This window comes from Silurus meridionalis, chromosome 28, assembly GCF_014805685.1.
Source record: "Silurus meridionalis isolate SWU-2019-XX chromosome 28, ASM1480568v1, whole genome shotgun sequence".
In the NCBI taxonomy this organism is placed as follows: domain Eukaryota; kingdom Metazoa; phylum Chordata; class Actinopteri; order Siluriformes; family Siluridae; genus Silurus; species Silurus meridionalis.
In genome coordinates this window covers 5894962-6003898 of record NC_060911.1, presented here as the reverse complement: position 1 = coordinate 6003898, position 108937 = coordinate 5894962, and the positions used below count along the sequence as shown (strand labels likewise).

Below are 108937 nucleotides of genomic sequence, written 5' to 3'. Positions count from 1 at the left end.
GCTGTAGACAGGCATATTGGATATTGAGATGCTATACTGTATATATTGTGCAATAACAATCAATTGTGCTGAAAGCAACATTTTTTATCCTGCATCAAAATAACTCACCACCACATATTAACATAGTTACTTTTCTGACATACTACATTGACCAGGCAAAACTTTATGGCCACTGATCAGATATAACATTATGACCACTTGCCTAATATTGTGTTGGTCCCCTTTTTGCTGCCAAAACAACCAAATCGAACATTAACAGCATTAACATTAGCAATTTGAGCTACAGAAGCTCATCTTTTGGATCGGACCACCCGAGCCTTCTATCCACATGTGAATCAATGAGCCTTTGCCGCATATGACCCTGTCCCCGGTTCACCAATGTTCCTTCTTTGGACCACTTTTGATAGATACTGACCACTGCAGACCAGGAACATCCCACAAGAGCTGCAGTTTTGGAAATCCGCCATGATATGCACAATTAACCCTCTGGGGGTCGAAAAACACACCGGCGTATTTTGTGGCATTTTTTTCTTATTACGGCGAAACAAACTTAACTTTTTTTGATCGTACAGAGAAGAGCAATATTTAATCCAAATCTGTAAAGGGTCTACTTTTATTTGTATACACTCATAATAACAACAAAAGGCTGTGCCTTTGTAAAATAAAGAAAACAGACAGGGGCGCTCTCTGACATCGGTCATCTCTCTTCACAGACACATAAATATTAATGATGATAAATAAAACAACCTGAATCTCAGTGAATATTTGCCTCCCAAACATAAGTATATGAATAAAAAGCTCGCAATGTCTTAAATCAACCAATTCACATCGAAAACGTCGAAGAGGTACAGTTTCTCCGTTATCACGTTATTAACCGTCCGTGTGGAAACATAGCAAAAGTTAGAATATTTGTTACCATATACAGTACATGCCTCAGGAAATATATGCTTTCTTAAGAAAACAATTCTTACTTTATATGATCTATACAGAGAAAGAGAGTAAACTACAGATAGCTTTGCAATGTAAATCTTTAGATCAGGTACTGTTGATTTGAAAACCACTATAGCAAATATATGCAAATAAGGAAATCATTTACGAAATGGAACTGCTACAGTAAAAGTAGTTTTCCTCTATCTGTCCAGAGTGAGTGATAGACTGAAATTTGTGTGTGTTTGAGCTTGGTTTGCTTTGGGTTGCATATAATGATCTGTAACTCACAGGGAAACTGAAGCGGTTTGACTCTTGTGATGCTGATTAATTTAAACCCTTGAGGCACTCAGCATATGAGAGCCACTGTAGTTGTGCAACTGTAGAAAATACACAGCTCCAGGTTTTGACAATGTGTTGTATTAAGTGTGTAGTGCAGCTTATTTGGCTGTACTACTAAGCTATTATTGTCATATTTTGATTGAGTTGGTTAGAGGCCACTCATACTGTACACACACCACACATCAGAACCAAGAACCAAGCGGTCAAGCAGAGCAAAAAAACACAAGAATAATACTATTTTTTACTCAATTAAATGCCAATAAATGCATATTAAAGTAATTTTTGTTATGCTATGCAAATAAACAGGCAAAGTGAGGAATGCTGCTGCACATCTTCTCTAATCAAATAGCAATAAAATTAATGAATTAAAAAGCAACTCCTAGGTAAGTTGGTGTCAGGCAAAAGAACGTGCCAGAAACCGAAGTGAAATCCACAAGTTTTTTTTAATGAAGAATAACAGGGCAAAGCAGAAAACGGCAAATCGCTATGAAACTCCAGGTTAACTAAACCTGGTGAAAGCTGTGATCAGACTGATGTGAAACAAAACACACTGAGTCCCGTAATCAGAGATAAACTAACTGAGTAGCTTGGGTAGTCCGACAGTGTTCCTTAGCCTAAGTTGAAGAATGGACAGAGAGCTGGTGGAGGAACAGGGGTTATGTAGCATGGAAACTGATGAGGGCCAGGTGTAGCTGATTAGTAAGTGGGAGAGCTGCTGGGAGTGATAGGTGAAGGAGTGGCTGGTGGATCCCTGACAGTTGGCAATTAAAACATTTATTGTAACATAAACCTTTGGACCAAACTATTAAGTTCAAGTGGTTTCAGAGGATTAATTCTAATTGGTCAGAAGATGAATTTTCATCAATTCTTACAAAATCTGCAAGGTTTATATACACAGATGTTCAATAACCTAATTAAAAATGTGTGTTACTTTTGATATGGTGAAGGACTCTTCAGGGTTAGTGTTTTTTAGTCAGTCTTCAGTACCAACAACCATTTTCTCTGTAACATGAAATTGAAGAGGAGAAAAAAATAAAGGTTGGTGAGGGAATGGATGTTACGAAAAGATTGTAAGTACTAAATTCATTGTAACTATAAATAGATAAAATGTATGACACTAGAGAACCCTGGTGTGTGTGTGGGTGGGAAGGAGGACTGGGGAGAAAGGTTACTTTTGAAGATTAGCTTGCAGGTTTAATCCATTTCAAATTTGTGTTTCACAAGTGTGTGAAGGTGTTTCTCTGTTGCTAGTTATGCCACTCTCTCTTAAGAGCTGCTGAAAGCACAGATAAAACCAACAGGTGTGGGATATTGCTAATAAGGCAAAGATGAGAATCGTCATCATCATCCTCTCTATCAGCAGTAAGTGAAAGCTCTGTCACAGATATCATTCTCAAATTGTTGGCAACTGGCTTTGTTGTAAAAGTAATAAAATACATTCGTACGGTAATTTTTACTTAATGTCACGTCCCGTCATTAATAATTTGTTCTGCTACAGCACACCATGGACTGTGTATACTATTTATTATTCTAATATGTAAAATAAAGGTAGGCTGTTGGGTGTCATGCACTGGTATGATATCAACCACAAGTGTCATTGCAGCCTAATAAATGGCCATAATAGTTATTAATTTAATCAAAATCCACTACAAAATACAACAGAATATTCCAATTACCTATAGGCCTGTCAGCAATTAAAATATTAATTTTTACACGGATTAATAGTTGAAACAGGTATCATAACTATTGCTGAGAGCATTCAAGATCAAGAAAACAGCCACCAAAGACCTGAAACAGAAAATACTTCCAATTCCAAAACAGGGTAAAGTGTTTCGACCCATATCATTCAGATATGGGGATCATAAGAGATAAGTGGAATAAAATTCACATTTATTCCAGCTTCTAGTAAGTTAAGACATCCCAGTTTGCTCTCATTTGTAATTGCAAGTCCATAGGAGAGTTACCTAAACCTAAACAATTTACCCTGCACCGCACTGTAGGCCTTGCTTGAAATGAGGTATCTTCTTATAAAAAACAAGAAAGTAGTATTTTAGGAGTGATCATGAGTGATTATGATAAAGGGAACTAATTTTCTCTCCATCACAACATCATTTAAAAGGCATAAAGTAAAAAAAATAATTTGCCAAGGTGAAGAAAGCGAATGTGTTTTTTGTTTAATTTTCTTTTTACGATTTATGAGAAAGACAAGAAGAAATTAGGTTAAAGAGAAAAAGAATGAGATAAAAGAGAGAATGAGAGCACATGCTTGTGTGTCATCTGATGTTCTGGAATGTTCCTCTGCCTTGAACACTCTCCGTGATGTCTCTTTCTCTGAAAGAACTGCTTGTTGTGTGCAGGCAAATCTCTCGCTCTCTCTCGCTCTCTCTCTCTCTCTCTCTCTCTCTCTCTCTCTCTTCTCTCTTTCTCTCTTTCTATCTTTAAATGACTAAATGGATAAATGTTTTGGGTAGGGAGTTTAGGATTTTAGCAACATAAATAATGCCTTATACCAAATGCTCCCAGAAAGATAGAAAAAGATCAGACTTTGTGAGGACACAGGGACATTTCCCTGGTCCCAATGAGATTTCTTTCTTTCCAAAAAAATATACATTTCCTATTTTAAAAAGCAACAATAAGTTTTCTTTTAATTACTGGGGTTACATTAAGCCTATCAGTAATTAGCTGCATTAACTGGATGGTAAGACAAATGTGTGTGTGTATGCATTTGCGTGTGTGTGTGTGCGTGTGTGTGTGTGTGAGTGAATGGGGAGTGAATCAACTGAAAACGCAACAAAGAAACTGCAGAGTCATTTCCAACCCTGTTTGTCTAATGCTAGCACAGCTCTCGCTTCCTGACACCCAATGGAGCGATGCAAAGAAGTAGAATCACATGATGAATGCGATTCAGCACCGTGTTTATCTTAGCAATTGTGAAGACAATGGTCTTTTCAATGTGAACCCTTTATTTAAAATCTCAAAGCTCATAAAAACATGCACTTTTTGTATATATCACCTACATGTGTAAACACCAGTATCAGGCTTAATAGTAGCTGTAATCAGAAATGAGCTGTTACATAGAAATGTTCATTGTCACAGCAGCCCACAACAGTCAGCATTTCTTGAATTCTGGTCATTTGTTCATTTTCTGTCTACTTCCTAGATGAATTCTTCAGAAGTGATCAGAATTATTGCTACATGTTACTGAAATGTGTTTGCGTGGTTTATGAATATATATAAAAAAAATAGAGGCTATACAAAAACACATAATTGGCAGAAAGACACAAGATGCTAGAAGCATAAGCCATACAAGTTAGGGTTAGGGTTAGCAATGATTTCAAACAAAAAAAAAAAAGAAAGGAAGAAAGGTTTTTTTTTTACTTGTCATATATACAGTACAGTGAAATTCTTTCTTCAAATATTCTGGAAGCTGAGAACAGAGTACAAGGTCAGCCATGAGATAACACCTCTGGAGTATAGAAGGCCACAAGAGCGGTAGCTTATTAGGGGCCTGAACCCCAACCTTTTGAGTAGTAACCCAGAGCTTTTGAGCTACCACCTCCGTACAAAAGGGACAAAACAGAAACTGTGGAGGGAGAAAGAAAGGATCTGCTCATGATCCAAAACATATGAGCTTACTTGTCATGTATGATGAAGGTACTAATTAGTCTCTATTAATGATGGAAATCATTGTGGTATTAAAATGAATTTACAAGTCTACCGAAACATTCTGTGTGCCAAATTACAGCAAATTATATTCAATGTAATTGGAAGGATCTTCACAATTCTTTACAAAACTTCAAAGGACATACAGTGGAAACTCAATACTCGCGACCTTGACACGTGTGACCTTGATAGTAGAATTTTCATTTGGAACCAGACTGAGAGTAACTCGCGAAAAATCTGATTTGGCAAGAAGCTGTGAGTGGCTCGAAAGTTCTGAGTAACATTTCAGTTTGTACTAATAAATTACATTAAAATGTTTTGAAAACTATTTTATTATTGTGTATTAATTCAAAGTAGTAAATGAAACATTTATGACACGTAATTCACAATTTTTGTTGAGTTTACAGTACAGTACATGTACAATTCCCCTTGAAAAAGGAACCATCAAAAGGAGAGAGTCAAAACCCTCTGTTTTTTGTTACTTATGAGGGTTCATAATACGTAGCCCCCCGTGAGTATCAAGGTTGCACTGTACATTTAATTACAAATGTAACTATAAATTTCGACATCATAATTTGGTCCCTATAAGTTTATACCCAATGAGCAAGCGAGTGACAGCAAAGGCAAGAAAAACATCCATGAGATTATATAGGGAAAAAACCTTGAAAGGAACCAGACTCTAAAAGAAACCCATCATCATAATGTCCATGCTTTACAATTATTCTTGAGAACAGCGTGGGAATAATGTTGAAGGTTTCAGATGGGTCAAGTCAGTCACCTTAATATTTGGCATATGTAACCAATTATGCAGTAATATTTACTCATTTATTTATCTCTTCAAATAGATTTGCTTTCCTAAAGTCTTGGTGGTCTGTGAACAACTGTGCCTTGTCCGATGTTGTTTTAACATCTAGACTTGAAAGAACTGAAATTTTGAGCTGTTGTATTATATTTACTGTATATTTCAATCACAAACTCAAATGTCCTCAATGAATAGCAAAAACAAAAAGACCTGAACTTCAGATAGTCTAGGAGGGGACTATATTATATAAAACCTCGTTATGCAATTATTAAATGTGAGGTCTTGTTTTTTTTTGTTAAGGTGGATGGTATATAAGCTTTGCATTTTTGTTTTTTTATACTATTTAATTTTTATACTACACTGTTTTACTGCAAACTATGTCATTACTCTTTTGAGTCACCTTGTTCGCTTGATGTTTGGTTGATGTTATTTTTGTGTATGACCACTAGTTGCTTAAAGATTACAAATCTCCCTGTAATTTAATGAAGCTCAGGACATAGATCCTATTGCAAACCCGGGTCATTATATTCATATATATACGTTAATTTATACAGTAGATATGTGTATGTGGGCTAGCCAAAAGTGTGTATCCAATTGTAAATAGGATTTTAAGGCATGTTTTTCAACTAAACAAGCAAGCAGGTGCCATCTTGCCATGCTAATAGACTAATCAACAGCCTTTACCACCGTATAGTTAGTTACAGGTTCTCCTTGAAATATGTCATACCATAATTACCTTGCCCATTAGATTGTGAAGCCATGCACCCTGCGTTTAGGCTCACTGAGCTATATGGTTGAAAATTACAGTTGTTACTCACATTTTCTTTTTATAAATACTAAATACTGTGTTGTGCATGCAAATACATTTTCAACAGTGATGAGTAATCACATCATGTATACAGAGCTACCAAAAGCCCAAGATTAAGCCATGTAAAGTGGATCCGACAAAATGGAACAGATTTTAAGTGTCCATAAGTACTTCATAAGCAGCTATACAAATCTGTAAACACAAGCATGTAAAAAAAATATGAAAAACTGGCATTGATTCATCCACCATGGACTGCCGTCTACTATGGCTGCAGTTGCTCGGCAACAGGATTATTCCTGAAACACTGACAAAGAATTATGAGCAGAACTGAACACACATTAGGTAAGCAATGTAAAACCTTCTAAAAGCTTTTTTTGCTGCTTCTTTTCCCCACATCCCTTTCATCCTGGCATCAAAGACTATCAACAGCTTGTATAGGCCCCAAACACTGAGCACCTCAGATATCTCTTAGCGCCTGTTTGGCTCTCATAAGGCCAGTGGGCGAAAGTGCATGTCTCCACAATGATCCCACAGACTGGAAGAGGGTGAGCAAGGATGAATGCCAGGTACCATGAGACATTTTAGACATCAACAAGCCCCAACATGTACATCTGAATTGGGCAAGTGTCTCTTCCCCCCTGCAGCTTGGTTCTGAGCAAAAGCTTCAAATAAGGGTAGTAAAAGTGACATGCTTACATTTTTTGGCTGACTGTTTGGCAGTGGTAGTGACTTTGACTTGAGCAGATAGAAAACACTGATGCTACAATTTGGCAGGCTAGCTATGTGGGTGCCTTCACTTGGTAATAGATCACAAAAGTGTTATACGATGGAGTAAGTACTGATAATACTAATAATTGGGATATCTATAATTGCTGTATCTTACTTAATCCGATTTAGGGATAGTGGAACAGACTTGTCAGCAATTTAAGAAGAAATCTAATAGGACAAATAACATTGCTTATACAAATGGCTAAACTTAATTAATTAATAATTTTGGAGATTGATGACTTGAGTTAATCAGACCCTTAAACCTTTAGCTTGGCAAGGTTGTTCAGGATGATGCTAGAAACTGGAATAAGACATTAAAAAAGTTTACAATTTATGGCATTTGGCAGATGCCCGTATCCAGAATGAATTACAATTAGCTCATTCACACAACTGAGCAGCTGAGGGCCTACCTCAAGGGCCCAGGAGTGGCCACTTGCTGGGGCTGGGTTTGAACATTTGACTTTCCAGTCCAAAGCCCAATGCCTTAACTACTAAGCTACCACTTCTTTCACACATTAGAAACTAATTTAGCATATTCTGGACCTGTGGCAAAACTCCAAACATTGAGTAATTTAACTTGGAATTTGCTACTGACCCAACTGTATATCACGAGTGTTTGTCTTTAAGTATTTGTACTGGAAGATAGAGTACTTGCATTCCGCCCACATCAAGTTCTAAATTTGTCACCAGGTTGCAAGTGCACTTTGTGTTTACTCTGGAATTCAAGGAAGGTAAATGTAAGTTATGAAAGATCGATGAAATAAGACACTATAAAGCACTCACAATCTTTTCCCATAAACCTGGATAGCACATTGTTTTACATTACAACCCAGTTACAATTTCCCTTTAAAATAAGGGGCACAAAGAAAGGTCTATAAGGATATGGTTTGCTGTTATTAGAATGGAACTGTACTGTACACCTGAACACCTTCAGGATAAACTGGATTGCTGGCACGCTCAAGATCTTCTTGCCTGACATCAGTAGCTAATCGCACTAATGCTCTTGAAAGGTCAGATCTTACCACTAAACAAGCTGAAGTAACTACACTAAAAAGTACATTTAAATGGAAAATTATTGTATACAGTCACCTTTACTAATTACCTGAGAAAAGAAAATATGTGCTTCATGAAGTGCTCCAGGATATGATCAATATGGGGCAACTGAGGAGTACCAAAGACAGTACAGCAGCTGTGTGGTCCAATTTTCCAAGGTGGATTGGTCCAGAGCACTTTGATGCAATTTGATGCTTTCCTTTGCTGTGCATTGAGGAAATGCTAAATCATTTGGGCACAGCTCTCTTTTATTTCACATCATATTTGAACAAGAGCTGGCAGATTCCTTTGATGCAAGCATCCTGTCAAAATGGATTACATAAATGTCTCTACAAACCTTTCTGTTTGTTCATGGTCCCAGCAAAATTTCACCAGTTCATTGACAAATTACACACATTTTCTACCTTTTTTAATAACATAATTATCTACAGCAATGGCTAACAGTGACGCTTGCAGCGTTTGGAAGCTATTCTGAAATCCATGATATAGGCCTCACAGCAGACACTAAACAGTATGCATTTAGTTTTGTAGAATGATGATGTCAGGCTTCCAATTGCACAATTGTTTACTTGAGATCCAAGTCCAAAACGTTGCTGAGACAGTTTATAGTGCTGACTGTTTCAATTATTGCACCACCCCATAAATGAATTTCTTATAACAAGCTGTGGTAGATTTCCTCTTTCACTAGAGTTGGAAGTTAATGGCATGGTGTATCTCATGGTGGGTCAATAGTTGAGTTTTCAGTCAGTGCTCTTAAAAGAATTCTCACTGTAGAGCCATAATTGCAGGGGTGCAGTTTGACCTGATCCAATGTCTCCTGTTGCCATAACCTGTAACCCATTTGCTATAAAATACAACACCTATTATCAGCCTTACACACACTGAATTTTTTCACTGACTCAGTGGAACAACTCAGCCCAGGTAAGATTAACTGGACCAGGTCTAACTCCAGCCCTTGAATGTTTGTTTCTACAGGGGTATAGGATATATTAAAAGAGATGGATGGATTGAGGGAATAAGCATATAATGAGTGATTGTTCTAAACTTGTGCATTGATAACAGCAATATATTTGTCAGTATGTTGCCCAAAACCCTGTGGATAGAAAGTCAGCTCAAAACACAGAAAGACTATGTTGTGTTTGATTATCTAAACTCATCCATGCGAAAAAGCACTATTTAGTGTTGAACACTGAAGGTGAAATGACTCAACAAATCAACCCACCTGGCTCGCATATCATTAGGTATTATGCAATACTGTGAAATTAAAATATGATTTTAACAGAAAACAGATGTGTGAGATAAACCGATCACCAGTGAAGGTTTAGCGAGAGTATAGTCGATTTTGCTTGATATGTTCCACATAAGAAAACTTTTAATTAAAAGTATTGTATGCAAGTCATGGTTTTTAATTGTATCTATGTATCTCAACTTTTATAAAAGCAAAAATATGAGAGAGAACATTCTGGTGCAAACAGACGCGATCTCACAGGAGCTTGAATGCAACATCATGGTCACGACTATTGATTCGCTTAATAAGCTCCTCAGATTCTAGGTGTGCGATTTATTCGAGCTCTCTCTCTCTCTCTCTCTCTCTCTCTCTCTCTCTCTCTCTCTCTCCCTCTCTTTCTCCTCTTTTTTCCCACTCTATGCCTGCAGTCAGGTACAGGAACTTTTATTTCTTTAATGCTTTTTGGCTTTACATTTCACAGTTTAAATCCAGCCTCAGACAAGTGCTGGTTTCAAGCATAGAGATTAAGAGCTAAAAAATGCTGCACACAAGAAAATACAACACCCACTAAGCCACCTACTCTCTTTTAAACACACACACACACACACACACACACACACACACACACACACACACACACACACACACACACACACACACACCTTTTAGAAATACACACAAAATTTCAACTTGGTTTGGTTTCAAAGTGGCTTATTTTGGACTCTACCATGTGAGGGCGCTAATGTGTGGGCCTGCTTGTTGCTTGTTTCCAAAGGCAAAAGTGCTCTGTAGATGCTTCCGTAATTCTTCTTCATCCATAGAATATAGGAAATTGATATCCAGACTTGTTTCAATTGTTGCTAGTCAATTTTTTTTCATAGAATGTATGCAGCATAATCTGCTATTACTGTACTGCCATTTTTATCTTTTGAAAAATAACTTTATTTGTGTACTGACATGCAATTAATGCATTAATAAAGTACTCAAAGTCAATGTTTGCCTAAAAAGATATTTCCTTATTCTTCACTTATGATAATGGTTTGCATTTTTGTAAGAATGTTATGGTGTTGAATAACTTGTCATTGAAACTATTAAGGCTAAACAATGAACTTTACCATGGGATCTCATTGCTGTCATGCAGATGATTTGTGGTAAAGCTATTTTACACACACACACACACACACACACACACACACACACACACACACACACACACACACACACACCTCAAACTTGTCTGGGTTTCTACCACCACAATAAATGTGTAACTTGTACTAGACAATATGTGAGCAGACTATCTCTAAAGGATGACATGGTAAATAATCCACTGTTGGGAATTCGCAGAGCAGACCAAGGGAGTTGGAAGTATCTTCAGTGGGATGCTGTAGTGATCAAGTTTATCTAAGGGAGACATACACTGTTGTTTTATAGGCATTGAGTAGACAGTCCTTAAATACCACAGAAGCCTTTTCAACAATCACAATGCAATTAAAATATCTGTTTCAGTTTACTGCATTCATTCAAATGTAATTGGAATGTGGATAGACATATAGATTATAGTTGTGACATACAGTTTGAATACATTATTTATATTATATTTTATTTATATATATATATATATGGGAATGAAAAAGAAATACATCATCAGCTTTAAATCTTTATTGGAGAATGTAACTACATGTACACTGAGCTCACAGAAGCATAGAGTACAATTATTATTATGTCTCATATCCTCTTTTTTTTCAATACATAATTTTTTGGCTGATTTACAAACTTCCTGCTATACACCACCTCTTTGACTGACCTCTCTACATGCTATCTGTTTGAGTCAACAGAATAAAAGAACAGAGGTCATATGTAATAATTATTTATATCTCTTGTCTCCAGTTACACTCTGTATATCTGACCCAGCCTGATCTTTCTCCCTGAGTGTGTATGAGTTTTTTGGATTAGCTCAGGCTAACACATACTAACACTCCATGTGTAATCTTTGGATTAGTAACTTTAAGTGAAATTTATATTAAATATGCATACGTTTGTTGTATTACAATAGGAATGAAGCCATATAAATTTGTGTGCCAAATAAATATATGATCAGCACAGGCAGGAGAGGCAGAGACTATGTTCTTACAGCCTAAGCAAGGTCTTATTTTTAGTGAGGGGTGAAGCCATCAAAACTTAATATGGAAATGTAATCTTATTGCCTTGCTCTCTGGCTCAACTGTACCTATCTCTTTTTTGAGGGACCATATCGTAACATATCATATCATATCTCACTAACCTACTACCCTTCTGTTGGGTAAACAGGTGCTCAAATCTGGTCCCACCTTCTTTAATAAACCACACCCCTTCCCTGTTCAAGTTATCCAATCACCCCTTGGTCTTATTTTTTGCTGTTAATAACCTTCTCCCACTGTATCCATCATGTTGCCTATGCAGGTCCAACTTCAGTCTAACAAATTTACCCCAACACCCCCCCTCCTCAATCTCACCCCCTCCCAGAGTCATCAGCAAGATTTGTGTGTATGTGTTTAAAAGGACCCATGAAAAAGTCCTGCTCTTTTCAGGGCAGCAGACATGTGGACTGGACCTTGTTCCTAACTGTTTATGTGACCTGCCGTTAGGAACAAAGCTAAAATTAAAGGAAAAAAATAAGGAAACTACTCGGTTTTTGTTACTGATTGAAGTGTTGGGAACATGAAGTGGGGCTTGTGGCTTGGAGTCGTCCTCCTCACCTGTGGAATTCTGTGTTGGGGAGTAAAAATCCTGGACATCCCAGAGTACGATGGCCAGGATCGTGTCCATGAACTGACCAACAAAAACTACAAGGCTGTGATGAAGAAGTACGACGTCATGGTGATCTATTATCATAAAGCTGTTGGAGAAAACCGCATGGCCAAGAAGCAGTTCGAAGTGGAAGAGCTCGCTCTTGAGGTGTGTTCAAGGGCTCCAATATATTTGGAATCAAGTGAATAAATTAGGCTGGATAATTTGTCAAAAAATAAATCTCCAGGTTTGACTAGATTGACCCCTAAAGGCAAAAAAGCATTATATTTCAGTAAAGAGAAGATCAAATTGTTAGCAGTTCACCTTACAGTTGATGACCAATATGGTTGAATAGTGGAATCCATCCAGTGTTCCGTTTCATGTTTCCATGCTCTACCCCAACAAGGCTGAAATAAGATCCAAGTGATTTTAAGAGGAACTTCTTTATGTATGTAGTGTCTTTACCAGATGGCTAGCTGGTGGTTTGTGATGGCTCCCATTGCTAGCCTGTCAGCAACCTTTAAGTTCAACCTTTAAGTTTAGGATGTTGTTCAAATAAGCCCTTTAACTTGCAAGATTAATATTTAGTGATGACAGAGAAGTAAAGATTATTAATATACCATTAAATGTGTAATGTATTATAAATTGCACCTGTCTATTCCTGTCAGAATGGACAAAAAGTAATTTAATGGTTTAGTGGTTGTAAGTTGCAAAATTCAGCATTCGTCCAAAAGGTTATATTCTATAACTTTTTCTGGGCTTTGATTATTTTATAAACAAACAGTTAAATATCATATTTACTAGACCTACATATGAATATTGAATTCAGATAAGGCTACCTTTTTTATTTTTTTATTTTAGTTAATATGACAGCTGAGTGAAAGGTTTCACAGCAGAAGTGTCCTTTACAAGCTTGATAGGTAATGTAACATCAGCAAATAGCACTGGACAACAGTACAGGGAGACAGAATAGAGACACTGTTGAGAGTGAAAACATTTAAGAATAAACCTTTTAATGCACCCAGTCTCATTCTAACTGTTTCTCTGCACTCACTGCACAAATCTACGCCATAAATCACCAACTTTTATGTCAGCCTTTTTGATATAAATCAATTTAGTTGTTTTTAGATCTTATTGATTTAGCTCACTTCCAATTTGAGCTGCAGGCTCATAGTAACTGGACTCCAGCTGTCTATAAACTGATGGCTTTGCAAAACGTTAGCATTTCCATGTCTCAAATTATAGAGCTGAAACAGATATGTGTAGAAATAGCCCTGTGTTCTGGCATAAAACAATTTAAATTTGATTATTGTTAGAATGGATATTCATAAAGATTTGAGGAAATTATTTTACTATAACAGTTTTAGAGGAAAATACTGTATCAAAGATTTAAAAAGATTATGAAAACCTTCATTGAGGGGTTCAATGAGTCCAATTTACTAAACATAAACCTGGTTGCCTAGAGCAGAACCTTTGTTAAGGCTTATCTAATAGGAATTTGTGTAAAATATTGTGTTGAAGACTGTTCCTCAGGCTAAAAACTAGCTACAGAGCTGGCAAAATTAGAATTGATAGTTTTTTACTTATTTTAATTTTATTTACATACTCTGGTCAGCAAACTGACATTAATTGTTAAAAGTAAACTATAAACTAAATGCATTAATTTCATAATAAATATATTATCTATTCAGCATTCATTGCTCTGTTAATGATGAAGCACAAATGTGAAGCAGAAGACAGAAAGCGTCCAACTTATGTTTAATAATTGAGCATAAAAATGTTTTGATACGTAATACATAACTACAGCATATACAATATGTTCCGTGTACAGTGAATTGTATCAACGTTTTTGTCCTCATCCCAACATTCCCACTACAATCCAGCTGCGTTAATAATCATCATCTGTTTAACAGACTATAACAAGATAGTTGTTTATTTTTGAATGTGTTGCTGATGCCCACTGAGATTTTTGCTACTTACAACGGTATGTGACAGTAGGTGTTACACTAGAATAGTGTTAGATAAAGAAAAACTACTTGCATTTTAAAAATAGTACCTAGTGACTCTTCTGACATAAAGTTTTATTGAGTTATTATACCATTATCAATATCATCATGATGTGAAAATGAAGACGTTCTGTTTTAGTTGCTGTCTATAATTTCCTCCTGAAAACAGCATTTGGTGCATTTGAGGTTTTTTTTATTATTATTTGGATATTACTTTTGGAGCTGAAACATATTGTAGTGGCACAACAATGGTGTGTTAGTGTAATAATGTGAACAAACCAAAAAAAAAATCTAGTTTCATGGATCATTACTATTCAACCAAAGAACCCCCATTTTTTCTGTAGGGTTTTGCTACTTTAAAAAACAACAAAACAACAACAACAAAAATGTGAGAAAGAACACAATATTAGGATCACTATTAAAGTGGTTAGATGGTCAACAGAGATTGGTTTGAGGTGATCATAGAAATCCAATGTTCTGACTGGTTTATTGATACTACAACTAACCAGATGGACTGATTAAAAACATGATAGCCACTACAAGATGGCACTGAGATCCATGAACATTGTGCATCTTACTTGTGTATCTATATGTGTATTGCACCCAGCATATCAGCTAGCCTTGGTATATTGGTCAAACTAGTTATTGGGTCAAAAAATCTAATCTTTAACTGTAAACCAATTCAGCACTGAAATGAAATGGATGAAAATGTGCTTAGCAGGAAAAAAAAAAACTGTCAGTGTACTGCAGATGCACCCCAAAATGCTCAGCAAATCACTTAGGTTTTCCAGTCATCACAAATCATTTTAATCATTTGTCACCTGCCTTGTGGCAAGGACATTATCTCCAGAATACTGAGCGAAATGGTGATACGTGCTGACATCTCCAGAATACCTACACCTCAGCTGAAAGTCAAACATGTGAGAAACTTAGAGCATGCTATGAAGAGTTGCTAATGATAGCAATGTTAGGCCAAGGTTATAGAACCACCCTGTTATGTGTCAGCATCTTGAAATGCATTTACACACACATCTCACAACAAATTACAAAAGGTTTATATGATTTATTCAAAATGTAAGAGGACTCAAAAACAATAAAAAACAAAAGGAAATGTCGAAAAACAAGGGCACTAAGAAGTTTTTAGAGACTTTTAGAAATTCATTGAGGAAGACAGAGCCAGACATTTGACAGAGTTCTTACTGATACTGTATGCGAAAAGCAGAGGAAAAATTGTTTTATTAGCGTGTGTTAGATATCTTTATACAATCTAACTGCTGCATTTGTTAAACTGGATTATTGGCAAAAAATAGTCTTTGCAGGCAGATATTAAGGCATGATTAGAAAGTCTGGTACTAATACGTTTTCCCAGACTCATAAATCATGCATGCATCTTAAATAGATATTACATCATTACTTTCTCCATAAATATCTGGCACCTTAAGATGATCTATTTTGTTACAATTGGAACAAAAATGTCCTATCATTTTCCTGGATGAAGACTCTTACCAAACTTTCTCTCTGCTGAAAAGAAGCCATGTTTTATGCCATAGCTTAAACTACAGCCCAACGTAAACAAGCAACATTTTTACCAACATTCACAAGCCATGATCAGTGTGTTTGCTGCCTGTCTTTGCTTTTGTACAGACAGAATTAGATTTCATGATCTCATGTATTTGATTTGCTTTCTCATCTGTTCCTATAGAGGAAGTCCCTTAAGCTATTGCAGACCTGTCATGCTAACCAGAACATGACTATATGGTAGCTCTATGCTAATGCTTACTTTCTACACATGCCAGAGATAATTTAATTTTCTGGCTCTGATAGCTGCCATGAGGCAGCAGAACATGGAAATCAACAATTATAATAAAAGCTTAATTGGCTTTAATCACTTTGTGTACATCTGAGCTAGTCTTTAAATTGTCAATGGTATGATGTAATAATGATAATAGACCAGTGGCACAATGGTGAGTGAGTGAATATAAATGGATAGGTGCCAGTGGAAGGCTAGCTGAGAAGGTGTATACAGAAAGTACCCTAGATGGAAATGTGGAAAAGGGTATGTATGTGCTGGATGTGTAGGGTGGTGGTGGTGGTTGGCAATTAAATATGTTCAAGAAATTTTTTAGCACTTTTGCCTTCCCAAACATTGGTTCATATTGAAATTTGTAACCTGTAACCACTTTTCTGGATGATGTTTTTTTGAAGATTGCTTTTCAGTTTCAATTTCTAGGCCTTTTTACTATTCTGTGTCCCTGTTCTCTCTGTTAATTGTAGTAGAATCCATACATACAGTTCACTGTAGTATCCATAGAAGAAAATATATAATTTTCTCTATGTCTTGTATGAAAATCTTATTTAAAATGTGTATAGTTTTTAATTGGCTGAGTAGGAGGACATGCAAGTGACTTGCACAGTGTAAAATATAGTAAGTGTATGTGCACACCGTATATAGCAACACGCTTATAGATTATAAAAATCAGCTGATAGAATCATACTACTTATTTATCTCATAAGGCATGTTAGCAACTAATATTAGCCTCCAGAAAATTATGTTGCCATAAATAAGATTCAGTGCTAACTCCTGTTTCTATCAGTTATGTTGTTCCTCAGAGGAAAGGGATGTTAATCTTTGATAATAAATAATTCAGCACGAATTGAAGGTACAAGTATGGAACCTCTTTGATAAATAGATCAGTCAGATGTATTATGTAGGCTCATATAATTTAATGCATACATGCAGAGGTGTCAGACCCCCAGAGAAGCACACAGAGTATATCCTCTCGATTTAGCACACCTAATTTCCCCATAATCTAATTACCAAGGCTATTAAAAGAGGCACCCTTCAAATCTCAGCAGGTATATGACTAACCTGTGTTTGATCCTGCAACTACCACATTAATACATCAAACCTAGTGTCAGTGAAACTGACTGATAAATTGCCCAAAGCAAATACATAAAATCATAAACATTTGGTGTTGTGATGAATGTGCTTTTCCTCCCATAACTCTGCAGTGCTTGTTGAGTAGAGATTGTAGCCTGTTGTGCATGTCAGCAGGTTTTAATAGCTGCCAAAATACTTCTCCATGCCAGAATAGCTTTTGCTGGACATAGCCTGTTGACTGTCTGGAAGCCTCTAATTTTAGCCTCTATTACCACCCCTCCAAAGCCCCTGACATTCTACCACTGTGTATCTTGTACTGTGAAGATGTATGTAGAGCAAAGCACACAGTCATTTTTAATCAAATGCCAAAATATATTATGTATCAATATGGGATTATGCTCTCTGTTTCTGTAAGACTGGGCCTTGCTATGACTTCAGGGCCAAGACAAATGTCTTGTGAGTTAAATATTCATCGCCTGAGCGAATAATAAACATGCTGTTTGTTGGGGTGCAGATGCACCATTATGTGAAGTGTGAAGTGGAGCTACTGTTACCACCAAAATGCTGGTTTTTTTTTTTTTTTTACCATGGCAGCATGTCACAAAGTGTTCCTTCATCCAAAGTAAATCCTATTATTACTTATGCTATAGAAGCTACAGTTTCCCCCCCCACATTTTTCTTACCTATGTACTTAGAAATACAGTAAAATGGAAAGGGTATGGAAAACTGATCTACACCTTCTGTCAAATTAGAATCCAGAAACCACCATTGTTGTGACACATTGTTGTCTGTATTTCCTGATTAACATAAAAACTGATTTAATAGTAAAATTGTGCGCCCATTCATGTGTAGCTTTTATTACTGCTCTAGAAATTTTCGAAGTAGAAAAATCCTTGGCATTTCTTTTAAAGATTTCATTATGTTTTTAGTAGCAGGACAGAAAAATAATTATGCAACCTGCTTGCAATTATAATTCACATGGGATTAAGCATAACCTGACATAATCAAATGTGAGAGTCGCCTTGAAATAAGTAAAACTGTGTGTAAGATGATTTTTACAAAAGCAACCACTGTAAGTCAAAATTGCAAGGTGTGAGATGATGAACAGCCTCCTGCAGGTATAATGGACACACATATTAATATGTCATAGCTCTGTTAAAAAAAAGCATGGAAATAAGAGATAAGAGAAAGTGCAATGAATTAGTTAATCAGCAGAAATGGTACTTATGGTAAATTGAGTAAGATTAAAAGAAGTTATAATGGCAAAATAAGACATAATATATACCTTTATTTGTCCCACAGTGGGGAAATTTCTGAAAATAAGAATGTACTGTATAATGTAGAGAATATAGCATATATTATGTTCAATTATATTGTCATACTGTAAAACAATACTTAAAAACTTTTTTTTTTTACAATTTTAATATGTTTTTGCTTGAGGTTTTTGTTTATTGTGGAAACAGTCACATTCAAAAATCCAGAAAAACTATTGACTTCCACTTTTTTACACAATCAGCCAGTGCTCAGTTAGTCCTAGATTTCTTTTTCAGATGACTTTTTCAGTTGTAAAACTAAACATTGATTGCTCAAAACATGCATACATTAACCTACCTGTTAGTAATGATGTTGACGCGATTATTTCTCTCATATTTCATAAAATAGGTGAGTTTTTGGATTAAAGCTGAAATGAAACCAAATCAGCTACACTGCTGTGGCTCAGTACAGAAATTTGTCTTGTTCACATCAAGCTTGTGTCATCAATAACTATATAAATGAGTGTACAGCCCATCTCCATTATCCAATCTTATCCAATCCCCTAGTCTTTTTCACTATCTCTGACATGCTGCATAGCAGCAGGGGACTCAAGTATGTAATGCTTTCAAGGACATGATGTCCTACTGTCACTAGCCTGAGTTTTCTCAGTGCTGCATATTAACTCCAGGTTGTACATCAATTCCATCCTTCTAAATGTTAGAATGAATATTATTACACTACATCTCTGTAATATACAAATGTACTACTACTGTATATACAAATCATATAATTTTGGCCATTCTATACCTTAATGGGTAGCCATTTTGCATAGTTTTAATTCACATTATAATTACATACATTATGATTACCCTGACTGTTACAAAACCAGCGTGAAAAACCATGAAGTAAATTTTATCATGTGGTGTAACTATGCAAATGAACACAAAAATGAACGGGGATTTTGCTGCTGAAATGTAATTACACAGTGTCGATGCAAAAGAAATTGCTACTGATAATGATTTTGTTTCAGAGGTATAAAGCAGAAAATAACATTTTTCTGCTCATAGCCAGATGTAACAGCAAGATGGGGTGAGCCAGTGCAGACTGACTCACATTTCCCTGTTGGAAGAAAATTGAGTTTTAGAGATGTTTTATTAGCTGATATGTCATTAGTTGTATTGCAACACACGATTACTTCTGGGATGCATCAAGCAACAAGACTTGAATTTTAAATGCATCATTTTGAATACTGAACAAGTCTCATGGTAAAGTAAATATAGCATCATTAAATTTTTTGTTACTTTTGTATACATTTTCTAGGAGATTTTTAAAAAATCATCATGTCATTCTTTAGGTGAACATTACCATGCCAAACCTATATCTTGGTGAGGGCAGTAATACATTGGTGGGGCTCCAGTTTGACTTTGGCAGCAGCAACGTGCACAAGAGCAATTTATTGACAGAATACTGATAGCACTGTATATTGGAGCACATTCTTATACGGTATTTCTTGTTGAAACCACTCAGCAGGGGGCTCTGACTGCACCAGATTCCATGGTAACATGGAATGTTTAGTAATCTAGTACACACTCAGCCTTTGCTCAGTGGTTGTTGCTTTATAAATAAATTGTGACTTGACCACACTGAAATGGCAATAGATGAGTAGATGAGTGACATTTACATTTAAGGCATTGGGAAGATATCTGTATCCAGAGAAACTTAGTTGAGGGCCTTGCTTGAGAGTTCATCAGTTTAAGGGGTGCTGGAATTTGAATTGACCTTTTGTTAGAAGTCCAAAGTCTTTACCAGTAAACTACGACACTTCCACAGAATGACACAGTATCTATTAAAACCATAAAACACTTTCTAACTGCAGATTAATTAAGTGATCAATTCTTTTAAATTCTGAAAGCAAATGTCATACTCTGTCAAAAATTAAAATTTAAATGAAATTATACAATGGTAATAATGCAAAATATCTTCCAGAAATACAAGGTGAAGCTTTTTGTATCACCCTCATACTTCCCATGACTAAGGGTCTGTGGGTAGATCTTAATTGCGCTATGCATGCAAGATGGCTAGAGAATATCTCAGAGCTAAAAGAATCCAGCAAGGAATAGTGGATGACATTTCATTAAATAAGAATAGATATTCAGGATACTAAAATCATTTACAAGCTGTGATAGATGTTCTATTACTCTGTTGAGGGTAGCCAATGAGAATTAGGTTATTGTTTCTTCTTAGCTTTGCCCTTCAGAACAGTACTGACTCCAATTTAAGTTTCATCAACCACATTGATGAAGGGAGCTAAGGTGTCTATGTTTTAGCAAAAGAGCAAATGTAAATAGGTAATTTTAGTTTAGTTTAGTTGGGTCAAGTTTTTAGCCATTTTCTGATTGTACAGTTAAATAGCTAAAGTATTAATATATCTAAGACTCATATTTGAGTCTGGTATTTGATGAAAGATGGCCCAAAGGACTAAAACAGGATTTTTTGCCATTAAAAGGGGACATCCTGGATATGATTTGATGCTGGATATGTAAGTGGATAGATATAACCATGTTGAATATTGTCCATTTCTTTGGTCTCTTTGGTAATAAAAGGTACACAGTAGCATCTGACGGTTTGGTCAAAATGTCTGTTAATGTGAAAAGTTAAGCAAATGAAAGATGAAATAATCTCCAAAAGTCCAGAAAGTTAAACATGAAACACTCTTTTGCAATATTTGAAGCAATAACCAGTGTTTGTTTTTATTTCTTTTTACAATTTTAGAGTGAAAAAGGGAAAGCAGCACCCTGCAAAAGAATAGGAACCCTATGAGCCTTGAGCTCTCAAATAACTTTGACCAAGGTATCAGATCTTAATTAGCATGTTAATTGGCTTATTCACATGCATCATTAGGAAAGGCCAGGTGGTGCAAATTTCAAAACTTTATAAATATCCAGACTCCTCTAACCTCGTCCCAACAATCAGCAGCCATGGGTTCCTCTAGGCAGTTGTCTAGCACTCTCAAAATGAATATGATTGACGCCCGCAAAGCAGGAGAAGGCTTTAAAAAGATAGAAAATTGTTTTCAGGTACCAATTTCCTCAGTTCGGAATATAATTAGGAAATGGCAGTTAACAGGAACAGTGGAGGTCTGGAAGACTAAGAAAAATATCACAGAGAACTGTTGTAGGTTTGCTAGAAAAGCTAGTCAGAGCCCCCATTTCACTGCAGGAAGATTTGGCAGATGCTGGAGTTGCGGTACACTGTTCAACTGTTCAGTGAGACCTGCACAATTATGGCCTTCGTGGAAGAGTCATCAGAAGAAAACCTCTCGTGTCCTCATCAAAAAATTCAGCGTCTTAACTTAGCCTTAAAGTCCTGTGGACCGATGAGGTTAAAATCTAACTCTTTGGCCACAATGAGGAAAGATATGTTTGGAGATCAAAAGAGAGAATTTCACGAAAAAAACACCATTCCTACTGTTAAACATTCGGGCAGATCGATCATGCTTTGGGGTTGTATTGCATGGGGAACATTTCCCAGGAGAGGGGAGAACGAATTCAATTAAATTCCAAAAAATTTTTGAAACAAAAATAACACCATCTGTATAAAAAGCTAAAGTTGAAAAGAGGATGGCTTCTACAAATCGATAATGATCCAAATGGATAATGATCCTAAACACATCAAATTCCACGATGGACTACCTTAAGAGGCACAGGCTGAAAGTTTTGCCATGGCCCTCACACTCTCCTGACCTAAAATTCCACAAAACTGGAAGGCTCTTGGCTGGCTACAAAACGCATTTACAAGCTGTGATACTTGCCAAAGTGGGTGCTACTAGGTACTAACTATGCATGGTGCCCAAACTTTTGCTGAGGGCCGTTTTCTTTTTTGTTATTTTAAAATTGTAAAATATGAAAATAAAATAAAAAGATTTTGTTTAAAATATAAAGCAAATGTGTCTTCTGTAACTTTATGCCTTTTGGAAATCATTTTGTCTTCCACTTGCTTAACTGTTCACATTAACATACATTTTGACCAGGGGTGCCCAAACTTTCGCATGTCACTGTATTTTTTTTTGGGTGAAGCAGTAACATCAAAAATGCCCTTGTACAATCCTCAGATCAATTTGGCAGGACTTCAGTGGTTGAACACTTCAACATGAAGTGCAGTACAACAATTTTATAGAAGTTATCTGGACTCTGAACAGAATGGAGGGACATGGAATGTTGTTTGGTATGCGTAGGCATCTTCCTCTGCAGGACTTGGACCAAGAAACAATGGCTTTGTGCTACCAGTCTATAGTGGGATTGTGCTATTGCAACTCGGGTAAACCAAAGGATGGTCTGATATATTAGAGAATGGATGGGGATGAATGGTGGGTGGCACTTTCCACTATTTGTGGAATTGGTCATGTAGCCCTCTTCATGTTTATGCAGGAGGAGTCATGCACTTATGGAGGAATGCAATGGATGGATGGAGCTTTGCAGCTCATTCACTTGCCCAGCAACTATTAAAATTTCCAACTTTATCTGAGTCTATAATGGAGAAAAATCACAGAGATCATTTTGGTGATCAATTAAATGTGAAATTGGAGCTCAATCCATTTATTAAGGTTGCAATGCTCTAGGGACCGGCTTCTGCCTTGGGAAGCTTTAAGACCCTGTCACCTCCATAACTTTCTAATGTTGAAATGAACAGCCGTAGACATATCAGCATTTGATTTCATAGTAATTACCAGGGAAGATAGATAATACCTTTCTGATGGACGCTAAGCAATGCTTATGTTTATGATGTTGTTCCAGATATAGTTGTATAGTGTATCCATCTCAATGGTAATTTTCTTTGTTACATTGAGGTGAAATCAGTTGCATATACATTTAAGCACTCTAATAACTGACAGAAAAATGTATTGTAAGAACAAGGTCTATGATTTTGATGGCCAAAGATTTTAGATTATATTTATAAATAAACAAACACTTGTAAGCATCACAGGACACAATCCATGCATTTGGCTATTAAAGTAGGCATCTTTGGTTTACTTGATTTTCATAGTTTATGATTCATATCCATAGACACTCCTAGCTTTTTGTCTCTCAGATGATATAATCAGGCTACTTGGTTCTGATAAGGATGTCACTTTTCTCTCAGATATGCTTAGTACATCGCTCTGCTTACCTACTCCATTGTGAACAAATCTTCTGCCTCTTGCTTTACAGTATATGTTGCTCCTCCCTCTGACTTCATGTAGCGCATTGCTCACCCTTTATTGCTATGCTGTGGTTGTCACTCCCCCAATCTTGCTCTACCTTGAATATTGGCCCCCACTCAAAATGAACATCGATCCATCTTCTGGCACCACTATAGACCATAGACCCCATAGACGACGGCACTTTTCCAGCATGCTTTGCTCGAGAAATTACTCATTTTGGACTTACTTGGCCAGTGAGCCCCCATAAGTGGATGTAGTTCATCCTATTACCTTAGGATCCTCTATAATTACATTTATTACAATTCAGGAGCCATGCTTTGGGGATGGTTCTCTTATGTGTGCACCTTAATCACCAGACTACAATACCCATCAAAACATGCATATCACTGTCATATGATCCGACTGATCACACACTCTTGTTTCTGATTGCACTTATTGAGCACTTAATTTACTTATTTTTGTATTTGACTTTGCATAAAATTTGTTGTGTTACCTGCTGTCAGATTGTTATAGTTACTATTTATCCATAGCTCATGTTTAGACTCCTAGTTTTTGAATTGTTTTGATATTTGTTTCATTTGAAAATAAACCCCTTGCAAATCACTTAAATGACTTGCAAGCTGAATATAGAGAAAGGTGCACTGTTACGGAGTTAATCTAACTCCTACAGCTGTGTAAGAACACTTATAGGACATCATAGCATCAAGGACTACCTGAGTGAAGTTTTTAAGGTGTAAAATTAACAAATGTAATCAAGTCATTCCCCTCCCAGTGACAATCATTATGTATTGTGAAGTGATAACCTGAATAGCATGGAATTAAACCTGCCATCTTTAAACCATTGAGATCTGAAACAGCTCTGACCTTTTGGATGCTTTCATGCATTTAATAAATGTCCTTTATTGCAGACCTTCAGGGTTTTCATTTCGTGCTCTCGATTAACCCGTTCACTGTGGTCTCTTTTAAAACCCATATACATTTTAATATTTGCACCTGCCAAAAGTTTTTATTTTATAGCCAGGTCAGGCAAAGGTCATAAGTGATTCATCCTTACACATTCATGCAAAGCCAGAGCTACATTCATTTCCTTTTTTTTTGTACATTAGTTTTATTTCCTTTTTATTTCTGGAAACTGTGAACAGAAAATGTACCACCATTATTCAACTTTTAGATAGACAAATGCTGTTTTCTCGCCTTTGTGAGCAGCATCTAAAACAGATGGTCTGTGTTTCTCTGTCGCTTGCTGAATGCATGCTCGTGTTGCTCATGTCTGAGTCATTTCATCTGTCATCATTTTTTATAGTGCCATATCCAAACAACACCTCAAAAACTTCAAACCAGCAGCCAGATGGTTTGTTCCAAACCAAACTTCAAGGCAAACACAGTTGAATTTAACTAAAATTAACAGTTGAATACATGAATTACATGATTTGAACAATGTCATTAACATTTAAAAGCGTTGTGTCTGTGCAGTATAAAATGTAGCCAGATGTGCTACAACCTTTTAATTCTGCTGTGCCATAGAGCATTTTCTATATTCAGTATGGATTGGAATTATTTCAAATAATTTTCATCTAATAGTAAAATAAAATGCAAAAAAGGCACAGTCAGACATTTGTATAAATGTATTACAGTATGTGTGCGCATGGAAACTTTCCATGGTAAAAGTTAATTAAAATGTAACTGAATTACACTGTTATTTTATCATTAGTGAACAGAGCTAAAATCATTTCTGGCCACAATTTCTCCAGATCTTAAGGTTGGAATCTGATCTGAGAAATGAAGCCTATTTGATGGTAATTAAATTAGCACTAATTAGCATTAACACTAGCAACACATTGAGACATAGGATAACAAAATGTTTACAACGGTTACATTTCTTTTGTGTTAGACAGATATTTCGATTTCCTTGCCTAATATGTTGTTGAACACATATTCAAGTTTAATACACATTTCAGAGGAAAGAGCTAGGGGCAAAAAAATCACACTGCTGCTGTTGCTAGTCTAGTAGATAGTTTCTACTATAAATCCTGCATGCAACTTCTTTGTTGATGGTTCCATTCATATGTGTGATGTTCTGCCTAGCTTGGGAAAACATTGTACGTGGACTGATCATTTTCTTACTGTGTACCCGAGCATATTTAATTATTTTCTAACTTAATTGTATGCAAGGGATCTTGGATGTGGGATGCATATACTGTACTCACATAGCCTTTGGGTGTTTTATGGTTATGAAATTGTGAAGTCAAATTGAGCAACTGTGTGCATTTTTGCTTCAACAATCCTGCTTGTTCTTGGCTGCATTGTGGGCCATGCTTGCTGTCTCTTTACACTTGGTCATTTTGAGCCAAATTGTCCTGAATTGAATAGTTCTGAGTTATGCTGAATGCGCCTGTCTGCTTTTTGGAGTTAAATGATAGTTTTGGTGGTTGTCCTACCCTACTCTAAAGAGACCCCTAACTTCTCTCTGCAGTTGCTAACAAGCCCTGCTGCCCTCACCTACCAGGTATGTCCAGGCCCTCATCCTGTTCTCCTTCTCCTTTTCCTTTTTCCAAATTTCTCAGATTTTTTTACTTAAAGCTTGGCCAATCACTAAAGCCTAATCTGAAAAAAAAAAAAAAATCTGAATGGCATCCTTCCTTTCTGTCTAGGAATGCTTTATTTGGACTACTTTCATCTGTTCAGGTACTTTCTGATCTATTCTATATTTGTGAAATATGGAAGGAAACGGAGAGCGATGCTATTGTAGATTTTTTTAATTGTGGCTTTCTGGAATGTCATGAAAAAAGAAGCCAGAATGTGTCACTGTTAACCAATAAATCCATCCATGTCTGCCATCATCTGTCCATCCATTCAATAAATCCATCCATCCATCCATCCATCCATCCATCCATCTATCCAATCAATAATTCATTCATCTATCCATCCATCACCATCCATCACCATCCATCCATCCATCCATCCATCCATCCATTAATCCATTCATCCATCTATCTATCTTATTTTGCCACACTACCAGTAGTTTGTGATGGATATATTGGTAGCAGTTTAATATGAATTCGACTACAGTGATACAGAATTTCTCAATCCTGACTGATCAGAAAGTGTTCTATAACAGCATGGCTCATATAGAAATTCCAAATGCAAGCAAAATTACACATTTGTGTCAACGTGCTTTCCAGTATCTCACAAAAGTGAGTACACCCCTCACATTTTCAGCATCCATTTTACTGTATGTTCACAAAGGACAAAACTATAGAAATAAAACTTGGATATAGTTTAGAGTAGTCAATGTGCAGCTTGTATAGCAGTACAGATTTACTGTCCTCTAAAAATAACTCAACATACAGCCATTATTGACAAAATGTGAGTACACCCTAATAAACATGTCAAAACTGTCAATATTTTGTGCACTATTGTTATCCAGCACTGCCTTAATCCTCCTGGCCTGGAATTCACCAGAGCTACACAGGCTGTTCCTGGGATCCTCATCCACTTCTCAATAATGACACCATAGGGCTTCTCCACGTTCTGCTTGAGGATGCCACACAGGTGCTTAATAGGGTTCAGGTCTGGAGACATACTTGGCCTTTCCATCACCTTCACCTTGAGCTTCCTCAGCAAGGCAGTTGGCAGTGTGTTTGGGGTCGTTATTATGTTATTTAAGCACCACATTTTAACTGCTCTATAACAATATACATAAAATTGTATGGTCTTGTTAAGCGGACAAAAACATGAACATGATGATAGGGCATGTGGCTTTGCATTGTTAAAGGACATACAGCTGTTATCACTTATTTTGACAATAATGGCTTTATGTTGAGTTATTTAGAGGACAGTAAATGTATACCACTAGACAAGCTGCACATTGACAACTCATTTGACATTGACATCGTTTCTATAATATGGTCCCTTTAGAATGTATTCTAAAATCGTTGTCTGAAATGTGATGGGTGTACTCATTTTTCTGAGATACTGTAAGTTACAGAGGGGATTTTAAATTGAGTGATCCATATAGATGGAATAAAAGCATGTGCAATTATTGATCTAGTGAGGTTTTCTAAGAAGTCTCCAGTGTCAGTGCATTGTAACAGTCAGAGATAAAGCTCTGCATTTTTTAGACATTAGAAACATTTCTATTCACATTCACAAAGACTTTGTGCTTACTATGTAACATGGCCAGATGTTTGCTTTGACATTCTACTAATTTAGCAAACGACAAACTTAAAATATAAATGTGTGACACGACATCTATTTAACAAACTAAAACAATATACTTTACTTAAAATCTTAAATCATTTGCCAGACATTCAAATAAACAAGAGCATATTTTAAGAATTACATACAGTTTAATCACTAACCTCACGTCTAACCCTAACATTAACTAGCACAACCTTTTTAAACTGAGTCATGCAAACAATCCAAATTTCAACCAAAGAATTTAAACATGATCAGATTTGTTTTTGTTTTTATAACCCTGGTCTTCTGATTCAACGATTTATTTAGCTGTATTGAGTAAAGAATAGTGTCACACTGAACATGTTTAGGAGATTTGCATTCGAAAAGAGGCTTTAGATAAGTAAGCACTTCTGCAATATAATTAAAAATAAATACAAATGTTGCTAGGATGAAGATGATTTTGATACAGGATGCTACATTTATTGCATCTACATACCCGCCTATGCGTGTCTACTTTTCACACGCTACACATTTATCCCTTGTCTCATCCCACAACCATGTGAACAGTCAGCTTTGCTAAAGAGGCTCTGGTATTGGTCAGAGCAGCTGTTCATTAATGGCTCTAATTTTACAGTGCAGGCAGACTGTATATGCCTCAATGAATTCTACATTGGAGAAATGTATAGTTTAAATGTTCTTCAGCATGGACTCACTCTGGTGTTTGAGAAGGAGCATATTATTATGTATAGGTGAAATTGTGTGTTTTGTCTTTATAGTGGCTGCGGGGCATGTGTCGTGATTGACAAATGCTACCATCAGGCTTTGTGAATATGTATTATGTGAAAAATTATATTGGCTTTAAAAGCATTTGAAATTATGAATGAAAAAAACTGTTTGCAGTTAAATATTTCTAGAGAAACTTACAAAAATAAGATGTTTCACTAGGAGACCGGGTTCCATATATTAGTTGTCAGTGGTATGTTTGTCACCTTCTGTTTGTGTGAGGATCTGGCCATGTGTCAATGCTACATTAACTCTCTGTTTTCTGTGTAGCTTGCCGCCCAGGTGCTTGATGACTTCAATGATGAGGATATTGGATTCGGACTGGTAGATGCGAAAAAGAATGTTGATGTTGCCAAGAACTTGGGTAATGTGCCCCTACCTGATCCACAAAATCCCAACACAATTATACCATTATCCATTTAAGTATTCGCTTATACCCTTTTTTCCTCAGGGTGGATATAAACAATAACAACGATATTAAAGAAAGCACTCTTGAACATTTCCCAAAATTAAAGTGTCATTTTGGGCCTTGTATAAGTGTTTATTACCTTGAAATGCTGTTTCAATTTTTTGAAGTGTTACAACCAGAAACCTGTGGTTCTTATTTAGTCATTACGTCTTTTTTTAACCAGTAAATTTCGAAAGAATATTCAAGATTTTATGATTCTGCACTATTTCAATTCAGGAACATTTTAATTAAATTCAGTGCTTTTAACAATGGTCATTGTCTTAAAACAACTCATAAGTAGTTTGAAAAATGCCGCTGGCAACAGTGGCAAGGAAAACTTCTTTCAAATAGTATGAGGACGAAACGTTAAGAGGAACCAGCCTCAGAAGGGGACCCATCCTCACCCTCATCCTCCCATCCACATCCTCATATGGGCCACGTTAGTTGAGATGCGCTGTTCAGGGATGAGCACTTAAATGCAGAATTGTAGAAGTCATTGTAAAAGGCTATGTGTATTAATTATAGTCCAACTCCATCCTCATAGTTCGAGTTGCTCTGTAACTTCATGGTTCTTCAGGCCGTTTATGCGGTACTATCTAACACTTCATAATTTGATACAAGCAAATTTATCATATGGACATTTGTCATATTGATTTTCTAATTAAACTTAAAGCAGTATACTACCCTCTAGTGGCTGACTAAATCAACACAGCATGTCTAGAGGTGAACCACAAGCCAGAGAGAGCAGTGTGTTAACTATTTAATAGGTTATCTAGGATTTGAGGCACAATAGGTTATAAATTATTATGTATGAAGAGTGAATTAAAACAATGATGACAAATCTGTGAAACAGAAACATTACTGTAAAACAATGGTTTTCAAACCAGTGCCTAGGTTGTGCAAGACAGCTCAGTTTCTGCTCTAGTTTAACTATTTTAATTCACACATTAAAAAGTCTGCTGAGCCCTAAGACTGGTTTAAGAACCCCTGTGCTAGAACATAATCTAAAATGTAATCAACTCAGCTACAGTGACTGTGTGTAAATGTCAAGCACCTTATTGCATTCCTCTTAATGTTATTATATTCTTATTCTTATCCTACTTGTCAGTAGAGCATGTCTCCAGGGCAGGACAGGCAGCACATTAAGTCTTGCTATTGAAAGTAAGACAACTCTCAAATGAAAAGCTTGTTTTCCATTATAAACTTGTAACTCAGTCACATGTTGGGATTCCTCAGAGAAATATGATTATCCCTGTACTGTTGATTGAGAAGATTTATAATAAGCTTCGTAGCAAATATTGTTTTATTCTTTAAAAACAAAAATGTTTTTAGTTTTTGCGAACGTTTGGGAAAACTGGGTTTTTTTCACTCATGATGGATGCAGTAATAAAAGGCAAGTTCCATGAAAGGTACAATAAAACTCACAGGACTGAAGTGGTACAGTAGCTTCATGCACACAATGTTGGACTTCTGCTCAGATGGTCACAGGTTTAAATTCCAGCACTATTAAGCTTCCACTGAGGACCCTTGAGCAAGGCCCTTATCCCTTAATTGCTCAGCTGTATCAATGAGAGAACTGTAGGTTGCTCTGGATAAGGGCATCTCCAAATGACTAATGTAATTTAAATGAAATAAATGGGTAAATGCCAAAACAATTACTTTTGGACATGACTCACATCACCTGAGAAGGCCAAACTCTGAAATTGAATTACAGAATAGGTCAACTGAATGTAAATTATGTGAGGAAAATAGAAAATTGACTTGAGAGGAGAGAACATATACATTATATCCACTGTACCCAGGTGATCATGTACCCCAATCACATCACACAGGCCAAATATTTTTCTTACTTTGAAAGTATTAGCAAGCAAAGCAGGATATAGCAGGGTATAGGAAGCCTGGTGTTGAAACACAGATCAATAAACGACATACTGCACAATGCCATTTCAGACATACAAGATCTTAACTGTCAGCTTAGTGTTGGTACCAATAAAGTGTTCCACAGGATTGAAAGTAGATGTTGTGGTAAATGGAACTGAATTACAGTATATGCTGAACCTTCCTTTTAGAGCATTTCCTTTGAATTGAATCTCTGGTCATATTTGACTTCATTTATAGATGTTTTTATTTGCTTGAAAAGTGCACACCATGCTTCCAGTATTGTTTTTGTGTAAATCATAATTCTGCTACTAACTATTCGCTTGATTTTCGACAGGTTTGGATGAAGTTGACAGCATTTATATCTTCGCTGATGACGAGATCATTGAATACGATGGCGAGATGGCTGCAGAGACACTGGTAGAATTCCTCTATGATGTGAGTCATGCTATCTCAGCATACACCATAATACTGTATTATAATACTGTATGGCCAAAGAATAAATCTGCATTTAAACCACAACATTGTTGATTCTGATTGGTCAGAATTCACATTATTGACTGAAAATGTAACTTTTGTGATAATGGAACTGTCTTATCTCATTGGGGTTAGACAACATTAAACATAACTGTAAAAGTGGTGTTGTTAATTGCTTTGGAATAAAATCATTGAAACATGTTTTTGGGAACTACTGAACTTCCCACTTCAGTTTTAGCCGTGAAACCCACCATGGTGTAGTATTTTCCTAGCATACCCTGTGCCATGTAATGAGGAATTAGTTGGAAGTGGTTGTAAGTGCAGGTCATTTTAATAAGAAGTCAAACATGGACCACCAAGACAAAGAGAACAAAACAAACATACAAAGAAACTAATAATCATAAAAAACAAGGATTGTAAAGAATAACAACAATTGTGGAAGACAAATATAAGAAAATGAGTGCTTTGAAAAGTGCTAATTATAAGACAAGTGATTTAGGTGCAGAGATCATGTGACATGACATGTACTGTAAGGGTGAAGTGGCTGAGGGAACTGCACTCCAGGACCATATTTTGTACCCTGATGTATTTCATTGAACTTTATTTATTTTATGCTTTTTTTTTTTAGACCTGACTCATTGTGACTAGCTTCTAGCAACTTCTCGATGAACTATTTTACTTCTAAGTCCTGTGAAGTACAGTTTTCATGTATTAATTAACATTGCCATGCTTTATTCCCTGCCGCAAGCAAATATTCTGACCATGTGATAAAACCATGTACAAGTCATGTGAATGTAAATGCTTTTCAAATCTTTATTGAATACTGATTGATGTATTGTTCTCTGTCCTCTCAGGTTATTGAGGATCCGGTGGAGATCATTGACAACGAAGCAGAGCTAAGAGGCTTATTTAGCCTTGTTGAGGATATCAAGTTGGTGGGATACTTTAAGGAGGACCATTCCCGACGTAAGTATTTCCTGAGCTGTCTTATACTCAGGTCTTTTTTTCGTTAAAACATGTGACTGTTATTCATTTACACAATCCATAAAGCCAGTGTTTGTTAATGTATGTAGATGTTTCTATATCCCAAGTATTCTTCCTGTTTCAGACTTTATTGAATATGATGATGCCGCTGAAGAGTTTCATCCCTTTGTCAAGTTTTTTGCCACTTTTAATATACAAGTAAGCAAAACCCAAACATTCCAGTGCAGTGAAATTTTTAACAACATTTTTCGTTAATACTCAACGGTACTAAAATTATTTCCAAATAACATTTTGGAAAGTACTTAAATAATTTCTACTATAGTACCTTAACCATCTACTACCTACTATATCAGCAGTAAGGTACCACAATAGGAATAGTGATTAAATAAAAATCTAAACTTTTATAAAATTTTAAATGGTAAATTGCTACGGTAGGAATATAATTTATTTTAGTGAAAATTTTAATGGATTTTCTTTTCAATGTTGGTGATTATTTGCCTTCCATTGGTGGATTGTTATGTCTTGTGGATAGCATTAAGGACCAATAGAGCACCTTTGGCAATTTGTAGATGACATAGTGGTATCCACAATGTTTTTCTTTTATTGGACGATAATGATTTAATGATATAAACTAAGATACTCTATAATAGGCACAATGTGATTGCTTATTAGCTGATGGTTTGAAATAGAGTTTGTGGTGAAAACCATACAATTTTCTGTAATAATTTATTTCTTTACTAACATTGGTTACTGTTGCTGTATTTAGAGTTTTTCTTAGTGAATTAATGATATTAAATTTTAAGAGTTTAATTTAAGTTCAGTTCATTTATTAATATTTTTTTATTTTGAGGTTCAGTATTTATGTGAAATCAGATGTCAGAAAAAGACACACAGCATCACTGCTATTCCCATCATTCCAGTTCCCAATCTAATACCAGTACAATAACCTTCCAGATGCTACTACCATACCAGTGCCACTTTAGATGTCATAGCAGTTCACTGAGAATGGTACACCACCTAAATATATGTGACGGTCCTATAATGTCTTGTTCCACTGGGAGGCAGTAGAGAGGTTGAAAAATTGTGTATATGAACAGAAGGGCAACAGCCTTAAAGTTGAATTGCTTCTTCCCATCATATTAAAATATAAGCTCTTTAACATTGTTTATTATAATACAAGATACATTCCTCAAAATATTCAAATGTGAGAGCTATTATTAAAATCTAAGAGTTGAAATATGAAGTCTGTATTAGAAGCAACTAATCATAATTTCTGAAACAGGCAGTTAATTTGCTATTTTGTGTTGTTCAGTTAAAGTAATGGAAGTATTTTTTATTAATGTTTTTGATAGTTTGATCACTGATTAAACAATCTGAATCCCAGCCTAAACCAACACATAAATGACCTGAATTCTGTCCAAAAAGGACAAACCCAAACTTTTAGCTGACAGCTGTTATTAAAGAAAACAAAACTTATGCATGAAATGAAACTCATTTCACTGCCGTTCCTATAAGCTCACTAGACTAGTTCATCTAGTTCATGTATGTTATAATTTAGAACACACTGTCAACAAAGAAAAAGAATCTACTATATGTAAATTTTTAGGTCCTATAGCTAAACCAGTGGCTTCCAAAATGTTGCCTGTGGGCACCTGGTACACTGCATGAAATCTGTGAGTCACCTGACAAGTACATTCTGTAAAAAGCTTTCATTTGAATAAATTATTTTCTTTCAATTTTCTTAAAATCTTTAAAAAAAAATTATAATTTTTTCACTATATATAATTACAAAAATTATGAGACCTTATAAAATATTAATAGATATTTAAATATAAATATACATAATTAATATATGCTCATGATTTTGAGCCTATCAAACATGTAGCCCACTAGATCATTTTATAACTTTAGGGAGCCTTCACTCACAGAAAGGTGGGCGATCCCTAATCTACAGTGTACAGTGTAATTCGAGTGTACAGTGTAATTCGAGTGTACAGTGTAATTCGAGTGTACAGTGTAATTCAGTGTAATTCGAACTGCATTTCTCACTGTCCTCACTACTGCACCATTTTTTTTTCTCATATATATCTCATATATATCTTTATATATTCTTATATTTTATATAGTTTTTATACTTTATTTATCTGCCTTCTTTTTCTTTGTTTTATTTATCTCCCCATCTTATTCCCTCATGCCGGACCGTCGTAAAAAGCATTTTACTGCATGTCGTACCCTGTATGTATGTGTATGTGACAAATAAAATTTGATTTGATTTGCATCTGCACAGATTGCCCAAAAACTTAAACTGGATCTGAATGAGGTGGTTTTTTATGAGCCTTTCATGAATGTGCCTACGCTAATCCCAGGGAAACCTTACACCAAGGCTGAGCTCATTGACTTCATTGATAATCACAAAAGGTAAAGTCTCACAACAGATGTTTTCTTTAGAATATGAGAACGCAGGATTAAATAACAGGATTATACTGAATACCATTATTTTATGGGAATAGACCTAGCTCCTTATTGTGCTATTGGAATGTTTACATTTTACAAAGTTTAACCTGCTTTATATGCTTTACTAAACTGAGGTGGATATGATGTATTATTTGGCCCATTCATTTTTTTAAATGTAGTATTTAAACTAGCTCTAAGTGGTTACTTCTATGTTCTTTAGGCCAACTCTAAGAAAACTAGAACCTCACAGCATGTATGAGACCTGGGTAAGCTTTAAAACAAGCACATATTATGCTTCTTGTCTATTATATTCACGGTAATGGCTCATTTAAGCAGATAATGTATCTGTTTAAAATAGATTTTTGGATTATGATAGATACTTGTTAATGTATTTATATATTTTTCTTTTTTTTTTTATTTTAACAGGAGGATGACATTAATGGACAACATATTGTAGCCTTTGCTGAAGAATCTGATCCTGGTAAGTGGCATTAAAGTGGGTAAGATATAATATATTTTTTCTTAATTTTTTAGAATGTATAGGAAGTGTTCTTATAGAAGAACATTTTTAGACAAACATACCATATAAAAAATTTAACATACAGTAGATACTGCATTAATTAGAAGTATTGCATAAAGAGCGCATCTCATATCAATTTATTATACAAAAATACTTATAATATTACAAATTGTAATATCAACAATTTTAAGTAGAATATTGCAAATCAGGTTTTTGCTTGTTCTACGTGTCCTTACCACATTTACCTGTGAAACAAACACAGATCAGTTTTGTTTTCCTGGAAACGTAAAGTAAAAGGTAAACAGGTGAAGGTATGAGACCTGTTAGAGAAGTATGTATTGTTCACATATAGTGCATAATTATATTTTGAAAGGCTCCACTTAAGTTTCATCGCTGATCTTTGGACTTATTAACTTGCAATTGTTACTTTGACTTCTGGGCCTAGTAAATCAGATCAGTGGTATTTCAGATCAAATTTAAAGACATGTGTTCCATAGACACTTTTATTAAATCATCTTACACACTATGCATGTTGTTTTGTGGTTGATGTTAAGATATTTGCACACACACACACACACACACACACACACACACACACACACTAACAAGTTTAATAAGTAAATCAATTATTCTTTATTACCACTTGAAAAGAACAATTTTCAAATTTGGGGACATGCATATTACGAAAATGACTGTTATGATAAATACACATGTATTCATTTTCTAATTTGAGAGAAGGTACATCAGCTAACAAGTTTCCATTGGTTTATTATTTGCCTCTCAATTGAATTAGATGGTTTTGAATTCCTGGAGATTCTAAAGGAGGTAGCCCGTGAGAACAATGAAAACCCTAATCTGAGCATCATCTGGATCAACCCCGATGACTTCCCCCTGGTGAGAATCTCCATAAAACTTACACTGCCAGTTAATCTCTAATGCTGAACTCTAATGCTGAACACTGACCCCAAACTAGATTATAGCCTTCTGAAGTTCAAGTAAGGTACAGTACACAGGAAGACAAAACAACGTAACTGCAGAAACAAGGTGCTTCATAGAACAACAAGGCCACACAAACCTGCACACAGAACTACACAAGACATACAGAAACATGCAAACAGTGAGAGACAGTAAAATAATTAGCAAAGAACAGAACAACAAAAAAGTGGGCACAGTGAAGGACAGTGCATCGGCCACCTGCACACAGAGCTAGTGTGGTGTCATTGAGCATGATTGAACTGTTTCACAGTTTCTTTTACCAAACAGCAGGAGGGTGAATAGTGTGTGTGAGGGATTTGTAAGGGGTTCTTACATCAACATTTCAATAATAATATTCGTAAAATTATTTATGAAGTGCATTATATTTCGATTCAACCAATAAAGTGATGGCCACTAAACATGAATAATGGTCACTGTATGAATTGTTGTATAAAGTAATATCAGCACATTAGTGAAACCTCCATTAACTTTTATTGCCTTAGATATTACTAAATACTTCATTTTTATAAATCTGTGTATGTTTCATATCTAAATAAGGTGTCAATCTATCTAATTGTTCCTCAACATTGCTTGTATCTGATCTTTGCCTGTGTTTATTTTATTCAGTTGGTACCCTACTGGGAAAACACCTTTAGCATTGACCTTTCCTTTCCACAATTTGGTGTGGTGGATGTAAAGGATGTAAGACCATCGCCTATGTTAACAACTGTTGCCTGAAGGGTTGTGATAAGATGCCTGTCCAATGCCTGAAATGCTCAGCTGTGTTCTGTAAGAGTTTGTGAGTGTTGTCTCTGAAGTGATTCCCTGCATCTCCAAGCCTGCCTGCTTGTCTGAATTTCTCTCTCTCTCTCTCTCTCTCTCTCTCTCTCTCTCTCTCTCTCTCTCTCTCTCTCTCTCTCTTTCTCTCTCTCTAGCATCCCATTTTCACTTTTCTAACTTTCATCTTTTGGCTGATTATGGTGTGCAGGGTTATATTAATAATTAATTCTCCTTTATTTATATACTTTAGTTCTCTGGGTTTGAATGCTTCTAATTCTCAGCATGACATTTTTTAAACATGTATGCCAGAAATTCTTAAATCCACTCCCCAGTACCCCCTGCCTGCCCTGCACAGTTTAAAGCTTTTCCTAACCAATAATTAATATATAATTGATGAAATGGATAAACGAATAATAGCACCGGCAAGAATCTGTGCAGGGCTGGGGTAAAGGGCTGGGGTAGAGAACCCTTGTTCAATGTATTTTAGACTAAACAAAACTTGTTTTAGTTTATCTTTTTCTCCATGATTTGTCCCTCTTAATTTCTCTCTGTATATGTTGTACAGGCTGACAGTGTTTGGATGGAAATGGATGATGAGGAGGACATGCCCACTGCGTATGAGCTGGATACCTGGATTGAGGATGTACTGGCGGGCAGAATTGACCTTGATGACGATGATAACGACGATGATGATGACGATGACGACAATAATGACGACGATGATGATGATGAATGAATTCCATGCATCATCTCAGGGACTACACCATATTAAGTGGCACTAGCCCACAATAATTTAATGACCAATGTGAAGTTCAAAATTCATCCAAGTCTTTAGTGTCTGCACATCCCGGTCATCACTTCCTGGTTTTGGAAGCTTTTTTGCCTGTCTAAGGCAGAAATCCATCTGAATCCCTTGATACTTCAGGGCCATATCAGCATTATTTGACTGGTCTTTTTTATAAAGCCCTTGTGGCGTTCCATCTTGTCAATATTTCTCTTCTTGTCCAAGATCCAATTCTCAGTGTTACTTTTAGATGCTCTTTTAAGAGCATTTTCTAAAATAAAAAGGGGGCAAATCTCTGGCTCTCTTTAGCCATCTGAGCACTACCTAGCTACAACATTTTAGTAATATTATGTATATACAGTATGCATATAATATTCCTTTTTATACATGTACCCTTACAAGAGAAATATTTCTTTGCCATGGAGGTGGGTTTTATACCCTGCCATGTTTAAGATGAAGCCTTTACAATTTTCAGTTTTAAAATGCTATCGTGAACATACAGGGAAACCAACTAAAATCATTTTGTGCTATTTGTACAGAAAGAAGGAGGTTGTATTCACCAAAATGTCTTAATTTGACCATTTCTTGCTAAAAGAAATATATACCTCAGAAATAAAAGAGCGTCCAACGTTGGAAACATGTGAAGACAAGAAGAGCAAAAAACAAAAACTGTTTCCAGTGGTCTTCATTTCAGTGTATGTTAATGTTTGTGCAGCAAAATGTAGGGATATGTAGCGATATTTTATTAACTAAAAAGCATTATTATCTAAAATAAAATAAAAAAAGCAAATATGGAGGTGCAAATGTTGGGACCAGCAGTATCAGAACTTTACACTTTGTTGGCCCAATTTACATACAGTAGGGCTCAGTGGGCAGATCATGAATTGTCATTAGGAATTAGGAATGTACTAAGTTCTCTGGCTCAAAAATAAAAAGAAATGTGCCAACACTTAGCAATCTGACACCCTGAGGAAATAATTAATCGTATTAATACATACAAATCAGGTAGGTTTTTTAAAAACATCTAAGAGCATTCAGCTTTTTACTGGCTGAATTAGCATCAAGACAATTCCAGCTAAAAGTCAATAAAATTAGGATGAATAGAGATTGGCCAGGTCACTGATCTGAAACATATTTAAAATCCATGCAAGATTACGCTTTTGGAATGTCCCGAATAGCTCAATGGCTTCAGTATCATGCAAAATATGTGGGTAGGTCTTAAACATGCTGTGCATGCAAGATGACCCAGGTATATCTAAGAACATAAAACATTCTGCTAAAAATATTATTGAAAACAATAATGGAAAGTGTCCTGACTGGCTGATATCGGCCAAAGGGTGGTGTTAGAAGTAGGGTGTACAACATCTTTATTTTTGACACAATTATTATTTCTGCTCTCATTTTAAAACATTCCTCAAAACTAACATTTTGCAACAAAACGTGATTCATTGTAACAGATTGGTCCAGAGATTGAGATCTTTTCATGTTACATAGTGATACATGAGTAATGAGAAACAGGATAATCAAGTCTTGTACAGATTGTAGAGCGGTAATGTAAGGTAATGACATCACGCTGAGAATGTACCTGCCCACTGTACCTACCCATATAAGCCAGGCATACAACAGAAAACAAAGCATGCTCAGAAACACCAACACTCAGCAGACAGAACAGTTCAGGGTAAGAATTATTATATAAATTCAGTCATACTGATAAAATCTAATTCTATCATACTGAGGCTTGTACATTTTAAATGAAAAAAAGGTCTCTCTCTCTCTCTCTCTCTCTCTCTCTCTCTCTCTCTCTCTTTTTTTTTTTTTTCTCTCTCTATCCCTCTTCCTCCCTCCATAATGCTGCAAACCTACTGAATTAATTTCTTAAGCATTAAGATAAATAGTATTATTTATACTAGATTTTAAATAGTCTGTATGTTCACCTCAGCTGACCATGACTTTCTATATTTTAAAAAAATTTGGGGATTTATTAGTTCACTGATTTGAACTGTTTGAATCTATGTAAGCTACTGTAATCAAACTAACCCTGCTGCTTAGTGGCTCCATTAGGAACACACTTACCCATCTTCTCAGTTGAGTCCTACATCAGCTGAATGTACTGGATATTACAAATATAATCTAAAGATGGCAAAAATACACACATCCTTCACTCAAGTAGAAGTACAGATGGTTATGTTTTAAAGGACTCTGGTAAAAAATGAAGTACTGACTGCACTTTTTCACTCAAGTTAAGTTTAAGTAAAGAGGTTTGGGCTCTGACAACTACTATCTCTTTTAACTGTTGTGACTGGATTTCATATCATATTAATATATTCATACAAACGAATTTCAAAAGTTTTTATCTAATGAATGTATCCTGGCTGAACAACCTCCATATAGAACACAATCAGAGAAAAGATGATAATCTGATGATCAGGAAAATCTCGGTTCTCAGTCATGTTTACGTCGCTGACTCATTCTGGTTCATCCAGGTTAACCCCATATTTCTTGCTGCCTTCTGCCTTGTTCATTGATAGCTTCATAGGCTAGGCAATGTCTGTGGTGCATGACAGCCTGGAAATGATACCCCAGTGAAATGTTAAAAAAGAAACACAATGACAAGAAATAGTTTGATGGGCTGAAAACGGTGCGCAATAAGAAAAGAAAATATTGATCATGTCACCAAATAGATTAAAACTAAAGTAACGAGCCTGGTTTGAAAATGTAAGAATGTAGAGAAAAATGAAGATGTAAATAATGTAGAGTAAAAGTAAAATTTGTGTGAAAAATATGTAAGTAAATAGTAAGTAATAGTACTGACACCGGAAAAAAAATTACAGTAATTAAGTATTTGTACATTTACTTTTTTTAATTAATAATTCTCACCTCTGCTATCATCACATTTACAAGTGTTTTTACTTTACACACAAATAGAAAACAGAGTGTGTGTGTGTGTGTGTGTGTGTGTGTGTGTGTGTGTGTGTGTGTGTGTGTGTGTGCAGTTGAATTGATGCTTGTATGTTTGTCATCTGATTACTCAGATAAACCGTTTATATGTTATAAAATATGGCATGTGATGAAATACTGTACCTGTACATTATTTGCATATAACAATGATATGATGTACTTTCTTGTGTCTAACCCAACAGTTATCATGTATCCAGAAATGAGCATGGCAGGTCCTCAAGGTAAGATAAGTAGATAGTTTCTCTGATTTCTGACGTAAAACAAATCTTATCTTATCTAAACAGTTTCAACTAGTTTCTTTAAGCACTTACATATTTATTTTAGATGTTCATTAAAGTAATTCTAGGAAAGATTATTTACCTCAACTTGGCACAACAGTTGATTGTCACCCAAAAGCCTGGGTGACATTCAGAGGTTTAAATAATAGTTTGTATGTCTTAATAAATAGACTAGTACATTTACATTTATTTCTTTTGTAGACACTTATCTCCAAAAAAACAGTCAATTATTAATAATTTACTGAGCAGTTTAAAATAAGGGCCTCATCATTGGTGACTTGGTGGTGCTGGGATTTAAAGTCACAATTTCTTAATCCATTTTTCTTTTTTTATTCTAACTATATCATACTGTGACTACAGTGCAAAAAATACAACAGAGATTTAATCAGTCATAGTTAAATGGCAATAAGGAAGAAAGAAAGCATAGTGCATTGTGAAAGAATACAGAATGTACAAAATGTTTCAGGCTGGCAGCAATCCAGAACATGACTGACAATGTACTTGCTGATGCATAACAAAACAAAATTGGAATCAAGGAAATTAAAATCATAAATAACTATAGCCAGTATATATATTCTGTCTTCACAATGTTCCATGGAAATACATTTTTTTGTTCTTAAAGTTTTTAACATATTTCATTTAAGACCATTTGCTCTACTATATTATTTAACTGCAGACACAATAGAAATATCATTAAAATTGTAGTATAAAATGCACGTGTGTGAACCTCACTGCACAGAGAAGCTTAAATGTGTTCAAAGTTATATTTTTAATTAAAAAGTAAAAAAATCCCTGAAAAAGTAAAGCGAAACAAAAAATTACAAAAAGGGGCAAAGAGTAGAAAAACCACAAAATAAGACCAGAAATACTTTTTGAATTACTCAAACAATGTAAATTCAAACAAATATACCTTCAATTTGTAATCTTGCGTACCAGTGTAGATTTATTCATTAAGACTCAAAGCACTTTTGTTCGTCACTCTAGACAAGGGCGTATGCTAAATGCCGTCAATGTAAAGGTAAACAAGTCTTTTCTAGGAAAGAGCAAAAACAAATCCACAGCTCAAGAAGAGAAAAATTATAAACTATTCTCAAAACCTCAGGCAAAAGTCTTACTCTAGAAAAGTGACAAAAACAATCCATGCCAAACAAAGTCTTCTTTGAAAAACAGAGCAAAGCAAAAAAACACTCAAAAACAAAAAGAGTTTCTAAAAATTATTGAACACAGGTTGAAGCAATTGATAACAAATTAGGGACACAGGGACAAAATGGTGAAATCTAGTGGGTTTAAAAGAGGAAAGGTAGCAAAAACGGAAAGAAAGTTGTTATAAAAGCAATGCTTTTGATAATTGACTTCTGCTCAGATATGAACAGTTATGAAAAGTTTAGAAAGCAGAGCAGGAAAATCAGTTTAATGGCAAAAGATAGATATAAAAAAAAAGCCTAACAAACAAAAAGACCTAATAGTTAGCCATTCCTTCTGACTCCCTGTCCTCTGAATTAATTTTCTTGTATTTGTTACGTGATTGTCAGAATCCTTTGTGCTAGTAATACGTCCTGGTATCTATAAAAAGGTCTTAAACTCAAATGGTTACTCCAAAACATGTTGCATGTACATAGAATTACTTATTAACTATTTGGATTGAATTTAATTAGCAGGTGCTGATACATGTACAGTATAACAATTGTCGTAAAATAATCGAAAGTAAAAAGCACAATTGTGTCTTTGTTTGCTGTAGTATTAAAAATTCCTTTCACTAGAAACTGAGAGCAAAAAATGTTGATCCATCAGAACTATATGCTCATATTCGTCTTTTAATTCACTCTTCAATGTGTATTAAAAATGAAATAATTGGCCGTTTTAATATTGACTGAACTGAGACTACATTTTTACTTTGGGTTGACCTTATGTGCCCTAACACAAGTTCTATACCCTCTTTCATCCTACTTGGTTAATTAAGTCTTATGAAGGATGTACTGTGTATAGGCTGTACTCCACTTACAATGTGTTACTCTATGTGTGCAGATTTGGTAATGAGATGTATGGATGATCTGGTTGAGAGTGTGAACGAAACACGGCGGATATGTAGAGGATTGATGAACCAGGGTCTACTGAATGAGGACAAATATAGGATCATTGCAGCAGCTCCAAGCTCCCAGGATAAAATGAAGCAGATCTTTCATGCTTTGTCTAGCAAAGGACAACAGGGGAGAGATGCCCTTTACAGACTACTACAAGAACATGAGCCTGAGCTTACCTTGCAGATTGGTATGTACTGCATGCATTGTAAATACTGTCTATTTCCGTCCTGGTTAATCTGATTAGAATTTCCGGAACATTCTGTTCATACCTGCTATCAACTACGCAAATTCTTTTTTTTTTCATACATCACACTCAGACACACCCAAACAGACAAACGTTGCTTTTTAAACCACACACTTACCTATTTGCTTCTTGAACAAGTAGCTCTTACATGTCCTGTTGGAATACAAATCTCAACTTCATCTGGCATGGAGGAGCTGGTGTTGGATCTGTGATGATCGCAAATGTTGAGCTATTTTATGAGTTGCTCAGTAGCGCCTGGTTTTATAACCACAAATGATTGTATAAGACTGTAGAAAGGACATCACTCATAATCTTACAGTCCAGTGCTCATGTTAGTTCTCACTCTCCAGTGTTCTGTTTTGTTTAAAGACTATAATCACACTCTTGATGTCACCCAAATGAGGATGGGTTCCCTTTTGAGTCTGGTTCCTCTCAAGGTTTCTTCCTCATAACATCTAAGGGAGTTTTTAAGGAAAAACACATTCACCACGGCTGCTCATCAGTGATAAATACACATCATTCACCTTAACTGTTAAATTCTGTAAAGCTGCTTTGACTTGACTTGACAAATGTTGGTCCCACTAAGTGCAAACGAGATGAAATGGCATGTTGCTGCAAAATGCTGTGGTAGAAATTCTAGTTAAGTGTGCCCTCATTTATGACTAACTAACCAACAGTGACACTAGCAAAGCATCCCCACACCATCACACCTTCTAATTCATGGTTCACGGTGACAAACCACACATTCAGGAACCATCTGTTCACCCACTGTACGTCTAACAAAACACTGTGGGTAGAACCAAAAACATTTGCTCTTGATCTTGCGTTCCTTGGATGGTCCTTATGAGAACCTGTATCATCATAGTGTTTAATAGTTTTGGTGACTGCATTTGGGGATACATTAAAATTTATTGAGATGTTTTCTAAAAACTGACCTGCATTTATTGAAGTAATAATGAACTGTATTTTACTTAACTGAGTGTTTCTTGCCATGATATGAATTTGTATAGTAATTGTGGTAGCACCATTAGGGCTATTCACTCTGTACTCACCCTTTCCTCTGCTCAAGACAATTTATGGTCTAAAACACTTTAAGAAGGCAAGAAATCACAAATGAACTCTTGACAATAGAATAGAGAATAGCCTTTATTTGTCACATATACATTACAGCACAGTGAAATTTGTTCTTCGCATATCCCAGCTTGCTTAGGAGCTGGGGTCAGAGCGCAGGGTCAGCCATGATACGGCGCCCCTGGAGCATAGAGGGTTAAGGGCCTTGCTCAAGGGCCCAAGAGTGGAAGCTTGGCGATACCGGGGCTTGAACCCCCGACCTTCCGATCGGTAACCCAGCGCCTTAACCGCTGGAGCTACCACTCCCCCTAGGCAAACCAGGTGACTGCTTTGTGAATTTGATGAGAGAATACCATGATTTTAACAAAGCTCTCATCAAACTAGCTACTTTGGACAATCTAAAATATAAAACATAGTCTGGGTTGTTTAACAGTTTTTGTTTATTACATACTTCCGTATGTGTTTTTTCATAATTGGGATGTTTTGTCAGTATTACTGTACAATGTTGACAATTATTAAAATAAAGAAAAAAAAATAAACAAGAAGGTGTGGCCAAATGTTGACTGGTACTATACAGTATATGGTATCATTTAATAAAAAAGAGAAAGGAATGCTGGTAGCACAGTTACAGCAGGCTCAGTTTAAACATTTTCTCAAGTAGATTGGTAAATATCACTTACATGCTGCTTTTTCTTCTTTCAGAGCATGCTCTATATGTGCAAGCAGTGAAACAGAAGCTCATTCAATCAGTAAAGCAAGTGGAGCCAGTGGCCAACCTAATGTTCTCCCAGGACCTGATCACAGAAGAAGAATACTTCCAGGTGTGTGAAAATGAAGGAAGCGAGGCCAGGATGCTCACCATGTTTACAGTTTTGGAGCAGCATGGGGTGAAAGTGACTGATGGGTTCTACAACTCACTTTTCTACTGTGAGCCTTTACTTTACCGTGAGCTAGGTGAGTCACCGTGTAACAACTATCAATTGCTGGACTTGTAAAACAGTTATGAACACTGGTTTATTTAGTGACCAGCTTTTTGTTTATGGCTTATCAGTAAAAAAAAAAACAGATTCACACAAAGAAATCTGGAGTAAAAAAGTGTATTTATTAGTTATTTTTCCATATTAAAACCCTTGACTTTGCTCTGTGTTTAATGTAATTATATTTGACTATTCTCTCAAGTTCTTGTCTGTTTTTCCCTTCAGAAAAAGACAGGGTGCTTCAGATGTGTGAATTGAACAAAGAAAATCTAATACATAAGGAAAATCTAGAAGAAAGGTGGAGAGAGCTGAAACTCAAAGAAAAGCAAGTGGAAAAAGAGAAGGAGGAGCTGAGGAGAGAGTGGGACCTTGTTAAAAAACAAAAAGCTGAGATGGATCAGGAGAGGAAGCAGATCTTTGAATTGAAAAAAGAACTCAAAATATTATGGAGAAATTTGGATGAAACAAAGGAGGATGAAAATTCTCACTTTCTCACCGAAAGAGAAGAGCAAAGAAAGACAGAACAATGGGAACAACTGAACAACAACAGCTACACTAAAAATGCAAACAAAAACTTGTTCAACTGAACTCTGTATAACTCTTTAATGAAGTAACCATAGCAAGCCCTTTCATAATCTGTATATGACTGGCAATATGATAATTTTTTAATAACACATATCAAACATTTCTATAAAAAATCTAAATGCTGTGTATAAATTATCTGCATTTGGTCATCATAATTATACTATAGCTATAAAGAAGGTATACATAAAGAAGTAATAAAAATGTGGCCTTTGATTGGTGCCTACTCAATAGTTTGCCCTGACTTGATAAGATGAGAAAATTTGTCCATATGGAAGAATGTGTATATATGTGGGTGTGTATATATATATATATATATATATATATATATATATATATATATATATATATATATATATATATATATATATACATATATTTAATAATATAAATATTTCATTTTGGGTTTTTTTATGCACACAATAGAATGATCTCTCCACTTAGAGAGATACATTTTATTGCAAATTTTACAAATGTAATTGTCTAATTTGATTGTCTTAAGATTAAAAAAAGAACTGATATTTTTTGCACCTGAACTTTTCTGTAAAATATTGTCAAAACATTAAAAAAATGAACCTATTTGTGTGCCGTGTGCAGTTTGTAAATATTTGTTATTGCTGTGACAATCATTCTTAATCTTAATAAAAAAATTTAAATTGTTATATATATATATATATAGGCATTACGATAGAAATAAATCACCTGATCTTTTGCATGTTTTAACAATAGTAATGTATTATTGTGCTGTTTACACATAGCTGGTGTAACATAAAAAATAAGATAAGTTAACAGTAATAAATTGAAATTCTCAAAACAATGATTTAGGGGAAAAAAAACAAGGAAATGGGTATTTTGCTCCGGCATGACCGTACTGTTTACACTGTAAATAATTCTATAAATTATTTTTAAGAAATTACAGTTACTAATCCATAACCCAGCCATTAGGGGGGCACAAGCCAGTGCACTCTTAGTGCCGGTCCCAAGCCCGGGTAAATGGGGAGGGTTGCGTTAGGAAGGGCATCCAGCGTAAAACATGTGCCAAATCAAATATGCGGATCACAAATGAGAATTTCATACCGGATCGGTCGAGGCCCGGGTTAACAACGACCGCCACAGGTATCGTTAGCCGACAGGGTACCAGTGGAAATTGGGCTACTGTTGGCCGAAGGAGGAGAAGGAGTAAGGCCAGGAACATTGGAGGTGGATTTAAACTGTTTTATCATGGTGTGGATGGGAAGAGAAATGGTGTAGGGGTGATTCTGAAGGAAGAGTACAGTAAGAGTGTAGTGGAGGTGAGAGAGTTTCTGATAGGGTAATGATCGTGAAGGTGGAAGTTGAAGGATGATGATAAATGTCATCAGTGCCTATGCTCCACAAGTTGGCTGTGAGATGGAGGAAAAGGAAAGATTCTGGAGTGAATTAGATGACGTGGTAGATGGTGTACCTAGGAAAGAACGATTGGTGATTGGGGCAGACTTTAATGGGCATGTAGGTGAAGGAACAGAGGTGATGAGGAGGTGATGGGTAGGTATGGTTTTAAGGAGAGGAATGTGGAAGGGCAGATGGTGGTAGATTTTGCTAAAAGGATGGAAATGGCAGTGGTGAACACGTATTTTAAGAAGAAGGAGGATCATAGGGTGGCGTATAAGAGTGGAGGAAGGTGCACACAGGTGGACTATGTGCTATGCAGGAGATGCAACCTGAAGGAGATTGGAGACTGTAAGGTGTTGGCGGGGACAGTGTAGCTAGACAGCATCGGATGGTGGTCTGTAGGATGGTTTTGGAGGCGAAGAAGAAGAGGAGGAATGTAAGGATTGAAAGAAGAATAAGATGGTGGAAACTGAAGGAGGAAGAGTGTAGTGTGAGGTTCAGGGAAGAGGTCAGACAGGGGCTCGGTGGTGGTGAAGAGGTGCGGATGATTGGGAACTACTGCAGGAGTGATGAGGGAGGCAGCTAGAAAAGTACTTGGTGTGACATCTGGAAATAGAAAGCAAGACAAGGAGACGTGGTGGTGGAATGAGGAAGTGCAGGAGAGCATTAGGGGAAAGAGGTTGGCAAAACAGAAGTGGGATCGACAGAGTGATGAGAAAAGTAGGCAGGAGTACAAGGAGATGCGGCAGCAGGTAAAAGGGATGTGGCGAAAGCCAAGGAAAAGGCATATGAGGAGCTGTATAAGAGGTTGGACACTAAGGAAGGAGAAAAGGAGTTATACCGATTGGCCAGGCAGAGGGACCGAGCTGGGAAGGATGTACTGCAAGTTAGAGCAATAAAGGATGGAGAGGAAATGTGTTGACTAGTGAGGAGAGTGTGTTGAGAAGGTGGAGGGAGTATTTTGAGCAGCTGATGAATGAGGAAAATCAGAGAGAGAAGGTTGGAGGATGTGGAGTTGGTGAAGCAGGATGTAGATAGGATTAGTAAGGAGGAAGTGAGAGCAGCGATTAAGAGGATGAAGAATGGAAAGTCGGTTGGACCAGATGACATACCGGTAGGCGTGGAGATGTTTAGGAGAGATGGCAGTGGAGTTTTTAACCAGATTGTTTAACAGGATTCTGGAAGGGAGAGGATGCCTGAGGAATGGAGAAGGAGTGTGCTGGTACCGATCTTTAAGCATAAGGAGATGTGCAGACCTGCAGTAACTACAGGGGAATTAAGTTGATCAGTCACACCATGAAGTTATGGGAAAGAGTAGTGGAAGCCAGGCTGAGAGAAGAGGTGACCATCTGTGAGCAACAGTATGGTTTCATGCCGAGGAAGAGCACCACAGATGCCTTATTTGCTTTGAGGATGTTGATGGAGAAGTATAGAGAAGGACAGAAGGAATTGCATTGTGTATTTGTGGATTTAGAAAGCGTCGACAGAGTGCCAAGAGAGGAGTTGTGGTATTGTATGAGGAAGTCAGGTGTGTCAGAGAAGTATGTAAGGGTGGTGCAGGACATGTATGAGGACAGTGTGACGGCAGTGAAGTGTGCAGTAGGTACGACAGACTGGTTCAGAGTGAAGGTTGGACTGCATCAAGGATCGGCCCTGAGCCCTTTCCTGTTTGCAGTGGTGATGGACAGGTTGACGGACGAGGTCAGACAGGAGTCTCCCTGGACTATGATGTTTGCAGATGATATTGTGATTTGTGGTGAGAGTAGAGAGCAGGTTGAGAAGAGCCTGGAGAGGTGGAGATATGCGCTGGAGAGAAGGGAATGAAAGTCAGTAGGAGTAAGACAGAGTACATGTGTGTGAATGAGAGGGAGGGCAGTGGGTGATGCGGTTGCAGGAGAAGAGGTGGAGAAGGTGGAGGTTCAGGTACCTGGGGTCAACAGTGCAAAGTAATGGAGAGTGTGTTAGAAGTAAAGAAAAGAGTGCAGGCAGGGTGGAGTGGGTGGAGAAGAGTGACAGGAGTGATTTGTGATAGTAGGGTATCTGCAAGAATGAAAGGGAAAGTTTATAGGACTGTGGTGAGACCTGCGATGTTGTATGGATTAGAGACAGTGGCATTGAGTAAAAGGCAGGAGGCAGAGCTGGAGGTAGCAGAGCTGAAGATGTTAAGGTTTTCGTTGGGAGTGATGAGGATGGACAAGATTAGAAATGAGTTTATTAGAGGGACAGCACATGTAGGATGTTTTGGTGACAAGGTGAGGGAGGCGAGATTGAGATGGTTTGGACATGTGCAGAGAAGGGACATGAATTATATTGGTAGAAGAATGCTGAAGATGGAGCCACCAGGTAGGAGGAAAAGAGGAAGGCCAAGGAGGAGGTTCATGGATGTGGTGAGGGAAGACATGCAGGTAGTTGGTGTGAAAGAGGCAGATGTAGAGGACAGGGTGGTATGGAGACGGATGATCCGCTGTGGCGACCCCTAATGGGAGCAGCCGAAAGAAGAAGAAGAAGAAGAAGAAGAAGTTACTAATCCATGAATATATACAGGTTTTGCAATGTGAAGGTACATTACAATATTACATGCTGCTAACAGCATATAACATTTAAAACACTGCTAAATGATGTTGTTTGAATGCTTTCACCGCAACATACTTAATATCCTAAAATAAATATAAAAAAACTAACAAATATGTGTAATTCAGTCATTTTTGTCCAAATCAAATAAAAGCAAACAAGAACTGTAAAATAAACAATAAATATAACACACACACACACACACACACACACACACACACACACACACACACACACACACACAAAGCCTTTCCAGTAACATGGTACACCCCACAGTCATAGCTCTAATTAGTGAAAAAATATGTACTGGGGAAACCAGCTGGGCAGGGACAAATGATTGTAGCTTATTATACAGTAATTGATTTATCAAACAAGTGAATGCTTTGTAGGTAGAAAGCACAGTAGCTCTTTACAGGAAGAATAAATTATTTGTAAACCTTCCGGGTTTTTTCTCCAGTCCAATCTTTAATGCATTTGATGCTGCAAATCTTCCTTAAGCAGCGTGACCAAGTTGAAAGCATTAACTAAATCCTAATTGCCAATGTAATATAAAAATGTAAATAATAGCTAATTTGTTTGAAAACAATTGGGAATTATGAACTAAATTTATGGTATAATACAGAATATATGTGGCTGTGACAAATAAACAAAAGACATGACCTGGGAGGAATGTTGCACGTCTGGGAAACACAAATTGAATAACAACATGTTGACTATGAGACATACTGTTTAAAGAATTAAATGTATTTAATGAACATTTCATTAGTGAATAGGACAGTGATACAGCTATTGCAGATGCAGATTACTCTTCTAGTAATGAAAAATCAGGCCGATTTAAATATTTTAGAACTACAGGTATCTATAGTACATATACAGTATAGTAAATTTGATATATAGTAAGCTTGAGTGACTCTACTCCATCATACCGTGTTTACGTGCTTGTGCTTGTGAATTTAATAGGTGCTGCTAATGCATATATGGGTAGAACTGGGCGGCTTTCAATTTTTTCTCATATTCACATTAAGGAGATGTCCATCTGGTTCCCACACTGCTCTCACCTTGTAGGTTATTGAGCTTGTGGCTAAATCACTTGCAGCTAACGTACATTATCGACTGGACCATTGGCAGAAAAATGAGAGTGGAGCCATTTTATAGATTTAATATATATAATTTTTTATTGTTGAAATGTCAAAATGTCAGTAATTCGCTAACACGGAATCATGAAACAATTAAATGGTAATATTAGTGTGAGTAATAAATGCATCACATACTCTGGATTATTGTTATACATGTGCTATTAAAGTTACATAACCATGCTTAAAACAATGATTCAGTGAACATTTGATTTTAATTATGTCTGTGATTAAAAGGAAAAGAATTTGATTGCAGTTTATTCACGGTTTAACCTGACAAGAAGAATACAGGATATCACGTTACACACTGATAGACTTTTTCTAAGTTTATTATTGATTCAGGTTGATTTGCAATTAGTATTAGCATGAGCCTTGGAAGATACTGAATACTTCAATTCTATAATGCTTGCTCAGCTGATCTTCCAGCCATTTCACACTGCCCTGCTGCACCTGACCATTGTTATCAGGGCCGATGAAGCCTGCTGAGTGTGATGCACCACTATAATTAAAGCAGCAGTAAGCACTCCAGTAATATTGAGCCACTCTGACATTATTCCCAATCGCTTCATTTCCAGGAACCACACCTGTAACAATGTAAGCCATGACACAGCTCTGTACCATGGTGGCCATGTCTTCCTCATGCTTTTTCCATTGACCACGGTTGAAGCTTGGATCTTGCGGAGCTGCATTGGTCAGCGTGGAGGTGGCCAGCATGGTGTCTTTGTTGTGTGTGTGGTAAACAGGAAATAGGTGGCCCTTGTCATAGCCAGAGCTTTCATAATTACTGTTAAGAGCCTGTCGCTGTCCCCGATTGGGGGACGGAATGTTGCCCTGAGGCGCCATACACATAAGGTTTCCTTCATCTAGCTTCAGGGATAAAGAGAAAGAAGAGGTTCAAGTTTATAGAATACTTTATATACCAAGCATAAAAAATACTCATAGTGAGTAAAAACAATTGAATTCATGGTTTAACAACTGTAACATCCTGCATTATGTTTTGTAAAAGTAATTCTCAAAATGGCTTAATTATTAAAATTAGTATGCAATGTTTATCATTTATAATGCTTTATTATTATAATTATAATAATTATTATTATTATTTATTATAATTTTTTATCATCATCATAACATTTAAAAATGTGTATTAATGTTATTGCCAATATCATTAATTGAGTAAATATTTTTAAAAATAATAAAAATAATAGCTTGATTTTTTTTTTCTTGAGAAAATAGCATTTTGTAGAGTTTTGCATTAAAAGGAAATTCTGAATTAATGCTGTATTACTGCAGTCATAACATGCTATTCAGCATATACAATATAATGTCTAAGATATGCTTTTGTAAATGTTTTATATTTATTGTGATATGCATAATAATATATCATGCCTGAGTATAACATAATTTCACAAGGCCAGATATTCTGTTCATAACACTAGCACTGAGAGTTCTAGTTTGTAAATATATATTTTATTTGGTGAGATATAATGCATGACATTTGTTCTTGTAATATAAGCTAAGTTGAGCAGAAGCAGTCAGGAACATATTTTCATATGTAATATTTTCACTCCATCCTGTCATTGAGACAATGTCTGTTGTGAAAAGCGCTATACAAATAAACCTGACTTGACTTGACTTGATTGGTCTTTTTTCACAGCTGTTTCCATTTTTAATTTGTTTAATTTAATTTGTAATATGTTTACTAAGTAGCTCTTTCATAGCAACAAGGAAACCCATTACCACAAGCCATGCCCCACTCCGCCCTCTATACCATGATTCATCATGAGGATGACAGGGAAGATTCCTATGCCAGTGGGGCGTTTCCCCTGGCCTATTTCAAACCCAGTTTAGTTCAAGTCAGGAGACTATGAGGAGGCCCCTCTAACCAAGTTTCAGCCCAAGGCCTTTAAGGGGACCCCACAAGGCAGCCTCCCAAGGCCTGTCCGATTGTGAGGCCGCCTCACAAAACACATCCGAACACTGTCTCTGTAAGCTTCATATATACGTACTAGCTTGCAGCAGCAGCAAAAAAAAAACTCCTGCCTGCAAAACTGTTGTTTTTACATATAAAGGATTTCCTGGTGCATACCCCTATTTTTAGCCAAATGCCCAAATGTTTTCTCTCCATTCATATTTCTATTGTGTTTGCATTTCTATTTGGACTCTGTTACATGCAGATAATGTATCTATATTTGGTTGAATCCCTGTTTGTAAAGAATTGAAACTAAACATGTTCATAGATGGTAAATTATTTCCGAAATGAACAGAGCAGCACAGGTATGATATAAAGTTACATTTCAAAATGACAGTAAAAGTAAGATTTTTCCTGAAAGTTAGATTCCGAGCAGAAGAAGATAAAATCATGTTTTTCATCCAAGTGCTTACCTGTGGTTCCACATACCAGCGATCAACCCTGTCAACATCAGCACGACGGAACTCATAGGCAGAGTACACAGGGATTTTGTTCCTAGTGTCATAGAGCGTGGCATAGAAATACTGCGGCTTTTCATTTTGGTCCAGAAGGCACTGGCAAATCTGTGCATAACGCCTAGTGTCAGTTGGATCCTGCAGCACTGTGGGATGCATTCCTCTGGAAAAGAACTGAGGACACTTTAAAAAAGTAGAAACCTCAGACAGAGAGAAAGCAGGCAGGAGGAACAAGAGATAAAATGTGCTGGCATACATTACGATTGTGGAAGATCGGATAAATGCACAGAAGAAAGAGAGAAGCTTTTCAAATATACACAGGTGTGCGCACACATATACCTACACACAAATGCACACACACACACACACACACACACACACACACACACACACACACACACACACACGTACACACACACACATATGCCTTGCCATGCGTTACTTATTGACCACTCTGGCAAAGTGGCTGTGAGTTTGTATGGGAAAAAACACAGCTTGTAAATAAAGATCTTTTTCCAATTCACAATATACACTTTTCTGACAGGTTTTAGAATTTTTTTTATGAACTTCAATAGAAGGTCTTGACCAAATAAAATTGCTTTGTAAAGATTTCCTACTGAAATTTTAAAAGTTATTTAATTAATTTTCTGAATGACCCGAAAGCCAATAAGCAATGGTTCACACTCACATTTTAAAGCATTTAACTGGAAAAACTAATTGCTTTCAGTGTTTATAATAATACATAAAAATCTGACATAGATTACATAAAAGGATTTAGTTATGACCCAACTGTACATGAAGGGAAGCTGTGCAATCAGTATTTACACATTTTTGCAATAGTTTCTCACTTGTACAGTTACAAATAATCAGAAAATTCTCCTGTTCAAGGATAGGCAGCATTTAGTGGTTTGTTTATAGCTGTTATATTTGGCACCCAGTAACTAAATCTAAAATGATAAGGTATTAAGCATACCCAATTTTATGTTAACGCCAGTTGATCCTGTCACATATATTGAAATATAAATTTACATAAAACACATAAAAATGACTTTATAGTCAACCTTGCATATGTGAACATAAGACAGAGGTTTAAAAAATGTTGTCCTGGCAGCCCTGGCAGATGTCCTCTACTCTGTGAGAGTCCCTGCAAGCCTGATATGAACAGAGAATGAACATGGAACAATGCTCTCTATGAGGCACAAGGTGGTTAGTTGACAGTGTGACCTCCTCACCTGAGCTAGATGGTGGTGTAACATTCTGAAATATGGCTATGCTATGGGCAATATGTGGCCTGGGTTCTGGCAACCAGACCTGGTCCAGTCATGTACTATAATTTATTGCTGTATTTGGGCCAAGTTAAACAAAAAAAACAAAATTATCCATAATCCTGACAGCCCCAAACATTTATCCTGAGAAAGCACTTTTACAATTTGCAGATATGGCTGAAATGTCCAGATAGCCAATAACACCTAAATAAACTTTAATTTTTTCTTCCTTTTATTCAAATAAAATGACCTCGTAAAAAGATTATATCAAGATATAAAGTCAATAGAGTAGAATACATTCTGGATTCATTTGTATAAATGATTTCCTTATTAATGCTCGTAAACAGTTGAGTAAAGAAACTTTCATGAAGTTATGTTTCCACTGGTGACTATGAACTGATCTCAACTACATAATTATGTATAATTAAAGTTATAATTATACATCTAAATATTTAATTATACCTGCAAATGTTTTTTTTTAAATAAATAGACAAGGCTTTGTTAAGTGCAATTAAATTTTTTTATTAATTTGTCTCCTTTCTTTTTTGTTTAAATTCAAATTGACTTGAATTTGGTAAATAAATAATACTTGTGTACAATCTGATATCTCTTCAAAAAATTGCCATTACAACACAGTCACAGTTCATTTTTAGCAGTGATTCACAGAGTGTAAAAAAAATGTGGTGAATTGGTATTGTATTCCAGGATAACAATGCCTCGATTCATAGTGTACATGTGACAGTGACTCAGATTCCTGTTTTAAAGACAAGCAAAATTTACCTGGTCACATGAGATACCTTGATTTTAGGTCAATTACACTCATTAAGGTTAAATATGCCAGAGGATATTTGTATTTCTGATATTGTGGTTTGACATTTTTGGCTATAGCGGTGATGGGACAAATGCCAGCTTTTTTTATATGACGATTTATAAATAGCATTTTTGAATAAAGCTTGAGTTGATTGCCTGTAATTATAATGAGTCAATGATGACTCAAAACCACCCTTAAGGACTGTGTGTAGAGAATTCAATTCAGAATTTAAAAGAGACCTTCGTTTTGGTTGAAGCACACAGTCATCTTGTAGATTTACTATTAAAATATATTATCAGTGATCAAAAATGAAACACAACTAGGATAAAAAAAAGCATTATATACACCTTCAACTATTGGTGCAAGTTATTTGTCTATGCCCTGTACTAGTCCAATTTTTCATCAAGGATAGTAAACAGCCTATATATATATATATATATATATATATATATATATATATATATATATATATTTTTTTTTTTTTTTTTTAATTATAAATTTTTTCATACCTCTAAAGCCGTGAAAAAAATACAAATAATAAAAAAAATTATATATATATATATATATATATATATATATATATATATATATATATATATATATATATATATATATATATATTTTTCATACCTCTAGAGCCCCCTAGTGGATACTTAAAGCCTCAAAAAACAAGACATTCAATAGATTCCTGGGAAGGTTCACACAGCTTTATAAAGCTTTATGCTGCTGTCATTAAGTGCAGGCAGACAACATGAATAACAATATTAAAAATCATTAAATAGGCCATAATAAGATCCCCTAGTAAACTAGGTATAGGTCAATAAAGTTAAGTGACTTTACCATTTGCCAGTTTTTCCAATTTTTTCAGTGCGCTCGATTAGGATGTAAAGGTCGTTAGAATAAAACTCTATACAGAAAGATTATGTAGTTATGGACCTTATAATTACCTAAATAATAAATACAGTGGAACCCGGTTATGTCGATGTCCTAGGGGGTCGCCAAAAAGCATCGAGGTAATCGATGATCGAGATAAACGAAAATCAAAATGGCGGCAATATATTAACGTGCTTGAAATTTCTTTATGTACATGATGTGCGTTAATAAATGAGAATGTGCATGCACGTGTTTTTGAAGGTTTTTTTACACAACAGCGTTGCCACGATTTGTTTGATGAAGGCATACTATAAAAATACATACAGTACATGTTTATCTGTCAGGAATCCACCTGCCACACCCCCTTCGGCCCCCTTCAGCGTGTCAGGTGCTTTCTCGGCCGCTTTCTCTGAAGCTCTCGGCTTCAATCGCGCACATATGGTGCTTGTTTATCATCATCACCAGCTCCTATTTAAACTTCCACACTCTCACTGTCCGTTATTGTTGGTATATGTTGGTTCACGGCGGTCGTTGTTATCGCGCATGCGTTTCCCGGTACGTGCCTTCCCACCGGCACTCTCTCAACGGCTGCGCTTTTCTTCCCAAAGCCGCGCCGCGCCCCTACTAACACTACGAACACTAGCACTAACTAACAGCAGAAATTCACCAGTATACAATACAACACCTGTAGCAGCTTTAAGCCTTGATTTTTCCGCCACTTCCGCGAGTTCTTCTGCGGCTGCACCGAGATAACCGACGTTAAATGGCAAATTTTCCCCCTTGTGCTCGAGATATCAGGGTTCGGCGACATAAAAAAAAGTCGACATAACCGATAAAAAATGCTTAGAAAAAGCGAGAATTTGGCGGTTCCACTTCAAAAACGTCGACTTAATAGGGTTGTCGAGGTAACCGAGGGCGAGATAACCGGGTTCCACTGTATAAGCATTACATACGTTTTTTTTTCTTTTTGGAAGACATTTTGCTGTTTATTTCGAAACCTCCGTATAACACTAAACTGTACAGATTTGCTAGCTGATACCCAAAACACTGCTGCATGCATTAGGAGCTGATGCACTTCATAATTTTAACCACCAGATGCCACCAAACGAATCTGTGCTGTTTTAAAATTCTTAAGTACTAAACCTTTAAACCAGGCCTCTACATCACAGCCCAGTTCAGTTTTGAAAATATTCTTGTGAAATGACTGGTGTAGTATCTGTGAGATTTAATGTCGTATATGTAGACGTTTTCCCCAAATGTTTCTGGTGACCCGGTAGCACAACTTCTGCAGCTCAATACTGGATCATGGCCTGGTTATTAGGGACCTTTGCTTTAAAGAGTAAATATATGTTTTACATTTCAAAACAGGAAAAGATGAAGGAGAGTTTCATTGCTTAAAAGTTTATTTTGCAATTGCTACTGTGATCTCAGGTAATTTAAGGACTGTGTATGATTGGAACAGGTGTTTGTTCAGGGTGTTATTGGGATACGATTGGTTATGGTTATGTAATGTGAAAAAATTAATAGACTACGATGTAATTGGTAAGAAATTATACAATTTGGATACGTTTTGGTTTATTTCTTTTTTATTCATTTAAGGTTTATGCATATAAGGATCTATTGTGAAATTAGCACAATTCTTGATAAATATGCAAACTCTAATTCACTAGTGTAGTGAGTGCAACAAAAAAGACCCCACGGCTAATACAAAAGTGTTAATAAACTCTTACTTTATGTTATATTTAACTGCAAAGTACATTACACTTAAGCTGTCAAGATTTGGCAATGTTAGGTTTCTACCTTTCTTTTGTATACATTTCCTATATTCACTCACCAGATGTCGCCATTGTATCCCTGTGGCCCTCATTAGTTTCTGATTGTTTCTACCTACTGTCTAACCACTCCGGTGAGTATTAAAGGTCCCCCTTTGTTTTACTTGTTTTCTTTGGTTGTTGACGTAATGGTGTCTGTTTCTTGCATTTTGGTTTCCCTCAGTCTCCAGTCCTATCTTGAGTAACTCTGTGTAAGATTTTGGTTTTAACTTCTTTTTTTCCTCTTGTGATTTGTGGACTGATGTTTGCTTTGCTTTCATGTTGTATATTTCCACCTGATTTTGTGGGTGCCTGCCTTTTTGAATTGCAAATTACATTTACATTTTTGTGATTTTTAGACTTTCAACTATATTTGGAACTTTCAACCCATTAGAGTATACAGTACCTCTGCATGCAGGTTTACACCCCCCTGTGGAAAAACTGCTAAAAATCCCACCCAGGTTTAGGCCCAGATCCTGACAACAGTGACAGAATCTAATTAAGAAATCTAAAATGCATAAGGATTCAAATATTTTATTAAACCCACAGAAGCTTTTGACTTCTTTATCTGCAGGTAGGCAGTCCTGCTGATATATCTACACACCACATTTTACACATACAATATATTGAACTGTCCAGTACAACTGCTGAATTATACAGAAGGAAAAAAGCTTTAAAAAAAAGCCATGTTTTGTGTCATGAATGTAAGAAAACAGTACATACTTTTATAAGGGGTACTTAAAATTAATAGCATTGATACATTGAAAGCATAGCTTTAAAAATGTACAGTTGCACAAATATTAACTTGAGATGTTATTAACAGGAAATGATAGGACAGATGACCAACGTCTCATTCTCTTTAAGGTGAGGACTGAAGTACGGTTTAATTACTGCCTCGAATGCACAGTCAGTAAATGAGTAAATGTGAGTTTCTGCATCCATGTCATAGAAAGAGACCAACTTCTCACTGTAATCAAAAAACACTCCTACTTTAGAGGGTTTATTTGAAAGAAACAATTGGGTAGGTGTGTCTTCCAGAGCTGTGTAACTGTCATCATTATAATGTACAATGGCCCAGTATCCTTCACTTGGTTTTAGAGAGAGTGCACCCTTTCTGTTGGCCTCTTCATTTGATACCCCAATATCCCAGCCTTGATTGTCTCCAACCTCCACTTCCCAAAATGCCCTGCCTTTAGTTAACTGGTTCTGTCCCAAAATGCTACCAAACACATCAAACCTCTCATCACAATCAGGTGCATCCTTTTTCTCCACAGACCAACGGACCTGTCTCATGTCATCAGAAATGAGGAGCTGTGCATGACCAGTGTCTGGATCCAGAGTCACATTCACTGAGAAATCAAAGATGCATATGATGAATGAAATCTTTTTGTTTAACATCTATCTGTCATTGCTATAATTAATTATTTTTTCTTTGTTGTTTTGTGTTTGTTGTTGTGTTTTTGTTTTAACGAGATCTCCATTAGCTACTGTATTCAAAAGGTCCACAATGTTAAACATAGCTAAAGGATGTATAAGAAGTCTTGTACTTACCTCCAAATTTCTTAACCCTTGCAAGTTCTGCAAGACAATTTAGAAACTAAATTAATAAATGGATTTCACACTGATTACAAGTAAAAACAAGTACATAATACATTTGATCAGGAACCAGTTAAATCATTTTTTTCTCACCGATTTTAGAAAGCTTCTCAAACACGTTCTTAATATTAGCCATCATGGTCGCCTCCAAGTTCCTTATTGTTCCAAAGCTCAAAGCAGTATCCAAGGGAACAGATATCCAGTCATAATCTTCCATTTTTACAGAAGGATAATTCTTTAAATAAATAAAAAAAAAGAGTTTCCAGCCATGTGTTTAAAATACGATTGCAGTGAGTTGCATGACAAGCTGCAATTTGGGTTTCTTTCTTTCTTTCTTTCTTTCTTTCTTTCTTTCTTTCTTTCTTTCTTTCTTTCTTTCTTTCTTTCTTTCTTTCTTATTTTCTATCTGCAGATTAAATTAAAAGTTAATAATAGTTGTTCAGGAAAAAACAGGAAATTGTTTTATTAATTTTTTCATTACATCGACTTTAATAATAATAATAATGGCCCAGGGAAGAACTTAGTAACATACTAAATAGTGCAGGTTCAAATTCATTCAAAGTCCAGATATAAGTTGGTAAATATAGTGTAGCTATATAGAAATGTTTTATGTATATATATTTGACATGAGAATTTCTTATAAAACCTAAATTGATTTGCTTCTCTCTATTTGAATAATCAAAGATTAGTGTTTTTTCCTGACAGTAGAAACAGGACCTACTGTGTTCTATCAGCAAGTCTGTAAGAAAGAAAGCTTTATTCTGAGATGGAGACAAAAGATTGATTGGTTGCTGACCTGAAGGAAAAAGACAGGGTCTTCATGATGTCTTAAAGTTTCTAGATCTGAGATGGTGTTACTCAATTTGGTGATGTTTCTCTGCAAATCGCTTTCCAGCTTCTTTGCCTCCTGCTCCACCTGCCGTCTCCTGTCTTTTAAAGGTTTTAGTGCCTCATCTTCTGCCTTCTGGACTTCCTTCTTTATGGCACTGAATACATTTTGAATTTCATTTGTCTCCTGGGCAATCAGAGCCTGTGAAAATTTTGATTGGAGGGATTCAGTGTTGTTTTTTAATTTGCATTTGAACAGTGCATTTTTCACAGTTTGTCTGCTGTTCTGCTGTCGGTCTCAGTTTAAAAAATATTTTTAATATTAATGCACAGAATACTGCAATACACATAAAATAAATATAATAAACATAAACAAATACTTCAAAATATTAAAAAAGAGTTCCCATTAACAGCCTCAAGTGCAAATATAATTGTGTTCAAATAGGGATTTTGCTGCAGTCAGCGTATTTTATTAAATGAAAACACCACTGTACATTTGTAATTAATTGCCTAAAATAATATACTAAAGTGTAGTATAGTCATATGTTAGATTAATTTATTTTTATTTTTGCTGAGTTTTAAGTAAGTTATAGAGACTCACCAGACAGTTTGCTTTAGAATTGTCCAACTCCTTTAATTTCTCCACCCTCTGCTGGATTTTCTGTTTCATCTCACTTAGAACACTGCCCAGCTCTGTCTGTGAGGAAATACCAACAAGGCAATTCCATAAATTGACATTTATCCTTCTGTAAAATTCAACATGATTAAGATTTTACAATAATGATTCTAAAAAAGGTAATATGGTTGTACTTTCCAAGTAATTCATTTAGTCATTATTATTATTTATTAATCAATTTTTTTTTTCCTGCAGCCTCCAGCTGTTTGAATCTTTTAAATACATAATACAGCTAACAGAGTAGTTTGAATGTTACAAGACACAACTGGCAGTGGGCAGTACAAAGCCATTGTAAAATCTCTGAAATAAACAAATACATAGAGCTAACCATATTCTAGCAAGTTCATTCAGAGCATAGACGTTTTTTATTTACCTGTTTTCTGTCCCTTTCTTCCTCAACAGACACCACATTTGTCCATTTTTCCACACAGAGACTACAGATTAACTTTTCCTTGTTAACCAAATAGAGCTCCAGTGGCCTGCCATGGACAATGCATGCCCACTGCTCCAGCTCATTTTGTGGTGCCACCAGCTTATGCTCTCTGAACAACAACTTGTTCTCGTGCCTCTTAAGATGTTTTTGCATAAGGACAACAAGCATCTTAAACAGGATTTAACTGCTTTATATTTTCGAGTATCAGGGCAGATGTCGCAGGGGACCTCCTCCGACTGTCCAGTGAACTCATCTGGACTTGGCTTTTGGGCCTTGAAGACCTCTTTTAAAATTTCATTTAAGACAATGTTCACTTTTACATCGGACAGCTTGTGCTTGCATAATGGGCAGTTTTGGTTATTGCTACTTATGTGGCGATTCAGGCAGCTCTTGCAGAAGGTGTGACCACAGCCGGTAGTGACAGGTTTCTTCAGCACGTCAAAGCAAATGGAACATTTGAGGTGTTGCAAGATGGATACAGGAGTGTCCTGTAGAGAAGGTGTGGGGGATGTGATGCCATTCATGGTCAGATGGTGCTGAAATGTTATCTGTTGGTAATTGGTAAAGATTGGCAATTTAGTTATGTTTGCCACCATATCCAATACAAAATGCTTAATGCTAAAGTTTGCTTTGATATGTGGTAATATAGACAAAATGTACACTGCATCCTCACCTTTTTGACAACAAATTTTGTCCCTATCACTTTACTGATTTTGTCAGTTCTCACTATTAAAACTGCTATACTTCCTATATTGCAATGGCTACCCTGCTTCTTTATTTAATGGACAGGGATTTTAAGGACTGGTAGCATTTGCCAACCAATCCTACTGTTAGTGTATGTCAGCAATAAGATTGACACAACTAAAGAACCTATGAAACCAAGACAGCACATCCAAACTGTCTACCTGGAGCACTGAGGAAGCTGCCAATCACTGTGCTACCCTATCACATGGTGCATTTCGTGGAAATTTGGATGGAGATTTAGTAGGAACAAGTAACATTAAACACATATTTGACCAAAAACAACCAAAAGAATAAAACTTTGAGAGGAAGCGGCCATAAACAGGAACACGTTGTATAATTAACTTCTACTGTTATGCTTTGTTTTGACAACGAAATTTCAAAATTGGCTAGTTCTAATAAAATGGTCACCAGTTTCAATTACTTTCAATTGTCCAGATTAACCTTGACTAGCAATAAATAAAAGAACATTAAAAATGTAAAATATTATATTAATAAACCATCAATTGGATAAGCCTTTAAAGTCAATGTTGCAAAAAAATAAAAAATAGGTCAGCTTTTACCTTGGTGAATTCTGATCCTTCTCTTGCACCTGAAAACCTGTTTGTCCTTTTTCTCATCAAACTCTTCTGTATAAGTAGAATTTAATCGTCTTGACTCGAGTCTGAGTTTCATTTCATCTAAATTGCACTCCCCTCTGTTTACCTTAGCTGTGTGTGTGTGTGTGTGTGTGTGTGTGTGTGTGTTTGCCTGGATTTCCATAAACCTCAGATAGTTTCGATTTTCACTTGTGGGTCAAGTTGTGCAACTAGATTTATTTCTAAATGCCAGCTTCCTCATGTCATATTTTAAGGTTTCAAAGGAAATCATTCTTGCCACAATATTTATATTTTACCTAAAGCCATTTGTTTAGATACAGAGGAGGTCAAATATTGCCTTTATAGCCGGGTTAATATGCCTAGATTATTGTTATAATTCCACTATGACATCACATTTAAAAGCACATTGATGAATTTTTTTTTTTTATGGTTTAAAATAATGGTTTGAGTTCCCTTGTTTTCTTGGAAGCACAGTTGTGATGTTTCTGGTGTGACGTTACAGATGCCACAAAATATTGTTTTGGTGACAGTGAGAAACATTTAAGCGATTAATGTGTTAGGGAACAGTTTGTGTGTGGGCGGATTTCACAGTCACACGCATCAAAAAAATGAAAGCAAATTAGTAACTAAGGGAATATAAATAACATATTCATGCATGCTGTTGAGTGGTCCACTCATTTACATTTCTGAAAAAAAATAGATAATGGAAGATTATTGGAAACTCATTCTTCACGTGTATATCTGTGTATACGATTATATACGTTAACAGCAAAATATTAAAGAATTAAATAGGAGTGTACACAGCAAGCAAACATCCTAAGATCTAGGGATTTGTTTAAGCGCTTCAGCTAAAAGCTTTTCCAAAATGCAAATTATTTGCAGTTTATATGTGGATTTCTGGTTGCGTTTCAGATGAACGCGCTGTGATAAAATCATGTTACTGTTTCCGGTTGATTGTGGTCACCTTTAAAATGTAGATGAAGTCTCAAAACCATGGCCACAAGATACTTATTTTGTAGCCTCAAAGTTTTGATTTGTGCCACACCTTAAAAAAGAAACGCAAACAATGTTACCTCAGCAGCCCCACACATTTTTTCCCAGGTTTTAGTTTAATAGTCAATTATATTTTTACTAGTACTAGTACTATAGTAGTATATAGTATGTACTAAAATAAACTAGTAGTATATAGTACTAGTATAAGGAGAAATTTTTGATGAAAACTAGAAAACACTTTAGTACAGTAAGTGTGTACCAAATGCTACATGCAAATAAACAGATGACTAGACATTGTATTTTAGTCAAGAAATCAAATTAAATTGCAGCACAATTTGATTTATTGATATAATCCATTTATTTGCCTCAAATCAATAATTTATAATAATAATAATAAAATAGTTTAGATAAATTCTGTAAATTATTCATTTTTTATTTATTAGCCATGTTTTAAAACCTTTGAAACCATAGACCTTAAACAGTTACACTATGGAAACAGTTCATTTAAGACATTTCTTATTCTTATAATAAGTTTAAAAGCAAAAACCTGATTATCAGTTACTACTCTAAGTCATTGACTTTGAAGCACAGCAATTACATCCTAATAACACTGGGGGCGATGTTGATGCTTCATACACTTCAGCCACTAGGTGTCAGTTAAAACAACAAAACAACTGTTTCATAACACAAACAATGAGCAGGTCTTCATTCAAATCCATTTTAAACTGCCCTTAAAAAATGTTCAGCACTGTTTGTTCTGTAGTATCTCCATTATCGGACAGATGCTCAGTATATCTGAAGCCTTGTCACAGCAGTAAAGGTAGAAGAACGGATACAATTTCTCTTGGAATGAGTCCATGAATGTAAAGATGTGACTTCGTGAAAGTGCATCATAAAATGACACCTGTCCTTCTTCAAAGTCCACATACACACCCACTCTCTTCAGTTTGGGCTTTATAGAAAGATTAAAAGGTGGGGAGGAGGAGACTTTGTACTCTTGCCCTTTCTTCATAGCCAATGCCCAGTAGCCCTGAGTCGTGCTTATAGCAATGCGTCCTTTCCTGTTGACAGATGCTCTGGTGACACCCAGGTACCAGTCATCTTTTTCACCCACTTCGACTTCCCAGTAATGGCGGCCAGAGGTAAAACCTTCACGACCCAGAGTAATGACCACTGTGTCAAAACGTTCTGGTGTGTCAGGTAGGTCTTGCCATGTCCCCAGGTGACGCAACTGTCTTCTGTCCTCTGACAGTTGCAGCCAAGGATTGGCCGTATCTGGATCAAGTGTCACGTCCACTTTATAAAAGAGAAAAACAAGAAACTTAAATTGAATCAGAGTACTTTAGAAGACATATCATATGTATTGGAATTAACACACAAATCGTACTTGAATACTTCTGAACAATCTTCAGCTCTGTAGGAAAGATAAAAATACATTTCAGTATGCAAATTAGGGCACTTTCAGTTTTTTTTTATTGAAGTTACTCATAATTCATTGGGTTCGTTTAATTATGTGAAGTGAAAGAAAAGCAAACCAAAAAGAAAATCGACCAGAATCTGAATTTTTCTTTGGTTTGAACAACAAAAAAAAAAAGCACCTGTAAAGTGGATCCAAAACCTGTGTATAAGAATTAAGGACCCACCAGTTTCTGCCAATTTGTCTATTTCTTCTGTGAGGGTTTCTTCCAGTTTGGACACAGCTCTTCTGATTGTCCCCAGACACTGCTCAGTGGGAACATGAGCCTCGGACCAATCTTTTGTTTGTGGATGTGTGATTAGCAATGGAAGATTCTGAAAATGTAAAGTTAAATTAGATGTCCTAATATTGACTATCACTAAATGGTGTAGTCATTGTGACCAACTGCAAGAATACAAGCTACAACTAATCAAACAACCAAATGACTTTTTGCCAAATCTTTTAACTTGCCAATTGGTATATACTTTTTTCTTTTTCCAAATTATACTGCATGACTTTACCTGAAGAAAGAAGATATGGTCATCAGTGTGAGCAAGATGATCTATCTCATTGTTCCTTGCCTTCAGCATGGAAATCTCCCGTTCTAGTTCCTCGATGAGTCCCTGAGCCCAGCTAACTGTTTTTCTCTGCTTCTCTTCTATGGCAAAAACAAGCTCAGACTGGGCTTTTTGAACCATCTGGATCAGGTTTGAAAAAACCTGCATACTGTCCTCAATCTCCCTAAGAGCACTGTGCTGAAGAGGGCGAGACAGAAAGAATTGAATATGCATGCATGCAATAGCATTAAAAATAGTGAGCTTATCAACCAGGTTCATCTAGATTTCCATCCAGCATTACAGGCTAAAAACCAATGCCATTTGATGAAACATGAAGAGTATGTTAAAGATCCAAACTTACTTTATTCAGTTCGATAGAGTGTTTAATGTCCTCCACCTTCTTGAGTCGTAACTGGATCATCTGCTGAACCTCTGCCTCTTTTTTTCGTAGGAGAGCCTGATAATTTCCATTTAATACACTCATTAGAGTCTCTCTAGCTCTTCTGCTTGATTTCTTAATTATACACATTTTAGAGTTTTCTCTGCCCTAAAGCCAGCTTTACACTCTACAATTTTGGCCCATTACAGACAAAAACTGTACACCAGGAAAAGTATTTATTTATTAAATATTGTTTGAAAGAACGGCAGTTTTAAAATATGTACATTTAAGACATTTGGCAGACACCTTTATCCAGAGCTACTTACATTTATCTTATTTACACAACTGAGCAGCTATTGGCTTAAGGGTCTTGCTCAGGGGCCAATGCCTACACCATTAAGCTACCACCTACCAATATGGCAAATGATGTTTCCTGGTGGCTGATGGATTGCCATTGTAACCAACGGTCCTGCCAACTAAAAGCTATCAATATGAAGGTGGCATCAATCGGACAGCTACAAATAACCGTAGATGTAATGTTGAAATGTAAACAAAATTTGTACAGAATATATACATGTATCATCTCCAGCTCACTTGAATGTATTCTGTTTATGCAACCCTATTTTCTGTATGAGCACTGATCACACTGATTAAGCAAAATGTAGTCATTTTATTTAATCACAGGTCTGTCATTAGCATCATTGTATAATGTGACATGGGAAACACCAGCTACTGCACAGCCTGTTATAGAATTTGGACTCGGTTTTTCAGAGATCATGTCTCACTATGTGACAAGTAGTAATCTTAAAGGACTGCTGTAATTGCACATCTAAAATTGGGTTTACACATATAATACGGCTTTATAAGAGCTTGTGATTTAGTTTGGCGACTGAATCTCTATACAGGGAAAACACTCTAATATGTAAAGCTGAGATAAATAAAGACAAGGTCTGTCAAAACATTTGTTGACGTTTTACCTTTTTCTCACTCCATTCCCGTTCGACTGGAACGGTGTAATGTGCCCTGTGGTCCATCTCCGTGCAAAGCACACACACCATAATCTGATCTTTCTTACAGAACAGTTCCAACAGCCTCTCATGCTTCTTACACATGCGGTCTTCCAGATTCTGCACCGGCTCGATCAATTTGTGTTTAGTAAATCTTGCCATGTGTGTTTTTAGATGTTCCTCGCAGTATGAAGTGAGGCACACCAGACACGACTTCACAGCTCGTTGCTGAGGGCCAGTACAGACATCACAACACACTCCCTTGATCAAAGGCCCACTTGGTGGAATCAATTCTGGTATTTCTAAGCATAGCTCTTCTGGTGGTTTCTCCAGCACATGCTGTACAGGCTTGATTCTCATATCCTTAAACTGTTCTGCAATCTCCCGCAGCACTGTGTTGATGCTGATGTCTGGTTGCTTGAAAAATGTTTTCTTGCACATGGGGCACATGAAAAGAGAACTGGTTTTCCAATAGCCGCCAATACAGGCCATGCAGAAATTGTGGCCACAAGGAATGGAGACTGGATTTGTGAAAACATCCAAGCAGATGGAGCAGTGGACCTGCTCTTCTGCTAGCATGCTTGTAGGTGAAGCCATTCCTGGAGAATTCGAACATTTTTTGATTTGTGTTGAAAAAAACTCTTTACATAATCACACTTTTTTATTAATAATGACTGCAAAGAATGATTCAAAACGTCTACTGCTGTATATTTTTTCTTTTGTTGTTGTGGCAACATACACCATTTAGCCATAACATAAAACCATTGAGAGGTGAATTGACTAAAACTATCTTTTTACAGTGTCTCAATATTTCACATTCCTCTTGGATTTAAAATGAACTGGTATTTTTGCCATTTAGTGTACAAATTATGCCTAGGTAATTTAATTTAATAAAAAATGCATATATTCGTTATTTGTTAGTCTGGGTTTTGTCTGGGATTCTTTGTTGGGAATTTTTTTAAGAATTAAATTCTCAGATAATCTCTGATGGCTGATTGATTTCTCCAACAAACTGGCTTTATTGGAACAGGTTAATACAGCATTTATGGAGAAAATTTGACAGTAACTACAAAACTAAATATTTGACTTCTGATGACAACTGGCTGTAATTTAGGGATTACCCAGCAACAGGAGTAACTACTTAAGCAATCACAGCATTGTCAGTTCATAGCTGATTTTTGAGAATTATATTGACTTCTCACTTCCACGTCAAAACTGTGGGCTAGATTAATAACATAATCCCTGTTAATGCCATTTCAGTTGTAGGTACACTAAAAATTAAAAGGAAAAACTTTGTGCTTTAAATAGGATGAAAACCTATTCAAATCACTGTACCATAATGCAAAATTTGTGCAAGTGGGCATGATTAGTTGATTAGCAGCCCTTCTGTTGTGACTTTTGGCATATACCCTTTGGCAGCATACCATAGCTTTAGAGGCAGCAGAAAGGCAAGGCCTGTCTATTCATAGATTTCCAAGATTAACTTTTCCAAATATACTAGTCTTGTCACTGCCCTGGTTCAACTCTCTACTTATAAATGAGCATTTCATATTTGTAACTTATTTCCAGAATAGAACTTTTGATATAGTCTAAACTTTTTGCATTTGTTTCCTTTATGCAAAGTGTTAAAGTTTTGGCAGCATGAAAAACTGACAAACATGCATAATGTACTGCTCAGGTCATATTTTCCAAATATAGTTATGTATGCTTGTTTAAGCAGTATGTAATGGGGGGGTTTATGTTATAGAATAATAAAGTTCTACGAAGATTTAACATGGGAGACTTACCAGGGAAGTGATCTTTCCTCTATAGACAGCAGTGACATGTGACCCAGCTAACACCCTGCTCAAAAATATCAGCCCTCCAGCCCTTCCCTAAGCCTAGTTTAGTATTTTTGCTCTCAGGCATTGGGTCCCTCTAGACATAAAGAAAAACATTTAACCCCTTATTCAACTTAATGTATACCTTTATACTTTTATAAGCACAATACAGCTCTTAAAGATTTGCAAGTGCTCTGGTCATGTAGGGAGGGGAAAATAACCACTGTTTCCACTAATTAATTTTATTGAAGTCTCAAAAAGTGTTGATGATTTTATACAAAGTACAAATGATAGAAAGAATAAACACATGTAAATCTAATTTTCGTAAATAAAATGATAACATGCTATCATTATTGTGTATTGTAGTTAATCTTACACCAATCACAGAATTGCAAAAGCAATGCAATTGAAAATACAAAACATACAATTGAGAATAAAATGATTTAAAGTAGTCCTTTACACTTTGGTATACATTTTCAACATTGTCAAAAAATACAGTATTCTGTTCATGCCAATGCCAAAAATTAAGTTAAAATAGCCCCAGTATATTTATTTGTGTAAATTACAAGCTTTAATTAGCTAAAATAACATTTTAAGAATTTAAGTTTAAAATGTGTAGAATTGAATTACACACAGAACTGATTAGGCTGATTTTACATTGTGTTATTGGAGTGTAACTATCCAAAATCTAATGAAACTGTAAGATAATCACACATATAGCAAAAAATAAATGACTGCTGTGTTTGTAAAACTGGTTCATTACAAAGATTTGCAAGCAGAAAGTTCTGAATATAGTCTATATAAAATAACTTTTACATTTTACATTTTATTTTTATTTTCAATTGTCATGATCATTTTGTACATTTATGCTGTATTATAAAAATAGAGATGTCAAGGTTTCTGCCAGAAGTTTTTTTTTTTATTCAAAACCCAATGTTTTGTCATATTTTCAAATATATTTCAAAATTCAGACGTAGTAAGTAATGTACGTATTTCTTGACTAGTCAATATTAAAAACTGAGGTATTAATCAAAATACATAAACATGTATCATTATCAAAGTTAACAAAGACTTTTGTATTTCCTTAATTCAACTTTGATTGTCCAGTGTGTATAAAAACATAGTAATATATTCTGCAGACTTTCATTCTACAGACAACCATGCTGCTTTAGCTGTGTTTCACAGATGTGATGGACAGTGCTCCTGAATTAGTTCCCTCTTGATTGGCACACGGACTGAAGATGGGGTACACGCTCTCACCGAACGTGTCCATAAATGTGTACAGGTGGGTCTGTGCCTTCACATCGTAGAAAGAGACCTGTCCACCCTCATGATCTAGGTAGACACCCACCTTATGTGGCAGTGTGGGTAGTTGGAGAGGAATCCTGCTTGATGCCAAAGCTTTCACCTCATTGTTTTTCAACCATAAGCACCAGAAACCACCTTCAGGATTGAGACGAATGTCTCCTTTGCGACGAGCAGATGCCCGAGCCACTCCTATGGTCCATGCTGTTTTCCGTCCCAAGTCTACTTCCCAGTAGTGCCTGCCAGAGGAAAAGCCTTCACGAGCTAAAACGAATAGAGCCGGGCTGAAGCGGCGTGGGTGGTCTGATTGGGATGAGGCTTTACGGCCATCTTCATAATGAACCTGCTGACCATCTTCAGAAACAACCAGGTTTCGCTGTGCTGTGGATGGGTCTATAAGCACCTCGCCTTTACGAAGACATTATAAAGATTGAAAAGAAAATCAGAGACACAATAGACAGTCACTTCACAAACAAAAAACAATAGAAGTTTTGTTGAAATTCAGCTGATATTTACATTCTGATCAGTATTTTTTTTTTTTTTAGTGAAGATAATTCATTTTACTTCCCATTTCCATCAATCCATCAATTCAAAAAATTGTGTTTGCATCATGAAATATCCTGGAAATGTCTAAATTTTATGTTCATTACCAGAAACAATCACTCTTAAAATCTTACATAATTATAATTACAGTGTAGTCTAAGTTTAGCCTTTCAAGTTACCAAAGTAAATAAATAATGATAATAGTAATGAGTAAGTCTTCCGTGATTGAAAGTATGATCTCTCCATTGCACATCCTGAAGTACAGGTTATTCCTGTCAATTTGGCTATAAATAAGTTTTTCCATTTATTACATAATTTGTATCTATTTATACTCACACTTAATGCTGTAAAGGTGTGTTGAATATAGAAATTAGTACAAGTTGTTAGTTATAACAGCACTAAACAGTCATTGGTTCACTAAGAGGTTTTCTCTTTTAAAGTTACTAAAAAATACATACAGCTTTTCATGTTACTGCGAGTTTCTGTCCTGATTTCCCATTCAAAACTTCCCATTTCTTTTAAAGACACTAAAACACGAGACCCCTTTCATTAGTGTTAAATAAAGTTCACATTATTAAACAATTCAATATAATTTCATTTCATTTTTTTTATAACACTTTAACATGGACATTGTCGCAAAACAGCTTTACAAAGATTTTATATATCTTATATATTTTCTAAGTTGTTTTTGTTATAAGTTTAGTACCTATTAGTTTAACCCTAATGAGAGAGCCAGTAGTGACAGTGGCAAGGGGAAAAACATTTAGATGGTATGAGGAAGAAGCATTAAGAGGAACCAGAGGAACTTCACCATATCAACAATTAACCTTAATGTAAATAACAAATGAATAAAGTTTTATGTGTTTTTATTAGAACATGTGAGAATTTGGAGAAAAACACTTACATGCATAATTCTGCATCTTTCTCAGCTCTGTAAAACATGAGTTATTTTAAGTATAGAAACCATTAACACAAAAACAATACAACAAATATCTCTATATGTTGTAATAAGATATGGCACCTATAGATTCTTTTATTTGTGCTAGCATGCATTATTTATTATTTTCATTGATTTCTCTGAACAATGTTACCTTTCCCATAGAGGCGCTTCACTTCTTCCTGGAACTTCTCGACGAGCGAAGAGACATTCTTCCTGATTGTGCCAAGATGCATGTCTGTGTTTACAGATACATCTGTCCAATCAGTAGGCTCAGGTGGAGGAGGGAGAGCCGGCAAAAGCTACAACCAAAAAAGTTGCATGTCAGACGTATAAACACACACGGCACTACACCTACACATTTGCACCTGCACAATAAGGGGATTATCATATTAAAATAAAATTTTCACTGATTATTTAGTCTTGTACCATATATACTTTAGCACCTGTACCTTTTCAGGTATATTTAGGAAACTGCTTACCATCATCATTTATTATTATGTGCATTGAATGTCATATATATAAAATGTTAAATTCTCTAATCATTATTGAATGTTATATTAATGCATTCATTCGATATTTTAACATTTCAATTGCTAACAATATAAATTTTGTTTACTTTTGTTTATTACATTATTGCAGCTATGAACAGTTGTTTCACTGCTTTCTTTTTAAGTTAGAACCAAAGCTTTAAATGACCTATGCTATGAATTTATTACTTCCCCATAGAAACATTTTTCTTAGTGAAATAACAGCATATTCTTAGTCACTTTATTATTAGCCTTAGATAATGTCGAGCAGTCACATACCTGTACACACATCCCTGTATGGATGTTACTATAGAAACAGTATTGTGTTGCAATAAGATTTAAATTGCATTCAACACTGTTGTCATAGCTGTCATTATAGAAAGTTGGACCAATCAGAGTCAAGTATTCAACAGCACGTTTGCTGTATACACACATACCTTAAGAAAGAGCACCTTGTCATGGGTATTTGCGAGAAGGTCCAAGTCAGAGCTCCTGTTTTTGAGGATGTTAAGCTCATGCTCCAGACGACTAGCCACATCTCGTGCCTGCTCCTCAGCCAGCTTCTGCCGGAACGTGATGTGCTCCACCAACTGGGCCTGACTCTGCTCCAGCAGCCTCTGAAGCTCAGCATACACAGTCCAACTCTCCTCGATCTCCCGCTGACTGCTCGACTACATCATACACACATACACACATTGTTAGTCACATTGACCTTGAAATGTCAAAGCTATCCTTGCTGACTGTTTAACCAAAAACCCACAGAGAAACTTTGACACATCAACCGTTTATTGTAACTTTCTAAGTTATTATTCAAACTTGTTAATTTTACATACAAACTGTTTATTTTGACTTCATTTATGAATTAAAAATAATGTACCAGATTTTTTAATTTTTGTATGATTATTTTTACTTAATATGTTCTAATTTCAACATATTCATTACTTTACAATTAACAGCTCATTATTTTGAGATATTATGGTGTTTTAACTTTATATTCAACCTCATAAATAACATGCATTTGTATTTATTTGTTTTCGCATTGTGCTGTTCAGGGCTTTCATTATAACATTTTAGCATAACATAAGGATGCAATACAAATGCATTACATCATTGATTACTGATGTTTTTGTAGCCAGTCCAAGTACTGTGCTAGAAACATTCATCTTAAGTTTGTAATCTAGCATACCAGTGTAAATTTAATCAATGATAGAGACTCACAAAACCTTTGTACATCGCTCTGGACAAGGGCGTCTGCTAAATACCATTAATGTAAATGTCGGATCTCTGCCTAATTCAAACTCTTTTTCCCTGCGATTTTTCAAACATGGCCACCACAGACTCCCACAACTTGCACACACTCCAGCATTTACGATCACCAAGCTACTGATTACTCACACCAGTCTCTAATTACACAGACATTCTCAGCCTTGATGCATCGAGAGCATTGCGAGGTATACGCTCAGTTGCTTTACTCTCTGACATTACCAAGCCTTGTTATGTTGTTTTTCTACTCTGATCTCGACCTGTTTTTGCTTCATGTTCTTCATTTTTTGTCTAGATCTTGATATCCTGTTTGATGATCACCTGACCTTTGGGCAGTTTTTTTAATCCAAAACTGATTCTTGTTTTTGTACCACACTCATTGTGCTTATTAATATCTTCCAAACCCGCTCCTGCATCTGTCAAGTGCCTCTAACATGGTAAATACTTACGTAGGATTACTACAGTTGACAGATATGGTATTATTTATGTAGTGATGTGATATACATTGACATAGTGATCCATTAGGTTAAAGCACTACATCCTCCTTAGATTTAAACAAGAGTGTACATCTATGGTCACAGGGTCTATGGCAGCACCTTGCTCACGGCTTTGGCAGCGACTGGATTGACTGGTTTAACTACAAAACCTTATAAACACAATGGTTTTTTTTTCCAGCTATAAACACACTAAAATCTACTGTACAGTGTTATTGCTGTAAGTTACTGACAATCACATCCATACAATGTGCAATCTTTAGCTCTAAACTTACAGAGTGTGTGGGAGTAAACATCTTTGTAGTTAGAAAAACAGCAGTTTTTTCCCCTCCTTTTTTTGTATCAGACTCTCTGCAAAATTTCAATATCTTTATATTATCTAACACAGCTCCAGCAGGGCTCTATTATCAGATTATGATTTGGTCATAGCACAGGTTCACAGCTTCCATGCGAAACCTCAGTGTGTTCCTGACAAAGGATAGCTAACTAATTAAAGGGAAAAATATCTGGTATATAGACATGTCCTAAAGCAGGTCTTTTTGGAAAGTCTGAATTTCATACTGTCATACTGCATTCAGTAATCTTTGTGTGATATATATATATATACATATATATTATTCTTACTTATTTTACTCATATATTCTTAACTTCCTACAGTCCTCTAATGGCACTAAGGTTGGGTGTGGAAAGTAAATATTTGCAGCCGTCCTACTGGTTCAGCGAGTCAGCTTATGAAAGTCATGAGTTTGCACAAACAGGCGTGTTAAGTAAATGAACCTTGTCTACAGTCAGACAAAAAGGATCTTCTTTACATCAAAGTGCAATCATTCTTTCAAACACACACCTGTCTATATTTCTGAAAGTTAAATCCTTTTTCAGAAATGAGTTTCTATTTCTTAGAAATCTGTCTGTACAATTGTGTAAATTGGAGTTAAGCTTTTGTCTGAACCAATTAAATATATACACAAACATTACAGACTCAGTTTTTTGACAGAATGCTTTCACTTCTAAATGGTATCCCACTAAACATTACATATATAATATCTAAAGACGGGCTGACTGTAATGTTTAGAAGTAATAACTCTAACTTAAATAATCATGTATTATATAAAAGCACCTTATGACCAGTGATTCACAACATTCCCTGAATTCATTTTGCAGAGAAAATAAATGTTGCTAGTTTGTTAAACTCATTTAGCTGTTTAACCATATCTGACCTGAAAGTTCAGCTTTAGCTGGACCTTTTTCCTTCCACTGCCCCAACACTAGCCAATGGGACTCATTCATTTTTAATGAGAGTTGACCAGTGATAGTGACAGAATGTAATGACTGTAAAGTCAGCTGCATAGATATTAGTAAAGGGAAGTTTATTTCAGTCCTTTTGAAATGTCTGCTTAAAACGAATCTTTGAATTTGGCCAATATGATTTTTTTTTCACTCTTAGGAATATGTGAATTTATCAAAATCAACTTTTGCCACATAAAAGTCCAGCCCATGTATATATGTGTAAGCTCTTAACTTAAATTAACTATACTAGTTATATGACGTTTGTAGTTATATGTTTGTTCTGCTTGCCAGCTCATCTGACTTTGTGATTGAATTTGTTAAAATTATACTATAACATATAACATTGTGTTGATACTTTGGTAAGAATCTAAGTTTCATAATGATGACTGATTCTTTGTTTTAAACTAACAATTTGTTCATATGTTGGGCATTACTGGGCATTGCGATGAATTTGGTTTTATGCAAATTTGGAAATGATGTGAACTAAGGAATACTAAGAGGCAAGTCCTGCTGTGGAACATAAGCCAGATTTATTTTTAATGGAGGTAGAAACTAAAAATGCATTGTTTAAAATGCTCTAAAATATATCTGTAAGTGTTATCTAAGTTTATTTAGAGTAAGTGAACATGATGCTGCCAAAGTGCTTATGAATTACAATTAATTTGCTTTCAAATAATAGTGATATTTTGGTTGTATGTAAAAATATAAGTTGATTTGTCAACTGTTAGCTAAATGCATCTGTACAGGAATAAATATTACATGTGAAAACACCAAGCAGCTCGCATATAATGATCTGGGCAATGTAAGATTAAGAAAAACTTGCTAGTGTGTAAATGTGGGATTAAAATGCAAGACATACAGAGTCTCAGCTCAGTGGGTGTGATAGTCAGCAGATTGCTGTCAAAATTACAGCTATGTAATTACAAAATTGCAAATTGCTTTTAGGTCTTATTTCAATTTCATGCTATTATCCAGGACTCACTTTGATAACTGCAATAGACTGTTTGATTTCCTCTAGTTTCTTGGCTCTCTCTTTAATCAGATGTTTCAGCTCAGATCTTCGCATCCCCAGTTGACTCTGCAGAAAATACAATTTCAATTACTTTTACAAAAGGCAAACATGTTTTATAACCACCAAGCTGTGAACAAAATAAATTAGGTGCAACATTCAAAATTCAGAAAATAATATTAGCACAAAAAAAATGACAGAGGCTTTTGGAAAGCTTGAACTAAAACAGAAATCTAATCTTGTGTTTAAGTCAGATACTTGTGTCTTAGACTAAAATATCTGAATCAGTTCCCCCCACTCACCGATAACTTCTTATATTCACGCTCTACTGAGATGATATTGTGTGTCTTATGTGCATCCTCAGCACATTCGCGGCACACACAAACATGCTCCTTGCGGCAGTAGGCATCCAATAGGCGCTCGTGCTTTTTACACACTTTCTCCTGCAAGTGATGGATGGGTTCCACCAGCTTATGCTTGGTCATGGCCTTGACTTTCTTGTGATGCCTCAGGTGGGTTTCGCAGAAAGACCCTGGGCAACTTAGGCAAGACTTCAAGGCCTTCAGCTTTCTTCCAATGCATGCATCACAGGGCACATCACCAGGTTTGGCAAACTCACCGCTGTCCTCATCTTTTCTTTCGGGTCTTGGTGAGATCACGCCTTCTGCACCCCCTGCTTGCGTGACAGAAAGGCCCTGGAACTGCTCTGCGATCTCGGCAAGAACACGATTCACGCATAGCTCTGGCTTTTTGGAGAAGGACTTTTTGCACATGGGGCACAGAATCTTGTTGCTGTGGTTCCAGTAGCCTTGCAGGCAGGCCTTGCAGAAGCTATGTCCGCATGGTGTTGAGACCGGTTCCACAAACACGTCTAGACAAATGGAGCATGAGAATTGGTCTTCTGAAAGCGTGCGGGCTTTGGACGCTGGGCCTAGGAAAGAGAGAGATTTCAGTTGTTTAGCTTTATATAGAATATGGTTTTTATTTACAAAACATATAGATATGTGTCAAAATGTGGAAAGCCATTCAAGAAGGATTACAAAATTTTACTGTCGCAAAATATTACATTTTAACAAAATTAAATATTTTTCTGCCTATATAGCAGTGTACTTGCGACCTTTAGAAGATCAAGCCGATCAAGTTGTTGGATAGGAAAAAAACGCAAGCCCAATCATTATAGGTATGTATAAATATTTTATTTTGCTCAAATGTACTGTAGTGATGTTGCCGACATGCGATGTTGAGAACAAATACCTATCTTTTTTACTACTCTTTTTTTCTCAATTTTCTTTTGCATTTCATTGCCATAAAAAAAGGAATACAGACACACAGTCATTAAAACAACAACTAAAATCAGCCTGACTGCTAAAACACTGAAACACAGTACTTATAGAACCATGAAAGGCACGTTGAATTAGGAATGCAGTAGCTCAGGATAGACGACAGCATCTTAGTGAAAACAAGGTTTTTTTACATTGACCTTTCCTCATCAAGTTCTTTGAAAATACATAGAAGTAATTTCTTATTTGAATTACTAAATGTAATATGAAACACAGAAATATTTTTTTAATTAAAGCTCAACAACTGTAAGAAATGTGATGAGGTGTATTACACAAAATGTTTCACTAGGTTGTTTAAATAAATGTTTCATCTCTTTGGTACAAGCAAACCACAGCCTGCTTTATTCCCTCTACACAATACCACAATGCACGCTCTAGAATAGATAGACAAATTAAAAAGGAGAAGAAGAGAAAGAGTCAGAAAACAGGTAAAAAATAAAAAAAATAACTTTTCGCTGACTTACTCTGCATGTTGAAATTGAAGTCTTGTGCCCTTTCGCTTGTTCACTTCTCTTTCAGTGGCGTTTAGGTGTTCCTAGGCATATACAGGATATACCCGTTTCTCCACTTCAGAGGTAAACACATCGGTTTAAACTTTTAGAAGAATGTAGTCCTGCCTTTTTCTGGGTGTGGCAAAAATTATGCATGAGTTGGAGGGGCTGGACTTGTGTGGCTAAGCTGTGGGTGGTGAAACCCTGGCATCACATAATTAAACAAACAAGAGAAGATATTGTATCTTCTTCTTTTTTTGGCAGCTTTCATTAGGGGTCCCCACAGCAGATCATCCATTTCCATACCACTTTGTCTTCCACATCTGTCAGTTTCAAACAACAACCTGCATGTCTACCTTCACCCCATTCATAAACCTCCTCCTTGGCCCTCCTCCTTTCCTACCGCCCCCCTCACCATAGTTTTTATATATATATATATATATATATATATATATATATATATATATATATATATATATATATATATATACACACTACCTAGAAAAGAAAGAAGGAAGAAAGAAAGATTGGGGATTGGGGCAGACTTCAGTGGGCATGATGGTGGAAGATTCTGCCAAAAGGATGGAAGTGGCATAAAAAAAATCATTATTTTAAAAAGGAGGAGGAGCATAAGGAGACGTATAAGAGCAGAGAAAGATGCACACAGGTGGACTATTTCTTTGCAGGAGATGCAACCTGTAGGAGATTTAAGACTGTAAGGTTTTTGGCAGGGAACAGTGTAGCTAAATAGCTTCGGATGGTGGTCTGTATGATGTTTCGGAGGTGAAGTAGAAGAGGAGGAGAGTGAGGGCCAAATAAAGAACAATATGGTGGAAACTGAAAGAGGAAGACTGTAGTGTGAGATTCAGGAAGAGATCAGACAGGGATCGGTGGTAATTAGGTGCTGGATGATTGGGCAACTACTGCAGAAGTGATAAGGGAGACAGCTAGAAAGGTACTTGGTGTGACATCTGGAAAGAGAAAGGAAGACAAAGAGAGGTGGTGGTGGAATGAGGAAGTAAAGGAGAGCATAAGGAGAATGAGGTTGGCAAAACAGAATAGAGAGATAAGAGAAGTAGGCAGGAGTACAAGGAGATGCAGCAGTAGGTGAAGAGGGATGTGGCAAAAGCCAAGGAAAGGGCATACGAGGAGCTGTATGAGAAGTTGGACACTAAGGAAGGAGAAAAGGATTTATAGAAATTGGCCAGGCAGAGGGACCGAGCTGGGAAGGATGTGCTGCAAGTTAGAGCAATAAAGGATGGAGTTGGAAATGTGTTGACTAGTGAGGAGAGTGTGTTGAGAAGATGGAGGGAGTATTTTGAGAAGCTTGACGAATGAGGAAAATGAGAAAGAGAGAAGGTTGAATGATGTGGTGATGGTGAAGCAGGAAGTGGATAGGATTAGTAAGGAGGAAATGAGAGCATCTTTTAAGAGCAGTGGAGTTTTTAACAAGATTGTTTAACAAGATTTTTAAGGGTGAGATGATGCCTGAGTAATGGAGAAGGAGTGTGCTGGTACAGATCATTAAAAATAAGGGAGATGTGCAGACCTGTAGTAACTACAGGGGAATAAAGTTTATCAGCCACACCATGAAGTCATGGGAAAGAGTAGTGGAAGCCAGGCTGAGGGAAGAGGTGACATTGGTAAACAGCAGTATTTGCTTTGAGAATGTTGATGCAGAAGTATAGAGAAGGTCTGAAGGAGTTGCATTGAGTGTTTGTGGAAGCATACGACAGGGTGGAGAGAGGAGTTGTGGTATTGTATGAGGACATCTGGTGTGGCAGAGAAGTATGTGAGGGTGGTGCAGGACATGTATGAGGACAGAATGATATCAGTGAAGTGTGCAGTAGAAATAAAAAAAAAGGTGGAGGTGCCACTGCACCAAGGATCAGCTCTGAGCCCTTTCCAGTTTGCAGTGGTGATGGGCAGGTTGATGGATGAGATCAGACAAGAGTCTTTATGGACAATGATGTTTGTGGATGATATTGTGATTTGTGGCAAGAGTAGGGAGCAGGATGAAACGAGCCTGGGGGTTGTGGTACACAATGGTGATGTGGTGTATATAAATAGAAGAAGGCTGAGGATGGAGCCGCCAGGTAGGAGAAAAAGAAGAAAGAGGAGGTTTTTGGATATGGTGAGGGAAGACATGCAGTTGACATGAATTTAAAAGAGGACATATACATATATCATATATACACAGACATGTTCATCTGCTCATTTATGTATTCATGCAGGTCATGAGCTTCAAACATCAGAACAAGGAAAAGCATGGCATGGTTGGTACCAGAGGTCCAAGTTATTCAGGTTTTGCTGATGCTGATCTCCTTCCAATTTTTACACACAACTGACTCCAGAGTTTACATAGCATGGTGTAAGAGTCTTCAGGCTGAAACATCTAGTTGAAGAGAGTGATTAGATGTTAGAACTTAAATACACACTCTTTTTAAGTTTAGTGAGGAGAAAAGCATCATAGCATGCACAACATACCAAGCCTCAAGGTAGATTGGCTACAACAGCTAAAGGCCAGATCCTAGAATATCATGGGCACAAAATTTACCGAACCTGGACAGTTAAAAACTAGAAATCAAGCAGGTGATTATATTCCTAATATTCCAACTTTATTCAAACCATCTGGGATCTGTGATTCTCATGCAGAAGAGAGCAGCGCCTAGAGTTTACACAAATTGATGCCAAAAAACAGCTCTGTGGCTGTTCTGTGGAAATGCCTTGTTAATGAGAGCAGTCAAGAGAGAATAGCTAGACTGATTGAGCTTAAAAGAAGGCTACATTAAGTCAAACAACCACTATGTGGTGAGCAGAACAAACACATTGACTGAGTTGATTGGGCTGCAACAGCAGATCACTTTTTCACTTTTCACTGTCACATTAGAACAAGACTACAGAGCTTGTGCTCCAGAACTAGACATGTCAAGATCTTTCACTACTTTTTGCTTCTAGAATTTGAATCATTTTAATTGAGACTTTTTGTTTGATTTGACTTTTAATTGCTTGAATTATGCAATACTGTACTTAATTTAAAAAAAGCCTATTCATCCCTTTGAATAGATCCACAATTGACTGCAATTTGGCTTTAATCCATCTCTATATAAAGAATCTCTATAAGCTTTGCACATCTAGATTCTGATTTTTTAGCACCAAAAAATGTGGAAAAGTTCCCAGGTGGTTAATACTTTTGCAAGGCACTGATATAAATCCAAGGATGTACTGTACTAATACAGTGTTAAACTTGTGTCATTTTTCCCACCTCCTGCCTCTAGAGGGAAAATTTCAGCCAGCTGTGCTGCTGTTTCTGCAGTGCCACAATCCAGCAAATGATCCAGTTTAATGCTCCACCATGCCACAAAGGCTTTCCGCTTCTGTCAGGGTTAGTGTTAGGCTCATGATTTACCCAAACGGCTGATGCTGATGTGTATACATACCAATCATCAACACAACATAATTTTCCTTACATCAATCTGATGCAGATTGAAATGCTTTCCGTATGTACACTCAACTGAAAAGCATCTTGAGTCAGTGCTATCTTTTCGAAGCATCATATGAATGAAGACATCTGGTCGGACAAAATGCATGACATCATCATTATTAATAAAAAAAATAAATAACTTCAAAAAAGCACTCAACAATATTACTGATTAAAAAGAGATTTATATCATATGGGCAGTTAATGAAACTTGAATTCATGAATACAATGAATCAATCCAATCAACTCATTATAATGAGCTATAATTCTGGGACTATTCTGGGCTTGTGGGTATGTGCTTACACTTCACACTGTGTACATTACAGGCACATTTTAAATATGCCCTATTCTGAAAGTAATCTTTTTAGCTCTTTTCATCCTCGCTCCACCACCCCCTCCTTTCCGTTGTTCTTCCTTTTTGTTTCCATTTACTGACCCTCTCACAATGTTCTATACCTCAGTCACTGTGTTCTCTCTCTCTCTCTCTCTCTCTCTCTCTCTCTCTCTCTCTGTGGTTTATTATTAGAAACATAACTCTCCTCCCTTCTCCCTTTCATTCTCTCTCTCACTCACTCCATCTCACACTTTCTTGCTCTTTCTCACTCCACCCCCACATAACAGCACTTTGTACTGCTGTTACAACACACACACACACACACACACACACACACACACACACACACACACACACACAAACAAAAGCACACATACAAAAGGTGTTCTCTTTCCCTCATTTGGTTTTGAGCATAACACTTACATCATGGATAAGGGTTTTCCTGATTTGTGAAACTCTTTAGGCTGTCAGCCAGTCCAGGGGAGAAGCACTACATGATACTCAGTGCAAATACACTAGTTTTAATTCATGCTAGTGGCGTTGCTGCCAAAATAATAGCTTTAATAGGGTCTAAAACTGCTGCAGCTTGTCTTCTGTATGCGAAGGATTTGATTCCAAGAATGAACAGCAATCACACAGATGAAGGCACTCAATTGTACTGTATGTCTTTGGATGCAGTAGAATGAAATTTTTCCCTTCACTTTGACTAGAAGACCAGACCTGTTCCAGCATGGCAATGCACCTATGCACAAAGCAACCTCCATTGAAAATATACTTTGCATGCGTTGAAGTGGAAGATCTGCTGGAGCTCTGATCTCAACACTACTGAACACCTTTGGGATGAATTAGAACGTTGATTGCACCCCAGGCCCCAGAGCAAATTGGTGATGTTCATAAAGCCCATACCAAACCTTTTTAAAGTCTATTTACATGCATGTTTGTGTGTGACACTGGACACCCTGAAGGAATCTCAACCTGCCACAGTTTATTGATGTTTTAGTAACAGGTAGTTTACAGAAACCTTTTGGAATTTGTTAGATTTTCTTTTTAGATTGACCTCAAAAGGATTTGATGGTTTCACTCTTGATCTTGCTCTCATGTGTTTTAACTTGTTATTGATCCGCCTTAATATTTGGTATTAAACACAAGTTCATCTAGTTTTCATATTCGAACAGTCTTGACTCAGCACTGATGTGTCCCCTTTTATTTTGTATTCTTCTAACATTGGCTTTAGTGCAGATATAGTACATTACATGGCCAACAGTTTGTGGACACCTGGCCATACTCACCTGGCCACTCACATGTGCTTTCTAAAACACCCATTTCCAGTAGTCCCCCTGCTTATATAATAACCTTCAGTTTCTAACAGGAGAACCTGACCTTGTGTAGATCTTTGAAGCTGTGAAAATGTAAAATCATTTAGTCACAAGACATATTCGATGAGGCTTGAGATGTAAGTGTCAGTTCATCTAGAAAATGGTCAGAGGGATCTATAAAGGACACTTAAAATTCTTTCACTCCAACCATGGCAATCTTCAGGGAGCTCTGTAGCAGTGTTATGTGCTAGAACAGGTTTGGGTATCTTAGCTCTAGTACAGTTGTGTGCTTCCCACTTTAACATTTGCATGGGTTGTTGATTGGTTTGTGATTGGTTTAGGGCTGAATAACAAAACATCTAATTGGTTTGTTTGAAATCTGTAGAGCTGTTGTTTGCTGTACAACTTATAACATTAATAATAAAAAAAGGTAAATACTGATACTATGTATAGCTTTGTAGTCAATTATCCCCAAGGTTAAGCTACAGATATTTGCAACAAGATGCAAAGTATGTCTTAACACCAAGTAAGTTCTATATTATTAACCATCATGTAAGAATTTTTCTTTTATTGGTTTTTATAAGGTCACTGATTTTTAAGGATTAATTAAAGCACACTTTTTGAACCTACATTTTCATTGCATAGGCACCATTTTCTCTAATTGCCTTTTGTATTGTAACCTACCACTTAACTTGTATTGTTAACCTTTTTTAACCTGTTGTGGGCTGTGGGAACTTACATGGAGTATTCATTTGGAAATCTAAGTAGAAAGCAGTAGGCCTATTACTAAAGCAGTAATGCGTTAATGGTTTTTTTTTTCTTTTAAATGTTCTTTCAAACACTGAACTACAGTAGTCATTTATGCAAATCATGTGATATATTACATCATTCAAATGTCTTTGTCATCTCCTGAATACCGTATAATCCCACTAATTCGTTATATAAAACATTAAGTGATCTGTCATTTTCCAAAACTCAACTCCTACTACTTTATTGACTGTCTGAGCAGAGTCTGCAATCTATCACTACACATCAGTGTGGAAGCACTCATCATTTTTTCCACTCCTTAATGGAAACACAAAGGTTCCTGTGTGTCCTTTGTTCATCCACAGCTTCCTTTGGGTACTGCTGCTTCCTTGCATCTCCCTGATTCCCTGAATGATGCTGTGAGTTTTTTTCCTCAGCTCTCTATTACCCCATGCACATTAACCACGAGGACTATCTATAGAGACCGCCTGTGGACAGTGAGCCTTTTCCTCTGGAGAATTGCTGTCCTAATGAAGCTTCAGTCATGGCTCATCACCCCAGCAGTTGAATGTGTAAGTCCCATGGGAGAAAAAACACAGATACTAAAATCCTCTGGGAACTCTCTGTTTAGCAGCTGATTTAAGAACAGATTGTCTCTACTAAATGCTATACTTAATTATTATGTGAAAAATGTAACAGGTCTGAAATCAGCAGCAACACAACAGCTTTTACTATGACCCTGTGCATACTGGGTTGACGCAAACCAAGATTTAACCACTCACACAGGAAGTGATGTCAAACAAATATAATGAATTAGGTTGGGACTTTTGATCCAGTCCTATCCATACTTTAAGAGATACTTCCTTCTGATACTCTTTCATATCATATATATTATATTGTCATGCACAATCACTGTAAATAGAAAATCCATAACAAAAAAAAACACAAGGTGGGTTTTTTTAAGCAATCTGCAGCAAATTTTAATTTGTGAATAATTCAAAGCAACACATTAGGGATGTTTGAATGCACTTTCTTTGCCACACAGGATTATATAAAGTATAGTCTGAAATGCCAAACACAAAACAGGACCTGTGGTATTTAAACACAGTGTGATGTCACAAACATTTTGCATTTCCACTCTCTAGGTAACATGGAAAAATGTGGTTAGCAACTATAGAGAGCTGGTCCCAATCCAAGGTATCTGTATTCCCCTCCCCTGGGCATTACTTCAGTAAGAAATTCTACATACTGACTGCTTCTGTGACTTATATCCATGTTCAAGCTTAACCTCAAAAGGATTGACATGGAGTTCTTACACTACTGACATCCAATCATCCAGTTAAATGTTTTCCAGTGTCCTAGTTAGAGGCAGCTACAGAATCCATGGGTGCTTCTCAAAACTCTAACTGACATCCCCTCAATCCTACCACCCTAATATTGAAATTAATTAAAGTCTGTCATCCTGAAGGGTGTACCACTTCTTAAAATGAACTCAGAGGAATCAAGGAGAAAGAGAGAGAGAGAGAGAGAGAGAGAGAGAGAGGATACACAGCTGTTTCCTAAGCATTAAGACTACTTACTGTTGTAAAGTAAAATGAATGTGATGTACAAATGCTCAATCCCTGTACCAAAAAACAAATACAACTGTTATCCAAATAAACACAAACACAAAAATGTACATAATGATTTAAATTAAGTAAATAATACAAATAAAAGCTTTGTATGAAAGTCCATTAATATCCATTTCTTTAAAAACTTAAGCATGTAATTCAAGTGTGTGATGTACACAGGCAAGTTTTAATAAGGATAATTGAGTGTATAATCAAACACAGTAGTGTATATACTGCCATACAACAGCAATACAGTATGTTAACAATATATTAAATCACTTCGAAGTCATTTAGTGAGCAAAATCATGTCAGTTGATCTTAAACCCAACCCCCAACTTTCCCCTACTTCCTCTGAAAAAAAAAAAAAATTAAACATAGAAATAAAGCAAGTAGGTGCAATTACAGAAATCAGAAGCACCACATTTCTTGATTGGGCCCACAACTATAATCAACACACAGAAATTAATGTAAATCGGTCCGTTCAAAAAAGGTCACCTGAAGAGGGTTATTGAGGTCAGGCTGTGGCGCATTGTTCAACCTTGTTCTAAGTATCATGGCTATTGGTTAAAATTTTCTATACTCCCACAGCTTTGTACTATTTTGAGTCATTAAAACAACATGGTGGTGGTATTCCTTGCGTTTTAAGCAAAGCCATGTTGCATTCATGCAGCACATATTGAAAGTCTGGATCAGGGATAAGGAAATAGAGGTATGGAAGTGATAAAACTGGGCGAATTTGAATTCCCAAGTGTACTTATATGATAGCATTGTTAGAGCATATACTGTATTGTTATAGAGTGGGTTGGATATACAGTACTTCACATTGGATATACAGTACTTAACTTTAATTGTAACTACTGAGATATAACTACAGATCACAGCTGCATTGAGTATTATACAGAAATCTGAAACTGTCTTTCAAACAGCATAGCCGGCATGCCAAGTATGGAGATCCAAGATTGAGATGCCTTGAGGCAAAGTGAAAGGAGGTCATGCCTAAAATGGGCCATAAAGTATAGCAGTAGGAGAAATATGTAAGGGCTATAGGAAGAGAAAAAGTTAAATAAAATAAATAACTTATTGCCAAGGTAACACTTAAATATTTGAATGTTAACACTCACAATGTGTAAATATTCACATAGTTAAGATTATATTAACTTTAAACGGTTCAGTCATGAGTCACTTGGTAAATATAGCAAGTATATAACTATAACCAGTCAGATGGGATGTGAATTTTTTAGGGGGATGTATTCGTAAAATGCGCTTTGGCATTTCTGCATCTGATAAAAGCTAAATTAATGCATCTGTAGACTCTTTGAATGTGGTGATGCTTTAGAGATATGTCACCATGTGTAATGAGCACGTGTTGAATGTGCTAATTGTGCCTCAGCCCTTAAATTAGAAAAAGAGGTTACATTCCACTAATAGAGTATTAATTAGTTGGCGCTCTGTGTTTTCAGAGCAGGTCAGTGTTTTATGTACTTTGTAGACTTTACCTTTTTCGTGCCAACAAAAAAGTATTTGTGCTTGTCCGTGGTTAAAATGACGAGAATGGATGCTTTGAATTATTATAATTAGCTCATGGCTCAAGGGGTTGGTTTAAATTGGGCATATTGTTCAGCTCCAATTGGTTTTTCTAGTCTCCATTTCCTCTCTGTCCTAATTCTATTCCTCAATATGTATTTAGTACGCTAATGTTGGGATATTAGCACCTGGGAAGTAAGGTCTAAATTAGGTCTAGTGCGATTAATATGCGACCGTGTATAATTTGCACCTCTAGCACCTCAAATGTAGCATACTGTTTCATTTGTTCCTCATGGAGTTGCTCAATAGAGTTACTTAGTCAAGGTCTATTGTATTAAGGACGTGCCGATGGGTTCTCTCACTAATTCATATAATTTTCCCTCCACAGTTGTCCTACTGCTTCTTTCTTTTTCACCACAAACGTTCTTGGCTTTTTGATCAGTTGTGCACGCTGTTTGTGCAACCAAAGGTGTATCAATAATTCAGGTTGGCATGGAAACAGCATACCATGGGGATGCACTGAAAATCCCTCTGACTAGTCTGTTTCTCTATGAATGTGACTGCATAGTGCAACCTCAGGGATTGCTGTAATGTTACCTGGGAACACAATACATGCTTTCCATTTGGTTTCCGCGACAGAATCAAAATAAGAGAACAAAATCTGAGACTGCGCTCAAGTTGTCATTAGTGCCACAGAGAAGAGCAGGAAAGAAATGAAAAGGAAGTCAAGAAGTGTGAGCTGGAAAATGCTAATGTGCTCTTTTGAACAAGACATGTGCTCTTTTGTATCGTGTTCTTGCTCTACGGATGGTGAATACAATTTTGCTTGTCAAAGGCTTCCTTTTCAATGCATGGACTTCATTTGGACTATGAATTCCGAACAGTGTTTAAGTTTACTTGGGGTGCTTTATTTGGGGTTTTGGATTATTTTGAGATACAGGAATTTAGGATAATTCTTAGGTTATGCATTTAAAGCTATTTGCCATTTCTGAGCTTTAATTTTAGGGGGAAAGCAAAATGGCTGACTACTTACATGCTAGATTATAAATTCGACTTCCTGACTATATTTGTTTTTCACCCCTGGCCCAATAATCCCTTTCTAACATGCAGAAGAAATCCTGTAGTTTTTCTGCCTACTATGTATTTTTGTTTAAAAAATAATTGAATTTCTACCACCACTTCTTTCTAGGTCTTATTTTTGTTCATATTCGTTACATTGATTACAGTTGTTGATCTATTTCTTTTTCTTCTGGAAACGCCTGAACTGATTTTGGATGGCAAGAGCTGCTTTCTCCGTCTCAGGTGCCTCCAGATCAATATCGATCTCCTCCTCCTGCTCCGGCTTCCCTGCAGTGGCAGACGCCTTTCCTATAATAAAAATCAGTCAATATGAATGAATAAATAATTTGCTGAATAAACAAATCAGATATAAATAAACAGTAACATTTATAACCAAATCATTTCTTAACCAAACAGTATTTATGACATGGATGAATGCACAGTTGGTACAGATACGATATACTGTAGAGTCAAATCAGTGCACAGGATTATTTAAATTGCATTTTCAACCACTGTAAAAAGACTTCTAACCACTCCTGCCACTTCCGCAGTTGTTAATTCTTATTTATAACTGCCCACAAAGGAACTCAGTTGGATCTATCTTTTAAAATAAAGACAAATTAGCAGTTAAAACTAAAGCAACTCTGACCAGAATAAAGCATTCACTGAAAACAAATCAATAATTGACGTGAATGCTGTTTACCAAGAGCAAACCACCACGTCCAAAATGCTCCCATGTTAATCAAAGTGGCCTTTCATTGTACCGCAATCTTCACAGCCAATGCTCTCATGCATTCTGAAATGCATGAAAGTAAAATTCGCCCACTCCCTTATCTTATTTAATGGTCTTTTTATATTTTGGTCTTGATGCACAACTATAATTCAGTGATATTGATGCTGAGGAATGTACAAGTTGGATTTATTCTTTACAAACTGCAAAGTCAAAAGATTTCACTAGCCATACCAAAATACACATAAGATCCAAAAGATCGTGCTTTTAAATATAAATTATACTTTTACTATTTCTAAATATGTAAATTTTAGTGTCTTTTGTATATATGGTGGTGCCTCTACTGTCACTTTAATCAAATGTTTACCAAAAATATATGAAGCAGCAAATTTACTACATTTCTGAAAAACATTGACACAAGAAAATCAGTCCAAGACATCATTGTCAGTCTACTGATTAATATCAATTATTATTATTATTATTATTATTATTATTATACTGATAATCAAATGCAATGATACAGTAAAGTGGTGTGTTTTTATTTGGGGTTTTTATTTCTTTTCTACCACAGCAATCTGTCAAAGCTAGCATTTCTTTTATATTAGTGAACATGTCATGCTTTTTAATTGTATACAGTTCTTTTCCTTCACTAGAATGTAGACACTCTGATATGCAAGCCGCTGTGTAAGTTACAAAATTGATACTGCATCAGAATAAGTTTACAAATATAAACCTTGCTGCCATAACTGCTGTCAGATCTGCTCTAATAGAAAAATAATCAATATCTTCGGTCCAGTCAGAATCGAGCATTTAACATTAATTCGATATAAAAGCAGTTAATACACAACCAACCGAAGGCTCAAGAAGAATGAGGCAAGTAGACAAACTGGAGCCATAGATACACACTTACCTTTGGTGTCTGAGGCGGGTGTTTGGCTGCTGTCCGGGTTCCCTGTGGGCGTTGACTGGAAAAGAAATAAAAGAGAAATCAAACTAGATGTCCACCGCTTATTCTGGGTCTCACGGCACTGCTTTTAAAAAACAAGCAAAATGTAACAACGACTAAAAAGCCCTGACACAACATTTATATTGAGATGCTAACTTTCTGAGGGAACTTCTCCTGAGCGAATTCAGTTCACCTTTTAGATCTATTAATGTCTCATATTTTAGTTGTAAGAGTGTTTGGTAAAGAACCAGCCTGAAACTTACTGAATTATCTTTTCCCAGGTGAGACTTTTGATTCTGCCTGTTGCAAATAAACAAACCTTCATACAGGCAGTAACCTGATCTTAAGGTCAAACTGGGGCTCCTGGAGTTGTCACATCAATGCGACTGCTTCACCATTGACAAAAAAATAATAAATGAATCTTGCATGCAATGTGTAACATACAGTGATGCTGTATAGTTTCACTATAACCAAATACATCTATCTATATTTTTCTCTAGATCTATAGTTTATTATTTTTTAATTGTTAGCACATTAGAATTAATATGTGATGAGGCCACTGTTAGGATTAAAACCTAAAGCTTTGCAATGATTAACAAGCTGGGTGACATTTCTAGAGGATCTAGAACTCCATTGTTCGATGCAGGATCATTTATATTCTAACCCAGTTTCACATAAGAAAGGGCACACAACATATTTGAAACCTTCTATATGTTTAATTAGGCTAATGAGACTTTCCATGTGGGCCAAATGTGTTACCACGTTTAGGAGACCAATACCAGTTTATATGTCACAAAGGTTGACACATGCATTGGGCTACACTCAACATGTTTAAAAAGAGGTTGACTTGGTTATACTACATTAGCAATGAAAATAGTTTACACAGCATTCATGTGTATGATTGAAATGTTAATAGTCAACATACTTCAGTATATTTGTATCAGATGTGGCAGTTAGGTGGGGAAGTGGAAGTTAGGTATTTAAGGTGTTAAGCTTCTGTTTTAAATAGAAATTTGACAATGTTGGGCCCTTGACCAAGGCCATTAACCCTCAACTACTTTTATACAAATGAGATAATAGTCACTTGCACTGGATCGAAATATCTTCCAAATGCCACAAAACCCAGAAGTTTGACATTCATTCAACTGACATTTTATATAGAAGATGCTGAAAATGAGTTGCTTGTTCTATGATGTAGAGTTTGCAATCCCATTCCAATCCTGGGTTTTGTCTATTAAGGAGACCATTAATTTAAGGGACAACTGAATTTTGTCAGATCATGTTGATTCAAACAGAATCATAAGATTTATTCGAGCCTCTATGGGTAATTTAGTTTTACACAGACTGAATCTCAATAAATTACAGTATCGTGGAAAAGTTCATTAATTTTAGTAATTCAACTCAAATATTAAGTATTAAATTATTTCAATGCACACAGACTAAAGTAGTTAACGCCTTTGGTTGTTTTAATTGTGATGATTTTGGATCACACTTAACAAAACCCCACTAAACTCAACAAATTAGAATATAGTGACATGCCAATCAGCTAATCAACTCAAAACACCTGCAAAGGTTTCCTGAGCCTTTAAAATGGCCTTTTAAATCAGTTTGGTTTACTAGGCTACACAATCATGGGGATAACTGCTGATCTGACAGTTGTCCAGAAGACAATCATTGACACCTCTCACAAGGAGGGTTATAACCTCAATCATTCATTGTCAAAGAAGATGGCTGTTCACAGAATGCTGTATCCAAGCATGTTAACAGAAATTTGAGTGAAAGGAAAAAGTGTGTAAGATTGAGGTGTAATGTCATCTGGTGGTGTTGGTCCACTGTGTTTTTTGAAAACCAAAGTCACTGCACCTGTATACCAAGAAAATTTAGAGCACTTCATGGTTCTGCTGACCAGGATTTTTCAACTGCCCACACTGCCAAAAGCACCAAAAGTTGGTTAAATGACCATGGTGTTGGTGTGCTTGACCAGCCAGCAAACTTACCAGACCTGAATCTATGAGGTATTGTCAAAAGGAAAGTGACCAAAAAATGCAGATGAGCTAAAGGCCACTGTCAACGAAACCTGAGCTTCCATACCACCTCAGCAGTGCCACAGACTGATCACCTTCATGCCACACTGAATTGAGGCAGTAATTAAAGCAAAAGGAGAATATATACAGTAAATTAACATTACTTTCCAGAAGACCAACAATTCACTAAAAATGTTTTTTATTAGCCTTATGAAGTATTCTATTTTTTTTTTGTTTTTGATTTTGTGATTTGGTTTGGTTTTTGTTAAATGTAAACCAAAATCATCACAATTAAAAGAACTAATGACTTCAACTGCATTAAATTTTATAAAGTTACAGAATTAAATGTACTTTTCCACGATATACTGTGTATATATATATATATATATATATATATATATATATATATATATATATATATATATATATATATATATATTTTTTTATATGTGTATATATGATTACATTATTCTATTCAATTCTGTATTCTGTTCTGTCACTAATAAATGTGCTACACGATGGTGTGTTAGACCTCAATGCTGTCACTATAGTGTGTACTTACAAGAGAGTACCACCTGCTGAACTTAACACATTGGCTAAGGACAAATTTTCACATTGGCTATTAGATTAATTATCATGCCATGATGAGAGATTTTTCTTAATCAGAAGCATGTAGATGTGCAGAGACACTCATGAAACTGAGCAAAAATTAAAACAGAAACACAGCTTAAAGCCAAACACTGTACACTTTTTATTTTTTTGATCAAGGACACAATTGTGATGCAGTACAGAATCATATACTCATCTGTTTGTCTTATCTGTGTAATGCATGTAAATAGTTACCATATTGCAATTATGTATCCAGGCAACCAATACATGGGTAGTTTGGTAGCACACTGGAGCTTTTTCTTGCCTGGTGAGCTAGCTAATGCATTTATGCTTTATCCACCCCTGCTGATGCTCATTTTCAGACAGTTAATAGAAGGGCTACATTGTCTGAAAAAAGCTTTCCAAAGCTCCAAGACAGTGCATTCCTAAATTTTTGGGGGAATCATTGAAATTAAAAAAAGGTGATTACATAATGTTAACACCCAGAAATGTTAATTTGATTTTCAAGAAGACTAACGGATAAAACAGTCTAATTAGAATGAATCAAAACAACAGAAATCAGACAAATACATCATCATTTCCCTGCATTTTTCTTATTATGATAATATGCATAGTTGTACTAATGCGTGATAAATATGCCTTTTAGCTAAACTGCAGGCCTGCATTGTTCCTCACATGTAAAATTACACCCCTTCACACTTCTCCTAAGCAAAAAACACGAATACATTAGTAGAGAAGAGAAATGAGGGTTCAGTATGTTGTATCTGAAGTGGAACGAAACCATGCGGCGAGGAACATCGCCGCTTGGTGTGATGTGATTTAGTTCAGTCTTTATGCCAAAGTTTGCTGTGGTGCACTTTATCTTCTTCCCCGGCAGGAGATCTTCTCCCATTACCATTACGTTATGGCATCCCCGACTAATCCATCGCTAAACTACATTTATTACCGCATCGCCTATATGTTAGATGTGTTTGCGTCTTGCGCGTACTCCATAATCGTAACATCGAGAGAGAAGGTAATAGAGCTTGAAGCATATTACAAGAGAATGATTCCGTCTCCCCGTAAAGCAGAGCTATTAGCCAGAGTAGACTCAAGAGACAAAAATGCTAATCTACTTCATACACACATACACAGTCACAGATTCTACACAGAACACACACGCGTGAGCTTAGGGATTCCACAAGAGCCATGATGGCCAGACAATTCCTCCGTGACAACTGACCCAATTTTATAATCTCTCTTTCTGTCTCACTCTGTTCCAGTCTGTTTTTTTTTTTTCCTCTGCTCACTTTTCCATCTCAGTTTTACCGTCTCCCTTTCAACTTACCTGTCTTCCTGAATGTATCTGCTGATGCTTTTCTATATGAATAATGCATACAGTAAAATGCCATATAGCAAAGTGGTTCTTCCTGTCTTTATGTGTCTGCAAGGGTAAGTGCAATTGTACGTGTGTACCTGCTTTTACATCTTGGCCTGGGGTAAGGTGGGGAATTGAATAGAATTTATGGACATTCGGACAACCGATTTTATGCGGATATTACGGGCTGATCCACAGAAGAAAAACTGCTCTTGCTGCAGCTTTATTTAATAAAACAAAAGGTTGCGTCAAAAGTGGCAAAAAGTTTGCTTATTGATTTCTAAGGATGTTAAGTTAAGATTGTTTTTGGTGTAGGGAAGACGTCAATTAGCTGTATTAATCGTTATGTTAGTGGAATGCATGCGTGTGTGTATAATCCTGCATAACCCCATTCTCATTATTAATCTGTGAATGAAATCGCCCATGATCACACCAATCTGTATTAAAACATGGCACTAAGAATCTAATCGTGTGCGGAGAAAAGTGTAGCGAGGGAGAGTGATGAAAGAAGAGCCAGAAGTCATAGTGTAACACTGCCATGTCATAGCGGCAACATGTTGAGCGATGGCGGTTGTCAAATCAGGCACTTGCAGCTTTTGGTAAAGACTCTAAAATGCTGACATGGATAAACATTAACTCTTTTTTTTCAAAAGCCACAGACTCCCTCTCTTCCACCTTCTATGCTTGCTGTACTGTCAGCAGAATTGCCCCAGCATTTTCTGCTTTTTCCCTCCCATCTTTATCTTTTCAGCGAGGAAGTGCAAATGACGTCCACGGAGGAGCCGAGAGGGTGAGAAGAAAAACAGACATCTGTGTTTGGAGAGAGAAGGGACAGAAAGATGAGATGAATGGAGAAAGAGAGGAAGCTCTGGGAAGGGAGGAAGGGAGGGAGGGAGTGAAGGAGCAAGGTCATGAAGAGAAAGAAGAAAGAAAAGCAGGATAAAAAATAAAAAAAATCGAAGCCCACGCAATTAGCGCATTCATTCGCTGCCTCAGGCCCTTTCTCTTGCTCCCTCGCTCTCTAAAGCTTTTACATCCCATTTTGTTCTCTTTCACTCTTTTTTTTTTATCTGTTCCCTCCCTCTCTCCCTCCCTCCCACCGTCAAGTTTTCCATCTCATCTCATTATAACAATCTGTCTTGTTTCATGTGCTCAGTATTACAGCAGATGAACAGGTGAACGGAGGTGAGGGGAGCAGATGAAAAATGGATAGAGTGGGAGAGAAAAAGACAGAGAGAAAAAGATGGGAGGGGCTTGGAGATAGACAGCAAGAGAGTGAGAGAGAAAGAGGGTTTACAAGACACAGAGACAGAGACAGATTGCAGTATTTAAGTGCCTGCCCTGGGGAGCTGCTGTAGGTGATGAGAAGAGAGAGAGAGAGAGATAGAGAGAGAGAGAGAGAGAGAGAGAGAGAGAGAGAGAGAGAGAGGGAGAGGTTAGCCAAGTTAAACTTGCCACTAAAGCACACTGTAATTTTCTATCTGTTGTTTATGGTTATGCACTGCAACACCCCTTCAGGCCATTCTTCTTTTTTCTACCTCCTGTTACACCCTCTGCATTCAGACGCTTGCATCTCTCCTGCAACAGATGGAGATCACAATCCTGATGCATTATAAACTGCTCTTCCATCAACAGTGACATCCATATTCACTCTACATAAAGTGAAAATAATATAAAACTATTGGGTCTCTATTAGGTGTCAGTTTCATGGACAAAAGTATAGAAAAAAACATTATATACATTAGTTCAATACATAGTAGCAAATCCTCTGTAAGTGTAATAGTCCTATAGAAACGCATTTATCCTGATAATGTGTTAATATAAAAATATTTGTCTTGATTCTGGTTCCAACTTTCTTTTTTTTCTGCTTTTTTCTTGTTATTCCCATAAAAGGTTAGAGATTGTCTGTTGCGCCTAAGTCGCAGGCGTATATTGCTAAAGCAGTTAGAGAAGAGGAAAAATTCCAACCTCAGATATAATATGAAAGACCAAGCTAAGGTCAGTATTTGCTTTTAGCTGTAAAAGACACAAGAGAAAGAGTTTTCCTTTATTACTTAGCATTTCCCAGCAACATTAAACACCATATTAATGAATATCCAAAGCAGAAGGAAGGCTATAGATTCTCTCAACTCAAACGTTCCAGTAAGAAATCCTGCTATATGATGCAGTTGCACTGATTTATAGCAGCTCTGCTGGTTTGCTAGCTACAAGATGATGAGTGCAACAAACAACGTAGCACTAATTTATCAGTTCAGTGTGGTTAGTCATTTTTTGGTAATGTTGACCAGTAGAGTTGTCCATTACTTATAATTTGCACATAGTTAGAACTCAGCTTTTCTTTCTTTTCTCCTAAGACTGCAGTTCTTGCCGCTTGCTATCGCACAATTCCTCATGCATTTTTCACGACTGCCTACTAAAAATTCATGGAGCCAAATTTCACTTAATGGATGCACATGTGGCGGACATGTACCAAAGGATTAAAGTGTTGCCGCATTGCTCTCTTTAGGTAGACAATAAGTAAACAAAAATGCCGAACCGATGTTAATGAACAAGGTGGCTAATTAGTTTCTTTTTCAGATGTGCACCAGCAAGGCTTTTTCCACTACCATGCTTTCCATTACCTCACAAGACCAAAGCTCATGCATACATGTACCATATTTTATCTTAATGAAGTCCATGAGAAAAGAAAGTAACCACAGCTGTTTTGTCATGTACTGCCTCCCTTTCCACTTCAGTGAATATTTTTTTTCAGGGCAATTTTTCAGGTGTCTGGATACATATTGGCATAGCAATGAGTCAAAAATTGGAAAGGATCCTATAGATGTTGACACCTATGTAACATGTATTCACACCATACAATACAGCCACAATACCATCAGACCTGAGTTTCCGTAGTGCCTAACAAGTTTAGACAAGCAATAAAGTGTTCATGTGATACTTCCCAATAAAAAACGAAAAGATTCTTTTTACATTATATATATTTCATCCAAACGCATTGACTTTTTGCTGCCTCTTGGCATCTTAGAGAGCAGCAGCATGCACGTGCAAACAGGGAGAAAATGCAATTGACCAATAGAATGATATCATGTTTCACAATCTGCTCCAGACAGCATAGGCTATCGACTCCTACACCAATGCTGGTATTTACTATGTTCAAGTATCACACTAGAAGATAGGAAAACTCAGCTGGGAAAATATTATAAGCTGTGAATAAAATGTTAAAAAGTCTGGAACGACACTAATCGACCTTAAGCTTATTACTCTCCTGTTAGGTGGGCAGAGATTTTCCGGTAACTCGTCAATCCGGCGAAACTTTGTGTCGCCTCTTCTGAAAATAAGGTGTTTGAAAGCAGATTGTGTGTGAGGTACTATAAAACACCAAAAAAGATGAAGATGAATATGATGAACATCCATTCAGGTGATAGAGAACTTTAATCCGAGTTGGTGTATCAGTGAGTGTGCACTTACGGACACCAAAATGCACCAAGTAGGTACAGGGATACAGTGAATCGAAATAAAGCTAATACATTTAACATTTAATACATAATCTAATAACAGCAAAAACTAAAACATATGATAATTCATCCAATATGTCTTGTATTTACCTGCTTGCTTTTAAGTAACGTGATAACAGCAAAACTAGAGTTTTACATGAGCGGGTCGGCAATCAGATTTCTCTGTAAATAAATACGGGACGTATTTAATACATTTAAAATCCGGGCAAAACAATCCTGAATGTGTGTAAACACAAACCCCTTATCGATCCTTACAGGTTCAAGGTTTATTTTATGGAGGCAGGTCAATAACATAGGAGGAAATACAAAATCAATTTCAAACAACTAAATCATAGCACTACACACAGTATTACGCTGCAAGAAATATTCAGTAATGTAACACTCTACATTTATAAATAACCTAGAATGGTTGTACAAAAATACTTCAGAGTTGATGTTATATTATTCTGTTTCACCACATGGTATCCTCTTGGAACAAAGACACAATCTATTAGTCATCATCAACAATAACGGTACGCTCGTCGTCACCAGCATTGATTAGTTACGCCAAATCCGTAATCGAGTTAGTCATAAAACTTAGCATTTTACCTGGAGTTCATTGTGGATAATTATATCAAATGTGTTATTGTAAAGAAGCGTTGGATTATTATTTGCAATCATTCATTTATTTGTGTTAATACTATTATTATAAATAAACGTATATTTCGAAACAAAATGTTAGATGAGATTTTAGCATAAAGATGAAAATGGGCAACATTATGTAAATACACTGTATATGTTCATTATGGCAAACGTGTACCATTTTCATCATTAAAAATTTTAAATAAATTTTAATGAATTTCTCAAATTCTCTACATATGGGGGAAATACAATAGCATATAATATTTGTTATTATTTCATGCATTTATCTTCAGAATCCATGGTGGATCAGTCTTAGGAACACTCAGTGTGAGGCAGGAATACACCCTGGATGGGATGCTAGTCCATTGCAGGAAATCATGCATACACACATTCACATACCATTTCACATTGGCATTTTAGATTTAAATAGCCAGCTCTCTGAACAGAATCTTTTCAGACTGTAGAGGGGAACCAGTAAACCCAGAGAAAACCCAAGCCACACCAATGCACCCATGTAACCTGAACACATGAGAGAACCAGGGACTCTGGAGCCCTTAAATGCTAATGTTTAAATTAGCATGTTGGGGGTTTTTTTGTAAGCATGTTTTTTGTAATGAAGTACTAAAAACTTCTGCTATCATTTTTTTATAGCTTCTAATAAGAGTAATTTCAGGTTAATATTCTGTGTCAAATTAAGGACTTCTCTGCTGAGCAATAGAACCAGCCAGTCATTATCTCAAAATAAACCACTTACAATAAAGCAATATAACCTCTGGTAACCCTGTCTGGATTTTTTTTGTCTTTTTTTTTTTACCATTTCACTATAGTGTAATTGAATGCTTGATTATAATGGGGTAGAAGGTGCTAATTAAAATGTTTTAAAACAGCATTTCTTGGAAAGTTTGCTGCCTTGAACAAGCCAGGAGTCAGGCTGTTTCTGTCACAGGAAAATCTCCAGGACAGAGAATGTTTTCCGAAGTGTATTTTTGTTGTCTTACTTGTAACTCAGATATAAAAGAGGGTGGTGAGAGATAGACCTCTGCAACATTAAGTAGTTCAAATGTTTGCCGTTCGTGAATAAAAAGTGTAATTTTGGGGTGTACTGATAGGAAATAATCATCCGTTGCCTCAAATGTGGCTGCATCACACCATCACGCTCTCAAATATTTTCCTTTAACAGCAAACCCTGATATGTTTTATTCCTTGCTTAATAGCTGACTCGGTCAAAAACCACACGGAACCACAGTATGCTTAACGACTTTAACTTAATATTTGGCAAATTGGCCTCCAGAGTGTCAAAGGCTAAGAATTTACCTGCAAGCTAATTCCTGACTAGAACAAAGTGCTCTGATGGCAGGTGTCCACAGGAGAACATAATTGGCCCTTCTCTCTTTCTCATGCTGTCAATCTAAGCAGCCAGTTGTAGGCTTCTGATAGCTCTCATATGGATAATGGGCGGTTAGCTCTGTCCTTATGGTACATTTAGCTGCATTATGACATTACATATATACTTTAATAATATGCACTGGCAAGCTTATGTGTCTTGCAACCTCATTTTATTAAGAATTTATACAAGGGGTTTGTTCAGTTTCATGCAATTGAAAAAAATATATAATATAGAAATCTATCCTAACCCACTGATCTCATGAATTCATTTGCTTGCATTCAAAGTATTGCAAAATTGCACAAACCATTGAATTCTGTAGTTGTGAATGGTTAAGGACTCTGCAAGCATGAGGCTTTAAATATGTGGGAAAAAAACAAGCAACAGAGCTGTAACTGGCTCCCGGTTGACTTTATATATTTTTTACAACCCTAAATACTTTCAAACAATCAAATTATTTTAATAACTTTATATAAACAAGGTAGGGCAAATGGAGAACTTACAAATGTGACACTGGAAATTTGAAGTGTGTATCTAAACATCCAACAAAAAAGTTCAATGAAAAGATTTTGCACAATGCAGACTGCCTGATCTTAAAGTAAAAGCATAATAACTTACAACCTGAGGCAGGAGGTTACAGCAGCTTATAAACTAACAGTGTGCAAGATAGAATATCTGTGATCTTTTGCTGCACCTCATGCAGCATGTGCAACCGTGTGGATTGGCAGAATTTCTCCGCATTTCACTGCAACACGTTCATGCATTTGAAGGATGAGATGTGACTGAGAGAGAGAAAGAGAGGGGGAGAGACACCCCCCACACACACACCTCCCCCCAGCTTTTGAACTGCACCTCGAATAATGCGGCGGTGGAGGTGCACAAGGTTGCAAAGTCCTAAACGCTAATGCAGATCTGTCTTACTGTACATTCCATGCATACACTTCTATGCAATGATGTCATACACAAGTTGTTTCACTTACTGAGATACTGTACATTTTTTCCCCCCATTGCAAGCTCACAATCTGCAAGTCTTTGACTTTATGTCATAGCAACAGGATAACAGTAGTGGTACCTCCGCATGGAGACTCTGGGAACTCCATTGAAGTGATGTGGCTCGTGCACTGAGTATGAGCTTTTATTCCCACTCACCTCGCTCATGCTGGAAGATGTGAGTTCTGCAGAGATGATAGTTTTTTAAGCTTGTCTTGTTGGTTTTATTGTCGTTCCTCTTCTCCTCTTCTCAGGCTCCCTTGAGTGCTGATTCTTCTTTTTTTCTTTTCGAGAAGTAAGGATGCGGGGAAAGACACAGCCGGTTCACGCAGTGGGTATGAGGCGATGCGGTATAGAGCAGTGCGGCTGTGCGCAACAGAAAGGCAGAATCCCCCATCCACTCCACCCCCCCTCCCCCTCCCTCGCCCACTCACACACGCACTAACTCACGTTATTGGACCGCGCGCAAAACTGAATTATGACGCCATAGACTCACGTTGGGGTTTTTAGCATAGGAAGTGCGGCGACCGGTCTGTTCCACAGAGCACTGCACTATGCAACTGCACCGACTAGCACGCGAGGGATTTCCCATTGGGAAAAGAAAAACAAAACCTACTATAATATAATAGTATTAAGTAACAATTAGGACATAGACTAGGATTACTATGATACAGTATAGGTTTACTGTAATACACTATGGTTTACACTCTGATACACAATGACGCACTATGACACTTTATGCTTGCATTATGACACGTTTGGTTTAAGTAGGAAAGATGTTTTTCAATAAAACACTATAATTTTGTTGTATCCAGTAACAGGTCATAGTCTATTATTACTATAATACAGTATAGGTTTACTGTAATACACTATGGTTTACACTCTGATACACTATGATGCACTATGACACTTTATGCTTGCATTATGACACACTTGGTTTAATATAATAGTATCAAGTAACAATTAGGACATAGTCTATCATTACTATGATACAGTATAGGTTTACTGTAATACACTATGGTTTACACTCTGATACACTATGATGCACTATGACACTTTATGCTTGCATTATGACACGTTTGGTTCAAGTAGGAAAGATGTTTTTTTCAATAAAACACTATAATTTAGTTGTATCCAGTAACAATTAGGACATAGTCTATTATTACTATAATACAGTATAGGTTTACTGTAATACACTATGGTTTACACTCTGATACACTATGATGCACTATGACACTTTATGCTTGCATTATGACACGTTTGGTTAAAGTATGAAAGATGTTTTTTTCAATAAAACACTAATTTTGTTATGTGACACAATGCACTTACTATGAAAGACCTGTTGTAACCCACTATGCTTTTTCTATGAACCGGTGTGGTTTGACAGGTCTTGTGTGCTGTGACACACTATACCTTTACTGACACATAAAGGTATCACTTTGAAACATGTTATGACACGATGCTTTTTCTACAACACATTGTGGTTTTACTATGAAACAGTATCATTCTGTTATGACACACTACACCTTTTCTATGACACAATGTGGATTAAGTATGACAAATTATGCTTTTTGCTTTGACAGGTCATCATTCTGTTTTGACACATTTACTATGAAGCACCATGGCTTTACTATGACTATGATCATTCTGTTATGATGCACTATGCCTTTTCTATGCCATAATGGTTTTACTATGAAATACCATTATTTGTTTGACACACTTTTCATTTGAAAAGATTATCATTTTGTTTTGACACACTACGAATTTAGTATGATGCATTATGGATTTACTATGACAGAATATCATTTTGTTATGACACAATCTGTTTTTATTATGACATGCTATGATTTGTACTTTGACAGACTATTATTCTTTTGGGACACATTATACCTTTACCATGACACAATGGTATTACTATGAAACCCTATCATTCTGTTATAACTACGGCTGTCAAAATGAACGCATAAATAGCGCATTAACACAAATAACTTTAACTGCACTCATTTCATTAACGCGCGATTAATGGAGCGCGCATTTGTGTGACCATTTTTATAAAAAATATAAATAAATGATTATAAAAATTGCGAAATTAAAACGTTCAACGCAACACACATTTATTCACGACATCCTTTCTTTACAAAAAAATAAAACTCCACCGAAAAATATTTTTTAATCAATAAACATCTGTTTTACTGATGTGCCAAGTCTCAAATCAAGCACCAATATCCGCCATGATGCATACATCCGGCAATTAAAACCGTCCGTGTGGAAACATAGCAAAGGCTTGGTTGGGTGTCCTGATGATTTACGTAATTTAAACCACCATAATTACTTTAAAACATTTACAACAATATTTTGCTTCCATGCTCAATGTCGATGTCCATGTTGATTATAGTATTAAATATTTTAAAAGTATTAATTTAAGGTACATTTAGGATACAGATAAAAATGTGAGATTGTGATTAATCGTGATTAAATGTTTGAATCGATTGCCAGCCCTTGTTATACCACACTATGCTTTTTAAATGTCACTGTGTGATTTAAGTATGACGCACTATGCATTTACTAGGACCACTATAGTTTTACTTTGACACACAGTGGTTTAATTAGGACATACTGTGGACACAACAATGCCTTACTATGGCACAGTATGGTTTGTATTTGAAACTTAATGGCCTTACACAAAACCTAGTAAAATTACACAAATGTACTTCAATACACAGGGTTTTTACTTTATCACTATTTATTGTTTACTGACACATTATGTTTTTAGTTTGACATAGTATGGGCTTACTATGGTAATATTTCTTTACTATGACACAATACATATCTTCTGTGACAAAGTACAGTTTTGTTATGACACACACAATGCTTTTTATATTAAAAATATTGTCTTTCTACAACACTTTTTGGCTTTGCTATATTAGACTATAGTGTTATTATATTGTACTATTGGCTTACGAGAATGCTCTGTGTCTCATGTCACCTCTTGTGCGAGATCAGTCAATCTTGTGAGATTGTGCCATCTTCTGGATACTGAACACTAGAGCATGTGATATGTTTGTTTTGTTAATAAAATAATAATACAAAAAAAGCTGTAGTCTGGTTGCTTTTCACCTTAGACTGTATAATACTACTGTACTTCTTATATTACACCAGCAGAGGTATGATTAACATGTGAGGGTGACAGAATACAGATCTCTTCCTCTTATTACACACAACTCTCAGTTATAGTTAACAGACAGACAGGGCTAAAAATACAAAGGTACATTTAGCGAAAAGCAATAAAACAATTTACGGAAAAAAACGTATCTCTGTAAAACTGAACAAGCAACTCTCCTATTCACTATTACTTGAGAGTCATAGTTTAAGGTGGACTGTTTTTAATTGTGGAATATATCTGACCAGGATTTCTTATTAAGTCATTTTTTTATGTTGTGAAATACCTTTTTCAACAAAACAAAAATAGCACTATCAATCTCAAAACTCTTAATACTAAATCTAATACACAAACTCTGGACTATAGAAAACTGCTCAGATCACAAGATGACTTCTGTGAAAGTGCTACACAGGTCCTAGTTGCACACGTAAAAAAAAAATCTAAAATAAAAAACTGTCAGTATATAATAAATAATAAAATGTATTGTCTGTATTCTGTCACCCAGACAATTACCATATTGCTGTATACACTCTTTGTATACATAAACTCTGTCAAGTCAAGTCAAAAGGCTTTTATTGTCATTTCTACTACACATTCTACTATACTCCAGACCCCTGGTGCTACGAAAAACATTACAGACAACAGTACAGACAGACAGACAACACAAGACAACACAAGACAATACACATAACACAAGATAGCGCCGACCAGTAAAGTGTGTGTGTGTGTGTGTGTGTGTGTGTGTGTGTGTGTGTGTGTGTGTGTGTGTGTGTGAGTTCCATTTTTAGTTCTGTGTATTGAGAAGCCTCATGGCTTGCGGGAAAAATACAATAGTTTGTGTTGTGATAATGGTCACCATTATAAAATAAGTGTAATCCAAATATATTCATATGGGGAACTGGTAGCTCAATTAGGATGTTGCACTTCTGTTCAGATGATAGTGAGTTCAAATGACAACACCACCAGGCTGACACTGTTGGCCCCTTAGAACACGGCCCTTAACCCACAACTGCTGAGTTTTAAGAGTAAGACAATTGAACGTTACTCTTGATAAGGGCGGCTGCCAAATGCTGTAAAAGAACATGTATTAAATTTATATGTTCTCATACAGTATTAAAGCTTTATAACTAAAGTACAGTCTAAAAAAAAATTGCATTGTGTTTAAGAAGATAAAAACAGTTCTGGGTAATTCATTGTGCTATTCCTCTGCTGTGAAATTTCATAGTGATGCACATGTTTTTGGAATAAACAAGACTAAATAAATTAGTCCTCTCCCTTAATTATTTCTGCACCCATGGCACTGATTCCACTTTACAAGGTTTCCACAAACGTACAGTGCACCTGGAAAATATTCACAGCGCTTCACTTTTTCAACATTTTGAAAGAAGCTTGTTTGAAATTTTTGCAAATGTATTAAAAATAAAAATTACATGTACATAAGTATTTATAGCCTTTGCCATGATCTAATTTCCACTGATAGTCCTTGAGATGTTTCTACAACTTGTTTAGTGTCCACCTGTGTTAAATTTAGTTTGACCTCTGAGACAGGATTTTATCAAGCAAAGATCTGGGGAAGGGTATAGATAAATGTCCACAGCAATGAAGGTTCCACAGTGACCTCCATCATCCATACACGGAATAAGTTTGGAACCACCAGGACTTTTCCTATACTGGGCTGCCCAGGCAAACTGAGTGAATGGGGGAGAAGAAACATAGTCAGGGAGGTGACCAAAATGGTCTCTCTAAAAGAGCTCCAGTTTTTCTATGTGGAGAGAGAAGGAACTTGCAGAAGAACAACCATCTCTGCAGGACTCCACCAATCAGGCCGGTATACTAGAGTGGCCAGACAGAAGCCACTCCTCAGTAAAAGGCACATGAAGGACTCTAGGCTTTTTTTTCAGCGACAGGAACTGGGAGGCTCCAGACTACTCTGGACCTCAGACTGGGGTTATTGTTCATTTTCGAACAGGACAACAACCCTAAACACACAGCCAAGATAACACAGGAGTGGCTACAGGACAACTCTGTGAATGTCTTTTAATGGCTCAGCCAGAGCCCAGACTCGAACCCGAATAAACATCTCTAGAGAGATGCGAAAATGGCTGTGCACCGATGCTCCCCATCCAACCTGATAGAGCTTGAGAGGTTCTGCAAAAAGGAATGTGAGAAACTGCCCAAAAATAGGTGTGCCAAGCTTGTAGCATCATACTCAAAAAGACTTATGACTGTAATTGGTTCCAAAGGTGCTTTAACAAAGTATTAAACAAAGGTGTACATTCTTTTACGTTATCATTATAGGTTATTGTTTGTAGAATTTTGAGGAAAATAAAGAATTCAATGTATTTTGGAATAAGGCTGTAGAATAAAAATATGTGGAAAAAAAATAAGCGATGTGAATACTTTCTGGATGCACTGTAAAATTGCAAAAAACAATTCTACCTTTACATAAGAGGGTGAAAACTAATCAGTCAGATGGTGTGATGGTTTCATCCATAAAAAGGTTTGGTAAAAACACACTGGAGGCAGCATGTTGGAAAGCTAACATGGAATTTGTCAGTGAATTGGGAAGAAGTTCAGGACCCAGTTCTTCTGTATCCATGAACACAGATCATCAAACCTATTGCCGGTCATTTGGAGTTTATCAAATGGTTTATCCCTCATCATCATAGACTCAACTATCTCTCCATCTGCTCTTTGCTATAAACAAACCATTCCAGAAATTGAATGAACATAATTGGTCTGTTGGAGAAAAACAGTACAGGAATTCGAAACATTCTTGACTTATGCAACTATATTTCCTGACGTGAGGCCACTATGCTCCTTAAACACTTCAAAATGACCAGGTTCAGCTGTTGCTTTTTTTACAGTGGGTACTATATAGGTTATCCACTCTATCTATGATGGTATGCTGTGCATTAGTGCCTACAGAATGGGCACTTTGCACATATGAAAAGGCACCATCACTGCTGAGAACATATGTTTCTATCAAGATATCAATATCTTTAAAAGGGAAGCCTTGCCAATTTCAGCAAGACAATGCTTAACCACATACTGCCTGCATTATGTCTCGGTAGTAGAAGAGCCTGGGTAATGAACTGCCCTGTCTGCATTCCAGACCTTCTACTGTTTGAAAACATTTAGCTCATTATAAAATGAAAAATAGGATAAAGAATATCATGGACTGTTCAGCAGATTCAGCAGAATCTTGTATTAGACCCACCTTTGGTACAACATTCCTCACATAAAACTCCAACAACTGTATCTTAAGTTCCCAGACATATGTAGAATGTCTCCAGATATATAGTGGATGCTACACAGTGGTAAAGATGGCTCTTCATCCAATTAAAAAGTACCTTATTTCTTCCTTAAAACAGCTATTATTTTTTTCCTGTGTTTTACTGTAAATATATTATTTGTTTATGAGATTTGCAAATGACTGCATTCTGCTTTTATTAATATTTTACACAGCAAACTCTTTATTGTCTGGTCTAGAAGCTTGTGCCCAATACAGAACGGGATTGGGACAAATGGCAACTACTGTATTCTTACTCTATGTTAATAGGGATGTGCCCCAAGAATTAATGGGTTTATTTCCTGAAGCAAGTTTTGGCCGATTGTCAAGACCTTCATTAGTGGGCCATCAGCCAGTTTAACAAGCACTATACTGGTTTAATGAAATGTTAGTGAGGGCTCTTGAGAAAGAGGAGTAAGTTCTAAAAATGTAGGGGTCACTGAAACATTGGTTCATTAGTGAATTGAGTACCCCAGTCATAGTTGTTCCTATCGATGGCCTTATTCAGGTGCGCTTGCATTTCTGTTAGCTTAATGTAGTTCCCCAGTTTCATGTTTACCAAATGTGTTTCATTGATTACCTCTATTTCTTGTTGTGTTTTTAGGCAGCGGGTTCACAGTCAAAAAACCCAAGCAGGGAAATTGGTTGCCCAAATTGTGCTAGTTTAAGATGTGCATTGATTTCAAATCTTTGTTTTTAAATTAATGTTTTATTAAATATTGAAAAGACTCAGAAATGATTTGCATATGTTCCATATGACAGTAATGTGTACACATGTTGTGGGATTTAATATTTTTTTTATGTTTTTAGAAACTCTTCCGAGGGATGAGAAGAACTATATAACTCTAAGTGATAAACACTACATGTAATACAGTAGAAATGTTATTTTGTATATTTCCACCACTCTGAATTAAGTTTAATTAAATTAAACTGGCTATGCCACTTCCAGCACAACAAACAATGTCCTTCTGAATCATTTTAGACATGATTATGAACAAATTAAATTAATCCCACATGCTTTAAACTGTATGCCCTGCAAAGCTACTACGTCTTGAGCTGAAAAAGATTTGGAGTTTGCAGGAAACATTTAACAGAAATATTGCAATATAAAATATGAGCAGTGAATTCATCTTTCTGGTATTTCTGCATCCTGATATATGGTATATTCTGTCTAATGCTAATTAACTTATTAAAAGATTTTTCCTGTTTCTAGAAAGGCAAGCAGTAATAAATTATATAAATATATTACCAGAACCTAGTTAAACTATTAAAACTAGAACCTAAATATAGAAATTATGTAAAATTATATTTGTATTGTTTTACTGTGTTTAATGGAATCATTTATTCAGCGATGATACAATGCCTTGTCCAGAATGACATGGTTACTGACATTTTGAAGAAAGTCATCATGTTTTGAAATTACAGCCAGAACTTGTGTTCCATTAAAACTTTCCTTTTAAGGGCTGGACTATTTCATAAATGTTGCATGCATAATGGAATATTCATGATGACCTCCTTTTTTTAGGAACTTCAAGCTGTTAGAA

The 108937-nt window shown here is 36.3% G+C and overlaps 6 protein-coding genes across 9 annotated transcripts; 2 read left to right on the top strand and 4 right to left on the bottom strand.

The window, feature by feature from the left end:
- Nucleotides 1–12142: 12142 nt before the first annotated feature.
- On the top strand, nucleotides 12143–38623 carry casq1b (calsequestrin 1b). Of its 2 annotated transcripts, XM_046842607.1 has the most exons (12): nucleotides 12143–12525; nucleotides 26172–26204; nucleotides 28931–29024; nucleotides 31324–31424; nucleotides 32318–32429; nucleotides 32572–32645; nucleotides 34735–34865; nucleotides 35122–35167; nucleotides 35328–35382; nucleotides 36215–36315; nucleotides 37024–37098; nucleotides 37742–38623. In XM_046842607.1, exons 1-12 carry the CDS (start codon nucleotides 12289–12291, stop codon nucleotides 37910–37912), a joined length of 1230 nt encoding a protein of 409 aa, XP_046698563.1. In that variant the 5' UTR covers nucleotides 12143–12288; the 3' UTR covers nucleotides 37913–38623. The 2 variants fall into 2 exon arrangements, with proteins under 2 accessions (XP_046698563.1, XP_046698564.1); XM_046842608.1 differs by lacking the exon at nucleotides 26172–26204.
- A 966-nt stretch (nucleotides 38624–39589) lies between these two features.
- LOC124381192 lies at nucleotides 39590–46730 on the top strand. The gene is made up of 5 exons (XM_046842609.1): nucleotides 39590–39638; nucleotides 41101–41139; nucleotides 43222–43464; nucleotides 45295–45546; nucleotides 45795–46730. Exons 2-5 carry the CDS (start codon nucleotides 41106–41108, stop codon nucleotides 46154–46156), a joined length of 891 nt encoding a protein of 296 aa, XP_046698565.1. The 5' UTR covers nucleotides 39590–39638; nucleotides 41101–41105; the 3' UTR covers nucleotides 46157–46730.
- A 4548-nt stretch (nucleotides 46731–51278) lies between these two features.
- wu:fd46g04 (endonuclease domain-containing 1 protein) lies at nucleotides 51279–53999 on the bottom strand. Of its 3 annotated transcripts, none has more exons than XM_046843279.1 (3): nucleotides 53907–53999; nucleotides 53609–53833; nucleotides 51279–52093 (listed from the first exon to the last, which is right to left on the bottom strand). In XM_046843279.1, the coding sequence occupies exons 2-3, from the start codon at nucleotides 53807–53809 to the stop codon at nucleotides 51587–51589; spliced, it is 708 nt and encodes a 235-aa protein (XP_046699235.1). In that variant the 5' UTR covers nucleotides 53810–53833; nucleotides 53907–53999; the 3' UTR covers nucleotides 51279–51586. The 3 variants fall into 3 exon arrangements, with proteins under 3 accessions (XP_046699235.1, XP_046699234.1, XP_046699233.1); XM_046843278.1 differs by having other exon boundaries at nucleotides 53609–53813; XM_046843277.1 differs by having other exon boundaries at nucleotides 53609–53999.
- Nucleotides 54000–58485: 4486 nt separating this feature from the next.
- Nucleotides 58486–63399, bottom strand: LOC124381513 (E3 ubiquitin-protein ligase TRIM21-like). The gene is made up of 7 exons (XM_046843226.1): nucleotides 63248–63399; nucleotides 61884–62491; nucleotides 61436–61531; nucleotides 60803–61036; nucleotides 60100–60241; nucleotides 59962–59988; nucleotides 58486–59759 (listed from the first exon to the last, which is right to left on the bottom strand). The coding sequence occupies exons 2-7, from the start codon at nucleotides 62109–62111 to the stop codon at nucleotides 59227–59229; spliced, it is 1260 nt and encodes a 419-aa protein (XP_046699182.1). The 5' UTR covers nucleotides 62112–62491; nucleotides 63248–63399; the 3' UTR covers nucleotides 58486–59226.
- A 1199-nt stretch (nucleotides 63400–64598) lies between these two features.
- On the bottom strand, nucleotides 64599–69515 carry si:dkey-46i9.6 (E3 ubiquitin-protein ligase TRIM39). Its single transcript, XM_046843218.1, has 7 exons — nucleotides 69463–69515; nucleotides 67646–68274; nucleotides 66651–66746; nucleotides 66254–66487; nucleotides 65920–66067; nucleotides 65664–65690; nucleotides 64599–65572 (listed from the first exon to the last, which is right to left on the bottom strand). The coding sequence occupies exons 2-7, from the start codon at nucleotides 68270–68272 to the stop codon at nucleotides 65019–65021; spliced, it is 1686 nt and encodes a 561-aa protein (XP_046699174.1). The 5' UTR covers nucleotides 68273–68274; nucleotides 69463–69515; the 3' UTR covers nucleotides 64599–65018.
- Nucleotides 69516–69728: 213 nt separating this feature from the next.
- On the bottom strand, nucleotides 69729–78763 carry btr12 (bloodthirsty-related gene family, member 12). The gene is made up of 7 exons (XM_046842612.1): nucleotides 78668–78763; nucleotides 77166–77794; nucleotides 76837–76932; nucleotides 73248–73481; nucleotides 72435–72582; nucleotides 72248–72274; nucleotides 69729–71208 (listed from the first exon to the last, which is right to left on the bottom strand). Exons 1-7 carry the CDS (start codon nucleotides 78672–78674, stop codon nucleotides 70664–70666), a joined length of 1686 nt encoding a protein of 561 aa, XP_046698568.1. The 5' UTR covers nucleotides 78675–78763; the 3' UTR covers nucleotides 69729–70663.
- Between the last annotated feature and the right edge of the window lie 30174 nt (nucleotides 78764–108937).

What these genes read in the sequence shown, in the direction of transcription:
- casq1b (XM_046842607.1), top strand. Translation starts at nt 12,289, where the DNA reads ATGAAGTGGGGCTTGTGGCTTGGAGTCGTCCTCCTCACCTGTGGAATT. An exon ending in TTGCCACTTTTAATATACAA is followed by an intron (nt 32,646 to 34,734) that starts GTAAGCAAAACC and finishes GCATCTGCACAG; the next exon opens with ATTGCCCAAAAACTTAAACT. An exon ending in TTCATTGATAATCACAAAAG is followed by an intron (nt 34,866 to 35,121) that starts GTAAAGTCTCAC and finishes TATGTTCTTTAG; the next exon opens with GCCAACTCTAAGAAAACTAG.
- LOC124381192 (XM_046842609.1), top strand. Translation starts at nt 41,106, where the DNA reads ATGTATCCAGAAATGAGCATGGCAGGTCCTCAAG. An exon ending in GAGCATGGCAGGTCCTCAAG is followed by an intron (nt 41,140 to 43,221) that starts GTAAGATAAGTA and finishes CTATGTGTGCAG; the next exon opens with ATTTGGTAATGAGATGTATG. An exon ending in TTTACTTTACCGTGAGCTAG is followed by an intron (nt 45,547 to 45,794) that starts GTGAGTCACCGT and finishes TTTTCCCTTCAG; the next exon opens with AAAAAGACAGGGTGCTTCAG.
- wu:fd46g04 (XM_046843277.1), bottom strand. Translation starts at nt 53,908, where the DNA reads ATGTATGCCAGCACATTTTATCTCTTGTTCCTCCTGCCTGCTTTCTCT. An exon ending in GCTGGTATGTGGAACCACAG is followed by an intron (nt 52,094 to 53,608) that starts GTAAGCACTTGG and finishes TTATCCCTGAAG; the next exon opens with CTAGATGAAGGAAACCTTAT.
- LOC124381513 (XM_046843226.1), bottom strand. Translation starts at nt 62,111, where the DNA reads ATGCTTGTTGTCCTTATGCAAAAACATCTTAAGAGGCACGAGAACAAG. An exon ending in TGAGAAGCTTTCTAAAATCG is followed by an intron (nt 59,989 to 60,099) that starts GTGAGAAAAAAA and finishes ATTGTCTTGCAG; the next exon opens with AACTTGCAAGGGTTAAGAAA. An exon ending in AAGGGTTAAGAAATTTGGAG is followed by an intron (nt 59,760 to 59,961) that starts GTAAGTACAAGA and finishes TTGATTTCTCAG; the next exon opens with TGAATGTGACTCTGGATCCA.
- si:dkey-46i9.6 (XM_046843218.1), bottom strand. Translation starts at nt 68,272, where the DNA reads ATGGCTTCACCTACAAGCATGCTAGCAGAAGAGCAGGTCCACTGCTCC. An exon ending in GGGAATGGAGTGAGAAAAAG is followed by an intron (nt 66,747 to 67,645) that starts GTAAAACGTCAA and finishes GGAAATTATCAG; the next exon opens with GCTCTCCTACGAAAAAAAGA. An exon ending in GATTGTTCAGAAGTATTCAA is followed by an intron (nt 65,573 to 65,663) that starts GTACGATTTGTG and finishes TCTTTTATAAAG; the next exon opens with TGGACGTGACACTTGATCCA.
- btr12 (XM_046842612.1), bottom strand. An exon ending in GTGAATATAAGAAGTTATCG is followed by an intron (nt 76,933 to 77,165) that starts GTGAGTGGGGGG and finishes TATTTTCTGCAG; the next exon opens with AGTCAACTGGGGATGCGAAG. An exon ending in GAAGCGCCTCTATGGGAAAG is followed by an intron (nt 72,275 to 72,434) that starts GTAACATTGTTC and finishes CATGTTTTACAG; the next exon opens with AGCTGAGAAAGATGCAGAAT.